Raw genomic sequence first — 144,179 nt, 5'->3', positions numbered from 1 at the left:
TTTATTGGTATGGTAAATAGTCCAAATAAGGCAGAGAATAAGATGGGCCGACGTGTTTTTGAAGCAAAGTATGCGGGTGAAGAGCGATATCTCCCTCAGGAGCACCTGATATGGCCGTTTTTTGATAAACCAGTTTATCCAAGACTGAGTTTATATGTCTCAATGATAGAATGTCATCATTCATGTATCCAAAACCTGTATATGACTCTTCTTCTATTGAACACGAGAAGATATTTTGAGAAATGTTTCAGTGGTTTTGTGTCCAAACAGTGAAAGTCAATGGGGGTCAATGTTGTTCAAAATATTTTCTTTTGTGTTCTGCAGAAGGTTATGCACGGGAAAGGGCGAATGGACGTTTTGGTGACATATGTACAGGCATCTCATGAGTATTTTATGTGTGCATTATAGTGAGCACGTTTCGATGTTGAATCCCTTTTATCTGTTTATCAGCACAACTTCAACCATTTAGATGACACGTTCTCCGCCTATAAGTGTTTGGGTGCGTCAGGCTCCATTAAGTTGTAATGAAGTTGTGGCTGAAGGCAGAGGATTTCACTCCCATCTCAAACTGCACTAAGTTCATTATTAATTGTTTTGTCTGGTTCAGCGGGAGGGCAGGGGTGAAGCAGAGTTTATCATGATAAAGTGAGCTTTTGTTCGTTTCTGGACGAGCGTGATAGCTGAAGGTGCGAGTGAGCGATACATTCAGGAAGGAAGTGAGAGGTTTTGGTTGCTTTTGCCTTTGTTTTGTTCGTTTTCTGTCCAACGGTCATGTAAGAGGAACGAGGCTCCTTATATCATCAGAAAACACATTGACTATATTGGTTGAGGGAAAAAATAGCCTATTAAAGAAAGAATGATTGCAATTATACAGTTTTAATCTTAAACCTTTATCTTTAGTGTCGTAAAATAATGCAATAATTCACCGCCCATTCACTTTTTTTAAGGTTCGAATTGCCTCATTGAATTCAGTTTCCTTTATGAATGACTTCATGGCTACAATTCCGTCTTTCTCTTGCAGGTATGAGCCATGAGCCAAAGTCACCATCATTAGGAATGATCTCCGCAGCACCATGCACCATGGCCACTGTAAGCCCCCTGACCCCTTCCCCCATCAGCGGGGCGATGGTAGCCAACGGAAGCCCGGCGTCCCAGTCGTCACACTCCGGATTCGCAGCCGCTCTCCGCAAGCTAGCTAAACAGGCCGAAGATCCAAGAGGTGAGCGTGCTCGTTGTTCTCCTTTACCCATGAACCCTTGCTGACATCACTTTACTATCTCATTCTTGTTGGCTTGCCCAAAATGCAATACATTGCAACAATATCATTGCAAAATCATAATTCATGTTATACTCTCTTGTTCAAAGTATGAATGCTTGTTTGAATTGACAAATTACGGCCCTGTAGAAAACACCAATATTAGAGAATGCATCCGTCCATTGATTTATTATGCGTTGTAGCACTTTAACCATCAGTTGCAGCTGAAGCCGGATGTAAAGCGGGTTGGCCATATGCACGCTTGTTATATGGACAGCCGTGCTTTGCTCAGCGTGTGTGTACGAGTGTGGGTGGCGGTTTCTGTCAACAAATTGTGAATAGATTTGAATAATATTTGCATATGGGTTTGCCGCATTTCAGATGGCTGGCACAACATTTAGTTGCCCATCTGTCTGTATAATTGTTATAGTCAGCGCCAAACACACATACACGCCGCGGCTTGTTCTGACAAAGCTCGTAACATACATACGTAAGTTCTTAGATCATGTTTTATGCGTTCGAAAGCTGCCGTCTTGTACAATTTAGCACAGATCAACAAAATTTAGGTAAGATATGTAGGAAATAAAAAGGTCTGTCTTAAATTCTGCTGAAAGGACTGTTTCTCCTAAAAAAAAAATCCACCCTCGCGGATGTCTAAACCTGACTTTCTTCAGTGAGACACAAAAAGGAAATTTTGAGAATACTGTAGGTGTCGCTATGCAAAACACCACAAAATTGGTCTTAAAGGGGCAGTTCACCCCGAATTGAAAATCCTTTTATCATGTACTCACCTTCACGTCATTCCAAAGCTGTTTGACTTGATTTTTTTTGCAGAACACAAAACAAGATATTCTGAAGAATGTTGGTACCCAAACAACATTGGACCCCATTGATTTCCATTGTATGAACACAAAAACACATTTTTAAAACACGTTCTTTTGTGTTTCACGCACAAAAAGTCATATAGAGATTTTGAACGACATGAGGGTGAATTGTTTTTCCTCTAGAATTTTTATTTTCAGGCGAACTGTCACCTTCAGGGTGTTTAGAAACTAAACCATAGCTTTGTGCGAGGAACAGATTATAAGAGAAATCATTTGGGTTTGTGCTTAAATGATGACTAGTGTTCATTTTTGTAACAAAGGCCCTGTGCACCAATGCCGACGCGTGAACAGCTCTGAACAACGGTTTCACCATGTGTGTATTAACATTATGTTGTGAGGGATTATTGTATTCTTCTTTCTAAAGTATGCGGCAGAGAGAAACAGGCCGAAAGAAAGTGATATATTGATTGGTTAAGTGCTTGTATGCCAGTAAATTCTATAAGCCTTCGATGAATCTCCTTCTCAATGACGTCTCACATCGTGCATACCGCCGTGTCTTTCTATGACACTTTGTTTTCATAGACTATGTGACGACAGTAATTCAATAACTGTCATGGTTGTTCCGTCTCAGATTGCTAAACCTGTTTGTAAATGCAATTTTTTGTTGAAGCTTTGGCGGCCTGTGTGTGTATATGTGTGCTGGATGTGTATTAATGTGTGTACAGGTGTCTTTGTGAATGTGTTCCCCATTGATGTTTGAAATAGTACATAGCTGACATCCCGCAAACACACGCTCACGCTCTTTTTAATCTCTGTGACACGAGAGTTGTGTCAACAAAGCTTTATTAGCATCACTGTAAACAATAAGAATATTGTACAAGCTTTGAAGGTGCAGATAAAGGATGTATTGTATATAAAAAGAGGAAAGTACAACTATATTTGGACGTTTTCTGAAGAAACGTTTCTGCGTTAGAGTTGCTGTCACTTTGCAGGATGCTCTGGGTCTTTGAAGAAAGTCCTCATACTCGGCGGCCATATTTGCAAAGCCTCCAGGCGGCAGTTCCAGTCATGCAAGACGTAGACAGATATATCTAAAATGCCTTCCTATGGTCACAATGAAACACCATATTTGCGACCGACAATTAAACCAGACATCAATACCATAAATTGTGTTAAGAAACCACTTTTTTTTCAGATTGCTGTAGCTAATGCTAAATGACATATAATACAACTTTGTTGTCTTTTGTAAAAGTTAGTCTTGGGTGGTTGCAAGGGTGTCCCTAGTGGTTGCAACTGAAAAAAGGTACAAAAGCTGTCACGGGACAGTACCCTTTAAAAAGGTATTAATATGTACCGTTTAATTATACGTAGATATGTATATATGAAATACCAATATGCACATCTGAGGTACTAACTACACCTCTTGGGTGCAAAGGTTTTGTGCTTTTCTCTGATGATGTTTCGCATATTTACATGTTTTAAGGTAATTTAGTTACGTTTGGATGTAAACCAGATTAGTCTTCAATTAAAATGGCCGCCGCACGCAGTCTCAACGAATCTCCTTGTGATCACGAAAACCAATGAGATTCAACACGGACTAAAAATACGATATAAATTGAAATGGTGCCTTTTTTATATAGTTTATATTGTCTTTTTTTGCATCACATCTTACCGCTCATGTGTGTTATAGTGACAAAGTCTTGACAAAACTTTTCCTTTTTCTCAGCTTTTTGTTGGACGTCGTTTTTAAAGCAGAAAAGCAGTTCTTTCATTTGATATTGCATGTTCACCGTTGACTACCGTAGTAGGAAAAATGCCTTTATAAGTGTCTTTGTTCTGTTGAACACAAAAGAAGATATTTTGAAGAATGTAGGAAATATCTGAGGCACTTTTGACTATGGTAGTCAATGGAGGCCAAGAACTGTTTGCCCAGCAAACACAGAAAGTTCCCCTAATTTTAGTTTGTGGTTCCCTTTTGGTAATTTGTTTTAACGAACCTTAAGTTCTATGTTACTTTACGTTACGTTTAAACCAGAAAAAAACATTCCCTGATGGTTATTTTTAGTTTTCTTGAAATTTTAAGAATTGTCAACGTCAGTGACATGTGCAATACAAAAATTAAGATCACATTAACACATGTTATACTGACCAAATGCAATGAATAAATGTGCCCTTTAATGGCTTAAAATAATAAACTAAGCAAAATAAAAATGCAATAATAAATCTCGAGCACATGCATTCTCTGCTCTGCCGTGCACTCGTGTCATTTAGAAATGAACGGTCAATTAGTTTTTCCTCTCTCACTAACACATTAGTTTATCTGTTTTGTTTTTGGTTATCTTTACGGAAATAAAACATTAGTTTCACGGTTTCTACAACGTTAGGGGAACGTTCCTCAGAACGTTATGTGAACCAGAAACTAACGTTATATTTCCGTTTTTGAGAACCAAAACCGGACCTTAGAAAATCAAGTTCTGGGAACCAAACATTGTTAGCTGGGTGGTTACGAGCATTCTTCCAAATATCTCCGTGTTCATCGGAGCAAGGACATTCGTATGGAGATTCGAAACAGCTCGGGGTGAGTAAACGATGACAGAATTTTCATTTTTGGGTGAACTGTCAATTTAAGAATAAAATCTATGAAAAGTTCTTTAGGAGACCCCGGAGCTCTCACTCAATGTCAGCGAGATTTTTATTGTCTATTGTCCAAAAGTGAACATCGGTCGGAAGAGACATGGCACTGAACAATCGTCACCATTTGAGGTGTCATTCATACCCACGGTACAAAGGGGGTGGGTTAACAAACTAACTTTGGTGACAGCAGTCATTTTCAAGCCTTTTTTAGGTACACAGCGTATAGATATATAGCAAATGCTTAAAGGATTTCAATCCAGAATGAGTAAAGGAGTACAAGAGGCCGAGCATCGAGACTTCTGTAATTCTTCTTATCACCTCTCCAGCAGGCACAATTGCATTGAGGAGAGCTGACCTACTTTACTATTTGTGTTGTGTGCGTCTTATAGATACTCTGCTTTTAGCAGCAATGAGATTTTTCTGCGTGTGTGGTTTTGCGTTGTGCTCGTTTCAGTCTAAATAGGGAAACAGTCCTTTCTCACAAGCTCAGACTCCTATCAAAACCACAAGAACTGTGGTCGGTCATAAAGGTCCGGATTAATGCATAATTCATAATTCCGTCCCTTGTAATCTCGTAAGAAATGGACTTTCATCGAACGACGTATGAAGACACACAAAAGCTTTTGTTTTGTGGTTTTGGAGTGGTTTCTGGAGTATGCGCGGAGGTGAGACGGTCCACGTACGCACACACGCAATCGAGTTGTGTTTGATCACGGTGAAGTGCCGAGTTACCGCAGTAGGGGTTCGAGAGGAATACTGGAGCGCTGTGTTCTTGTGGCTTTTCCGCAGGGAGATGGCACTGTTTGTTTTTTATCTTTTTAAACTGGCATCTGATCTGACAGCCCAAAGGGGGCTTTGATAGCGGCTGAGTTTGGCAGTCTGAGACAGGGTGATGTATGTGCAGTCATCTGACAAGTCGTTGGTTTTGTTTGGCACGCACACACACACACGTACGAACACATCTCCACATCTCTTTTGCTAGTTTCACTTGTATGTGTTTGTTGTTGATCTTTTTCTGTTGTCATTGTTTGTTTTTCTCGAATCATAAAACGTCTTGGTTTTTATGAAAGCATGTCTTTGTCGGAGACGTGGTTTAGACCTTGGCGCTTAAATGGGATTTGCTGGTTCAATGTCTTTTTCTTGTTTATAGTAGATCAAATATAAAGGCTGATCAAATCTTTTTTCGCCTGTTGTTATAAAATGAAATCTGCACAAAAAGACAAAATTGAGATTAGAAGTAATACTTTAACACAATAACACTGTGGTATTAAATGTGTAAAGTGCTTTGTTAGCTGAAAGCATTATCAAAATGTTTTATTACATTTAAATAGAAATAATATACAATAAAAAAATGAAATATAACATAAAATATAGAATTCAATATAAATGTAGAATTTTTAAGAGATTACACATGCAATAAAATATTAGATAAAATATGAAATGAAGTATAAAATAAAAGATTAAAATAAAAATAATTATACTTTAAAAAATGTTAGATTTAACGTGAAACCATAAGCAAAATACATGAAATAACTCCCAACTCATTTTTGTCTTTCAGGTTCCATTAGTAGCGAGTCATCGCATGTTTCCTCCCCCGTGACCAATCACATTTCTCCGGTCGGCACGCCGAAACGTGTTGCCATGGGTACGAGCTTGGGCCCTCCCACCAGTACGCCGCCTGTGGTCACCATCGCCCCGACTAAAACTGTCAATGGCTTCTGGAGGTCTGAAGGCCGTCAGGTATGAAAGATTTGATTTAATACATTTTCGATTGTTTATCAATGATGTCATCACAACATCAATGGTTCTCGCTTTTTAAAGCTACAACAGATGCATGGCAATCGAATTCTCACACAAAACAGAGACCACTCTCAGGATGTTGAACCCATGACCTTGCCGCTGCAAGCGCCGTGCTCTCTAGTTGAGCTTAAGGGACGGAGAAAGCTTCGAGAGCAGATGTTTGTGTGGTCTGGAGGGCCAGACTGTTGAGGGTGGGGTGGGGTGGATGAGGTCCTGATGGGGTCAGGGGGTTTACGTTAGGTTAGATTAGTGCAAGTTGGCCAGTTTGTGGGTGTCCAGCGTGGCCGTTGTTTCAGGGACTCTGAAGCCTGACCGCAAGATCGTGCTAAAGTGTGTGTGCTTATGCGGATGGATGGTTTGTTCAGCTCTTGGTCTCCGTGTTGCTGTGTGAGTTTATTTAACACAGCAGTCATGGGACATCAGGCTAGACAATAGACGCTGATCAAACTACCCTCTCTGTTTACACAAAGAATCTTCTGTAGCTCTGCCCACAGAGAGAGAGAGAGAGAGAGAGAGAGAGAGAGATGTAGTCATCTCGTAACCACAGTGTCTCTTTTCCCAGCCCTTTCTCCGACCACACACACATTTGCACCCTGTTTCTATTTCCATTAAGATGTTTAAAGCTTACATTGCAAATCTATCGTGCATTTATAGTTTTTTCCGCCATCATTATATAACACCTTGCACATTAAGTCATTATGGCTATAGCATACGGGACGTCTGTTCAATATTTATAGATGCAGATTTGCAAAGGTGAAGGGGTCCGATTTCTTTCTCTTTTAATGTAAAAATAAATGTACACACGCCGAATGATCAGCTCTCGATTAGCACGTTTACTGTTGTGAGCATTTGTGTAAGAACTTTGCATAGAAAATGTAAAACATGCTTTGAATGTACGAACATTTGCAAAACAATTTACAAGCATTAATGGCGCCTGAGATATTTTTCATTATGCCGTTTATTTAGCATTCTATCATTTGACTTCATTAACTTCAAATTCAATTGAATCCGATTTTATCTTCGAAAATTGAAGACGATGCAGAGATATAACCAAGAAGCGAAAATATACAATGGCATTTCATAAAATACATTTTGACTTTGAGTTTTATTTAAACTTTTTTACAACATCAAAAAGAAACAACAGCTACAACAACAAGTAGAGTAGAGTATGGTGCTATACATACTGTTTTTACATTTATAGTTATATTAAATATCTAAACATTTACTCGCACGTAGATCTTTCTCTGTCTACATCATAGTATTCAATCCATTTCTCCCAGTATTTTAGGAAAAAAATCCTTTTTGTATCTCATTATAATATAATACATTTATTTTACAATTTCATTGTGTCATTCAATTCCTGGTAATACTCTTCTTACGCAGCCATTCATATATTGGCAAGATACACATCTACATTTTGACTTGTTTCACTGTTTCTGGTCAGTTTCTTGGTCAATTCTTACATTTCATTTATGTTGTTCTATGCAAATCTACATTTGATGCCTTTGTTGTTTTTGCTAAATTTACATTTACATTTAGTCATTTAGCAGACACATTTATCCAAAGCGACTTACAGATGAGGAAACATTGGAAGCAATTATAACAACATAGGCAACAAAATTGTGAACGATAGAAACAATGAAGATAATAATACAATTTGACCATTCAGTTTCCCACGATGCCCTAACAAGTCTGTGTCTGTTAGGCTGAATCCGGATTGAGAGGGTCAGGTCAAGAGCGTTTGGCCTCAGACCGGCCTCTGCCAGCCCAGGAGAAGACCTCCCACTCTCTCCCTCCGTACCTGGCGGGCACCCATCCTTTCAGCATGACCTCCAGCGCTCTCATGCAAGACCCTCGTCTTCAGGCTCAGTCAGTATACCACCCTCCCTCACTGTGCACCCGTCCTTTGCTATTGTCATCTTCGGTGTGTTTCTCATGGTTTTCTCATTGTCTTTCAGCCTGCCGCGCCAGGTTCCTCACATGCTGCTAGCAGGATCTCAGGAGGAGTATCTTCGCGACGGGTTCCGTCCGTACGCCTCGGCGGAAGAGCTGCGTATGCCTGTGCTTCCTCTAGGGCTCGGCCCGGGGGCAGCTGCCGATGCTCTCGCGTACTTTCACTCAGGATATTTACCGCATCCCTCTCTCGCCTCGTACAGGTGCGTGAATATTAGGCTGCATACAGCCACGGAAGAAATTAAGAGACCGTCCCAAATGTTCATTTAATGATTTCGAGATGTATTTCGGCCATTCCGGATAAGTGTCTGTCGAATTTCAACAAAATCAAACCAAAAGCAATGTGACAGACCGACAGCATGACAATACACTGGAAAACTGTGAGAAAATCCAGGTTATCATATACAACTAGAATCTTTTTTTTAGCTTTTCCCGAATACACGTAGAAAAGTCAATATGAACTTGTTTTCTTTGCAGTATTTGAGGTCTGAAAAACCCAGAGCATCTTTTCTGTTATTATGACCAGATTCTTCTGTTTTCATATTCTGCATAAACATGCAAATTGAAAAAAAATATTTGAAAATTTGTAGAAATATTGTTAGTTTTATTTTTTTATTTTACCTAAACACATACCTATTTAAATTTAGAATAGAAACACTGAAAATAATTGTGAAATGGTCTCTTAATTAAATTTTTACAGCGGCTGTATGTTCCCTAAAACGATTTTAAAACACAAATAATATTATAAAAGTCTTTTTTACCATTTTCCTGAAACGAAACTTCTATTGTTGCTGCTGTGCCTTTAAGACTTCTATACGCAAATGAGCGTTGTTGTGATTGGCTAAACCCTTTACATGTAAAAAACTATAACCGTTATTAAAACTAGATGTTTCTTTTTCTGTTATTATGATTTTAAATCATTACTTTCAACTAAATTCGTTTTTTACTTGAATTACTTTTGTTTGAAATGTGCTATAGTTTAATGTTTTTTAGAACATTTAAAACATTATTTCAAATGTTTCGCTAACATTCGCGTTTAACGTTAATCGCGTTGATAAAACGCTCTTTTAACGTTTCTGCAAGAACATTTTTAATAACTAAGATTAAGGAGGTTCTGAGAACGCTGCCTGATCCAAAATGTCGCTTTTTAATAAGCGTTTAGGGTACGTGACTTGAATCCGTCATCACAAACGTATGTTCCAAACAGCCATTCTCTTGGTTTAATTATACATCTTCCCGTCGTCATTTGTTCCCTCATTCTGAGTAAATAACACACTCAGCACGTCTCTTTGTTGGAGTCAGCGGAGGTGAGACAGCAGTAGCAGAAATAGCTTGTAATGTTCATTTCAGAAGGCCAGAGGTTAATGAAAGAGTGAGTTATTTATAGAGACGCTAATGAACTGCTGTTCGCTCTCTGCTTCCTGTGGTTAATCAGGATGGAAGACTACTACAGTCTGTCTGCCCTCCGCTCGTATTACCATCAGCTTCCAGAAGGTGGAGCCCTGCAAGCCCTGCACCCCTCCGCTGTTCACCTGCCCATGCCGGGAGTGTTTTACCCCGGTGACATCGCACATCCGTCGCTCGCGGCTCTTCACTCAGAGAGGTAAATACACATCGACATGTATTTCAGTTTGAATGAATCTTTAAGGTCCAGTGTGTCATTTTGCAACATAACATGTCTTCAGACGTGTAAAGACCACGCGAGTCCCTTTACATGGAATTCGCCATGTTGGTTCTACAGTAGCCCTAAACGGACAAACTGCTCCACAGTGCGCATCTCGTAAATACGTTATCTCCTTCGGCAAACAGGAGAAAACATGACGACATCTTAGTCCTGTGTCAGCCACCGTAGTGCTTCAAAAGGAGTGAGCCGTCAGATGCCGCAAAAATTTCATACACTGGACCTTTAAGTGCACTTAAAAGAGTAGTTCACCCTCTATTCACTTTCCATAGTAGGAATACAAATTACTTTAGAAAGAGAATGGGGGCAAATTTTGAAGTGAACTACTCCTTTAAGTAGGTATTAAACAAGGAATAGTTACCATTCCTCATACTGATATTCTACAAAAATGATATCTGTTTATTTAATGTGCGTGTTTTTATTTGTTGTTGTTGATGTCTTTGGGTGAAATTTACACTTGGTCTGCATGTGTGGATATCTTAAAGCGCAACAAAAGATGACCAAGTGTAAATACCTCTTACCTGATATATACACCACAATAGTCCCACATAGCTCACACGTGCCACCTTGACTCGCTCTCCTCTTCATACCCCGTACCAAACATCATCAACACTCCCCTGTGTTCCCGCGGCATCTCGCTGAGTGTATTCTTTTTGTTCCTGTCGAGAGTGTTGCATCTCACACCGTTCACGCCTGTGTGTGTGTGTTTCGACCCTCCGCAGGCTGCAGATGGAAGAAGATCTTCGCCAGCACGAGAGAGAAAAGGACAGAGATAAAGAGAGAACGCGTGAAATCGAGCGGGAGCGGCAGTGGGAGCGCGAGGTGCAGAGGGACAAAGAGAGAGAGAGAGAAACGGGACGGGAGATGGAGATTAAGAAGGAGAGGGCGAGAGAGATGGAGAAACGCCACCTGAGCCACGAGGTGCACGCGAACCACCACTCGATCTCTCACTCGCTGGCTCATCCGTTCACGCACAGGCAGCCGGTGAAGGACAGGGCCAAGCTGGAGGACAGACTCGCTGCTAATAGACCGGGTACGAAAGCACGCTGCGATCTGGAGAACACAATATGAAATACTTAAAGGGACGGTTCCCAAAATCACGTTCCAGGCACCTTTAGTTTAACCTGCTGCAGTGTATTGAGGTAACCTCTGTTTTCATTGCTCAGGGGTTATTTCCAATCTCCGAGCAATAAAAGGAACACAACAGAGGAATACTTTTTCTGGAAAGCTGTTTTGTAATCGTACGGGCAGAAAAAGTCAGAAGGTTTGATCTGCATAGTTGTTTTACAGCAGGAATGAGGATGATCTGGTGCATCTTGTGATATAATAGCGTTCGCATACGTAACCAAACCGTTTTTATTTGTTTTAGTATCAATTAAAATACCACAGAAGGTCCACACCCTTTATCTGTTCAATAACTGAAGAGCTTCTCTTCTTATGTTAATTGTGAAATATTCTGCCAAACAGTTCACAACTTTACAGTAACACGCTAAGAAAGTTTTAAGTTTTAGTTTGAATTTCCTTTGCGTTATTAGGTCCTCAGAAGTAAAGTCTTTTTTTCCTTATTTTTCCACACCTTTAAATAAAGTATACTCATCGAAACCATGAAATAACAAAATGACTAACAGTAAATCAAATATTTATTTGTAAAAAAAGTGTAATTTTACAGGTAAAAACGTTATTTTACAGAATATTTCTGGCGCCCCTTATTTACAGTGTTTTGATTCTTAATATTAGTTGATGCATCAGTTACTTCTACAGCATCTTTGTTAGTTTCAGCCTTTACTTACTAAAGATAAAAGTTGTATCTGTTAGTTAATGCACAATGAACTTGAATAAATGTATGGACACATTTACTAACAAAGATTAATAAATGGTGAAAACTATATTGCTTAAAGTTCATTTTAGCATGTTAACAAATACAACCGAATTGGAAAGTGTTATGCACAAATGTAACTAAGCAAATTAGGTTTTATCTTGTTGATCTTGTTGCATACAGATCATTTTCTGATGTAAATTGTGTTAAGGTAAAATTATCATTTTTGTTTCATTCGGTGCACTACTAACAATATTTCTCCCAAATTTCAAATAGAAGTATTGTTTTTATTTGCCTTTATTTGCAGAAAATGAACAAAAACAAACCTTTTTTTTCAGACTTTAAAGAAAACCAGTTCAGAGTCACTTTTAAAATAACAGTAAAATGTCTGTTAGTATACAGTAATATTGTGTATTAAGGAAAGATCTAAAATGATTTTTTATGTGATAACCTTGGTTTATCCAATGGTCTCTTCATTTATTCCTGGCTGTATTTTCAATATTTTGTGCTTCGGCTGTAAGTTTGTATGCAAGTTCTTGAAAGGATCGACTCATATTTATTTCGCAAAACTGTGCATCTGTTTCCAGACAAAACCAAAGAACCTTCGCTGCTCATGGCTCCACCCGGTCAGTACCCACCTTCAGGAGGTCCACCTTCCATCTCAGCCTCAGGCCATGGATCCTCTTCAGGGCTCCAGTTTGGATCGGGTCCTGGAAAGTCCCATCGGCCCATGATGCTCCAGCGGCCCGATGAGGAGGACAGATGGCTGGCCAGACCGAGAGCTCTGAAGGTGGAGAAGGTGGACAAACAAGGTCAAGTGTCGTCGGAGTTTCATCAGCAAGTCAAGGAAAAGCGTCTGGATCTGGGGCGACCCACAGAACCGACAGAACGGTTGGTATTCATGTTGAATGATTTCTGACACAAAGTTTGGGAAATACTGCCCTCTTTTGGCGCTTTAACAGAACTGTTGTCACCTCATTCAGGTACAGCGCACACCATAATGATGTGAGTGTCAGAGACCAACCTCAACCACTGGGTGCACCGCCTCCGCTTATATCCCCGAAACCTCTTCCTCGAGACCACCGCCCACCCCCTCCCGCTCTCTGGAACCCCGTCTCCCTCATCAACTCCGACCGGCCCCTATCCCACATACATCCTTTCTCAAGCCACACAAAACCTAAACCTCAAGAAGATGAGTCAAGGCAGCAAAGCGGCCCTGAGAAGACCTCCTCCACGCCGATCAACAGCCTCCTTGATTCTGGTAAATATCTGGCCGAGCTGGAGAAGTCAACCAGAAGCTTTTTGAGCCAGCAGAGGAACTTCTTCTCTCAGTCTGGACTTCGAGACCACGGGCAAACTCAGGGGTCAGGTTCTCATAGGCCGGCTGTTGAAAGATCAGACCCCATGATGGTGTACGACCAGGCTCTGCAGCATCACAGGAGGCTGGTCAGCAAACTAGACCTGGAGGAGAAGAAACGCAGAGAAGCCAGAGAGAAAGGTGTGTAGTGCGCGATATTATAAAATAGAGGTTGATCTTAAAAGGGACAGTTCACCCTAAATAAACATTGTCGTCATCATTTATTCACCCTCATGTTGGTCAAAATCGATTTGACTCTTTCTTCTGGGTACACAAATGGAGATATTTTGAGAAATGTTTCTTTGGTTTTGTGTCCATGTAACGGAAGTCAAAGAGTGTCAACGTTATTTGGGTGCCAACATCCTTCAAAATATCTTCTTTTGTAAGACCATCTTTGTGGTGTCAAAATAGGAAGCTTTATTATGAAGGTAAATCGGTAGCAAAACTTGGAGGTAGAGAACATGTCGAACTTGTAAAATATGTATTTGTACCTGTACACTCACAGTCACATTGTGAAAACTCGTCAAATAAAATGTTGAGATTTGCACTCGTGGACAAAACTCACAATCTTCTGAATTTTATGTTGCAGTAAAACATTCACAAATGTGTAAACTGGCATTTACAAAATGCATTGCACATATACAAATGCATATACAGATACATATCCATTGCACTTTTTGAATTGATTTGAATTGCAACCACAAATTGGCATCTACAACCTATCAAACCTGTCACTGCAGTTTCAAATCATCACGCCATGACTTTTGCTACTACTACTTTCGCGATAAACCCAATGCAAAACTAAGGCGAGAAAAGGAGCGAGAGTATTCTGACTACAATACCACCTTAAACAGTATTGAGGTTGTGGGTTTAACTGGAAGTTTATTTTTCTCACGGAAGGTTTGCATTTTTATAGATGAGCTTAAAAATATTGAATCAATATTTAGTGTACAATTATTTACATGTGGTAATGAATAGCCGCAGGATAATGCATCCAGTCGGTTGTTCTCGCAGAATAAACCCCTCCAGTGTGATACAAGAACTGATTCTGATCATTCTGATATAGGAGCCTTACACAATGACAGGCTGACTGTATGTCTTCTCTTATTTAATATTCAGCAAACTTGCTTCAGATAAATTAGATTGTTAATAAGGTTGCTAATTTATACATCACCCTTATCAGATTCAAGTTCTTAATAGTCATATATACCTGAAATTATATTTTGCAGATAAGCAAGGGTAGAACAGCAATAAAATATATAATAAATATATTTAAACTAAGAACAAAGAATGTAAAAGAGAATAAAATAGAGAAGTACATTTTTCGTAAAACAGTGTCAGTAAGTAGTATTTTATTAAAGGAAAATGTAGTTATTGATTTATAGTTTGACCTTAAATTAAATACTGGATTAGTCATTTAAAAACTCTTTCATTTTGATTTTCCTTCCTATAGGGGGCGGTGTGGCTCAGGCGCATGACATCATCAAATGCCGCTCCTTCTCTCGCCTCTGAGCTTTTAAGTGCACAAGTTATTTTTGCAGCGGGTTTATAATGAAAGTAGTAGCAAAAGTCAAGGCGGGAAGATTTTAAACTGCAGTGACATGTAAATATGTGCAATGCATTTGTATCTGCCAATGTATTTTGTAAATGCCAGTTTACACATTTGTGACAATTTTTCTGCAACATCAAATTCAGAAGACAGATTCAGAAGATTTGTGAGTTTTGTCCACGAGTGCAAAACTCAACATTCAACTTCAGTTTTCACAATGGGGCTGTGAGTGTACAAATACTTACTTTACAAGTTCACAAATGAAAATTTCATGCCCTCAAGTTTTGCTACTGATTTACCTTCATACTTTATTTTGCTACCCACCCAAATGATATTTTATAAAACCAGCGGCAAATGTTTTGCTCTTAGAAGCGCCCACAGTGAAATCTCATCGGTTTATAATTCTGCAACTGTATTTTAAAAGTTGAATGTTTGGATGGATCCAAAGCCATTGAGAGAAAGAGTTGCGTCAACTCCATCGACTCCAATGGAACAGTTTTTTACAAAGCAATGGCGGCTCATGGGAGGCTCTCAATAGTTCCCGGAAGTCACTAGTAACAGATGGAGCTGCGGCTAAACACATCGATTGTGACGAACTTTTAACCCATTTAAAGACGCAAGTCGTTCAATGAATAAAAAAATGAAAGAAATAAAGCATTTAAAGAGAAAACATAACTTCCTGGAACTATCCGAAGGCCCCATGAATCATGCGACACACGAACATTTTAAGCGGCTCTGAATGGATCTATTTGTCTTTTAGGCAATGTTTTGTTGTTTTGCTTACTGCAATATTTGTCTTGTTTCAGGCTATTACTATGAATTGGACGACTCTTATGATGAGAGCGATGAGGAAGAAGTTCGAGCTCACCTGAGAAGAGTTGCTCACCAACCTCCTCTCAAACTAGATGCGTCTAAAGAGGTAGAGCATTCTCAATGTTTACATTTACTTACTGCTACATTTCTTTAAATAAAAGAAAAACCTGTAGTTGGTCATTTGACATGTTATATAGATGTCAGCACTGTTGTTTTTTTTAGTTTTCTGACCGTAAAAAGTTGCAATGTGGTCCAAGCTTGCTGAATAAGATCCTTCGTCGTAAATGTCATAGAGTTGAATACATTTCTAGTGCAATAACACAGATAAAATACGTATGAGACAAAAATATGTTTTAAGAACGTTTTGCTAACATTCCCATTACGTTGTAAAAACGTGTTGAATAAAAAAATTACCGTTTGAGATTAACAATGTGAAAATAACATTTGTATTGCAGATAAAATGCTCTTTTAAAACTATTGTAAGAAAGTGTCTTTCTATGCTTCATTTGCATCAATTTACAGTATTTAGCTGACGCTTTTATCCAAAGTTTCTTACAGTACCTTCAAACTATTCAAGTACTTTGTTTCCTGGGGATCAGACTCATAATCGTTGAGTTGCTAACTCATCACTTTACCCGTACAACAACAGTGTCTCACTAATTTCCCCCTAAATCTTTCTGCAGAAAATCGAGTTTCTAAATATATTCGGCGTGACCACTCTCTCCAAGCGAGAAGAGATCCTTGAGATAAAGAGGAGGAAGAGAAGGAGACTCATGCTGGAGAGAAGCCCGTCACCTCCAGCGGTGCAGAACAAGCGAAAGACCCCCTCTCCTCCCCAACCTCCTCTCACAACACGCTTCACTCCAGAAGAGATGGACAACACCGGTGAACTCGAGGACAAGAAGCATTTCCTCAGCATGTTCAGCTTGAACCACATTAGCGTGGAGGAGAGAAAAGGTACGATACTGGAACCTCACGAATCCTCTCACACCACCTGTGTTCAGAAAGATACGAGTTACACTTTTAGCCCTGATTGTCAGAAATGTTGCACTTGAAGTGTGAAACCCACGGACACAATGTGATTACACCGCTAGCTGTTGGAAAATAGTTTGTCCTTTTGAATATAGACTGTTGTTATATAGACGCAGCAAGAACATAAACAAACGTTTTCGGTCCCAACTTAACCACCGATAGACTTCCACAAAGAATCAAGAACTGTTGAGTAGTTTTAATTTAATGGAAAACAATGAATATACAATAAGATACGAATATAAATTTATCAAACATAGACCGGAAGTTAACTTCGGGTCAAGTGCGTGTGTCCGATGAAAGCGTCTATAGTAAGGAAACTTGCTAGTTTGCTAGTCACTAACTTGCATCTAAATGTATGAAATTGATGTTCTTTGTATATGTACTGTGATTGTTTTTTCAGAAAATGAGAAGATCACAAGCTTGCTGGAAGCCATCAAACAAAAAAACATAACTCTGGACGCGCTCCGATATGCCGCAGATACTCCTTGTTCTAGCCCGTCAGGTATGCCGCATTATAATTATCATTCGACGTGGTAGCCTAGTTTTCTAACTCTGCGCTTTCTGTTATGTTCACGTTCATTTTGTACACATCAGTTTAATTTAGGTAAAATCAATACAACGGACTATAGAACACAAATATTACGAAATGACTGCCTTGACTACATTTTGCATGAGGTTGCAGCTAGCGGTCATGTGATACAAGCCATAGATCTCAGAAAGCTTCCAGTTTACAAGCTGTTACGTTGAATTCATGTAATTAATCATGTAATTGCGGTAAATATGGCATGCCGTGAACACGCCTTTAGCAGCCTGCATCTGAAATCGCATATTGTCAGAATACGTAGTTTAGTAAATGTATTTTCTCAGGTGTCGTTAAACACACAATTTACCCATAAGGAACCTTTATTGGAACACACATATTTTTTTATTAGTACGTTTTTGGATTTGGTGGCTTAAAGCTTCTGTGGCCTCATGGGATAAACAAAGTGTCCATCTACCACAAATCACATGTTTTTTTGGAGACTATTTTGGAGATACTATTCACAACGCGAATTTTGCGTACTATCATGGAAGCATGGAAGAAGACGATTGTGGATGCAGGGTTAGACAACCACAATCTTAAGTAAATTTTCAACAATTTTACTTGGTTGCCGATCCATATGAATTTGAAAAATCTGTACAGTTTAGCGCGATTTGCTTCCGTGGCAGTGACGTTAGGGTTGCGCGAATTGATACGAATTAGCCACCTCGTAAAACACTTCCAAATCCACGTTGAAACAAATTGGCTGGACACTCTCAGATTAGGCATCATCAAACGCAGAATCGCACCATAAAGCTCACGTATTAGTTGTATTATATACAGTTTTGTATTGATGATTCAAAATCACTGTAAATCATGTAGTGATGGACTTTGCTGACCATCCTCATCCTGTCGTCATACAGCTGCCTCACATCAGTCAACTAGTAATGGTCACCCTGAACCCGTACGTAGCTCACCCGACAACCTTCGATTTGAAGACCCTCCACCGCTGGCTCCTCTCAAGGCTCCATTTCAACCCAAGGAGGCGTCTCCGGTCAGAAGGGTTACAAGCCTGCAGGCTGGCGCGCGGCCGCTCCTCGCCCTACCCAAGGATCACCCTGCCGGGTTGAACAGACTAAATGGCAGACCCAGAGTGTGGGACCAAGAGGAGTTTGCTCAGCACTTTCATCAGTCTGTACTGCAGTCCACTAAAACAACACAACAGAGACAAAAAGGTGATGTTTATACCATGGGCTTTTTTTCAAATATGTTAAAAAATGTTTTACATTATTTTAGAATTTTGTTTTCTGTGACTCTAAAGCCCCACATTTACAACATCGTCCATATGTGATCTAAAATCGCAGATGACTTTGATAATATGTGTTTTGGCGCAGTTATAGTTTTTTTTTCTTTTTTTTTTCGTTGTATTTTTAGGTTTTATGCATTTTCGTTGTAGGCTTTTGTCATTGTTTGTCTATTTCTTATGTTGCAACATATGATTCATTGTTTTTTAGTTTAGTTTAGTTTATTATCATAAATGAAGTGCCTTCAACTCATTTCAGTTTATTTTGCAAACATTTCCAATATTATATTTGATTTCAATGAATCGAAACGTTTTCCAAGTTTAATTTGTGCAAACTAAAATAAGGTAGGTTTTGGGACAGACAGATCACATTCTTTTCTGTCCTCAGATAACAAACCATGTTACGTTCACTATGTAGTATGTAGTCAACGGATTTGACTGGACGGTTATAGACCGTTTCATCGGATGCACATGACTACTGCTCCGCGTTTGGTTATATTACGATCATTTATTTTAATTGATGTTTACATTCATTTCAAATGAACTCGTCAGTTATTGATTCTTTCCAGAGCTCTACCTTATGTTAAGTTAAGGCCACTTACATCTGTTTATGTTGTTGCCGCTCAAACCGTCTATAAAGATCCGAGTCAGGAATTGCAGTGTTGAACCATCGTTGTGTATTTTTCAGCAGGCGCCACTGTAGGAGCCAATGAGCAGTTTGATTACGCATCGCATCAACCTCCAGGTCTCCAGAAGGCATTCAACAAACCCCCACAAACACAGACCAACGGCCACACCCTCAACACACCACCCCATCGAGACTCTCCGGGTGCGAGGCAGGACCTTTCAGCTGAAGAGGGCGTCAGTACGGACGAAGACGATGAGGAGGAGACTTTCAGTCCCAGGTGGAAAGGAGTTGAAGCGATATTTGAAGCATATGAGGAGTATATAGAAGGTGGGTTCTCAATATAGGAGAACATTTCCATGTTCAATCTTGCATTACTGGATAAATGGATATAAATATAGCAGTCTTATCTGAGTTGGTTTTTAGCAATTTTATATTCTGTGTCTTTTTTAACTTGTGTCACCATCATCTATATTAGTATTTTTATGTAATTACTGTAAATCATGTCGTTTTGTGGATTCAAATGTTTTTTTATTCTCCCTTCCTCCGTCAGAGAGAGGTCTGGAGCATCAGGTTCTCCAAAGCGAGTGTAGACGTCTTGAGACGCACAATTACAATCTCACGCTGACAGCCGAGCAGCTCTCTCAGAGCATGAGGGTAAGACTAGACTATTTTGCGCAGCAATCTCAAGTAAACCACGGCTGTTTAAGCGATCCGAACTATTGGAATAGTGAACCAGAACATCAGGTTATAAACCGTATTGCATGCATTGTATAAACTGACTCAATATTAACTTTGGAAAAGACAATCTTTGTTAACGCATGTTTTTATTTTCTCATTTTTAGGATCTGTTGTCACAGAAGCACAATCTGGCATTAAAGAGAGATCGTATGCAGGCCGAACTGGAGCACTTGAAGAAATGCCTGGCACTGCCCCTGTTTCATTGGCACAGGGGATATTACAAGAGACCCTCGCCCAGGTGACCTCCCTTGACCTTATGTTGTACCACTGAAACGAATGGACGGTGAGGATGAGGAGGGAGAGGACAAAGCTATCGGTCATTGTCTGGTGCCAATGTCTGATGCCTCACTGTGAAAGCACTGGGAAGTCACACACCAGATACAGGATCTGAACAAAACGGGCATCTGAAGAATATAAATATCTATTACTTGACCCAATCGGACATTTGAAAGATCGTTGCCAAGAAGATGCAGAAAACCAGTCCCAGGCTAGAGATGAAGACCCTACGGCTTTATTCACTCGTGTAAAAGATCTTGGTACAATTAAAACTGACTTTGGATCTTTCGTACCTTACGAAGGGGATGAGTCGCTAAAATGTTTTTTTTCCAGAAATGTTCAGTTCAAATATTTTAATATTTATACAGTTTCTTAAAGGAATGTGATTGTGTAAAATACGAATATGTCAAAATCACATTTTCTATGTTTTTATTTTTAATGATTGATTATAAAAGGCCGGTCATTTGGAATATATAAATATTCAGATTTTTTTGTGGAGGGATCATACGTTGGCGGGGTACTGCTGGTCAGAATGTTGAAAATATGTGGAGGAATATCTGGGGGTTTTACGTTGGGAATAATGGTTTCGTGTATTATCCCTCTTTTAACAGTGTTCCCAGTCTTTTTATATTCACTTTGGCATTAATCAAAACTCAAGTTTAATACGTCTTTCACTGTCGAAAACGCATATAGGCACTATAATAAATATGGGTAACGCAATACTATTATTATTACATTACAGATGTGTTCAATATTTATGTAATACTGCTTGTTATACACTTTTTAATGAGAATTGTTATCATTGAAATGTCTTGTCATTTGGCCAAGATTATTCGTCAGCCTAGCTGCCATAGAAACAGGTTATGCATTTGTATACTTGTATAATAGTGCCACAAAACATTCTCCAGCAGCACCTACTGTAAAAAAAAAGCCCAAACAAACTTATTTATAATGAAATTAAACTGCACTTCACCAGGTGATAAACACTTATATACGAATTTCCCGAATTTGTAACTTAAGGACATGAAGGCCTGTAGTTAGTATTGCAACTTTATAATGGTTAAAAAAGAATGAAGTATGGAAATGTATCTATTTGTAGGGAATTAAAAGGAACGGCCATAAATGGTTGTGGCAAACAAAAACAAGTAAAAAAAAGTAAACTGTGAATTGTTTTTAGTTGTAATTTTTAGTGGAATGAAATGTAAGTTAATATATTGTTTGTTGAAAGTAGAAATGCTTATTTATATTGGTATTACTGCTATAAGGTCTTGTTTGATAAGGTTTTATTTCTTGCCATATTTTGTCTACAAAATAAAATTCTGTTCGAGAAAGTAAAAGATGTGATTTAGCTACAACTGTAACACAATCTTTCAGTTGTTTCTTGAGCCTATTTGAATAAAAAAAGACAAAAAATGTACATATTTCAGTCTCTTTTTCAGTTAAACCACTGAGCAAATGACCCAAGAAAACAAGTCTTTGTTTAAATAAAAAAGCCAGTATGTGAACGTAGCAGTCGGGTGAAGTGTGCATTTAAAAATCCTATGGTCACCTCAATCCTGACTCTGGTTTGACTGAGGGCCGTGTTGAAGTGGTTCTGTGGTCAGGACAGTAAAAACCTCTGGCATGCATAGGAAGCCCTGTCTCCCACCAACAGGCTATCAAACAGTCCTGAACAAAGAAGGACAGATTGTATTGAAGTTTGAAATTGAGTTTTGGTCACATATTTAATTCATTAAAAGGGTTTTGTACTGTTCACCATATACATTACCTTCCTCGAAGCACTGACACGACACAGATGCATTAGGGAATCATATAGGCATTAAACTATTACAAACATTTTAAAATGTAGGGCTACTGTATGATACATTATTTAGGCAGGTTCTAAGTGTAACTTGATAAAGAAAAGGTTAAAATAGCGGTGTTAAACGATATGTGATGTCACCTGTCAATGTCTGTATCTTACTGTAGCGGTTGAAGCTTTCTTTAGTGGAAAAGGAAGATAAATGTCCCAACACAGTGAACTGAAAGTGTTCCTAGACGTTCTGGACCACAAACAAGAATGTAAAAATGTAATGCGGAGAAATACCTACTGTATGTAGTACAATGAAAGAATGGAATTTCATGTGAACGTAAGGGAAAGCCAGCAAACCTTATCTCTGAAATCAGATTTGATCTATGTAGCAACCATTATTAGATTTCTTTTTGTAATATGTATATATATTTACTGTACATTGTTTTATATTAGTATTTTTCTTTTATTAAACATTATTAACCCATAGGTTGACATTTGCATTTAAACGCTCAGTTATTTTTAATAATAGCATTCAGTAGTAGCCAGTTAACAACAGTCTTCAAAGCATCTTCTTTTGTGTTCTGCGGAAGAAAGCAAGTCATACAGGCTTGAAATGAGGAGAGGGCAGGTGAAGAGGACAGATTTGTACTTTCACTATAATAGTTTCTACCAGTAGAGGGCATGCATGCCCAGAGAAAAGCCCTTTCCCACAGTGTCCCATCTCGGATTGGACATCTTGGGTGGTCCAAGGGGGTCATTTACAGCAATCCTTGTGTTTTATTTACAGCGATCATTTTACTGTTGCTGTCTTGAATATCCATGTTCTTGTTTCTCCAAACCAAACCTCATGATCAGCTCATGATCAAAATCGAAATTTCGCCTCCACTAAAACCTCCGATATCTGTGTAAAGCTAAACATCACATGCTTCAACGTCAAGATGCTGACAGTAAGGCAGATGTAAGGCTGACTTGACAAACAAATCTACTCTTCAACGTTTGTCCCATTAAATAGCCGGAGGAAAACGCAGCCAGTGCACACGAGGATCCTTCGCCAGGTTGTCGATCACACCGTCAATATATTCCCAGACTCCAACGAAACACATCTGGTTCAGAAGTTTAAGTGCAAAGGTTTACCTCCCTCTACATCGACCCCTTCAAAACAGTCAAGGAGATCAACCCTGTCACCTCTGAATTTAAGCTTCCAACTCACTACCGTATTCACCCAGTTGTCCATGTTTCTCCCTTAAAACCTTACGGTGCCCTTTTGACCTCCTTCCACAGAGCCTGGCGAGGAAGAGGAACTCCCCTGCCACCAGTCGAGGAGGAGGAAGGCGTCTTCTACGTCCGTGAGATCTTGAATTCCCAATGTCGGGGTGGAAAGCTTGAATACCTCATGGACTGGAAAGGCTATGGTACAATCCTGGGTCCCACAAGATGATATTGGGGATCCTGCTGTGCTCCCAACCTTCCCTGTGTCACGGAGGTCATAAACCTCCGTGTCGGGGTCCTCGGCCCCCAGGAATAGTCTGTCACTTTCAAACTGTAATGGCGGCTCTGTACGATGCAGCGGCCAATGTTGGGTCTGGGCACTTCTAGATATCTATATGACATCTGTCAGGAGACGTATTGTAGATGAGCAAACCATCTAATAAAAGTTTGTCTTGCAGATGTAAATGCAGACATCAAATAGACGTCTCCCAGACAGGCCTGTGTGCTATAATGGGGTTGCTATGATGGGTTCAAGACACCAGTTAGGATTTGGGATATTCTCCAACACTGTAACGTCTGGATGTATTAATAATAACGCATTTATAGCCATTCCATTTAAACACTACAACTTTGTGTTAACATATATACAACTATACCTCATAAATCAGAGGTGTGAATGTAGTATATATGTAAACGACACATTGAAAAACAAGATCCGCGAGTCACACGGACCGTTTTTCAACGCGCGTTTCCGCGTTTAATGACGCGTAGAGTAGTTTCGCTTTAACAGCGTCCGCTCCATTAACGCGCTTTAATATAAAGCACAGGTGAGCAGCACCTGCATCACGTGACCCTCTATTCCCAATGCAAGTTATTCCAGGAGACGGTCTGTTGAACCGGCGCGCACCTTCCGTGTTTCCATGTACCTGCAGAGCGCGGACTGCTGGGAAAACTTTCATGTTTAAAGTGCATTTGCTGACTTCACCTGAACGGCTGTTATACCTTTGATGAGACGATCTACACCAGGGCTGCGATGTGGAGGAGTCTTGCGATTCTGTATCTGACATACCTAACCCGAACCAAATCTCTTGGTAAGTGCTTTATAACTCATCCGTGTAGTAGTTTATATATGTCTGTCTGTCTGTATCTGTCTAACTGTCTATCCGTCCATCAGTATCTATATCTGTATGTCTATCGGTCTATATCTGTCTGTCTGTCCATCCGTCCATCTATATCTATCTAACTGTCTATCTTTCTATCTGTATCTATATCTATATCTATCTGTCTATCTGTCCATCTGTATCTATATCTTTCTAACTGTCTATCTGTCTATCTGTATCTATATCTATACCTATCTAACTGTCTATATGTCTATCTGTCCATCTATATCTATATCTATCTAACTGTCTATCTGTCTATCTGTCTATCTGTCTATCTGTCTACCTACCTACCTACCTACCTACCTACCTACCTACCTACCTACCTACCTACCTACCTACCTACCTACCTACCTACCTACCTACCTACCTACCTACCTACCTACCTACCTACCTACCTACCTACCTACCTACCTACCTACCTACCTACCTACCTACCTACCTATCTATCTATCTATCTATCTATCTATCTATCTATCTATCTATCTATCTATCTATCTATCTATCTATATCTTTTTGCTTTAATGTCAGCATTTATGCACTCGAGCTGGCACGGACTCCACAAGTTTGTGCAAAATCTGATTTGAGCCATTACGTAAAAGTGTTTGTAAACAGATTGTTTGCATGTTTGCATAGAAACGAAACGACGCATTTTCAGTGTTGACTTGATATAAACAACTCAATATATAGAAATACAACATTTGTAACAGCGTCTGAATGAAACTGTTGCCTCCCTAAGAGAAATGGCTTCATTCTCTTCCTCAATTTGGATAAAAGATCATGTTGAATGTCTAAATGTAATGCCCAGCCTTAACTTTGCATAGCTTTCACACTTCAAGCTAAAATACAGGTGTTGCTCGTCAGGTTGGTTTTGTTTTGTGTCGCACGGCTTTGTTTGCCCAGCAGAATGAAAAAACCAAAAGTCAGCCTCTGATGGAAACTTTGTACCTGGAAACGGCTTGTTTAACACAGCTGCTCCTGTTTAATGATTGAATGAGGATATTGGCTGCTAAACAATAAACCTACTATACCATTACACACACAGAGAGAGAGAGAGAACATGTGACCAATGCAATAGTCACTCTTTACAGTAACAACAGTGATATGAAGGTGTTTATGCGTATGCCAAGGTTAAGCGTAACACTCCTCTCTAGTGTTTATGTCAAATGTCTTTATTAGCATAAAGCTTTCTTTCGCCAAACCTGTTGTGATGATTCTCAGCTCTTCCGGTTCTGTAAGCGTGTTTACATTCTTTTTGTTTGTGTGTGAACCAGTTTGAGTTTTACACCAAGTTGAATAAGGACTAAGAGAGTAAAGTGAGGACATTCTTGCCCTCCCGACACCTATTTAAATGTCTGTTTGACGGTTAAAACTTGCGTGAAAAGGACCATAAAATGAGCAATCCACTGTTGTATTGTTCTCACACGTCAACGCTCAATATTTGCACTCGTGTTATTGTTTTCCCAATTCTCTTTTGCTGCAGTCCTGTACACATGACCTCAGATCGGTAATATTTACATTTACGAGGCATTTTTGTTTAGAGGGGAGGACCGATGCATTTTTTCAAATTCATTGTATTTATTTTTTATAATTTTATAGTCAACACTGGCTCGACCAATGGCGTGACTTTAATGCAGGACTAGCTTTTTGACAACCAATGGCGGATAGGAGGAGTGCTACAAATACCTGTTTGAATAGTCATTATTTTTTAAACTCTGCACAGCATCACACATGACGTTAATATTTTTCACATGAATATATTTTGGGAAAGGGCGATTGAACTACGTTATCCGGCTACAGGAAGAAATGACAGGATTCTTTCTACATGCTTTGAATATTTGCAAATGTGAATTGCGCACTTGTTAAAACTCATGTCTGGATAGCTTGCGTAGGCTGAATTCTTACCTGCGGCCTAAAACCGGGTCAACATTGGTACCCATTTACCAAGAGAGCTGGTAAAACCTAGTTTCTTTCCCAGTTCTTTCAATAGGACCCTTTGTACCAACGCAACAGGCTTCCACGACTTTGTTGTCCGACAGATCAGTAAAATAAACTGTGTGCTTTTATACACAGATTTAGCATAAAGACAGTATATAATAGAAACACCTAAACATTTACCACACTTGTTATTCGTCTGTTTGAGGTCATTGAATGTGTTAATAAATAGCTCATTGAGTCGTTGCTATGTTTACCTTTTTTTGTAAGGTTGGTCACTCTGTACCAACCTTTTTGATTTACTTTACAGTAAACTGCATTTGATGAAGTTTGCACCTTTCTCCTAAACCAAGACTGTATCTTATTGTCCTTTAGCAGATGAGTTTTAAGAGTTTCCAAATAAACCAAATGCTGTCATCATTTATTCACCCCTATGTTGTTCAAGTCATACAGGTTTGGAGGGCGAGTAAATAATTCATTTGTAATTGATGTCAATTTTTTATAACTGCATTTCAACGTTATACCATACATGTGTAAGCAAACAAGGAACATTGTATCCAGACACGTGGAATATGCAGCGTCAGAGTGTTTCATCTCTTCTGAGATTAGATACCCTTCCAAGTCCCAAGCAAGGTTACGCTGATAAAGAAGTCATTGTTTTTAGCCGAGTGCCACGTTGAAGACTCGTACAGGTGTGCTCGTCCATACTTTTCAATTCTAATCTCACTTATGAATGCGTCTCCTACAAACCGTTGGTCGTAAAACTGCTAAAACTGAATCTTAATCCACTGTAGCAAACAGCTAACACAGGTTTCTGTTCTCTTACACACAAAGATCTGCTGTGCAGCAGGTCTCCGGAGTTCAAGCATGATGAGAATCAAAGTGTTATGGGAACGCTCGGCTCCAGCGTGATCCTCACCTGCACAGCCTTCATGGGGTTCAATGCCACAGATTTAGACTGTAAAGACCCCCTGGACTGGATGAAAGACGGCACGCCTCTTACCAACTACACCGTCTACCCTCAAGAAATAAAAGGCTGGTGGGTACATGCATTGCAGTATTCTGAATACGTGCACCTTAAAGTTTATAGCAATTTTATCGTAATGCAACACTTCATCACAAATCAAAGCTAAAATGTAATCCTAGTTTACGGTACACTTTACAGTAAGGGTGAAACAATACACAGGTATTGAGAATAACTGATATTGAAAACTATGATTATTTAAAACTATTGTTAATAATCCAGTGTCTGTTAAAAGCTTTTCCTCGAAAAAAAAACAAAATTAAAGGGGAATTTGACCGATAGCATTATTGATTTCAAACATTTACTGATATTGTTTATTTATTTATAGATATGACTTATCATGATAATATTGTGCGTTATCCTGCTTATGTCATTCATTGGCATTTTTGTATTTCATTTTATGTACAAATGTCCCAGCTTTAGGTAATAATGTTACAAAATAAAGAAAAAAGAAAAAAATACAACTTGCAATACACACAATTCAAATGTGCGTACGGTCTATACATACTGTACTGTACAACTGGTAATAGTATTTTATTCCGAACATAACTTGTGTGTTACTATTTATTTTATGTTGTTATGAAATATATGTTTGATGTCTTATAATACTATTAAAATAGTTGTTTAAATAACACTGTTCTGTTTCGTCATGTCCATATGACAATTCAAGACTTAGACACAGCAATATTTGTCCAATTGATATTAATTGTTAATAAACCAGTGTGCTCTAAGCACGTTTGATCAGAAATGATGTGCAGATGAACAGACGTTGATCTTCATCTTACAGGTACACAGATGAGGGTCATATCATTGACAGCAGTAAACTAACAGTGACATTGAAAGATAAGGCTGATTTTGGCGTCTACTCCTGTGTGGTGCGAAACAGCACAGCACAATTCAACATTCAGGAATACAGTAAGAGACAATCACTTTGATGCAGTCATTTGAGCACTTTTCGAGTTGGAATAGGTCAACTGCACAGTTTTTGTACATTTTCAGTGTGAATAGTAAATTTCAATACGGTGAAAGATGTTATTTATCAATGTTTACTCCAAGAAAACCCAAGTCATTCAGGGGCTGTGGCGGCATCGGTGGTGTTGTTGCTAGTTCTCGCTCTCTCAGCGTTGGTCTATACCAAATGCAGACTCAATCTCAAACTCTGGTATAAGAACGTATACGGGGAGTATGAGCTCAATGGCAAGTTCACATTTTATTAAACAAAAGCTTACAGCCAACATTTGCATACTTCATTTTTAATAATTCACTGTTTTGAGCTTTTGTTCTTTGCTGTTTCTCAGATGGCAAAATGCACGATGCCTACGTCTCGTATGTCAACAATGACAATGACCGGAAGTTTGTCAACTTTATTCTGAAACCCCACTTGGAGAACAAGTACGGCCACAAGCTTCTGCTCAACGACACAAACATCCTTCCTGGAGCCGGTAAATCATCCAACCCTAGACAAATCTTAAAGTGAAAGTTCACCCAAAAATGAAAATCTGTCATCATTTACTCACCACAAAAGAAGATCCTTTGAAGTCGCTGGCACCCATTCACTCCTATATGGACACCAAACCAATGCAAGTCAATGGGTGCCGGTTCACAACATTCCTCAGAATATCTCGTTTTCTGTTCTGCAGATGAAAGAAAGTCAAACTGGTCTGAAATGACATTAAGGGTGATTAAATAATGACAACATTTTGGGGTGACCTATCACATTAAAAGGGTTTAAATATGTTATATATTAAAATATTTTCATCACTACATAACTGTGATGGCTGATATGAAAATCATCAGTCATGAATTTTTCAAATGTCTCGTCCGCAGAGCCGTCTGCAGAACTTCTTATGAACATCAGTCGCTGTCGGCGGTTAATCGTGGTGATGTCCCAGTCGTACCTGGAGCAGGAGTGGTGTACCACAAACTTTAGGTCAAGTCTACCACATACAGTAATATATCTGATACGACAGATGGTTACTTTAGATTAGTCTATTAGTCTCAAGATCTCTGATTTCTCATAACATACATACACCTAATTCTGTAAAAAATCACTTCCCCTGTATGAACACAAAACCACTGAGACATTTCTCAAAATATCTTCTCCTGTCGTCTTTTACGTGGCGTACCGAAGAAAGAGTCACATACATGTGTTAAACGACACGAGAGTGAATAAATATTTGTGGGTAACCAAAGCCTATAAATGCTGTTTAACGAATCGTTTCAGACAGGGTGTCTCGCATTTGATGGAGCTGTCAGGAAAGCCCATCTTCATCATTTTTCAGTCCCAACAAAAGGAAATGAGCCCAGCCATCCTTCAGCAGCTAAAACACCAGCAGTCTCGCATCACGACTCTCACCTGGGGAGCACACTCTATAGTGAGGACCTCACAGTGCTCTCTACACTCTTACACAAGCACCTGAGCGCACTTCATCTTTCTCTCGTTCTTCTTATAGACCCCTTCTTCAGGGTTCTGGAAGTCTCTCGCTTTAGCAATGCCACGCAAGGTGATGTTTCACTGCGAGTCTGGGGGCGATCCGCAAACTTTACTGCAGGGCGATGAGGATCCCATGATCACGCAGCAGCTGGATTACCTGGACTGCAGACCGGACCCAGATCCAGCAGGAGACCTGGGTAACGATAAACCTCACTTCACATGCACAACCGAACAAGTTTATCTTTATTAAATGTCAGGACGAGAACGATACACGGTAAACTTTAGATTTTATTTCAACGTATACGTCTATATATGTTTAACTCACAGGTCTGCGTTTGCCTATCTACAAGACTCTGTCCAACAAAGCTCCAGTCCTCCCTGCAGGTCCAGAAGCGATAACTGGACCCCGGGCTCCTGAGATAGACGTGTCTGACCTTGGCTCTAGAGACTATGCCGCCCGCACAGACTTTTACTGCCTGGTCTCAGAGGACGATATATAAGACACTCCTTTGATGTTGTCTCTGTGTTTTCATGTGTTTAACCAGCAGTCTGCACTATATCGCCGCGTGTTTTTTATATTTTGACTATGCACATCTCTTTGTTTTTATGCAAAATGTTTAACAGCATTTCGTGTGCAGTCATCGCCAATTCTGTTCTGTATATATTTTAATAAAATTGTAATGACTGTGGTTTTGTTTGGTTTCATTTAATAAACCGTAAATAAAAATGCAACATAAATCAATTAAATTTTTCTATTAACATTGAGTTCGCTCTCAAAGCCAGCTTGGTTTAATATATGTCCACACATTTGGCGACTTTTCAGACTCCTTTTTTAAAAATGCTTACAACCTACCTACAAACAACAACAAAAAGTAAAGAATATCTTTATTAGTATTTATTCAGCCTGTGTTAAAACAGCATGCGAGGTAAGAGAATAGGATGACATAATGTCGAGGCAGAATGCAAATTCAACGCGCTAGCGTCTCAAATATGCTAATAACTGGCCTTAGCCAGTCCATTACACAATAAAAGCTACGCATTGTAAATGGTGTCTTTATCCCAATCACTGCTTTAAACATAAATATATGTTTAGATAATTAATGTACTTACTTTTATTGCGCGTGTTGGAGTCAAATAATGGCAATCTGACCCTCACATATATTAACCACGTTTTTTGTGATAAAAGTGTAGTAACCATGTTTTATTTTGTATATTCATTATTATCGGCAAAACCTTATAGTTTGACTGCAGAAACCACGTTATTTTGTTATTATTTTTACTGTGATAAAATAATGGTTCATTTTCGTAAGGGGACGCACATTCCCACGAAATCGTACCTGGCGGTTCAAATTATAAATCAATGATGTAAGTTTATAGTTGTGAATCGGCGTAAGATAAGAAGAACGTGTTGAACACCGTTTATAATGTACTTTTGTACTGTTTCTTAAAGAATCGGAGCTTTAAATTGCACAGAATGCCGACCAACTCTACCAGCAGAGGGAAGCATAGTAAACGACATCTTAAAGTAATATTAAAACGCCCACAACGTATAATCTTTCATTTAGCCGTCAGAAACGAGGCAAAATGGGATTGATCAGAAAATATACCGTCACAATTGACACCCGTGCAACAGGTGGAACAATATTCAAGGTAAATACACCGCTGACCCTTATTCTCAGAAACTGCCATCAGTCAACACTTTAGAGGGAACAGTCTGTCACCTAGCTGTGGGTGTGACCTGTAGAAAGTGGACGGTATATATAATTTACTCGAGTCGCCCCGAGCGACAGGTCGTCAGAACGTATAGAATTTGAGACATATACAGCAAAAAACCGTTGTCATCAATCAACATTATTACACACAGAGGTTATGGAGTGTAGCAGATGTGTAGAAACGCGGTTATGGGATAAAGCAGATGTGTCTTAAGGCTCTTAAAGAAGTTGGGTGTGGCAGCTGACTGTCACGTGCGAAAACAGAAAGTATGTTTATGGGATGGGTCGACGAACAAAAATGCGGTACAAGGTAACCGACTTACTAGCTTTACCCAAACACGCCTCGTAATCTGTTTTACAAAGCATTTTAAGAATTTTCAGAAAGTGTACTTTCCCTTTAAGAGGTCGCAGGATTGGATCTCGTCTCAACAATGAGCAAGTTCGACAACAACATTTATTTGCTTTTTATTGTTAATATCAACATATACATACGACACTTTGATTGTACAATTCATGTGTTGTCGAGTTATAAAAAACAAGATGTTTTATAATGGAAATGATGAATGCATTAGAGGAAACATCCTGCGCATTCTTAAAGGTCAGAAGACCTCTCAGCCGGTTTCATTCCTGATCCAGCAAAGACATGTCACAGATATGTAAAGATTACAAATTCATAACAGTCTGAGAACATTATGCCGCATACATACATGATTAAATATAAGCTAAAACATACCAATCCACACCTCACATTCAACCTTTAATGACCGATAAAAAAAGATCATACAAAAAATAACACTACTAATATGGGTAAAGTTGCTTACTGTCAAAGGAATGCACATATTGCACCAAATACATACATCTATAAACAAAAGACATTCACATTCTCTTACAGATCTCCTATAAGAAAATATATCGATGTGCATTGTTACTGCCAAGTATAAACACTGTTTTGCAGTTTTGTTAACTGCATTGATTAAACATCTATATTAATTTGTCAAAATGATATCTCATTACACCGTCCTAATGCATCTTCTATCAGACAACTCTGTGCAATGCGGATGGCACCCGTGAGCCTGTCAGACTGTCGGTTTAATGCAATCCCACATTATACATTCAAACATTCGTTCTCATACAATTCATTTTAAAACATCATTATTTGCACATGAAATATCGCTATATAATTTTGCTCAAGAAGCTTATTTGTACACGCAAAGCACCAGAACTATAGCAAACCCGGATTTTAAACAAACTAGCACATTTGTTATAACTAACAGCACAAATCTGTCCATTGCTGTGTAAAACCATTACGATTTTCCTGTTTCATGTCTTTCCTGGCAACCATATAAAAGAGCGCAATAATGAAATGAGTGATCTTATCATGACTAGTCTGCGTTCCCGTAAATCTGCAAGAGACAGATAATAAAAACACAACAGTAGGATAGACGAAGCAACAAATCCCTGAGGATTTTAGGAAAAATCGCTAAAGTCTTGTGCATATTTTCATTTTTCTTTTGTTTTCATGTTGTGCTGTATCTCTCAATCCTCCCATGACCATTTTCTTTAGCGGATCTGCTGTTTTCCATTGTTTTTTTATAAAATGTCTTCTAAATGATGATAGATGTATTAGCCAAACGGCTGAAGATTGTTTTAAATCTCTTCAAAATCTTCTCTCTGAAACCCTTTCTGTAAAACAAAGCAAATAATAAGGCAAATCAATATTTATTTTCACACAGGTTTCCCAAAACTCCCCCCATCTGCCATTGGACAAAACAAGATAGTCCCGCCCCAAACACATGCCACTGGTTGAACCAACGTTGCTGTTTGGACGGCACACACAGATTATTTACACCTTTCAGAAAATCTAAATACAAATGCCTTATTTAAACACTTCCTTTGGTACAAACATGTAATTTTTGGACTGCTTTTAGCTTTAATTCTGGAACACATTGGTTGTAATATCAACTACCGAATGCAACCACAATATTTATTTGTCGATTAAGATAACATATTTTCCACAAATCAGGAGGAAATACTGTATTTTTACCGAAAAAAGTGTTCAAAGTTAAACTTGATATTAGATAGCACCATGGCTTTAATCTCAGCTCTATACTAGCACGGTTCTTCACCTTTGGCATTCTGTGGTGTGTCGGGACATGCTCACAGGAAATCACCTGCATGCTACACAATAATCTCTATGTGGGGCTGAACTTCTGCGTCAAAATTTTAACACACCCAAAAATATTCCCCATGTCTTATATTGTGTGTTTTGGAAACTATCAAATAGACAGCCAAATACAGTACATCGGGTGGTTATTTATTATTATATCTATTATTATCTGTTGATTGTGAAAATGTTTGCTGTGTGTACATATGTTTGTGTTTGAGTGGAAAATGGCTGGAGGGCAAGGCGGATAACAGTCATTTATTCAAAAGATGACACACCGTGACTTCTGGTTCGCAACACGTAAAAAGACCAATAAAAATACGTACGCACATTCTAAAAAGGAGGTTGTTCTTGTTGGATGAAAATATGTTTACTTTAAACAAATACAACCTTTAAGCGCTACACTACTCGCATTTTAAAAGTGCTATTCATTTCTTTAGAAGTAAAACAAAAAGAGCCATTTGAAGAAAAAGGCACGTTTACTCTTGAATAAATATGCAAGGCAGTTTACAAATATCCATATTGCTCATTGTTGGTTCATGTTGGCTGACGCTCTTACTAATGTTAACAAATGTAATGATTTTAACAAATGTTTTTATTGTAAACATGTATTCAAAACTTACGCTTTTGAAATCTTTGTGTATTTTCTTGTACTGGTACATGTTGCTTAGTACTGTCGCCGCAGCTTTGGCAGCTTTTAGTTTGCCGGGACTGGACAAATATAGGAAATGATGCGTCAATGGTGTGAAGATAATACAATTGAATGTTAATATTTCTGGTCTAGCCGAACGACTTTTAGTTTTACCCGCCATCATGAATTTTCTTGATGCCACACAGCTTGGGTAAGCCATCGAAGTAGGCAATATCTCTTGCTGCCAAACTGCTGCCGGTCACTAGGTTGTTGAGAGCACCGCATATGTTCACTATCGCGTCGGGTGACACGTCCTTCTGATTTCCGTCTTTGGGCAGCTTGGGAATCAAATGCTGGACTACTTTGGTGGCTGAAACAGTGAGAAATCGAGTCATGAGATGCATTTATGCCACAGATGTGGGGCTGACTCCGGGCGGCGGAAGGGAAGCTTACCCATATCGTCTTTGTTTTTAGCGTGGCGGGAGAGGTTCCTGAGGAGGCCGGTGAGAGCGCGGAGTTCCGGGTCGTGTTGGGTCTTCAACAGATCAATGATGGTGGGCAACATCCTTTGCTGTTCTATCGCTATGCGACTCAAGATGGACGCCCACTAAGAGAATGAAAGGAGTAAAAATTAGATTTATTTTAAATCAGACTGTATAATACACAAAAAACTATTTATTATAAAATAACTAGAAAAAAAACATAGAACTTAATTAGAATAAATGTAACTTAAGTAGCAATATGAAACATACATAAATAAATAATAAAATTACAAATGCACGTAGTACGAAAGTTAAAAATGAAGTAAAATGAATACAACTGTTAAAATGAAAATAAAGCAAAATCAAATTATAATAAACAAGAAATATATTATAGCTCAGCTGGATGGATGCTTAGTTGTTGCGAGGCATTATTCTGGGTAGTTATTACGCTTTTTATGATACCTAGAGTGTTGCTAAGGTGTTCTGAGTGGTTGCTAGGGCACTGCTAAGCAGTTGCCAAGGTATTCTGGATGGTTGCAAGGCCATTGATAGCCCAAGTCACGGCTTGGATGTTGCTTTGGCATGACCTTGAGGCTTATTAGACATTTACAGAGTGGTTGCTAGGGTTTAACTTAGTGGCAAGTTGGCAGTGCCAAGAGAGTATGGAGTTAGGATGTTGCTAAGCTGTTTCTAGTTTACTTGAAGCAAATACCACTAAGAGAAAATGAACATCTCACCCTTTTGTCTCCAGCAGTGATGTTCTGGAGGGCTCCGGCTGCCGCTTCTCGTGTCATGCTGTTGATCTCGCAGCGCTGCAGCACCTGGTGATAAAAGTTCACGATCTCAGGGTGCCACAGCTTCTCCATACCTTTCGGAACCTTTGACACTTCTGAAAATGTGGTAAGGTCCTGATTTTGCCTCTGAAAACAAGAAGAAACTACGTTCGAACAACGAATCCCAGAATGCAACGAGTTTAGGAAAAGTGGGACATTTTAAACTCGCTCAAAAATGCTTTAAGTGGCTCCTCACATCTTTGGCCTTCTTGCTCTGAGGGGTGAAACAGCCGATAGGTTCACCCTTTGAAGAACCTGAAGAACGAATGGGACCCTCCAATCGTGTTAGCATTTGCGAGGGAATCTCACTGTACAGCTGATAGGACAGATTCCTCAAAACACACATAGCATTCTCTGCACCCTGAAAGAAGAAAGTTCACGTGAATTCCAATTTAAACACACGCATGGTGCGACATTAAAACAGGTTTTGCAGTTCGCTGATAAGCAGCCTGTAATAATGTCACACAATTACCTTTTCCTCTATTTTAGTGTCCTGAATACACTTCTTAACATATTCAATCAGAGCATCCACCAGGCCATTGGTCTCCCTCATTTGCTGTCTGGTTTTTTGACTCCCTGAGCTCAAGTTCCTGTTCAAAGAGATACAAATGATAAATATACACGCATTAATTGTGCAAAATAAAACAGTTTTTTCTTTTTTGCATAAAAAAAAGAAGCCAAAATAAGAGCATGATTTTATGCATTGTGCAGTTTCTCATGATTTTCATATTAGGCAAATTTTTACTCTGAATTGGCATCATTAAATGCTCGTCTAGACTTCTAGACCCTTTTTTATTTCTGTGAATTTGAATGGATTCTCACGGGTACTGTAATAAATAAAATGGGAACTCTGTACCTTACGGTTCTGTTTTATCGTTAAAATGCTCCATTTAGTGAAATGATGTAACATGAAATAACAACGAACAGGTTTTATCACTGCCTGTTATTTATAAAAAGACTTTTTTTTGTTCATTGTTGGAGCACATTACAAAAACGCATGTCTGGGGGATGCCCACGTTATTTTCTTACGAGAAATAAAACCTCAAACATACTTAAGACTCGTTCGAAATATTACTAAATTATTTATATATGTCAAAAATGTTAATGTAGGAAAAAGAACACATACGGAGCAACAAAAAAAAGTGTCTGTGCATGTGTGTATAGTGTGGTGTACCTGAGGCATCCAGTGGTGTTGTAGAAGATGTCCGTCTCTGAGGTGTTCAGTTCAATAAAGTCCGGTTGACCGCTACCCGAGAGGGGAATTAGTATCTTCTCTGTCAATTCGGGAAGAGCTTCCCGTGCCAATTTATTTTTCAGGTTCTCCTTAGACGAGAGATTCCATAGGATACCTACAGGGAACGAGAGAGGAGGGAGATAAAGGGAACGAGGAAGAGAAGAGGGCATGGGAAAGTAGCATGGGAAATAGATAAAAATTTGAATAAAGATAAGAATAAGAAAACAACAGCCCAGAGAATTGGTGGGAAAAAGAAATCAGAATACAGAAATTACTACACACAGAAATGCTTTCCTGTGGACACAATTATTTTCGTATTAAAGTACATTTATCTATTCTCCGAAAACAAATCTTAAAATTCGATGCAATTCTGCTTATCAAGTATAACAAAAAACGTTTGTGAATGGAATTTCAGAATCTGACATCTTTTTTAAAGATTTACGACCTCCTCAATTTTTATGAGAACTATCTTGAAAACTTTCGCGATTTGGTTCTCACAGGTGAGATGTTTAGTGCAGTTTGTGCATTTCCAGACATGCAGCAAGCTGTTCCGACTGAGCTCAACCCGACTCACTCCTGTCATTCTTCTGCACATGTCGGGACAACGAGTAATAATTAACGTTGCCTGATGCAATTCTAAGAGAATGGCCGACGCCCTTTATAGAGCCTTTCAGACACTCGCCATCTAAAACACATTCAAATGCTATTTCCTGGCATTTAAAAAGCAACAGATTCAAAAGACACATCATTTAGGCCAAATTCTTCAGCAAATGCAATCCCAGAATGCACTGTTAAAAGCTGATTCAAATCATTCCGAGATGGAGGAGTGAAATGTTGACTGAACACAAACATATGATCAGATACTATCTGTATGTACTAGATCTGTATGTAAGTTAATAATATTTGTACACATTATTGTATTCGATTATAAACAAATACAGAAAAATTATAATTGTTGGTTTTGCTATATATTCTACTTTTAGCATATGAAGTCAAATTAGCTTAGCAACATGCTAACATCAATATGCGAATCAATCCCCTCCCATGTCAAATGCTCTTTGTATGAGCCTTATCTGAATGTTTTATTACGTTGTATTCATTTCAAGTTAATAATTCATCTTTTACTACATGTATGCATCAAGATTTCAAGAGCCAAGAAATCCCATTCACTTCAAGGACAGATGTAAATAATAGTGAGTTCAATTATGAGTGCATTTGGTTAAATAACATTGGAAAGCAAAAGCTTTTCATTTAAACAAATTCAAGCGATTCTCTTCAAAGGGATAGTTCGTTCAAAACACGCATGACTTTTCTTCTATGGAACACAACAGAAGATATTTTGATAAAATGTCTGAGTGGTTTCGTGTCCGTACAATGGAAGTCAACGGGGCTCAAAATATCTTTTGTGTTCTGCAGAGTAAACAAAGTCATTCAGTTTTGAATAAACATCAGGGTGAATAAATGATGCTCACCTGTGATGTTCTTGCGCAGGTCATCATCTGGCTCTTTGAGAGCCTCTACAAGTTTGGGAATGCCGCCGGCTTCAATGAGGGCCGTTTTGTTCTCCATGTTCTCATAGATGAGGTTCCTGGTGGCACCGGTGGCGTAACGCTGCACCTCCTCATTGCCGGTGTTAAACAGCTGCACTAGAAGAGGAATTCCCTTCAACTGGTACACCTGCCGTAGAAAGCGTTCATATGCTTCAGTGTCATCCACTTAAAAAACACGTTTTCTAATAAAGCCGGTGAATATTTCTTTAGATAAAAACATACAGCTTTCTTTGACTCGGCGCTATTGTAACACTCATGCTGGATGTAGGCAGCTCCCAGCATCTGAATTTCAGGATCGGGCTGAGCAAGATAGTTTATGGCAGTAGGCATGTCCAGGTTGTCGAGTCTAAACAGAAACGATTTGTTTTTCGTTAGAAATTACAAAACGCAAATGTTTAATACACGTTTCTTACTCCTGTAAAAAAAGGTAGTATTTGTGTATATAATAACTTGATATTCTGAAGTTGGGTAGACTATGTCTTCAAAGCTCGTGAACTTCTTACACAACTAATTCAGACTTCAACTAATAGTTTTTTCAAAAGTCAACATGACTTTCAAACTGTTTTGGCAAAGAGGACATTCCTCCCCGTGCATGTTTATGTTGCTGTAGTGCTATGAGTTTCTTTCCCAGGGCGTGTATAGTGCGAGGTGGCTGGACTGGTTTAGGTGTGCCTGCGGAACAGACTACCTCTTCACTTTTTACATACAGGGCTGGGCGATATCAAACACACCCTTATACAGTACATTACCAACAAGAGGGAAAGATAAGCTCAATGTGGGTGTAATGACAGGCTGTTAAATCTAAGAATGAATAATTTCATAGTTCAAAGGTCGTCCGCTGCAGTCTCTGCACATAAACACTGTTATCCATAACTGCACGCTCAGAAACACGTTAAGTGTTAAGCTATCAAGCGAAACATGCTAATACCAAACATGCTAATCTGCTAACAGTAACAAGCAGTGTTTATTTAGAAACTTAGGGAAATTTATAATGTTTCTATGTGGTTCCTATGGGTTTACTACAAATAAAACACAAAATGATTATTACATTTTCAAAAGGGATGTTGAGACTCATAATTTAGAACGTTTTTCACCGAACGCAATAAGGACGTTTTTTGTTTGGACACATCATGTAATTATTGTTTCTGAGTAACCTTTTTTGCACCAGTGCTGCAAACTTACTACTTTAGCTTTTTTAATTTAAGTGATGGTTCCCCCAAAAATACAAATGATGTCATCGTTTACCCACCCTTTTGTCATTTCAAACCTGTATGACTTTCTTCCGCAGAACACAACAGCAGATATTATGAAGAAAGTTGTTAACCGGCCCCCATTCACTTGCATTGGTTTCGTGTCCATACAATAAAAGTTGATGGGGGCCGGTGCAGTTCGGTCACCAACATTTTTCTTATCCGTCTTTTTGAGGGCGAGTAAATGATGACAGAATTTTCATTTTCGGGCGAACTATCACTTTAAGACACAATTTCCAGATTATGTAATACAAGACATCTGTAGATATGATGATTAATAATAAATGAGTATATCAGGGCTGGGCAGTATGAACAAAGTCTATTTACAGGATGAACATTTTTTTAGGATGAATAATGGTAGCATTGGAATATATGAATATTTGATTATTATTATATATTTGATTATTTATTTATAGTTGACAAATAAACCGCACATATGTGCTATGGTGTGAAGGGGGACAAAAACTAACAATGAAGATAAATCTCCTATGCTATTTTATATTATAAATATAAATAATATAAATTAATAAACTATTAACAGTTTGTTTTTAATATTTTTGCTGTCACAACATGGGCAATTTTATTTGTCAACCAACCATTTAAATGATATATAAATACCTATCTAACATACATTTTTATGTGGTTCTGGATCCTACAACATTTTGGAAGCACTTTATTTTATAGTCCTGTTTCCCATGTACATACCATGTACTTAATACAGTAAATATAATAACTGGGTAATAATTAGGTACTAACCCTGAACCTACGGCCTAAAATCTAAACTTATGCCATGTAGTTACTTTAAAATAAACGTTTCTTTCTTAGGTAAGTACACTATAGGTACATATACTGTAAAATAAAGCACAACCAACATAACTTCACATTATGTACTAATGCATATTTGAGCTGCAAACAAAACACATAAAACTGAAAAATTGTTTCGAAACAGACTTCATCTCTAGACTTTGATTGAATGATTCAAAGATGTTACAAAAACTAAGTTTGAAAATGTTTGCTTGGTGCCTCTAAAGAAACAAAAAAAGAAAAAAAAACAAGATTTTCTTCAAGTGTTATAACAAGTGCTCTTACCCGCTAAGGTTTCCCATACCGTCGACCATATCCATGCAATCCATGCCCCTCCCGACACTGTGCAGACTCCTCATAGACCCAGCACGTGACATTCTTCCTTGTGACATGGCCAGGTTGGACTGGGAACTGCTGAACTGTGCACCGCTGCTGCTTCCATACATGCTTCCGGTAGAAGAGATGGTGGCCCCACGCATCTGTTGACGATTGTTGATCCGGTTGATGGTGCGGAAAGCAGGGCCTTTGTAAGATTGACTCCGAACGTAGACCTCCTGTTCCCCGGCTCCGCCTCCCCCGCTACTCGCGAGCGTCGTGCTGAGGGACCGATTCATGGTCGGTAGTGTCATGGAACCGACCTGCTGCTGTCCGCCTTCATATCCGTTCCCTCTAGTGGAGTAAATGGAATGACGTGGGTAGGTGTTGGTGACGTACCCGTTGGTCATGCTGCGGACGGAAGCCTGATGCGCAAAGCTGGCGTCGCGTTCGGAAACGCTCCCGTCGCTGTCGTCCTGTGTAATGAAGGTAGAATAACCCTTGCGGGGTATGCTTCCCAGGTGCATGGAGTGCACCGAGGCGGTCTCAGGGTCGGTCGCCATGCGGCTGAAGGAACGAGTCATTGAGTTGACATGCTGCTGTTGAACCGGGCCACCCTGGAAACCACCACCGTGGAAACTGGCAGTCTGGAAACCACCTCGCTGGTAACCGCCACCGATGTGCTCTTCTTGGTAGTAGGACCCTCCCCCACCACCACTACCACTTCGAGCTGTGTAGCTCATTTTAGCTTTTGGGGCAAAATCGATGGCGGAGCGAGACGAGAAACCGGCACCGGAGTACTGCGGTGCATGTTGGGACTGGAAGAAATGTGAAAATTGGTGGGATATTAATAGAGACACTTCTAATATCACTCCACAAGAAAGTAACTCTTGAATGCAACTCTGAGATTTGTATTGGTGACTTTTCACATGGGATTGATGGGTAGAGCTGACTTGTGAAATATCACACCTAACAAGCACAATCCTCATTATTTATTTCTATCACACTACTTGGACAAGACAGTCATCCATACATTCACGGCAAAAGAATTTATTAAAGATAAAGTGTGTCCATTTTTTCGCTATGTTGAAATACTTTTACATTTACCAACATAATATGTACAGAATAACAAACTATAACTAAGCCAATCGTTTCCCCCAAAAGTGTTCACACTTTTAAAACATGCTTTGCTTGATTGAGAAATCCAATCACACCAACACAGCAATACTGATTCAACCAATGGCGCCAAATAAGGGGTGGGGCACTTCATTTTCCCGATCAATGATAGTTAGAGGGAGTGTTTAATACGTCTCAGTGTTGCATAAGTTACTCTTCATCATAATTTCAAAAATAAAACCAACCATTTATCTGATCAACTTTTCAATATATCAAATATAAACATGTAGAAGTAATCTTAAAATAATAAAGTAGAAAAACTTTACCATCACTGGTCTTGCAGCAGAATAGACGTACGATTTTGAACTAAAATTTGGGGTTGAGTTTTGTGTCTGATATTTTGTCATCGTTGAATAATTCCCAGACTCTAGAAAAAGAAGAATAAACACATGATGAATTTATACAAATATGAAAATGCATGTAAACAACATGGATGGGTTTTTAACAGATCAATGAAACTGCAATATAATCATTTCTTGGAATTAACTTTAAGTTAGTTTCTGTCAAAACTAACTCAACTACTATATTTTATTTAGTATATGAAACTCGGTCAAACTGTGGAATTTGCTCCCAGAGACTAAAATAAAAATGATTTTTTTAATAAAAAATATTCACATATATTGTTCATTTTCATGAACAATTCTAGCTCTCAGGTCAATATATATCTTTTCAAATAAAAAATTCACACTACAAACAGCAACAATTTAGTAACAATTTAAACAGAAACACAGAGCAAAAGTGATAAGTTGTAACAGTGTAAGTTGCTAGCGGTGGGAAACGGGCGAGAAAAGTTCAGGTGATAAGCGAACGATTTAGTGCCCTGGGAAGTCGTCAGGTAAGTAACAGTTTAGTCAGTATGCTCGGCATGTGTCCTCGATGACATCGCACATATGTGGCAACCCAAATAGGCGCTGCAGTTACCGCAATGCAAGTTTGCTAAAGTTTTAAAAAGGCTTAGCCGCAAAGAGCGGGTATTGTTAACTTCCACTGAGTTGTTCAGTCCGATACATATTTGCGTCCGTGCCGTGGGCATGCACGTACACGTGTGTATGAGTGTAAATCAGGGTGTGGTGTGAGCTTTCATAAGTGTAGAGAGTCAGTAGAAGACAACAGCCAGTGAAAGCACAGAACCGGTTTGATGGCTGCGTTTGATGCCACTCCCAAACGCCCTACCCAAAAAACACACACTTCAAGCCCTGCCTCGCCCCGCTCTGTCATATTGCTTAAAACATTAGTGGATTTCAGCTTAAGAATATAGTCTTAAAAAACACTGGTGATTGTGAGAATTTAGTTTTCGTTTAGGGCATTCGACGTAAAAACAGACTGTACGACCTACGTTCTTACACCTGCAACTTATGGCTGGTATCCCACCCATGTCTGATTTAGTTTTCAGAAGTAAAACGTGTCCTTGATGCCTTTAGGCCAGTAACATGAAGACGCGGGGTTGTTCTGACTTGCCAAAACAAGGGGTCCGGTTAAACTCGACCATAAGCACAAAGGTTTACCCGGAAGTATCTGAATTCAATTGATCAAATCAGATCACTTTCAATGGAAAGTACACATCAACGAATAACACATTTGTGTTTGTTCAACCAAACATGCTTATTTAGACAGATTTGAGGCGCAGCCTATAGTTGGGAAATCCAACAAATAGTGCTCAAAACCTAAACTAGTCTATTCAACAACGTCCTGTTGAAATGAACGCGCCCGTTTCCAGGTGATATTGACAGCGAAGTGATTGACACCCTCAAACTACATTCCTGTTGTGCCATGCTAAGCACTTTTTCGTCTGGGCTGGGTCACGTCTTTCACTCTCACTTGATGTTCAGCAACAATAGAGATTACACTTGAATCTCGCTCCCTCCAACCTGTGAATAGTTCAAACAAACCAAAACCGGAAGTATGCGTGCATTTTCAAGTCTTTATATTTTGCCAGTTAAGATTCTTCCTCTTTTTTACATAATGTGCTGCAAATCGCAGTTCTTATTGAAAAAGATCAATGACAAATTCAAAATCTATTATGATACCACAATGCATAAAGAAAAAGTGTCAAATCTAAAAAAAACTACAAATCATGTCTTGTTAACATTAATGACATGACACACTTATCAGTCATAAGTTTAGACACAGAGCTTAGAATGAAACTACTTTGTATTATATCACTATAATAAATAGACCTATTTTGTAGAGCAGTTTCAATGATCCATGACAGTGTTTTAAAAGTAACGTGAACGAAGTGTATCCGTGGTATTTAAACATAAGCTTTTAAACATGAATAGTTTGAAGAAGTGACTTATAATCGAATATTCAGTTACACGAGTCATGTGACCGCACGATTTAGCTGCAGGCTGTTTTGACTTGAATTTGCAAAAACATTCACGTAAGTTTAAACAACATCCAACAGCCTGCCAGTGCGACCGCACCAATAACGCATCTGTTATCGCTTGCTTTAATATTTAATCAAGTCTGTCCACCGTAAATCGCAAAACTCTCCCAAAAGTCGAACCCAGATCATGTTACCCATGACACCAAAGCGCAAAAGAAAAAACCGTTCAGCGCGTTTAATGGCACGACGGACTCAGGTATATATATATATATATAGCCGAGATACAATCCCCCAGAACGCCTTTGAAAGGGACTAGAAAAGTTCAAAGAGCGCAAACCTGAAGCTGCGTATTGAGCGGAAGAGCCGTTCTGGCGCGGGAGCGTGGATTTCTCCGCCAGTCTCATGGACACCTGCTGGTGGACGCGCTTAAATCTGACATCTTCCTGCGCGTGAGTCCCGCTGTGCGCCAGCTCGTTCTCGGACGGCACCGCGTACGTACTGACGGTCAGATTGGGCTGGAGCGCCGAATGAAAGACGTTGTCGGTGGTCATTCTCACACTCATGATTGGGAGTCACACCAAGAGAACAAAGCAAACAGTCCCGGCGAAACGCGCAAAAACGCTAGATCCCGTGATGCGATACGATAACCGCGTATCGAGTCACTCGGTGTAATGCGGCGCGGTATTGCACTGACTGCGCTGAAGATCGCTCTGATCCAGGCGTCTTTTTTTCGCAGGTGGGCGGAGCATGCGGGTGAGTCATGTGTTACCTGATCCAGGTAACATTCATGAAAGAGCTGAAGGAAGCTTTTGACTGTGTTTCTACAGTACGGGAGACTGTTACGCATGTTCGGGTCACTTAGTACTGTAGTATCGCCCCAAAATATAACTGGGATCCGTTCCGTAGGGATTCAAAGGTTTAACGGCGCACCGGTGGTCCGATTGTGAAGGGGGTTCGGCCGCCTCCACTGGGCATGCGCGCTACCTCGTACGGTTGATTTATATATTTTAATTATTGTAAGGTTGGTGTAGCGTTAGCGAATGTAGTTTATTGTAATTATATGGCGAGGTTTTGCACCACTTCCGGCCGTAGCCGGACCCCTCCGAACAACCGAAGGTGCGCGCAGACACGCACATGTGACGTATGCGTCAGTTTACAGCGGTTGTTGTTCCGTCGCTTAGCAACGCGAGAAGCCGAAAGCTGGCATGTCGCTTCGTATCTTGTTTACTTTTGTGAATTTAAAACAGCATTAAAGTTTTACCATTTTATATATATTGACTTTATATATATGAACAGTCGTCATTATGGTTGCCTATATATTTATGTCTGTGCTTGTTTATACATATATTTTGTTTATTGTGTAAAGAAGTGTTGTGCATTTTTCTATACATAGCTTGTTCATTCATCTATCTATTTTTTCCATAGTCGTTCAAATGTGCTGATGTGCGACAAGCTTCGATCTTAAATGATTTCATTAAAATCACTACAATGGCTGGTATGTTTATTGTTATTAAAATAAAATGATCCACTTTTGAAATTAAACTCATTAAATTCTACTTAATATAATAAAACATGTAGTCATTTCAAGGTTGAACTACGTTACGTCACATCGAAAGATGCCAAAGTTATTTTGCATTTAGACAAGACATTTTCTCTGAGCAACAGCAACATCACTCGATCTTCCACAGGAGTCGTCTACTCAGTCATGACTAATATCTTCATCGCTTCTCACAAAGATTACAAAATATGAGTTCCTATACAAATGAAAGGTTTTCTTACTCACCTCTTACTGGCAGGGTATGGCGAATATTTCCAGTGAAGAAAAAGATTGTCTCTGTGTTCAATATAATGTGCTGTGCTCCAGTAGTTTGATATTTTAAATCTGACAGATGTCAAAGAGAGGGATGAAGTTATAGTATTTTCAGTGACAACGCCCCTATCTCGTTAAATCTCTATCGTTAGTACTGTGTACTGTATGTCTGCACTCACGTTTCCCCATGGTTACCAAACCTCAAGTATTAAGGGAAGGGTTTGTGTTATTACAGTATGTATCAGACTTTGTCTCAGACAGAGAGAGAATTAAAATGGGTGAGTCTGAAGATGTAGGTGTGATGAACTTCTGATGAAGGGCCATTTGAGTGAGTGAATATACTAAACAACAGGTTTCTCCCAAGTATTCAATACCACACAAAAGAGATAATCGCTTATTAAGCATGTTAGCCAATAGATTTATGAAACCAATTTACTGTTTAATCAACGTATAAACTTGGGTTTGGTTTTTAGAATACCTTTCTAAAACCAAGTGAAATTCCTCTTCACCAAACTAGAGATATCTTGTCTATTTGGCGTGCTGTGTCCATCCGTTTAGGGTCATTTTAGTACACTATAGAAAACTCAAACCAATGGAATAAAACAAATTTAACTGGGAATTGTTTAAAGAAAATTGAAAAAGAATTCAAATATTTTTATTTATTTTCTTCAACGTAGGCACCCTTTGCCAAGTGAAAAAGTTAGCCAGGAGTTCCCATCTCTGCGTTTGGCGTGCTGCGTTCTTATTTTATCATTTTGTTAAATAACGTATTTTTATTTATTATAATAATTTAAAATGAAAAAGATTATTGTTATTGGGCAAATCATTTTGTGCCTATAGAACCAATTTGAAACATATAAGCATACACCTTCAGATTAAAATCTTTTTAAGATTATGAGAAGCTTTTCAGCCGAGTGACCCTAAACCTTTGAGCGGTACACAGATAAAAAGTTTGGATTTTGGCTTGGAATGTTCACAACTCTAAACTTTGTCAAACTGTTCAAAATTAAACATACTTAACCTCGGAAACTCATCCTAGCTGTACCTACAACCAGCCAGAACACCCTAGCAACCTCTTAACAACCCCGTACCAATCAGCTTCAACACCCCAGAAACTGCCCACTGTATAGGAGTGCTGTCGAAACCACCCAGGACATCCTAGTCACTACCTTAAAACTCTTAGCAATCCACAAAAACGTCCCGGCCACCACCTACTAATGCTTAGTCCACCACCCTGAATGCCCTAGCAACCAGCCAGAATAGCCTACTAAAATCACTTTAACAAACACTTGGTAAAACAAGCATTCCTTCTAGCTTCACATTTCTCTCAAACTGTTTATGTTGGTTAATTGGAACACACAACATATATTTTTTATTAAAATCATTCAACGGCCAAACTTTGAATTGACTTTTTTGTCACAAGACTATCAAGTGTTGTGTTACACTGGGTGGCATCCACTTACAAAATTACTAAAAATTACAAGTGCTTGACTGAATTTTTGTCTAAAACATGAGTCACTGTAAAGGCAACACACACAAATAGATGCGCATCATATATGGAGATTTCCTGAGGCCAGGGCAGAAGGCAGACGGCCCTTTTGTGTGACACAGAATAAGTCGCCCTTCCCTTTTTCAACTTTAAACATGATTCTGTCATTTCTGATTCAGCAATCTTATGCATACTAAAATCTCTTGCTTCATTTCCATGAGAAAATTAATACTTCTGATGTCATCGGAAATGCACTACAGCTCCCTAACCATCACATACACAATTTCATGTTTTTAACACTTTTTTCCCCAGCCACATTATACTGAATTTCAATTAAAAGTATTCAGCATACTTAATGGGCATTATAAATAAATATTTATTAGTCTTCAAGAATTGTTTTTCAGTTATTTTTTTGTATCCTCTACCGACAAGCTATATAGGGTTGTAAAAAAAGACCAAAACGCAAATCTGCAGAGATAAACATGTTACGGACCATGTGATTTATTACGATTTCATTGCTCTCTCATGTGTTAGTCGCTTTGGATAAAAGTATCTGCTAAATGAATAAATGTAAATAAATCAGAAAGAATTGGAGATTTGTCATACAATAATTATTAATGCACACCTATTATGGTGTCTTTCCGAAGAATTAAAGCGTCATTGTTTTCAATGACTATCCTTTAAGCGTTGTCCAAATGTGATGGGGTTAAACCAGTTTCAAATGCCCTTTTTACACGTTTTAGGGGGTGTGGTTCCCATACAATTAAAATGCTAATAAAATACATCAAATACAATAAAAGAATCTCAACAATATTACATGAGGGCATTGAAGCTTTGTAATCCTTTTTTATAAAATTTAGATGTTTGTACATTTAAAAAGATGAGCATCTGTGATGATAATTGACGTGGGACATTGTAACACATGAAATCTCATCGTATGACATCCTTGAATGAATCATACTCGGTCATTGGCATGTGCCACTGACATTTCATATGACATTTCCGACTGATGACATTCGTGGAACTGGGAGTGGATCACTGATTGTGACATCAATTGAAAAAAAAGAACACACAGGTGAGTTTGCCAGCATGGGTAGGGGATGCATGTTTTTGTTTTTACAAAAAGGTCGCAATAATACCATAGCAACACCATGACAGGTTCAACCAGTTACACAGTATACCGGCTTCCATTACAATATCTAATAGGATTACATTCATTGAAGATTTGAGGTTTATGACTGTTTGCGGGGTGTTTGTTTGCTGTAATCGTTAATTGGGTACGATTTGTAACATTGAGGTCCCAATGGTCGTCATTTTAGCAAGTTATGCAGGCCATGTAGAGGACTTGCCCTTCCCTGTATTGTTTAGGAAATAGGGTGGTTTGGTCCCTAATGATCATCTTGCATTGTATTGCCACATTCCCTTGTTTAATCTGTCCTCTGCCCGGTACAGTACACAGAATATACAGTAGAGTCTAAATGGAGGGGTTAGGATGAACAATTTAGTGCCAGATAGTGTTTCATTCACATGCAAAATATACCATTTAATAATATTCTATAGTCGTTTGATTATTACGCATTTTATCTTGTCATTTTACTCTCTTGATCTCGTCTATATACGTTGGCCAGAGAGGCTTTAATGTTCAAAGCTGTTTGAACTCATATAATAATATTTGCTTTCTTCCACCCGACAATGGTGTTGTGACACAATACGGCCTTCTCGTGACTGCAAGAACTGTCAATAATGTCAAAGGAGAACAAAAACGTTATGTCATTATGTTAATGATGTCAATACATTCTCCTTTCAGACAGAGTAGTTAGTTAAGTAATCCCATTACAAATAGATTCATACCCTTACTATGCGCATGCGCCCTCTACAGGCATTGGCGCACGCGACAAATATATTATTTAACGACGACGTATAAACATCATATATTTAGTTTTCAGTTATTTGCATTTAAGTTAAATACAAAGCATTATACTTTACTGAATATACAGAGGTGACTTCTGCACGTCACATCGTTTGCATTTAAAAAAAGAACTCATCCCGGAAGTGTTGTTCCCGACACACCACGTGACTCCAACTGAGCCAATGAGCATCGCGTCAGGTCAGCTGACCGCAACTGACAACAAGCTGTCACATGACATTTGACCCGTTGGTCTCTCTTTAAACAGCCGGACGCCACTAAAGCGCGAACACGCTTGTAACATGTCAAACGCGCGCTCACGCCTGCAGCTTTGTTTTCTCTTAGTTTATCTCGGTTATGCGGTACAGCGGTCGAATGGCGTCTGGCCTTTACCGCAAAAGATCGAAGGATCTGCAGAGAGACACAAGCTCAGTCCGCAGTTATTCTCTTTTACTTACGAAAACGACTCGGCTGCGCAGACCGGATGCTCTGTCCTGGATGCTGCCTTTAAAAGATACTTCTCCATCATGTTCCCTGACTTTACAGATGCTCCTGGTACGCGAAGGATTGAGTGAGCATGAGTGGATGCTTCCGTGTGAACGAAACAATGTTTGTGACCGCAAAAAATGTTCATTAGTAAGAATAATATAATGATGATTCTTTTCCTAAATGATAAACCTAACTGTTGTTTACTTGGGACTATGAATCATAGTTAATAAACAAAACATCATTTATATATATATTTTTAATTGTAGCTATTTTGTTTTCTGCTATTATTTATTTTATTTAAATATCCTTTTTGGTTTCTGGGCGTATCCACGAATATATATATATATATTTAATATTATATATCAATAAATATGAATACTTGACAGACGAATGAAGAACAATATAAAGTACACTAATCCTCTTCTCTTAACAGGTATTGTTCTGGCTTTTGTTGAAGCTAGTATCTTTGTATTAGCACCTATTGTGTTTTGCTCTTTGTATATCGCTTATTGCTCCCTTGCTTTGGATATAAGCGTCTGCTAAATGACTAAATGTAAATATATTCCATCGATTATAGTAAAATATGTATGATCCAATTAAACAGATGAAATCTTTTTTTGTTTTTGATCATATGAAATAGTTAAAAAACGTAAATTCGAATGAATTTCCGTTTGCCGATAGAAAAAGTGTGGCCTTGTGCGAAAACAAGTTTTCTCAGTCTTTGAACACACAAGCATGTTTACGAGTTTGAATAGCGTGTGTTGAGTACAGAATGATACTAAGAAGTGATATTGTTTATTTTAAACAGCATCAGGACCTCATCACATGTGGTCACAGCCCAAAGGTTTTGTGGTTTCTGTAAGTGTCAAAAGCAGTGGATGTGACGGCTACCCTGATGAAGACTCGGATGAGAGCTGTGAGTAGTGTACATCCTACTGATCCTTCACCCTTTCCTTTACTTTACTTTAGTCATGTCGGAAAAAACTATGTGTATTAGGCTCCTAAATAGCGTTTCTGTGTCTCAAATTGTGGTATGTTGTCATGAGGATATTTGCACGGATGGAGTGCATTATTAGTAGGCGAATTGCGATGCAACATGGAAAGCTATAATACATCCACTGGATTTTCCTAAGGGCTTTTAATAAGTTGAAGCCATGCTTTGTTCTTGCAGATAAGCTGAGTGTGTCTGAGGGCCAAGCTCTGCTGAGATCGGTGTCAGTATGGGGTGCTTTAAGAGGCATGACAACCTTGTTTTCAACAACCTTATTCATTAACATGCACAGAACACATGTGTGAAAATAAACCCCAAAGGCACTAACCAAATATTTGTTCTTTTTATAACCTTGAAATCTGAACGTCAGGTCTGGAGTCATTGAGTCAGCTGGTGTACCAGGATGATTATGGCTCTGTAAGCGTTGTGTGTTAGCCAGACATTATAACTGAGAGCTACACCTACAGCGCAGTGAACAATAACAAGTAAATCTGTTCATTTCTGCTCTATTTTCAGTACTTAATCAATAAAACCCAGATTGTGGACTTCCCACGCTTCGCATACAGAGGTCTTTTGCTGGACACTTCGCGTCATTATTTACCTCTGCATGCTATTCTGAAGACTCTGGTGAGTATTTTCTGTTCATGTTAGGGGGACTACAAAATAAAACATGTAATGATGAATAATAATATAATGTGCCCTTGGGTTTTTGCCGTCAGGATGCCATGTCCTACAGTAAATTCAATGTGTTTCACTGGCACATTGTGGACGATCCTTCTTTCCCGTATCAGAGCCGCAGCTTTCCCGATCTCAGCAATAAGGTTTGTAAAACACAACCCATGTTAAAGTCCTGGTCCAGATTCCTGCTCCACAGCTTTAACATCTCGTTCATGTTGTGTAGCATTTTCACTCTCAGACTTGGATTTTCACCTGAAACTTCGTTCCTTATTAAGACACAAAAATAATATCAATATCACATAGTTATAACTATCTGCGTACTATAATTGATGCTATAATTTTTAGAACGTTGTTTTCTTTGTTTCTAGGGAGCTTTTCATCCATTTACACACATCTACACCCAAACAGATATAAGGAGGGTGATTGAACATGCCAGAATGAGGGGCATTAGAGTCGTACCTGAGTTTGACTCACCTGGACACACTCAGTCGTGGGGAAAAGGTTCGTGTTTCTCCCTGTATGTGTTTCTCACGAACATAAAGAGAATGTGAATAATGGAGGCATTCATTCAAATCCTTTTATGTAACTACCTGCCCTCGTATGCAAAAGAGCAAATGTATCCATATCCACTTTAAAGATCTTCAAGTTCACCAAATGTTTCCTTGTCAATACAGTTGAACCACAACAAACACATGTGGGATTGATGTCTATCAACGTATGGCTTGCATTCAATTCATAAGTTAATAATAATAATAATAAAAATATGTAAGACTATTCCCAGTTGAAACTACAGTATCATTTTGTTATAATCTTACAGAGACATATGATTGGGCGGTATTTGCTGTTTTTAATTTCTAATAATAATAATAATACCCAATATTGAATTATATGATTAAATGTATTACAAATAATTTTCTTTTTCATTTCCGTGTTTTAGTTTTTTAGTTGTTGATATATGCTTTAGATTTAAATCGGATTTTTATATTTTGTGTTTTATATTTAAGTTTAATCTTCTATTATAATATTATACATAGAAAATGTTACATATCTTATCAAATATGGCTATTTGAAATATTACCTACGTCATCTATAACTGTTCTCTACATTAGACATTTTTTTAAATTATTATGTTCTTTATAAGAATATTACATTCAAAACTAAATAAAAATGATTTATTTATTTAGTGTTATAGAGTTGGCAATTTTTTTAAGGTTTTAGTTCATCTTGCAGTGTGTAATGATAAAGCTTTCTTGTAGTTCATATGGTGCAACACTATGGTGATGGGTTTGATTCCAAGGACTCTCACAAAAACAATAGTTTTATAATGTAGACTGACTATTGTATATTTCTCATCATCCTTGTGTCTGATTCTCAGGACAGCCAGATCTTTTGACACCTTGTTACAAGGGAGGTGTGCTGTCTGAGTCATTTGGACCGGTCAATCCAACGCTAGACTCCACCTATAAATTCATGGGACGCTTTTTTAAAGAGGTGAAGTCTGTCTTTCCCGACTCTTATGTTCATATAGGAGGGGATGAGGTCAGTTTTAGCTGCTGGTAAGTGTTTTCAACATCATCACAGGTTCCTTGTGTGTGTGTGTGTGTGTGTGTGTGTGTGTGTGTGTGTGTGTGTGTGTGTGTGTGTGTGTGTGTGTGTGTGTATGTGTGACTGTATTAGCCAAAATATTGAATATGGTTCGCTTTGTTTGACAGGATGTCCAATCCCGATGTGGGAGCGTTCATGAAGAAAATGGGCTTTGGGATAGATTATACTAAACTGGAATCGTTCTATATGGAGAAGTATGTAAAACTGTGACTGTAAAGGTTTTTAGACACGTGACACAAATTGATGTGAAGCGGAACGTTCATGAACAACACTTTCTAACATGTCTATTGTGTTTCTTTCTCCAGTATAATGAACATGACCGCCACTCTCAACAAAACCTCCATTGTGTGGCAGGACGTATTCGACTACCATGAGAGAGTGAGTACAGATCCACTAGATTCAGTTAAAGCACCCGTGCGGCCAAAACGTGTGATCTAACCGGAAGAGGTACCTGTCTTTTAGCCCAGATCTAAGTATGTGGTGGAGGTTTGGAAGCAGGGCTGTTACCTGTGCGAGTTGCGTCGGGTGACTAAGGCAGGGTTGAAGGTTATACTGGCCGCCCCTTTCTACCTTGACCTGCCGATACCTACTCACAGCTGGGCTCGATACTACAGCGTACGGCCTCTAGCCTTTACGGGTCAGAACGTGTGTGCGAATAACCAACAAATAACAGAATGAAGAGATTGATGTGCTGTTCTTTGCTGTGGGTTGCTCTCTATCGCCATCTCTGTATAAAAACTGACATTGCAGGTTACTTTACGTACTAATCTTTATGTGTGATAAAATCAGGTTTGTGTTATAAGTTGGTATTTTTAGCTTACCATTATTAATCAAGGTAAGTTGACAGTTTTGAGAATTATTTATGTACATGTTGTTCATTTTTAAAGAAGAAAGGTAAAGATTGCAGCTTAGACAAAGCTGTCTCAGTCCATCAAGGTTCTTTCTGATTTTACATTTAGTCATTTTCTTTCTTCCGTGTGAAAGCGTATGCTCTGCTTAGTGAGAATCAAATACGTTTCATTTAAAATATTTGCTTTATTTTCAGCTGATTTAGGAGAAATAAAGGGAGGATCGTGCAACTTATTGGCTTCTTTCCCAAATGCCCTATTAGATATATGCAAATAATATTAGGAAGGCAAAGATTGATCTAATGTTAGAAGTAGAGCGCGAATGTTATTTTTGCACCAAACGGTGCCCAACACTACCTCAAATGTCACAGTCAATGCATAACATTTTCTTACCAGGAGGTGTCATGTCTTCACCACTTAGTCTTAAATGAATGGCACGCATATTAGTGTCACTTGGCGTCTTTTTCCCAGCCTCACAGAAAACATAACGCTATATTAAACTTTATAGATGTTTATGGTCAGAGCTGTGACTTCGTGTTAAATATGTGGTCACTTGTTTGTGGTGGAAGTTCGAGTCTGGCTGATATAAATTCTGATCGCATTTTCGCCTCTACTACTATCATTCTGTTCTCAAATGATTCGTCAATAAATAGAAAATGCATAAAGTGCAGAGGTTATTAAAAGAAGTGATTATTGATATGTTTATACAGATTATATTCACGTACACTGTAAAGGCATGTGAGACTTCTTCCTGTCGCAGATTCCACAGGACACGATTCTGGAAATCTGGAAGGGCACAACTGTACAATATCAAGCTGAAATGAGCCGGATGACCAAGTCCGGGCACCGGGTTCTGCTCTCTGCTCCCTGGTACATCAACCACATCAGCTACGGCCAGGACTGGCGGTACTCGTACGCCGTACAGCCCCAGAATTTCAGCGGTGTGTGGGGCCGCATGTTGGCCTGGTTATGGGGCCATTAGAAAAAAACATTCGAGTAAATTTCTATGTAACTTATTAGATACTGGTGAGGGTATTAATAGAAGTGATCATATATCATGGGCCTGAGTTACTCCAATGAATTTAGTGCTTATCTCTGAAAGACTTTATATTAAACGTATGAACCATTTATAAACCATTATTTTAGTTGTTTTGTTTATTCACCGAAGCAGAGCATATCATACAGAGCTTTTATTGGCTCTTCTGTTGTTTGTAGTGATTTGCTGGTGTGTGTTGTGGGTTTGTCTGTTGTGCTCGGTTAAAGATGTGACTTATTTTCCTGGTTTAGGCACAGAAGAGCAGAAGAAGCTAGTGATTGGCGGAGAGGTTGCCATGTGGGGCGAATATGTGGACGCCACCAATCTGACCCCTCGACTGTGGTACGAGAAAGCAAACAAGATCAGAATCATTTATTTACAGTGCAAATTCACATACTTATTTGTGTTTGTGTGAAGGCCGAGAGCCTGCGCTGCAGCTGAGAGATTGTGGAGCGATGAAGAAAACACATTAAGTGCAGATTTGGCGTTCCCTCGCCTTGTAGATTTTCGCTGCAAACTGTTAAGGTAATACAAAGTTTCATAAGCATTCTTTACTAACCTCTTGTCTTTTTTGTATACTTCATTAAATTCAATTATAATAAAATGATATTGCAATGTTTAATGAGGAGAATGATTACTTGTGTTTGGCAGGCGGGGTATTCAGGCCGAGCCTCTGTTTGTTGGCTATTGTAGACATGAGCACAATGGTCTGTAAGGTGCCAGTGGACTTAAAGGGATTGTTTTATGCACTGTGCCACTGCTTTTTAATTTGCACAGTATTTTAATATTTAATTTTGATGAATATATTTTTAAGGTGATGTAAAGAAAATGTGAATTTCATGAATAAAGATCTACGCAAGAACGTTCATTCTGAATTCATTGTTTTTCGTCTAATGTTGACTGCAAGTTGAAACCTTAAGGCACACCTAAAGGTGTATGAATGTTATTGGATCAGGTAACATAAATAAAGTACAAAAAAAATAAAGTACATTTCGTTCTGATGTAATGACAGCCGACCGTAAAGTGCATTCAGATTGTTTTGTCCTTTTAGGGGTTCTGCACATAAGGTTATAACCTAAAACATATCAGGCCATTGATAAATGTTGTTCCAGAATCAGGTTAACAGGTGATGTAAAGTAGCTACACATTTAATGAAATCTCCTACCACTACAACATCAATCCTGTCTCAACGGCTACACGGCAGCAGATCCTATTAACTGTGCTGGGCTTTACACATGACCTAAAACTAATAGCTGCTATATACTAAAGTGACACTGTGTGCAAATGACAATGTGAATGTATTTATATTATGTAAAAACTTGGCTCACATTGGGTGTCAAAAATGCTTTGAACTGATATTCTTTTGTTAACTTGATCCTTTTTTAATGCAATTTTCACTTCAAATAAACTTTATTTAAAAAAACCATTCACACCGTCACACCTACAGGAAATATAAAATGCACGTTGTCGGCACAACTGTTTAATTGAATTAAAGTGCGTATAGTGTTTTTCACATTGGTGTACGGCATCTTTACATACGTGTAGGCTAAATTCCAGCATAAAACACACCAGAATGAATAAGCGTAGATTGCAAATATACAAAAAAACTCTTTTAGTTTTATTTATATTTTAAGTTAATTTTAACATTAATTTATTTCAGTTTTATTTTCGTCTTTGTCTATTATTATTTGTTTAGTTCCCTGCATTTATTTCAGTTTATTTCGATTTTATGTTTGGTTTCCAGTCATTTTAAGGCCAATGTTTCAACATTTTCCAAGTTTAGTCAAATAAAAAGCCTTGGAAGAGATATGCAAATGTAGAGAACATAATGTACAGTTGCACATTTGTGCAGGTGTATTTTGTCAATTGTTTACCGAAAGATTTCACATTACATTTAGATATTCAGTTATATGAATGCTTTACAATCCCTCTCTGTTGATTCAGCATTCAACAATTGTCAGTTGTATGAAATAATAAAGCCTCTCTATGCTTCGCTCAGCACTAACATGCTCTTTCAACCTAAGTCCCCCTAATGTTTAAGTTACTTGCCAAAATGAGCTTACATGCCTTTGATATTTACTTAGACAATTGATTTTCTCATTGACGGGATTATGCTGCCGATAGCAGATGGCAGGGATTGGCTAATCCCAGAAGGCAACGGTGCTGCCCCATTTCCACCTGTCCTCTTCTGTTCCCCCACACTTCCACCAAAAAGTCCACGGCCCGGCGGACTGACCTCAACATAACCTTTGGCTTGTTTATACATTTTAAATGTGGGATACTGAAAATCCAGAGCAATTTAGAACTTTTTAACATACAGATAAATGAGGATATTTCCTTACATTACTGTTTTGAAACACTTCATTTGATCATATCTGATGTCTGTTGCTGCACATATTATGAAATGTAATCTTAAACATTTAGAAAAGAACTAATATTATATGAATTCAAAGAACATCCACTCTGTTGCACTATGCAACCTGTAGCGTTTCCCGCCAAATTGTAATAATTGACTTGGCCAGCGACTCGCTTTTTCTCCAACGGTCGATCCGGAAATCTAGTTAATGATCGCATTTAGTTAATAAGTGCTTAAAGGATGCGTGTTGATTCGTGCCAACTTTTCCACTGTAGCCCATTCACTTGAGTTTAGCAGAGCCGCGTGGAACATATGGCCGCTTGTGTCCCTTTATGTGTTTAATCCCGAACACAAAGATTAATCACGATGAGTCATAGATTTATGAATCTTTGGCATCCTTCCACTATGACAGAGGCATTAGTTAGTTTGTCTACTGAATGTGATAAATAGCCCTAATAAGATTGCAATGCTCATTGGTTGCTCATTGCATGATTCGATATTATTGGCAACTTTATGAAATAATCCATAAAGGAGGACAGTTCAATTGTTTCAGTCAAGAGAGTGTTAGATTTCACAGCTATATGGTAGTTATGTGCAAATAAACATACCAGAATGCTGTTTAACCAGATGTGTATTTATGAAATAATGGTTAGTACATATTATATGAACTTTAAATGCATATAAATGTATAAATACAAGCTAGATTTTAGAAATACATTTGAGTTTCATTCAAATTTTAGTTACACTATTTGTCATGCCATGACACAAATGTTTTAAAGCAGCAGCCTGCAATAGACTGCGATTTCACAATAACCTTTATTATTTATAAAATTTCAAAAGCATCAAATTTAGATACCAGAAGAAGAAAACATTTTGAATGAATTGAGTTATTGAATGAATAAAAGTTATTAATATTGTAAAGTGTAAATATTGATCACTTGAATGAATCAAATTACTTGTTTATTTCAATAATTCACTGTTTAGATCATTATACTTGTCTTAGCACTTTCATACTTCTTTTATTAATTAAATCACGTATTTTAATGATTTAATAATCGTCAATTAAAATAACCTCTCGACGAAGAGACCCGTCTCTGTACTGCGTTGGATTACCGATCTAACTTGTTTGTGACTGCAAATAAAGTTTGTTACAGACTTTACTACAATGGAAGTTGCCGATGATAATCTTCATTGTTCACACAGTTTGTTTTTGTTGAAGTCACATCCGTATCCTAGAGTGATGATCCCCTTTCTCTGTCTAATTTACTGGACCAAGTGATCTGTGTTTAGTTTGTCAAGACTAACACTTAACCAACTCTCAAGTTGACATGTAGCCATTCTGAAACCTATGTACTGTACATGCAACACAACATATATTTATTTACAGTGTTATCAACTGCAAATACTAGCAAAAACAATCACTTTTTCTCAAATGCGGTTAAACTAGGCCGGATGCCAAAACTTAAGATCTCTCACAAATACTGTGTGGATAACTACAGATTATACTGCATAATGTGCTGCTACCATTGGCAGTCATAAGACTATAATGAAATCATAAAACAATAATGGAATAGAGCTAAATTAGTTTACAACCTCATTTCTGCAGGCACATGTTTTTACATACTGTAAAAGTTACAGTAGCGTCACTCTTTGACAACAGCTGACATTCAAAGAGATTATAAACAAAGCGCATTATGTGATGCACGGAGATGTGAACTTATGTCAATATGCCCTCAAGGTCATTTCCTTCACCTGACTTAACCCGCCTTAAATGCACAATTACACGCACGCCTAATTTTCAAGTGCTTTACTTCTTCCTTTAAGAAACTGCAATCCTGTGAAAAAGCTGAAATTTTCCGGCAGCTGGGGCGCCAGGAATATACCGTGGTGTGAAATAACAGTTTTATAACGTAAAATTTGATTGCTTTCATATTTTCTTGTGAATTTGCAGACTTTTCTGTATTTTGACGTTTATTTTATTGTGTACTATCATCATATTTTCACCATTCCATAACATTCCAGTATAAGTGACAGGGTTTTAATATGGAAGATAGATGGGAAAATAGCATAAATATGAATGATTAGTTTGCATTTCTTCACAATCATGCTATATATTTCCTCAACAGTTTAGGTATAAATTATATTCTTTTACTTTTTCACAGTATATTTCATTAAATATTTTTCATTTTAGAAAAATAGCTTTGCTTTATAGAATAATCAATTAATTTCCATTGCATTTTTTCAACCATGATTGTGTTTATTTACTCTAGGTGACACCATGCAGTTTTGTTGCAATTTGTAAAGATTTTTGTCAAATCCACTACGGGTTTTGAGCCATAAAGTAATTTATAGTACCCTAACATAACCTTAAAATGAATAAGGTACAGTAGTAGTTTTTTTCTTTGTCTATCATCATGGTGGCAAAGTACACTTTAGCTTAACTTTTCTTTCTTTGAAAATATGATACGTGTCTACAGATTTGATGGCTTGCCGCTGATGCGTTCAGGTCATGATGGCTGTGTTTAAGTGCTGCTGGATCTCCTCAGCAGTCTGATCCTCATCATCGGGCTCAGGATAAGAGTGATCTGACAGTCATCCGCCCTGCAGCGCTGATTGTGCCGTTTCGGCCTGCACAGCATTTGTTTACTGTCAGAGATCTAGGTCATGTATAGTGCTCGGGGTGGAACGTTGTGTGTTCCACACCCACAACCTTACTAGACAGACAGATACATACTAGATAGATGGATAGATTTACATTTACATTTCTGCATTTGGCAGACGCTTTTATCCAAAGCGACTTACATTGCTTTACATTGCATTATCCTATACATTTATGGATGATGGATGAATGGTTGGGTGGATGGATGGCTGAATAGATGGGATGATGAATGGATGGATGGATGGATGGATGGATGATGGATGGGTGGATGATGGATGAATGATTGGGTGATGAACGAATGAATGAATGAATGAATGAATGAATGAATGAATGAATGAATGATTGGATGGGTGGGTGGGTGGATGGTTGGGTGGGTGGCTGATGGATAGATGGATGGGTGGTTGATGAATTGATGGATGAATGGATGGATGATGAATGGATGGATAATGAATGGATGGGAGGATGATGGATGGATGGGTGGATGATGGGTGGATGGATAATGGATGGATGGGTGGATGATGGATGGATGAATGGATGAATGGATAATGAATGGATGGGTGGATGATGGGTAGATGGATGGTTGGATGATGGGTTGGATGGATGGATGGATGGGTGGATGATGAATTGATGGATGGATGGATGGATGGATGGATGGATGGATGAATGGATGGATGATGAATGGATGATGGATTGATGGATGGGTGGGTGGATGATGGGTGGATGGATGATGGATGGATGGGTGGATGATGGATGGATGGATGGATGAATGGGTGGATGATGGATGGATGAACGGATAATGATTAGATGGATGGTTGGATGATGGTCGGATAGATGGATGAATGGATAATGAATGGATGGGTGGATGATGGGTGGATGATGGATGGATGAATGGATAATGAATGGATGAATGGATGAATGGGTGGATGATGGGTAGATGGATGGATGGATGATGAATGGATGGATGGATAATGAATGGATGGATGGATCGATGAATGGATGATGGATGGATCAATCAGTCGATGAATGATGAATGATGAATGGATGGATAATGAATGGATGGATGGGTGGATGATGGATGAATGGATGCATGGCTGGATGATGGATGAATGGATGGATGATGAATGGATGGATAATGAATGGATGGATGGGTGGATGATGGATGGATGATGGATGGATGAATGGATAATGAATGGATGAATGGATGAATGGGTGGATGATGGGTAGATGGATGGATGGATGATGAATGGATGGATGGATAATGAATGGATGGATGGATCGATGAATGGATGATGGATGGATCAATCAGTCGATGAATGATGAATGATGAATGGATGGATAATGAATGGATGGATGGGTGGATGATGGATGAATGGATGCATGGCTGGATGATGGATGAATGGATGGATGATGAATGGATGGATAATGAATGGATGGATGGGTGGATGATGGATGGATGATGGATTGATGATGAATGGATGGATAATGAATAGATGGATGGGTGGATGATGGATGGATGGATGATGGATTGATGATGAATGGATGGATAATGAATGGATGGATGGGTGGATGATGGATGAATGGATGGATGGCTGGATGATGGATGAATAGATGGATGATGAATGGATGGATAATGAATGGATGGATGGGTGGATGATGGATGAATGGATGGATGATGGATGGATGATGAATGGATGAATGGATGGATGGGTGGATAGAGGGAGAGAGAGACGGTATTGGTGATCTATTTTATACTGTAACTCTATCGGTTGATACTTTAGTAACAGGCACTTAAAATGATTGTCAATTAGCAAGACTTGTAATGTTGTCTTCCATCAACAGCTTTCCCCTGACGTATGGAAGAGCCTAATCTCTCACGTTCACAGTCCTGGCGCGGGCTCACCAAGACAGACTTTAGCACATGGTTATGTAACAGCTGCCAAGTTACACTGTCAGCACTGCACAGATCAGACTCTAAACGCATTAAATGTGTCCCATGATGCTACACTACACCTGTAATGTGACCAGATTTAATGGATGTCACCTCCATGTAGTTTAAATTTGTGGGTTTGAATAAAATCTAGTTTTAATGCAGTGTGAGTCACTTTGCAAAATAAGCAAAATGTGCAAACTTTGCTTTTACACGCTTTCTAGTAGCCTTGACCTGAAATGATCCAAGGTTTATCAGTCATGTGTGTTTAATATTCAATAACTATTAGATTAGATATTATTTTTAACCCTGAATAATCTGTTTGTTTTATGGTAATCTCTGCTCTGCTCATCTCAGCAAGTCTTGTCTTAAAAAGCCACTAGGAACATTATACGTTATTGCCACCTGCTAGTTACATAAACGCTGTTAATGCCGACCTGCTGTGACAGCCATTGGTTTGAGCTGGTGTGAAGCACACGCTTAGGTGTCATCGACAGGAATGTGTCATGAGCTGAGCTTTTGTTTTGGAAACTCGGTCACATGTTTTGACGCTCATGTTCCATTCTTCAACACAATGCAAACATAAAAGCAAATTGACAAAAATAAAGTCAGGCACGGGAAAGTTCTGAATCAGCAGTTTAAATGTAAAGAATACAGTGCTGTTGTGTTACATGAAACATTTGCTAAGCAAATAATTTTCACTACTGTTAAAGCATTTAATGGATTTACCTAAAGACGCAATCTGTAACTTTTGTCTCTCTATCGCCATCTCTGTTTGAAACATAAAGCTGCAGGTGACTTTAAGTGCTCATCTATACGTGACACAAATAAGCTTAACTTATAAATCATTATTATAATCACCTTTGTGAATCATGGTAAGGAGAGAGTGCTTACTTGCTTAATAACCGATTTTTTTAACAAAAAGCAGCAGATTTAATTATATACAATGTATTATTAATTATAACTTACTGAGATATATTGTGAATATAGTCACTCTGTTGCATGTCAACTAACAGCTTTTTCATTGCTTCCAGTTTTGGGGCACGGGGGGCACGGGGGACACGGGGGACACGGGGGACACGGGGGACACGGGGGACACGGGGGACACGGGGGACACGGGGGACACGGGGGACACGGGGGACACGGGGGACACGGGGGACACGGGGGACACGGGGGACACGGGGGACACGGGGAAATGCACCGACACTGAACAGAGAGAAACTGAGACTATATAAAGGGAGACACTAACGAGGAGCGATTACATGGGGAGAGTGGTGACAGGTGAGTGGAATGAAACCATAAGGAGAGTGAAACAACTAACCAGGTGATGGGAATAAAACCCTAACGAAGGTGAAACACAAAACAGAAGATGGGAATGAAACCCTTAAGAAATTACAGGAGATAGGAGGGTGGGGCTGAGAGACATAACAGGAAGACACGTGTCGCAAAGTAACAACATAAAGCCACATGTCTCCACACATAATACAACAGAAACCCGAAAGACGTGGCAATGTCATGACTCTGCCCAGGGAGCTAGAAAGCTCGAGACAGGAAGAACAGAGTCCTTACAATCACAGTATGGGCAGTGTTTCTTTGCATCAGGCACATATTTTGTTTTCAACTAAATGCTTTAACAAAAAAAATCTTGATATATTTTTATGTATAATATAAGGTCATATTTCCAAATGTTTCCAAAAACCCGTGGTATCAAATACTGTTTTGTTCTTTTTTAAATAGGAACCTTTTAACAACCTGAATTGCCATCCATATTCATGCTGATAAAATCTACACAAGATCATCGAAGAGTTGCTTTAGGGTAAATCAATGAGAAAAAGGACATTATTAGCAAAGAGCCATTCCCAATATCCAAGTATTAATATCCACATATACATACTTCATTTCATACTTCAAATTCGGTGGACATTTCAATTTGATTATTGGAATTTAAAAGGGCAATAAAAGGCTCGAAATATAAAGTAGTTTCAAGTTGCTTCAGTGCAGTAAATATTCCAATTCTAACATTACGATACGATTCACGATATAAGTTATAACCTAACCTTTTTTAAAGATTCTCTACAAAAAACGGCTGCATGCAATGCACACGTGATAATTCAGAGGGCAGAAGATTTTCAGGGACAAACTTAGGTTTGTCAACTTTCATACAAATGTTTTATTGTGAGCTATTACCAGAGTCCCTGAAAGTGGGTAGTCCTCCTTCATGGCGGCCATATTTGCAATGCCTCTGGTTAGTTATGTCAGCCATACAAGACCATCAAGAAATCTTTAAAGTTGGGGTAACAAGCTATTTCATTCCTTCTGACTTCTTTACACCGTTAAACGTGTTGGGTTCTCAGGCTTTACATGCTCAACTTGAACATACAACTCAGCATTTCTGTGCTCGATTCACTCCGCCATAGGTTTGTACGGGTTTCGGAAAGTTTTTTTCCAACATGGATTCCTGTTTCGTAACGAGGGTTCTTAGTCCCTTAATGGACAATTCTCCCAGAAAAGCATGCCCATGCGTCAACTAGCCAGCGTAAAGACCACGTCCATCAATGTCCAATAAGTTTAGCTGTTTGCTGACTGGGTGATGAATGTTATATAAACGATGGATATAACGCTGGATTTGGAGATCGTTTGAAACTGATAGATGGCGCCGTCCCAGCGCTATAAGATGCCGGACATGAACCGCACGCGGTACGTCACAAGTCCGTCTTTTGTCGGCAATCGGCGTGTACGTGCATAATGTAAACAACAGAAATTAATGCAGGGATAATGCGATGATGTATTGTGTGCTCGTGCTCTAGTTCCGTCCCCCCTGCACGCCTCCAGACGCTCGTCTTTTTCCCGAAAAAAATCATACAGCTGCAGTTGTCTTTCATAAATTTGACCAAACAAAATACTCTTCAAAGATACGAGGTGATTAATACTACTGTATAGGTTCTCAAGAGTGATATGAAACTGAGCGTGTTATCTCATCTTTAAAGTCACTCGCTAAAGTCGCAGTAAAGCAAAATATTGCAACCTGTGCAGTTAGACAGGAAGGGCCTGCTTTTAATACCGTTTCCATTTTGTTTTAAGGCTTTCGTGTCACAGATCTAATTCCAGAGTTCAAACGGCTCCGTCTGCTCCCCGAGACCCCAACCTAATTTACAGGGGGCCGTAATCTTTTTACACACTAGTTTAGGTCAACAGAGAGGTCTCTGTCAGCAGCATTAAGACACCAGTCTAATGCCAACTGAGTATTAAGGAGGATTCTTGGTTCACAGAGATCATCTCTTCATCAGACTACACACTGTCTACTGGTTATTCATATCTCGACTCAACAAAGTCAATGTGAGACCTGTTACACAGTTTATGGCTTTTGGCAAAGTCCTGCGCTTTCAGACGAAACAAATCTTTTGTCACTTCGTTGTGGCTTCCTGTTTATGAGCAATCTGACCACCTGTTGTGCTCGCGACTCCAATTAAAGACCCTCCGGCGCGGTCGAGAGACCGGTGAGATAGCATGTGCTGCCGTCCGGCTTTTGTGTGTGACCTCACACTGCTTAAGATCTTAATAAGACAGATACACAAATCAAAAGAAAAAGGCAAATCACTGACTTCATCCCTCTAATTACCAGTAAATCACGCAGGCAGAGCCTCATCCAAAGAGCAGCAACCATATGGCACCGTGCCGAGTCGGGGTCGAGCCGCAGCCTCACAAGCAGCTAATTGTGGTCTTTCCCTGCTCCCCCTCTTTTAACTCGAGGTCTTTGTTTTCTTGAGAGAACACGTTTTATGGTAGGATAAGCTGCTTAGTTGATTTAAAATGGCTGGTGGTGGGGTATACTCCTGAAGAGTTTACACTGTTATTTGCTATTTAACTTATAACTTACAGTATGTGTTGACATGACATCATCATCACATTTTCTACATTTTCTTCAGATGCCCGCTGTATCTTTAAATTATATATTTTATGATTTTTTATGACTCATTGTACAATAACATGGAGATTATTTATAGTACTCTACAAGTGTGTAAACATTTTAAACACTGCAGTAAATAGGAAATAAACAAAGGTCCGTAGAAATGAATAAAGTAGGGCTTTCAAACGATTAATCGCATCCGGAATAAAAACCGCGTGTTTACATAATATATGTCTGTGTATAGTGTATATGAATTATGGATTTATTAATACGTACAGATATACAGAATGTATCCATTTACATTTACCAATCATTTACATTATATTTATTTTAAATATATGCATGTACGTGTATGTTTTTATAAATACAAAATGAATATGCACAGTACACAGACATATTTTATATGTACGCAAACATTTAATATGGATGCAATTAATCGTGATTAATTGTTTGACAGTCCAAGAAAGACAAAAAATATAAAGAAACTAATAATGAACAAACATTGCAGCGTAGCAAGAAGATAGAAATATGATCAATACAATGATCATTAAATTCTAATTCATATTAATAAATTACATATTTTAACATTTAGTATTTAAAAAAATAATTATATATTTCCTGTATATGTCATAGTTTGTGTAATAAAATATTGTTTTCTGATATTTAGCCACTTGCTACTGAACAGAATATAATAATAATAATATAGTTTTTCTCCAGTATGCAGTTTTATGACCTGTGATGTCATAAGCCTTTTAGATAAGCCTGTTTGTTAATATTTTCAAAAATGATGTTTTTTATTGTGCATTCCGAATAATGTCAATCAAACTTCAGTTGGTTTATTTTGATAGAGTAATAACAAAAATAATAATACAGCTAACTAACACAATAAAACACAATAAAACATGGTTTTTGAAAAGTTATTGATTTCTGCAAATAGCCTAAAGTCTTCGAATTGACTTAGAACTGAACTGAAAAAAAGTATTCTAACGGCACACACACAAACACACTAAAACACTTTCCCTGGACATAAAATATGACATGTACAATATAAAACAATCATGAAAACATCCATGTTGCTTGTCAACAACAGCGAAGTGATTTTGGTGTTCTAAAAGTAAACATGCCACAGTCAATCACTGTTGGACACAACATGGAACATCTTTTTTTGAGTAATGACAAGCAGATTTGGGGAACTGGAGCCAATGCAGATTAGCATTGCCTCATTTTACTGGTGGGCTGTTGAGGATTAAATAATGATGAAATACTGTATCATAAAACTTTAGGGAGGAATCTCCGAGCAGATGTTCTCTACAGACTCTGCTTAAAGGACTATGACTCATTTTTGTATCCTGTGTTAAACACTTTTCTGTGTTTTATATCATTTATATGTTTTAAATGAATAATAGTTCATTTTAAAGTCAAATATATGGAACACTACAAAGATTATTTCTTGTTGATAATAATATATGATGCAAGTGATAAGAACACCCCTCAAACCTGTACATGACTTTTTCTATGAAATACAAAAGAAGATATTTGAAGAGTTGTATCAGCGGTTTTGTCTTCATACAACTTTAAAATATCTTCTTCTGTGTTCCACAGCAAGCCACGTGCTAGAAATGACCCCTCCATAATTCACAAGTGAGGATACTCTTTTGCATCCCTGTTAAATCATAACAATACCAATGATAACAATATTGATTCCCAAATCTTCGCATTCACCCAAATCAATAGGAAAGTTAGCCATGTGCCATAAGTGATGCCAGAAGACCCTCAAAACAGCATATGAGAGAGAGAGAGAGAGAGAGATGCAGCGAGATGTGACTCAACCCAAATCCTTTTGTTTATTCTTTTCTCACTTGTTGTGGATGCAGCTAATACTGAGTGTGACTGATTGATCCACCCCTAGATGGACAGTAAAGATTAAGAGGGATGACAAATAGGCACTTGCTTACACAGCGCTTGCTGCTAATCCCCTTGTCTTCCTTTAGGGAGCCCGCGGTAGACTTGGAATCACTCATTGTCGGGCACACCATGAGGAGGTGACGGTCCCCACTTTAAAAAAACCAACAGACGAGAAGTTCGACAGGACAGAGAAATAAAGAATCCAAACCAGAGATCATCATCAGGACCGACTGGTTCACCGAAGGACCTATGAACAAACTAAAACCGGTGCAAGTCTAAACGGTGGACGATTCGTTTTATTGTGAGCTCAAGGATTCTTGTAGGAACAGAATATTTGGCCTCAAAAGCCGGGGTGCACTTTAGGAAATTTGGCAGTATAACAAATGGAGGATCCGATGTCTGAGATGTCCATGGTACAGTTTGCATCCTCTGAGTCTTCGAGGAACTCGGATGATAGTCAGGAGGGTATGTTAATGTTATATCTTATTTACAGTTTCATCTGTGTTTTAATAATGTGTGGTTAGGTAAAACACAATATTTGTAGCAAATTGTCCTTTTTTTACTTTCGTTTTCTTTTCGTTTTGAAAAATTTATAGTGGACATGCAACATGTGTTACTACTGCAAATCGCGATTGTGGGTTTATTTATTTGTGGATTTATTTGTTAAGAGTGTTGAATGAAAAAAACGAAAACATTGTGCACAGCTTTCCAAAAGTGTTGATGGTATTATCAATTTGGGTTTTACAATTTACCCAAATGTCATGGTATTTCATATTCTCAAACCTATTTTTTATGCAATATCATGTCACTTTAGCTCCTTTTGGGTTAAAATGTATAAAATCTCAGAGAATTGTGGAATTGTTTACTGCAATAACAGGTTGTGTCGTGCTTTTCCAGGTAAAAGTCCTGCTCCGGGCAAAGTCTTTAACTCGGGTCTCCTCTGTAAAGTATGTTTGGACACCAGCAGTGGAAAACACTATGGCATATACGCTTGTAATGGCTGCAGTGGCTTTTTCAAGCGCAGCGTGAGACGCAGGCTCATCTACAGGTGAGAAAACAACACGCATATTGAGAATCAGAGAAGTTTTAAGAAGCAGTTTTGTCAACATTTGTTCATTTTGAATGTTGACATTTTCAGATGTCAGGCCGGTACAGGGATGTGTCCTGTGGATAAAGCCCACCGCAATCAGTGCCAGGCCTGTCGCTTGAAGAAATGCCTTCAGGCTGGCATGAACAAGGATGGTCAGTAAACATCATCTTGTCCTTTATCATCTTGTTTTATTTCGGATCAATTTTCAACCTCTCCGTCCATCTCGCAGCTGTTCAGAATGAACGTCAGCCCCGTAGTACCGCTCAGGTCAGGTTAGATGCTTTGGATGTCGACAAAGATAAAGAGCACCTGGCCACCACGTTTGAGCCCACGTCATCCTCCACCTGCTCCATCATCAACCGCCCGATGCTGGGCTCCTCTATCTGCTCCATCATCAGCTCCACAGATACCAGCCTACACTCCAGCAGTCCCAAGAATGGCCATCGCTTCATGGCCAGCCTCATGACGGCTGAGACCTGTGCCAAACTGGAGCCAGAAGACGGTGAGGATTTTATCGAAAATTGTCTATGTTAGGCCCATTAGACCCATTGTTTCATACAGCCATGGTAATATTCAGACAATTTGACTATTGTGATAACACGATATTGACAATATTGTTACTTCCCAATGTTTTACAATATTAAATCTTTTTGCAGTGGATGAAAATATTGACGTGACTAGTGATGAACCTGAGAGGAGCTCTCCAGAGTACGGCAGTGCACTTTATCCCACACGGGGGCCAGAGAGTGTGTACGAGACCTCTGCCCGCCTGCTCTTCATGTCTGTAAAATGGGCCAAGAACCTGCCCGTGTTTTCCCACCTGCCTTTCAGAGACCAGGTTAGAGTCAACTGTAAAGTATATTATACAAAAGTTGCAGTTTTCAATCTTTAGAGTCACTTAGTGCATAAACATTTTGTCACTTAGTCAATGTTATCAATATAATTATTAGCTATGAAAAATAAATGATCTAACAACAACAACAACAATAATATCAATAAACATGAATAATAATAATAATACATATTTGTTATTATTATTATTTTTTTCAAATTAATTGTTATTAACTTTAGATAATATCAATATTATCAATAATAAATAAATAAACTATCTATTATTATTATTATCATTATTATTAATTGTTATTGTCGTATATTGCTAATATAAATATTAGCACATATAAATAATCAAATCTAATATTCTTATTATTAATTGTTTGTAAATGTATCTAATATGAATATTAGCAATAATAAATAAACAATCTAGTGTTATTATTATATTAATTGTTAGTAAATTTAGCTAATATGCATATTAGCAATAATAAATAAACAATCTAGTATTATTATAATTATAAGATTCCATCAAATATTACTCTGGCTTACTATCAGTCTATTGACATCCTCTGTTTTTCTTAGGTGATTCTGCTGGAAGAAGCGTGGAGCGAGCTCTTCCTCCTGTGTGCCATTCAGTGGTCTCTACCCTTGGACAACTGCCCCCTGCTGTCCTTCCCTGATCTCTCGCCCCCAGGACAGGGCAAGGGCTGCCCATCCGCCTCAGATGTGAGGGTCCTTCAAGAAGTGTTCAGCCGATTCAAACCCCTTCAAGTGGATCCAACTGAGTTTGCTTGCTTGAAAGCAATCGTTCTGTTTAAGCCAGGTGTGTTTACACTCTTGTACCACAAGGAGGCATACATGAACCTCATAAACTAAATGCAAAGAAACGAAAGGGGAATCAGATTATTTCTAAATGAATCACCTTTGTTTTTTGTAACAGAAACACGAGGGCTGAAAGATCCAGAACAGGTGGAGAACCTACAGGATCAGTCACAGGTCCTGTTAGCTCAGCATATACACACACTGTATCCCAGTCAAGTTGCCAGGTGAGTGAACACGCATACTTACAAACACTTGCATTGAGAAATTTCAATCTAGAAAAAGGACAATTATTAATTGAATCTCTTTCCGCAGGTTTGGCAGACTGTTGCTTCTCCTTCCATCTTTACATTTTGTGAGCTCGGAGAGAATCGAGCAGCTTTTCTTTCAGAGGACCATCGGGAACACACCAATGGAGAAACTCCTGTGTGATATGTTCAAAAACTGACAGACGCCTTTGCACGGGGTGTAAAATCCTTTGGACTTTGCTTTGCTTTGCTTCACCGCCACAGTTAATATACCAACAAATCTGCCTAAATGATAAAAAAGCTCAATTGTATATACTGTAATTGTTTTGCATAGTTTGCTTATTTTGTCTCTTGTCTCTTTTTATTTGTGTTAATTTTCTACACTCCTAATGTTGCTCACAAGTCTATGCATTTCAACTAAGTGGAATTCTTAGATATTTCTCTCTATCACGTTGAAATACAAATCGCCTTCAAGTGTCCATGTAATGCATTTTTTTTTAGCAATATGTTTGATGAAGTTCAAAAGCAATTGTACACAGATACCCCTTCTAAAAGGGGACACTTTTGATAAAAGTTAAAAAGATATGCCTCTTATTGGTAGGATATCTAAATAAAAATGTATAATTGAATTATCCTGTATTTAGTTTTATATAGCTACACATTGTATTGTTTAATATGGCATTATTTAGAGGTCTACATACAGTGGGGGAAATCATAGATCACCCCTGCTCATTTTGTAAGTTTGCCCACTTACAAAGAGATGAAGAGTCTATCATTTTTATGGTAGGTTTATTTTTACTGAAAGACACAGAATATCAACCAGAAAATCCGGAAAAACATTATATAAAATTGATTCGCATTTCAGTGAAATAAGTATTTGATCCCAAAAGAATTCTGGCTCAACAGATTGGTTATGTGCCTTTATGGAACGCAGATTAGTCCTGTCACTTTAAGTTTTAATGTCAGTTTATGGTTATAAAAGATGCCTGCCAATAGAATCTGTATCTTCAATTTCAACCTTTCCATCACCATGGTCAACACCTATAACTGTCAAAGGGACGAGATTTTAGGGCTGGAATGGGCTTGCAAGAGCATCAGACAGAAAATTGGTGTGAGGGGGACGACTGTTGATGCGATTCTACGGAAATAGAAATGCTGAATCACCCGAACGGTCCTCCTGCTCAAGAAAGCCGTCTGGCTCATCTGAAGTGTGCCAACGTACATCAAATGATTCAGAAAAGGCTTAGGAGAAAGTGCCGTGGTCAGATGGGGCCAAAAATGTCTCTGTTTGTGGAGGTAGAGAAATTCTGACTGTGACCTCAAGAACATCATCGCTACAGTCAAGCACAGTGTTGGAAACATCATGCGTTGGGGCTTTTTCCCTGCTACGGGTGACCATAAAATGACCATAAAGAAAATAACACTGAAGATGGGTCACGGATGGGCCTTCAACACGACAAAGACCCAAAACATATCGCCAAGACAACTAAGGAGTGGCTCAAGGAAAAGCACATCAAGCGTCCTAGCCAGCCAGTCTCCAGACCCTATAGAAACTTCTGTGAGGAGGCTTAAACTTCAAGTTGCCGAGCGACAGCCAAGAAACCTTAAAGATTTAGACAGGAATGGACCAATATGTCTCCTTCTTGCCATCAAGGTTTCTCCAAGTACAAAGTTATATTTTATAACCTTTATATAATGTGTTTTAAATGGAATTTATTGGTTGATATTCTGTTTCAGTTCAAATATACCATAACAAATGATAAACTCTTAATTTCTTTGTATGTGGACAAACTTACAGAAGAATAAAAAAAGATTTTCCCCACTGTAACATAATACATTATATAATACTATAATACTATAATGCAATAACACAATTGACATAATTTAGCTGTGTTTGTACCCAGTACATTTACATCTAGACTGTGCCATTTAAAGAAATAGATCACCCAAATAAATCAAATAGTTTCATAATTCCAGATGTTTAAATTTTTATATACATATAAAAGTCCTGACATTTCAAGTCTCTTTTTTTCTCAATTGTCTCATTGTTTTTTATCATGAGACGAGTAACCAGCAAAAGCGAGCGTCGACATATTTGATGTTTATATATTTGTTTTAATTCAGCAAAATGAGATCAAAATAATAATTGTTTCTCACAAACACGTACTTCCGAAACCATTAAATCACCCACTGGAGTCACTTTAATGATGCTTTTATGATGGAGGTGTGTGGTTTTGGAGCATTAACATCGTGAGTTCAACAACTTGTGACCTTTACAGTTTAATTAAAAACAAAGTTTGTTTTAAACAAAAAAAGTCACATCTGTGATGGCATGAGAATACATCAATTACGATTGTCATTTTTGGTTGACCTTGCTCATTTGAATCTCGAGTCGTGTTTCCTCCGCTACTCTAGAGGGCGCAACAGCGCATGGAACGCTAGACGCTTCAAAACGCGGAAGTGATGTTTGTTTTGGTCCTCCTGTCACGGATGTAATATCAATTGCTCTGAGTCCGTTTGATATGTAATCGTAATAATCTCGCAGTGAAAATGTTCAGGAAGTCATCAGACCACGAGTATCAGTTATTGTCCCAGAAAGACGGATGCGGTAATACACCGGGTCTGTTTCCATCGTCACATGATGCTTTGACTTACAGTCAGTTTCATCCGAGAGGACATTCATTTGATTATGTGCCCAAAGTATCTCAAAATGACTTCACAGGTAAATCACTGAACATTGCGAATGAAGAGTTTGTATTGTGTTAGTTGAGTTATTGTGGCTTCAATCAAAACAAACCAACTGCAGTTGGATTGATAGTTGGAATGTACAACAAAAACATGATTTTATCTCATTTTGGAACCAAACTCTTCAAATATATTAAATATATTAGATATAGATTTTCTTTGTTAATATAACGACGTATTTAATGTATATTATAGTACTGTATGTATATTAAAGTTAATAAATGTGAAAGTTAATACAGAATAGTGTTGTGTAGTGGTGCAGTGAAGTGTCTTTGTATTATTTACAGTATACTGTATATAGATTTATTAGTGTATATATAGCACACAAAACAAGAACAAAATGAAAAACGCATTACACAGTTTCCCATACAACCCAAGACATAATACGATATGATAAAATCACTACGAGTGATGCATCCCTTGAAACGGCAGAATACTTTGGCAAAGCCCTCTTAAGGAGGATCGAACGCCACAGTAAGGAAATGCTTTGTCAAGGAAGATTTAAAGGCAGGTTAATATATATTTTTGTAATGTTCTTTAAAGTATACCCGCACTCACAGAGAGTGCCATAAAATAACCTTAATATGTTTAGACTGTTATTGTGTTTCGCGTGTTCTTTTTTAATTTGATCTTCTCTTTGTTTTGACTACATCAAAGACATCAAAATATCTTGTTTCTTTTTCAGATAGATCTCAAGGATTTCTGTCCTGGATTTGCAACTTGATTGTTACGTTCCTGGTTTTCCTGGTCACCTCCATAAGCTTCCCTATATCTGGATGGTTTGTTTTAAAGGTCAGTTTCATGCACACGATCTGAGAATTTTCCAACTTTTTTGGACAGTTGAATATGAATTATTGTTTCCAGGTTGTACCAAACTATGAGAGGATCGTTGTTTTTCGTCTGGGTCGGATCCGTCCACCTAAAGGTCCAGGGGTGGTTCTGGTTCTGCCCTTGATCGATCAGTGGCAGAGAGTCGACCTGCGGACAAGAGCCTTTAATATTCCGCCCTGCAAGGTACAATCCATCACTTTATATGTATAACACTCTTATTTTGAAATGTATATAAAGACAAGCTAGATCCGCAATCTAGATTCAAAACATAAAAATTCCTGATCTTTCTACCAACAGGTGACCACTAAAGATGGTGGACTGGTGTCGGTTGGAGCAGATATTCAGTTTCGGATATGGAGTCCAGTGATGTCAGTGGTGGCCGTGCAGGATCTGAATGCGTCCACGCGACTCACAGCACAGAATGCCATGATGCAGAGCCTCAGCAAAAAGAGCCTGAGGGAGATACAGAGAGAGAGAATCAAACTCGGAGAGCATCTCGGGGTGAGATCCTCAAAGGCCTAGATGCCCTTTCATTTTAACTGCATGGTGAATATAGTGATGTTTCACTTAATAACGAAAAGTGGGTTTAAAATGACATGACATGAGGGTAAATTATGCTTGAATTTTCGTTTTAGGACTAAATAAGTACTCTTTTCGTTATTTATAAGTGACACTGCAACACCGTAGAAGTAAGAATTTATTTTGAAAATGCTTTTTGTGATGCAGATGGACATGAACGAGATGACAAAGCCGTGGGGGCTGGAGGTGGACCGCGTGGAGCTAATGCTAGAGGGGGTGCTCCGGGAACCAGACGGGGTTCAGGCAGGACCATTAATAATGCCACCATCTGTCCCTGGGTTAGAAGGTCTGACCGGGCCAATCCAACAGCTCGCAATGCATTTTCTGAGCCAGACGGCTGCATCTCACACCAGTGAAGGTGATATTAACAATCCTCCACTGTATTAGAAACATATTTTAGACATCTTAAAATAAGAATAGTTCATGCTTTCATTTTTAAAGGCTGTGTGGATTGTAATTATAGTGTAAAACAAGAAAAGTACGTTTATAAAGACTTTGTTTGTAGCCATAACGGTGTCTTTAGGTTATGTCTGGGCAGTTTAAAGCAGTAGGAATATAGTATTTTATATATAGAGATATTCGTCTTCTGTGATTGCTGAGATGTTGTGATTTAAATGAGATTGAATTTTGAAAACACACATGTAATATAAAGCCCCGTTTTGTGTGTGTTGTTTAGATGTGGTGGATTTTGCAGACGAGCTGACTCCAGGCCCTGTCGCAGCTTTGAGATGCAGCAGTGTTGATGGACTGTTGGATCGGGTCAGATCAGTTCTGTCTGAAGAGCTGGTCCATCAGGTCAGAGCCAGTTATCACTTTCACATCTCCACTGACTCTGGACAAACCGACAACTACTATGTGGATCTGACACAAGGTAGGATTTAAAGGGATTGTTCACCCTAAAATGAACATTCTGTCATCATTTCCTCACCCTCATGTCATTTCATACCTGTATAAAAGAATCTCCCGAATGCCGTCTCAGCGTTTTCTGTCTCTGTGTTGAGGTCGTGGAGCGTGTGGTGATGGTCTCCTGTCGAGAGAGCCGGATGTTATCCTGTGTGCGAGTGAGAAGGATCTGCTGGCCATGTTCCAGGGTGACCTGAGGCCATTCGCCGCCTACAGTAGCGGCCGACTGAAAGTACAGGGAGATCTGAACACAGCCATGAAGTTAGAAACACTCATCAGACTCCTTAAGACCAAATGAAGATGTTTTATTGCAATCATATTGCACGTGAAAATATATAATATATCTCACATGTTACCACACAAATAATTTTAACAATTCAATTTTTAAAGGTTATTAGGTTCATTTCCTTGTTGTTTCAGTGTGTTCACGTGTGTTTATGATTTTGTTTTGTGTGAGCAAAGTGTTTAAATGAACATATTTGCATATGTTAAAATGTCTATTTATTGCTGATTTATGAGATATTTTTTGTCAAATAAAATAAGATTGTGTTTAACTAGCTGTTGCAGTCTATATCCTTGAGGTTAGTGTTTTGGTTTGGTCATTAGCCTTGTTGCACAAGGTTGTTTCTCTGGGGAATTGACCTCTGACCTCGCCTTCACACAGCTGTTTATAGAGAATTCTACAAGGTGAATTGTACAAGGCACACTTTCTGTCCGCTTGCAGTGTAGTTGTATCATTGATTGATGTATTTTGAGTGAGCACATGCAGTACCGTGCTGCCTAATATGTTAAAATATATTTATTATTAATTTTGATATGTATATATTTTTTTCAAGATTTGAATTTATAAAATTAAATCCATTCTGTAAAAATAGATCACAATGATGTACTATATTAATATAAATGATTTTTATGGCTGTTTTATATATTATTTGTCTCTTCCCAAATTGATTTTTGCATATTTTATTTTGTATGCAAAATGAAGATTGAGTGGAGAAGAATAAGGGTGGTCCCAGCATATGTCCTTGGTGCTCTCCTGCATCATCTTTGACAAGAGTAGGAGGCCATATAAGAACCGAAACCATTAGACAGAGAGAGAGCAGATAGATAGAGGTAGTGAGTGAGTGTGCGTGATGGCCAGGTGGAGTCTGAGTGGTCGTTCGGTTCAGTTTCTGTCCACACTGAAGGAAGTGCCACAGGTGAGAAGCCATCACACAGGAAGTGTACCTGCTGTTAGAGAAGCGCTGTATCCCAGGGACAACTCAACAGTTCAGCCATTCAATGAGATACCTGGGCTATGGAAGAACAGTCTGGCAAATCTCTATACGTTCTGGAGAATGGATGGATTCAGGAATATTCATCGCATTATGGTGCACAATTTTAATGTGTTTGGTCCTATTTACAGGTAAAATATCATTGCATATATATGTGCATGTGCTCTATTTGTTTAGAGAATTTTAAACCTGGATATTATGCAAAAGAATGTCTACGGTAAATTCAATGGTTTTACTATATGATTAATTATAAAATTAATTTAATTGGCTAAAAATAACTGTGAGTAAGTACAAACATATGATAATAATCACGAATCTACATGGACCCTGCGTCTTCGGTGTAGTTACTTCATATTCATTAATTATTATAAAAGTTATCCAATGATGCAAGAAACAATGGTTTTCTAGGCCCAATGAGTTAACCACAGACATTCTAGTGAATTGATAAAGATACTTCAACAGCTTGTTTTTAAATATTCGAAAGAAAAAAAGGTAAAGCCTAAAGGCAAAATCCCGTTACCTTGGTTAAATGATAATCTATGTAAATTGAAAAGAACTCGAGATTCAGCATTAAAAAAGTCCCATAAAACGGGACTCACAACTGATCACCTGAGTTATAATCGACTCCGAAATAAAGTCACTCAACAGCTAAGACAAGCAAAAGCAATGTTTTTTTCTAAATACAATTAAACAAGCAAAGGGCAATTCGAAACAACTTTGGCAAACTATAGACAAATTAACTGGAAAGATGCAAACTAAGAGGGAAATAATAGAGCTGAAAATAGATGACGAAAATTACAATGATGGTTTAACAGTTTCAAATTATTTTAAAAATTATTTTATTGATTCAGTGAATGAAATTATCCAACGCCTCTGAATTGCCTCATCCTTGGTCATCACCTCAGCCCTCCATTTATGATCATGAGGTTCTGTGTTTTAGACACATTTTTTAAACAAATAAAATAATACAATCCTTATCTAACTCAAAAGCTAAGGATTTCTTGGGGCTTGATAGCGCTCTCATTAAAAAACATAGGGAGATTTTAACACCAGTTACTACATATATTGTGAATAAATCTAGAGATGAGAGTATCTTTCCCAGTGCAATTTATAAATCTGGAAGCAAAAATGAAATATGTAACTACAGGCCTATTAGTATATTACCTATAGCATCTAAAATTCTTGAGAAAGCTATCATAGAGCAGCTAACCGATCACTTAGATTGTAATGATTTGTTGCATTCTATGCAGTTGGGTTTTAGACGCGACCATTCCATCGACGCAGCCTGCTGCTATCTGATAGAAAACATAAAGGCCAACTTGGACAGGGGGGCGTCGTGGGTGCCGTGTTTTTGGACTTGGGAAAAGCCTTTGACACGGTAGACCACTGTGTCCTCTTGTCTAAGCTCTCCAAGTATTATCTGTCCATGGAGACATTGCACTGGATACAATCATATCTCTCAAATCGGATACAATGTGTGAGGGTAAAAAAAGCATTGTCCTCTCTGAAGCCCAGCACAACTGGGGTCCCACAAGGATTAATTTTGGGTCCCTTGCTGTTCAGTATTTACATCAATGATCTTCTGGCTGTGTGCAAAGACGTAGACATCATCATGTACGCAGATGATGTTTTCATCTACGTACATGGGAGTGATATGGAGCAAGTAACTCAGCCATGGACAAAATAAGTAATTGACTTAAATCTTCTTGCCTAACAATAAATATTGAAAAACAGCTGGAATGTATTTCGCTAAGTCCAAAAAAGGTAAAGATATACCCAACATCTCTGTTAATGGAAAAAAAATTACATCGTGACAGAGGTAAAATATCTAGGTGTCCATCTGGACCGAATTTTAAGTTTTAAAAATCACGTGTAAAAAATGTGTAACTCTATTAAACATAATATCACATTAGAAGTAGTTTGACAACTGAAGCATCTTTTATGTACTTTAATGCCATGATCTCTCCACACATCGCCTACTGTTTGTAATGTTGGTCTCAGGCCATATAGATCAGTCTATAATCAGGCATTAAAGGTGCTTGACAGAAAAGCCTCTCAGTATCATCACTGTAATATTCTCAGTAAATATAAAATATTACGTTTTGACTCACTGATTTGATATACAAATGTAAGAACCGTTTTCAAAATTGTCAATAATAATGCTCCACCATCAATGCAAACATTTATAAAACTGTATTCTGAACAAACGAACCGAACATCCCGCTCTACTGCTCAGAGAAATTGTGCTATCCTGAAAAGATCTTCGGCCTTTGCACAGACAGCATTCTCATTTAAAACCATTAAACAATGGAATCAACTCACAGGCAGTCTAAAGCTGTCTATAGATTAAAAACATTTCTCTCGCAATTTAAAGAAATACATCCTTGATAACCAGCTGTGTCAGCATCAGCACATTTAAGGTTTATACATGTAATATTGAAGTAAGTGTTATTGACTAGGTTGTATATATTTTTGGCTGTGAGGGTTTTGTGATGTTTTTTTCATTTAAATATTTGATTTGTTTTAAATGATCAATGCTTAACTAATATTATATGTACTTGTTAGTGTTGACAGTTGTTTACAATGTTTTAATATTGTGTGCACCTGCCCGGGGACAGCAGATGAAAAATAGCTTTTGCTAACTCTGGTACAAAACATCTTTTTGTAAGATTACTGTTTTTTGACAAATAAACTAATTAAATAAATAAATAAATAAATTCTTTATCAATCTGAACAGGGAAAAAATTGGAAACTATGAAAGTGTGAACATCATCAGACCTGAAGATGCTGCTATCCTGTTCAAAGCCGAGGGTCATTATCCCAAAAGACTCAGGGTGGAAGCCTGGACCTCCTACAGGGACTACAGGAACCGCAAATACGGTGTACTGCTCAAGTAAGCATCTTCTGTCCACAAATGCTTTTCTGTTTACTGAAATGCTTTTAACACATTGATCTGTTCCTCACAGAGATGGCGAGGACTGGAAACATAATAGGATAGTTTTAAACCGAGAAGTCATTTCACCAAAAGTTCAGGGCAACTTTGTGCCTCTGCTGGATGAAGTCGGTCAGGATTTTGTGGCTCGTGTTTATAAGAAGATTGAGAGGAGTGGAAAAAACGAATGGACCACAGATCTTTCCCACGAGCTCTTCAAATATGCATTGGAATGTAAGATTTAAAGATTTTACTGTTTTTACAGAATTTTTGTAAATAAAATGCCACCGACGTTTACATCACTGTAGCAGCATTATATGACATCCTCTTTTGTTATTGATGTGTTTTATATTATCATAAAGAACAGATTATTGAAATAATAAAGTGTCCAAGTGACCTCAATGCTACAAATATTGTTTACGATGCCTTTTATAACATGAAATGTAATATATCATTGACTTATGTTCACAAATTCATAAGTGTATTTTAAGAATTTTGTTTAATTTAAGTATGAATTTGATAAATGTAAGTCTACATCATCCATTTCTGTTGTTTCTGTTAGCTGTCGGTGTTGTTTTGTACGGTGAACGCTTGGGTCTGCTGTTGGACTACATTGATCCAGACGCCCAGCACTTCATTGACTGTATCACCCTCATGTTCAAGACCACCTCCCCAATGTTATTCATTCCCCCGGCTCTGCTGCGTTGCCTGGGGGCCAAAGTCTGGAAGGACCACATAGATGCTTGGGACGGAATCTTTAACCAGGGTAAAACAGCATTAGAGTCATACAGAATTCCCCCACCTTTTATTTAAACAGAAAAATATCTGAGAAGTACCCATTATCGGAATACTCAGTGATTGGCCGTTTCTCTGAATTCTCTGATAAAACAGCGGACAGGTGCATCCAGAATATCTACAGGCAGCTGAGGAAAGCTCCTGAAGCCGATGGGAAGTACCCAGGTGTGCTGGCCAGCCTTCTAATGCTAGATAAGTTGTCCATTGAGGACATCAAAGCAAGCGTCACAGAGCTGATGGCTGGAGGGGTGGATACTGTATGCTAAATCATCAATCACCAATATTTTCATATAAAATGTAAGCTGATATTTGGGAGTAAATCTAAGACCTGTGTGTGTGTGTGTCAGACATCTATTACACTACTGTGGACGCTCTATGAATTGGCTCGTCACCCAGACCTGCAGGAGGAGATTCGGGCGGAGATCTCAGCTGCTCGCGTGGCCTCTGAGGGAGACATGGTACAGATGCTCAAGATGGTTCCTTTGCTTAAAGGAGCCCTGAAGGAAACTCTGAGGTAATTATCACTTTATTTAATATTTTATTAGTTTAATTGTTGATTGATTATTCACACAATCTTTTTTTAAGGTTACATCCTGTTGCAGTAAGCCTACAAAGATACATCACTGAGGATATTGTCATTCAGAATTACCACATCCCAGCTGGGGTGAGTTTGAGCCCATCACTGATGACTACATTGATATTTTAAATTTTGTATATTACATGTTTTAAATTTTTGGGCTGTTTGCGTGTGTTCTGTCCTATTCAGACATTAGTACAGCTGGGTCTCTATGCTATGGGCCGTGATCATCGGGTTTTCCCACATCCGGATCAGTACCGGCCCTCTCGTTGGCTCAGAAATGAAAGCCAGTACTTTAGGAGTCTGGGATTTGGATTCGGCCCACGTCAGTGCCTCGGTCGCAGGATCGCTGAAACAGAGATGCAGCTTTTCCTCATTCATGTATGTTTATTTTGATCTCTTTGAAAGCACCGATTCAAAATGTAGTGGTGTTATTAAACCTAGATTATAATATCTACCTAATCTTTTATATTTTTTGTTTTCAAGTTTTGATCGTTTCAAAGTTTTGAAAATTGATAGGCTAATATGGCAGGGAACAAATGACAAATCATCATTTTATAGGAATTTCCCATGAATGCATTGAGAAAAGTAGCCTCCTTCTCTAGTCTCTCGTGGTGTCCCCCAAGGTTCAGTTCTCTGCCCTTTTCTTTTTCTGATTTGTTTACTCTTTGGCAGATCATTGAAGCATCTTGAGTCTTAAGTTTATTGCTTTACCACTGCAAATCTGAATCTGTTTCAGAACAATGTTTCCACTTTTCTTTATAAACGAAAAGTCACAGTTATATTCTTTGCTCTCTTTTGTATGTGTAGATGCTGGAGAACTTCATGTTTGAGAAGCAGAGGCAGGTGGAGGTGAGGAGCACGTTTGAGTTGATCATTCTCCCTGAGAAGCCCATCATGCTAACAGTCAAACCACTGCACAGAAACACATAGCACAAACAGGACATGACATCACTGGATCGCTGACCTTTTGGGTCTACAACAGTCTAACTCTGAGAAACACAGTAAACATTTTGACTGAATTTATTTCTTTTATTATGATGCGGGCCATTTGATCTCAAGACTTGTAATCAAAATTCATTTTGGAGACCAATTTATTTCTGAAACAAAAATCCGAACTTGGAAAATTTGTAAAAACACTAAATACAGCAATACCATTAATGTAAATCTGAAAACCATTTTAAAAAATGGGCAGGGGTGTCCAATATTTTGATTGGTGCTGGTATGTGTCCTTTTCTAACCTAGTAAATATATTAAAATATTGATAGTTTTTAATAAAGGTGTGAACCAAATCCTGAAATTAAGATGGCATTGATGAATAAACACATGAGATATTTGATATATTTTCATACACTTCTTTATTCATAGAAAAATACACATATTATTTTCTATAAGAAATAGCTATTGAATAGTCATTCAGTTACAAGGAGTGTGGTCACTTCAGAGGGTCCAGTTGTCCATGTCGAACCCGCCCCAACACAGAATCAGTCAAACTTTTCTAGTAGACCATTACAAAATAATTACCTTTACTCCAGATTATGCAAGTATTGTATTGTATTCCATGTAATGTATTTATGAACTGTGTCAAGAATATGCTTACATAACTCACCACAGGCAGGTCATGAAGAATCACAGTTGATGTTTTAGCAAATCCATGTTCATATTCACTTAGTCTAGTCAACATGTATAGTTTCACTTTCCCCCATTGTCTGGAGTTCTCTTTCAGCTGAAACAAACTTTCTTTCTGTGGTTTCTATAAGTAAAGCTAATAAAAAGCTTGAAAATCTCTTGTCAGTGTGTTATATACAGTACTTTACACTAAGAAAATATGTCTGTCTAATGACACCATTAAAGAGCAAACCTGTTGTTCCAGTGTCTGGATTCGACCCTCAGCTCTCGCCAGCTGTGTTAATAACTCCAGTTTCTCACCGTCTGAGAAAGATTGATGGGACTGAGACAAAACACATGAATGAAAACATTAGTTAGTACTGTTCAGTCAGAATGTCTGTTTCAAGTGTACAGTTTGGAGTAATGAATGATGTTTACCTGCACAGGCCATTGAATGATGACTGGAAGGGGTTGAGTACGCAGTCTGTTCAGTTCTTCTCGAAGTCGAGAGTTTTCTGTAGCAAGCCCAGTCTCAATCTCTCTCATCTTGTGCTCTTCATCTGTATAAACACAACACATCTACATTACTGTTCCTACGCTACAGAGGTATAATAAATATGTGGTACAGGCCCAATTCAAACCTGTATCTCTCGCACGAGCGCCTGTAAGCTAACCACTGTCATGAGTGTAAGATCATGTTTCTCACAATTGAAGAGATATTAACTTAAATGAATTCAATCGAGTTTCTGTTGCTTACAACCAATGTGTTATCAGTATACTTAATATATTCATATATTTAATAAAGAAATATACTTTATTTACTTAATAATTACACATAATTATACATGATCTAAATTGACTAGGTAATTTTAAGTATACTTAGCATACTTAGTATACCTGATGTAAGTCCTCTGTATGAAAGATCCGAGGCTGAGATTTTTCTCGTCTGTGATGCTCCTTCTCACAAAGCCACATAAGAACCGAAACCAGTGTGGAAATGTTAAATTGAGGATCATTTTAAGATCAGGTGATTCTCTACACTCTTCTGTCTGAAGAAAAACTATTCACGTGAAACCACATTGCATTTGGTATTTAGAAGGAACACAGCAAAAGTGCATGCGATGGCTCTTTATTTTTCACCAAATTATGGTATGTTGGCCATTTTTTGACGCGACATGTGAACTAGCTCTGACATTTGTATGGAGAAACATTTAGCTACTTACAGTACATTGCACACTTTCACAGTTAAACTGAGCCCGAACTCCAGCCTTCTTTCATTTGATTGGACAGTAATGCTCTGCTTCCTTCATTTGATTGGCCATCTCAATTAAAGCGACGAGTGCTTTTAGAACGCTCAGGCTGATCAGTTCTGAAATCAGTGAGCGTTTTCTACAATATTGGCAGCTGTTTGTCCTGTTATTCATGACTTTTAATGATATTTTATTAACAAGTTTAGGGAGGAGCCCCTGCAGATAACTAACTCGGCTGGCTTTCGATTAGCATTCACAGCATTCATCGTATCAGCGCTATAAATAGTCAAGCCGTCTTGCCTCCATTCTCCCGAATGTCTCGCAACATCCCGACTACACACCACTAACCTGTTTCACCTCAGCAACCCCGGGGGGTAAGCTCGGGCACACATGGAGCCCGGTGCCCGGTGCCAGGTCATGGGGCAGGTGCTCCAACTTCACCTAGCCCTTGCCCCAGGACAGCATGGCAAATACGCATATTATCCATCCCACCTTATTATCTGTTAGCGAACTTGTGAATGACACAACATGGAAAAATGACTGTGGGTATACCCGTGCATACCCTGCACTACAAAGGTTTTCATATATATGCATATACAGTACATGCGAATACATTTACATTTAGTCATTCCAAAGCGACTTACAAAGTAGGGGAAAACAATAGAAGCAATTTGTGCAACAGATAAACATCATTGCATTGGTCCACAGGACTAAGTTAGCCTACCACAGTATAAGGTGCTACTGTTTTTTTGGGGGGGGGGGGGGTTGGGGGGGGGGTAGGAAGGTAGAAAGAAAAGTACAGGACTGTACTAATGGGTCAGATGTTGACGGAAGTGATGGGTTTTTAGCTGGTTCTTAAAGACAACATCAGAGTCTGTTGATCTTGTGGCAAGAGGGAGATCGTTCTGGCGGGTACATAAATCTGAATTAGCAACTGACATAGCGATATGGGGGTGCCGAACCAGTGGCGGTGTCCACCACAGCTCATTACTCAGTCAAAGGTTTTAGTCAGGAGTGAATGCCAGGCCTAAAGTGTGAATAACCCTTCCTAATCCTATGATAATGAAATGGTGAGACAGTTATGTCCATTTGATTAAGGGTTGTGGAACTGCTACTTTGCCTCCCTGCTTTTGTTCTCCACTTGATGGGACTGCTCCCTTAAATGGCTATAATTTCTATTTTTATTCTGATGTAACAGTTATGTTGATTGGATTAAGGGTTGGTGAAACTCCAAGATTTGGAGTGGGCTTGCTACTTTGCCCACATGCATTGTTTAAAGTTATTACTTTAAGGCAGATTTTTACTTCTGCATCAGACTTATGCCGCAGGCAACGTGCCGGTTTTTGCTTATACTTGTGCGTCGTTGTCCGCGACAACAGGCAATGTAACCAAGACAAGGGCCTGAAGAAGAAGCGGTTCTTTGTGTACACTGTTTGAGAAGCATTTTGCTGTAATAACGGCATGAAGTGTCACTTTTGCAAGTATATATTGTGCTTTTGTTCTCCGTTTGGGGACTGCCCCTAACATGGCTATAAATTCACTGTCTCTTCTAATGTAATTCTGAATATTTTCATCCAACTTTGATTTGGTGAGTGTCACTGTATTCAAGTAACCCCTACTACCAGTATACATGTTTCGTCAGAGAAGAATTTTTGATTATCCTCTGTTTTGTCAGAGTAGCCCCTGCTTTCAGGCGGAGAATAATTTTGGGCTTTCTTCTGTTTGTCAGGAAAGAGGTTTTGGTTTATCCTCTTTATCGGAGAAGACTAGGAACATGCATTTGTACAAATAGTTTATTCTCCGCTTTGAGAAGAATATACTCTAGCTATACTCTATACTTTGCAGGGAAGGTTAACAACAGTGGTTATTTGTTTGGTAACAACAAATAAGTCTTATTCCCTCAACTGAGAAATGTGGACTAACTACCCCTTTATGGTCAGACAATGAGTTTAGGTCAAGGCTGAATAAACAAATAGAGTTCAATTGGGGGAAAAAATACGGCTCTTTGACATGTCTTAAACTAAACTCATGCAGCTTATGTCTCAGATTTTGTCAGAATCAGAGTTCAGTAGCTTTGAGACTGCTTTTAGGAGTTCTGAGCTACAGCATGCAAATAAAGATGGTTTAAGAGAGAGAGTGTTGAGAATACTGAGGGACATTGTTGGCTCTGCCTTTCTTAGACCTTGCGTGGTCTAATGCAACCCTGCAAAGCAATTTAGACAGATTAGCTGCATGGGAAAAAGACTCTGATGTCCGGACAAACCTGAATTTTGGGTACTGACAAATTCAGCTTTGCAAAGCTAGAACAATTTACATCTCACATTTAAAGTGGTTCCAAGTATGAATATATATCTGAAATAGCTAACAGTGGAACACGACTCATCTACATTCATGGACTTCCATTTTGATGAAACATGGCTGTGTTTAGTATGTGCATACAGTTCAGAGAATCAGAATCCAGACATCCAGCAATTTACCAATTGCCTTAAGGGAAATGTGCATGTAACTATCTACGTTTCACGATTAGAACAAATGGCATTATGTTAACCAATGCATGCCAAAGAGCGAACTGTGATTGTTTACGTTTATACTATGTGAGAGTTATGTTGATTGTGGAAATCTAAATTTAAAGATAATTTTAAGATCAGCTGATTCTCTTACTCTCCCCTGTCTGAACAAAAACGAGTCATAAGAAACCACATTGCATTTGTTATTAAGAAGGAACACTTACATTCAATTGTTTACCGTTCCTATTCCTATGATAATGAAATGGTCTGAGTGAGACAGTTATGTTGATTTGATTAAGCTTGCTACTTTGCCTCCAGCCATTGTTTAAAGTTGTCACCTAAGTTCTTTTGTTCTCCATTTGAGGGGACTGCCCCCTACAATGGCTATAAGTTCAAGGTATCTCATAATATGACTTGATGACTGCAGCACCCGAGCATCATCTGCAATAAAGACTACTGCTCAAGGAAGTACAAGTCTCCTGGTCTTCGCAGTAAAATAGTTCAAGGAAACCATCTTTCCATTAGACAGAGAGAGAGCAGATAGTGAGTGTGCGTGATGGCCAGGTGGAGTCTGAGTGGTCGTTCGGTTCAGTTTCTGTCCACACTGAAGGAAGTGCCACAGGTGAGAAGCCATCACACAGGAAGTGTACCTGCTGATAGAGAAGCGCTGTATCCCAGGGACAACTCAACAGTTCAGCCATTCAATGAGATACCTGGGCTATGGAAGAACAGTCTGGCAAATCTCTATAGGTTCTGGAGATTAGGTGGATTCAGGAATATTCATCGCATTATGGTGCACAATTTTAATGTGTTCGGTCCTATTTACAGGTAAAATATCATTGCATGTAAGTGCATGTGTTAATTTGAACCCTGATATTAATACTAGGAAAATACAGTAAACAGTTAATTCATTGTTTTTACTATATGAATTAGTTATAAAATATTTTAATGGCTAAAATAACTCTTTGTTAGTACATGCATAGGATGATCTCAAATCTACATGGACCCTGCGTCTTCGGTGTAGTTACTTCGTATTCATTAATTATTCTAAAAGTTATCCAATGATGCAAGAAACAATGGTTTTCTAGGCCCAATGAGTTAACCACGGACATTCTTTATCAATCTGAACAGGGAAAAAATTGGAAACTATGAAAGTGTGAACATCATCAGACCTGAAGATGCTGCTATCCTGTTCAAAGCCGAGGGTCATTATCCCAAAAGACTCAGACTGGAACCCTGGATCTCCTACAGGGACTACAGGAACCGCAAATACGGTGTACTTCTCAAGTAAGCATCTTCTGTCCACAAATGCTTTTCTGTTTACTGACATGCTTTTAACACATTGTTCTGTTCCTCACAGAGATGGCGAGGACTGGAAACATAATAGGATAGTTTTAAACCGAGAAGTCATTTCACCAAAAGTTCAGGGCAACTTTGTGCCTCTGCTGGATGAAGTCGGTCAGGATTTTGTGGCTCGTGTTTATAAGAAGATTGAGAGGAGTGGAAAAAACGAATGGACCACAGATCTTTCCCACGAGCTCTTCAAATATGCATTGGAATGTAAGATTTAAAGATTTTACTGTTTTTACAGAATTTTTGTAAATAAAATGACACCGACGTTTACATCACTGTAGCAGCATTATATGACATCCTCTTTTGTTATTGATGTGTTTTATATTATCATAAAGAACAGATTATTTAAATATTATTTTATATACTTCTGTCTAATCCAAGTGACTTTAACGCAAATATTTTAACAATGCCTTATAACAAGAATTTAAATGTACTTTTAAACAAAATGAAAGGCTTCATGACTTTAAGAATTTTGTCTAATTTAAGTATGAATTTGATAAATGTAAGTATAACATCATACATTTCGGTCTGTTTCTGTTAGCTGTGAGTGTTGTGTTGTATGGTGAACGCTTGGGTCTGCTGTTGGATAACATTGATCCAGACGCCCAGCACTTCATTGACTGTATCACCCTTATGTTCAAGACCACCTCCCCAATGTTATTCATTCCCCCGGGTCTGCTCCGTTGCCTGGGGGCCAAAGTCTGGAAGGACCACATGGATGCTTGGGACGGAATCTTTAACCAGGGTAAAACAGCATTAGATTCATACAGAATTCCCCCACCTTTTATTTAAACAGAAAAATATCTGAGAAGTAACTATTATTGGAATACTCAGTGATTGGCCGTATCTCTGAATTCTTTGACAAAACAGCGGACAGATATAACTACAGGCAGCTGAGGAAAGCTCCTAAACCCGATGGGAAGTACCCAGGTGTGCTGGCCAGCCTTCTAATGCTAGATAAGTTGTCCATCGAAGACATCAAAGCAGGCGTCACAGAGCTGATGGTTGGAGGGGTGGATACTGTATGCTAAATCATCAATCACCAATATTTTCATATAAAATGTAAGCTGATATTTGGGAGTAAATCTAAGACCTGTGTGTGTGTGTGTCAGACATCTATTACACTACTGTGGACGCTCTATGAATTGGCTCGTCACCCAGACCTGCAGGAGGAGATTCGGGCGGAGATCTCAACTGCTCGCGTGGCCTCTGAGGGAGACATGGTACAGATGCTCAAGATGGTTCCTTTGCTTAAAGGAGCCCTGAAGGAAACTCTGAGGTAATTATCACTTTATTTAATATTTTATTAGTTTAATTGTTGATTGATTATTCACACAATCTTTTTTTAAGGTTACATCCTGTTGCAGTAAGCCTACAAAGATACATCACTGAGGATATTGTCATTCAGAATTACCACATCCCAGCTGGGGTGAGTTTGAGGCCATCACTGATGACTACATTGATATTTTAAATTTTGTATGTTACATGTTTTTTATTTTTGGCCTGTTTGCGTGTGTTCTGTCCTATTCAGACATCAGTACAGCTGGGTCTCTACGCTATGGGTCGTGATCATCGGGTTTTCCCTCATCCGGATCAGTACCGGCCCTCTCGTTGGCTCAGAAATGAAAGGCAGTACTTTAGGAGTCTGGGATTTGGATTCGGCCCACGCCAGTGCCTCGGTCGCAGGATCGCTGAAACAGAGATGCAGCTTTTCCTCATTCATGTATGTTTATTTTGATCTCTTTGAAAGCACCGATTCATAATGTAGTGGTGTTATTAAACCTAGACTATAATATCTATCTAATCTTTTTTATTTTTAAGTTTTCAAGTTTTGATCGTTTCAAAGTTTTGAAAATTGATAGGCTGATAGATGATATGGCAGGGAACAGCCTATGACAAATCATCATTTTATAGGAATTTCCCATGAATGCATTGAGAAAAGTAACCTCCTTCTCTAGTCTCTCGTGGTGTCCCCCAAGGTTCAGTTCTCTGCCCTTTTCTTTTTCTGATTTGTTTACTCTTTGGCAGATCATTGAAGCATCTCGAGTCTAAAGTTTATTGCTTTACCACTGCAAATCTGAATCTGTTTCAGAACAATGTTTCCACTTTTCTTTATAAACGAAAAGTCACAGTTATATTCTTTGCTCTCTTTTGTTTGTGTAGATGCTGGAGAACTTCAGGTTTGAGAAGCAGAGGCAGGTGGAGGTGAGGAGCACGTTTGAGTTTATCATTCTCCCTGAGAAGCCCATCATGCTAACAGTCCAACCACTGCACAGAAACACATAGCACAACTGAAAACAGGACGGGACATCACTGGATCGCTGACCTTTTGGGTCTACAACAGTCTAACTCCGAGAAACACTATCAGTAAACATTTTGACTGAATTTATTTCTTTTATTATGATGCGGGCCATTTGATCTCAAGACTTGTAATCAAAATTCCTTTTGGAGACCAATTTATTTCTGAAACAAAAATCCGAACTTGGAAAATTAGTAAAAATACTAAATACAGCAATACCATTAATGTAAATCTGAAAACCATTTAAAAAAATGGGCAGGGGTGTCCAATATTTTGATTGGTGCTGGTATGTGTCCTTTTCTAACTTAATAAATATATTCAAATATTGATAGTTCTTAATAAAGGTGTGAACCAAATCCTGAAATTAAGATGGCATTGATGAATAAACACATGAGATATTTGATATATTTTCATACACTTCTTTATTCATAGAAAAATACACATATTATTTTCTATAAGAAATAGCTATTGAATAGTCATTCAGTTACAAGGAGTGTGGTCACTTCAGAGGGTCCAGTTGTCCATGTCGAACCCGCCCCAACACAGAATCAGTCAAACTTTTCTAGTAGACCATTACAAAATAATTACCTTTACTCCAGATTATGCAAGTATTGTATTGTATTCCATGTAATGTATTTATGAACTGTGTCAAGAATATGCTTACATAACTCACCACAGGCAGGTCATGAAGAATCACAGTTGATGTTTTAGCAAATCCATGTTCATATTCACTTAGTCTAGTCAACATGTATAGTTTCACTTTCCCCCATTGTCTGGAGTTCTCTTTCAGCTGAAACAAACTTTCTTTCTGTGGTTTCTATAAGTAAAGCTAATAAAAAGCTTGAAAATCTCTTGTCAGTGTGTTATATACAGTACTTTACACTAAGAAAATATGTCGCAATACCTGTCGTTCCAGTGTCTGGATTCGACCCTCAGCTCTCGCCAGCTGTGTTAATAACTCCAGTTTCTCACCGTCTGAGAAAGATTGATGGGACTGAGACAAAACACATGAATGAAAACATTAGTTAGTACTGTTCAGTCAGAATGTCTGTTTCAAGTGTACAGTTTGGAGTAATGAATGATGTTTACCTGCACAGGCCATTGAATGATGACTGGAAGGGGTTGAGTACGCAGTCTGTTCAGTTCTTCTCGAAGTCGAGAGTTTTCTGTAGCAAGCCCAGTCTCAATCTCTCTCATCTTGTGCTCTTCATCTGTATAAACACAACACATCTACATTACTGTTCCTACGCTACAGAGGTATAATAAATATGTGGTACAGGCCCAATTCAAACCTGTATCTCTCGCACGAGCGCCTGTAAGCTAACCACTGTCATGAGTGTAAGATCATGTTTCTCACAATTGAAGAGATATTAACTTAAATGAATTCAATCGAGTTTCTGTTGCTTACAACCAATGTGTTATCAGTATACTTAATATATTCATATATTTAATAAAGAAATATACTTTATTCACTTAATAATTACACATAATTATACATGATCTAACTTGACTAGGTCATTTTAAGTATACTTAGTATACCTGTCCTCTGTATGAAAGATCCGAGGCTGAGATTTTTCTCGTCTGTGATGCTCCTTCTCACAAAGCCACATAAGAACCGAAACCAGTGTGGAAATGTTAAATTGAGGATCATTTTAAGATCAGGTGATTCTCTACACTCTTCTGTCTGAAGAAAAACTATTCACGTGAAACCACATTGCATTTGGTATTTAGAAGGAACACAGCAAAAGTGCATGCGATGGCTCTTTATTTTTCACCAAATTATGGTATGTTGGCCATTTTTTGACGCGACATGTGAACTAGCTCTGACATTTGTATGGAGAAACATTTAGCTACTTACAGTACATTGCACACTTTCACAGTTAAACTGAGCCCGAACTCCAGCCTTCTTTCATTTGATTGGACAGTAATGCTCTGCTTCCTTCATTTGATTGGCCATCTCAATTAAAGCGACGAGTGCTTTTAGAACGCTCAGGCTGATCAGTTATGAAATCAGTGAGCGTTTTCTACAATATTGGCAGCTGTTTGTCCTGTTATTCATGACTTTTAATGATATTTTATTAACAAGTTTAGGGAGGAGCCCCTGCAGATAACTAACTCAGCTGGCTTTCGATTACCATTCACAGCATTCATCGTATCAGCGCTATAAATAGTCAAGCCGTCTTGCCTCCATTCTCCCAAATGTCTCGCAACATCCCGACTACACACCACTAACCTGTTTCACCTCAGCAACCCCGGGGGGTAAGCTCGGGCACACATGGAGCCCGGTGCCCGGTGCCCGGTCATGGGGCAGGTGCTCCAACTTCACCTAGCCTTTGCCCCAGGACAGCATGGCAAATACGCATATTATCCATCCCACCTTATTATCTGTTAGCGAACTTGTGAATGACACAACATGGAAAAATGACTGTGGGTATACCCGTGCATACCCTGCACTACAAAGGTTTTCATATATATGCATATACAGTACATGCGAATACATTTACATTTAGTCATTCCAAAGCGACTTACAAAGTAGGGGAAAACAATAGAAGCAATTTGTGCAACAGATAAACATCATTGCATTGGTCCACAGGACTAAGTTAGCCTACCACGGTATAAGGTGCTACTGTTTTTTTTTTGGGGGGGGGTAGGAAGGTAGAAAGAAAAGTACAGGACTGTACTAATGGGTCAGATGTTGACGGAAGTGATGGGTTTTTAGCTGGTTCTTAAAGACAACATCAGAGTCTATTGATCTTGTGGCAAGAGGGAGATCGTTCTGGCGGGTACATAAATCTGAATTAGCGACTGACATAGCGATATGGGGGTGCCGAACCATGGCGGTGTCCACCACAGCTCATTACTCAGTCAAAGGTTTTAGTCAGGAGTGAATGCCAGGCCTAAAGTGTGAATAACCCTTCCTATTCCTATGATAATGAAATGGTGAGACAGTTATGTCCATTTGATTAAGGGTTGTGGAATTGCTACTTTGCCTCCCTGCTTTTGTTCTCCACTTGATGGGACTGCTCCCTTAAATGGCTATAATTTCTATTTTTATTCTGATGTAACAGTTATGTTGATTGGATTAAGGGTTGGTGAAACTCCAAGATTTGGAGTGGGCTTGCTACTTTGCCCACATGCATTGTTTAAAGTTATTACTTTAAGGCAGATTTTTACTTCTGCATCAGACTTATGCCGCAGGCAACGTGCCGGTTTTTGCTTATACTTGTGCGTCGTTGTCCGCGACAACAGGCAATGTAACCAAGACAAGGGCCTGAAGAAGAAGCGGTTCTTTGTGTACACTGTTTGAGAAGCATTTTGCTGTAATAACGGCATGAAGTGTCACTTTTGCAAGTATATATTGTGCTTTTGTTCTCCGTTTGGGGACTGCCCCTAACATGGCTATAAATTCACTGTCTCTTCTAATGTAATTCTGAATATTTTCATCCAACTTTGATTTGGTGAGTGTCACTGTATTCAAGTAACCCCTACTACCAGTATACATGTTTCGTCAGAGAAGAATTTTTGATTATCCTCTGTTTTGTCAGAGTAGCCCCTGCTTTCAGGCGGAGAATAATTTTGGGCTTTCTTCTGTTTGTCAGGAAAGAAGTTTTGGTTTATCCTCTTTATCGGAGAAGACTAGGAACATGCATTTGTACAAATAGTTTATTCTCCGCTTTGAGAAGAATATACTCTAGCTATACTCTATACTTTGCAGGGAAGGTTAACAACAGTGGTTATTTGTTTGGTAACAACAAATAAGTCTTATTCCCTCAACTGAGAAATGTGGACTAACTACCCCTTTATGGTCAGACAATGAGTTTACGTCAAGGCTGAATAAACAAATGGAGTTCAATTGGGGGAAAAAATACGGCTCTTTGACATGTCTTAAACTAAACTCATGCAGCTTATGTCTCAGATTTTGTCAGAATCAGAGTTCAGTAGCTTTGAGACTGCTTTTAGGAGTTCTGAGCTACAGTATGCAAATAAAGATGGTTTAAGAGAGAGAGTGTTGAGAATACTGAGGGACATTGTTGGCTCTGCCTTTCCTAGACCTTGCGTGGTCTAATGCAACCCTGCAAAGCAATTTAGACAGATTAGCTGCATGGGAAAAAGACTCTGATGTCCGGACAAACCTGAATTTTGGGTACTGACAAATTCAGCTTTGCAAAGCTAGAACAATTTACATCTCACATTTAAAGTGGTTCCAAGTATGAATATATATCTGAAATAGCTAACAGTGGAACACGACTCATCTACATTCATGGACTTCCATTTTGATGAAACATGGCTGTGTTTAGTATGTGCATACAGTTCAGAGAATCAGAATCCAGACATCCAGCAATTTACCAATTGCCTTAAGGGAAATGTGCATGTAACTATCTACGTTTCACGATTAGAACAAATGGCATTATGTTAACCAATGCATGCCAAAGAGCGAACTGTGAATGTTTACGTTTATACTATGTGAGAGTTATGTTGATTGTGGAAATGTAAAATTAAAGATAATTTTAAGATCAGCTGATTCTCTAACTCTCCCCTGTCTGAACAAAAACGATTGATAAGAAACCACATTGCATTTGTTATTAAGAAGGAACACAGTTACATTAAATTGGATGGCTCTTTGTGTTTTGCTCCATTGTATGGTCTGGTGGCCATTTGCTCATGACTCAGTCAAAGGTTTCAGTCAGGAGTGAATGCCAGGCCTAAGGTGTAAACCGTTCCTATTCCTATGATAACGAAATGGTCTGAGTGAGACAGTTATGTTGATTTGATTAAGCTTGTCACCTAAGTTCTTTTGTTTTCCATTTGAGGGGACTGCCCCCTACAATGGCTATAAGTTCAAGGTATCTCATAATGTAAGTCAGACTTGATGACTGCAGCACCCGAGCATCATCTGCAATAAAGACTACTGCTCAAGGAAGTACAAGTCTCCTGGTCTTCGCAGTAAAATAGTTCAAGGAAACCATCTTTCCATTAGACAGAGAGAGAGCAGATAGTGAGTGTGCGTGATGGCCAGGTGGAGTCTGAGTGGTCGTTCGGTTCAGTTTCTGTCCACACTGAAGGAAGTGCCACAGGTGAGAAGCCATCACACAGGAAGTGTACCTGCTGTTAGAGAAGCGCTGTATCCCAGGGACAACTCAACAGTTCAGCCATTCAATGAGATACCTGGGCTATGGAAGAACAGTCTGGCAAATCTCTATAGGTTCTGGAGATTGGGTGGATTCAGGAATATTCATCGCATTATGGTGCACAATTTTAATGTGTTCGGTCCAATTTACAGGTAAAATATCATTGCATGTAAGTGCTTGTGTTAATTTGAACCCTGATATTAATACTAGGAAAATACAGTAAACAGTTAATTCATTGTTTTTACTATATGAATTAGTTATAAAATATTTTAATGGCTAAAATAACTCTTTGTTAGTACATGCATAGGATGATCTCAAATCTACATCGACCCTGCGTCTTCGGTGTAGTTACTTCATATTCATTAATTATTCTAAAAGTTATCCAATGATGCAAGAAACAATGGTTTTCTAGGCCCAATGAGTTAACCACGGACATTCTTTATCAATCTGAACAGGGAAAAAATTGGAAACTTTGAAAGTGTGAACATCATCAGACCTGAAGATGCTGCTATCCTGTTCAAAGCCGAGGGTCATTATCCCAAAAGACTCAGACTGGAACCCTGGATCTCCTACAGGGACTACAGGAACCGCAAATACGGTGTACTTCTCAAGTAAGCATCTTCTGTCCACAAATGCTTTTCTGTTTACTGAAATGCTTTTAACACATTGATCTGTTCCTCACAGAGATGGCGAGGACTGGAAACATAATAGGATAGTTTTAAACCGAGAAGTCATTTCACCAAAAGTTCAGGGCAACTTTGTGCCTCTGCTGGATGAAGTCGATCAGGATTTTGTGGCTCGTGTTTATAAGAAGATTGAGAGGAGTGGAAAAAACGAATGGACCACAGATCTTTCCCACGAGCTCTTCAAATATGCATTGGAATGTAAGATTTTAGAATTTTACTGTTTTTACAGAATTGTTGTAAATAAAATGACACCGACGTTTACATCACTGTAGCAGCATTATATGACATCCTCTTTTGTTATTGATGTGTTTTATATTATCATAAAGAACAGATTATTGAAATATTATTTTTTATACTTCTGTCTAATCCAAGTGACTTTAACGCTACAAATATTTTAACAATGCCTTATAACAAGAATTTAAATGTACTTTTAAACAAAATGAAAGGCTTCATGATTTTAATAATTTTGTCTAATTTAAGTATGAATTTGTATAACATCATATATCATATATTTCGGTCTGTTTCTGTTAGCTGTGAGTGTTGTGTTGTATGGTGAACGCTTGGGTCTGCTGTTGGATAACATTGATCCAGACGCCCAGCACTTCATTGACTGTATCACCCTCATGTTCAAGACCACCTCCCCAATGTTATACATTCCCCCGGGTCTGCTCCGTTGCCTGGGAGCCAAAATCTGGAAGGACCACATGGATGCTTGGGACGGAATCTTTAACCAGGGTAAAACAGCATTAGATTCGTACAGAATTCCCCCACCTTTTATTTAAACAGAAAAATATCTGAGAAGTAACTATTATTGGAATACTCAGTGATTGGCCGTTTCTCTGAATTCTTTGACAAAACAGCGGACATATATATCTACAGGCAGCTGAGGAAAGCTCCTAAACCCGATGGGAAGTACCCAGGTGTGCTGGCCAGCCTTCTAATGCTAGATAAGTTGTCCATCGAAGACATCAAAGCAAGCGTCACAGAGCTGATGGCTGGAGGGGTGGATACTGTATGCTAAATCATCAATCACCAATATTTTCATATAAAATGTAAGCTGATATTTGGGAGTAAATCTAAGACCTGTGTGTGTGTGTGTCAGACATCTATTACACTACTGTGGACGCTCTATGAATTGGCTCGTCACCCAGACCTGCAGGAGGAGATTCGGGCGGAGATCTCAGCTGCTCGCGTGGCCTCTGAGGGAGACATGGTGCAGATGCTCAAGATGGTTCCTTTGCTTAAAGGATCCCTGAAGGAAACTCTGAGGTAATTATCACTTTATTTAATATTTTATTAGTTTAATTGTTGATTGATTATTCACACAATCTTTTTTAAGGTTACATCCTGTTGCAGTAAGCATACAGAGATACATCACTGAGGATATTGTCATTCAGAATTACCACATCCCAGCTGGGGTGAGTTTGAGCCCATCACTGATGACTACATTGATATTTTAAATTTTGTATATTACATGTTTTTTATTTTTGGGCTGTTTGCGTGTGTTCTGTCCTATTCAGACATTAGTACAGCTGGGTCTCTACGCTATGGGTCGTGATCATCGGGTTTTCCCTCATCCGGATCAGTACCGGCCCTCTCGTTGGCTCAGAAATGAAAGCCAGTACTTTAAGAGTCTGGTATTTGGATTCGGCCCACGTCAGTGCCTCGGTCGCAGGATCGCTGAAACAGAGATGCAGCTTTTCCTCATTCATGTATGTTTATTTTGATCTCTTTGAAAGCACCGATTCAAAATGTAGTGGTGTTATTAAACCTAGACTATAATATCTATCTAATCTTTTTTATTTTTAAGTTTTCAAGTTTTGATCGTTTCAAAGTTTTGAAAATTGATAGGCTGATAGATGCTATGGCAGGGAACAGCCTATGACAAATCATCATTTTATAGGAATTTCCCATGAATGCATTGAGAAAAGTAGCCTCCTTCTCTAGTCTCTCGTGGTGTCCCCCAAGGTTCAGTTCTCTGCCCTTTTCTTTTTCTGATTTGTTTACTCTTTGGCAGATCATTGAAGCATCTTGAGTCTAAAGTTTATTGCTTTACCACTGCAAATCTGAATCTGTTTCAGAACAATGTTTCCACTTTTCTTTATAAACAAAAAGTCACAGTTATATTCTTTGCTCTCTTTTGTTTGTGTAGATGCTGGAGAACTTCAGGTTTGAGAAGCAGAGACAGGTGGAGGTGAGGAGCACGTTTGAGTTGATCATTCTCCCTGAGAAGCCCATCATGCTAACAGTCAAACCACTGGACAGAAACACATAGCACAACTGAAAACAGGACGGGACATCACTGGATCGCTGACCTTTTGGGTCTACAACAGTCTAACTCTGAGAAACACTATCAGTAAACATTTTGACTGAATTTATTTCTTTTATTATGATGCGGGCCATTTGATCTCAAGACTTGTAATCAAAATTCCTTTTGGAGACCAATTTATTTCTGAAACAAAAATCCGAACTTGGAAAATTAGTAAAAATACTAAATACAGCAATACCATTAATGTAAATCTGAAAACCATTTAAAAAAATGGGCAGGGGTGTCCAATATTTTGATTGGCGCTGGTATGTGTCCTTTTCTAACTTAGTAAATATATTCAAATATTGATAGTTCTTAATAAAGGTGTGAACCAAATCCTGAAATTAAGATGGCATTGATGAATAAACACATGAGATATTTGATATATTTTCATACACTTCTTTATTCATAGAAAAATACACATATTATTTTCTATAAGAAATAGCTATTGAATAGTCATTCAGTTACAAGGAGTGTGGTCACTTCAGAGGGTCCAGTTGTCCATGTCGAACCCGCCCCAACACAGAATCAGTCACACTTTTCTAGTAGACCATTACAAAATAATTACCTTTACTCCAGATTATGCAAGTATTGTATTGTATTCCATGTAATGTATTTATGAACTGTGTCAAGAATATGCTTACATAACTCACCACAGGCAGGTCATGAAGAATCACAGTTGATGTTTTAGCAAATCCATGTTCATATTCACTTAGTCTAGTCAACATGTCTTGTTTCTCTTTCCCCCATTGTCTGGAGTTCTCTTTCAGCTGAAACAAACATACACAAATACAAACACGAACACAGGATAAGCTTAGTATTACCATAGGTTCTACAAACAAACAGATGCTTTTGAGGCCGTGCTGAATTTATTTGAAGTGATGTTCATGCTACAGCATGGAATGGGGGTACTATTTTCTGGAATACTTGATTCTGATTGGTCAGTAACAGCACTCCGTAGTCAGATATTTCTTAAAAGTGACAGAATAATTGACTGCTCATCAAAACTCATCAAAGCTGTGCTTGTGTACTGTCTTTCTATGGTTTCTATAAGTAAAGCTAATAAAATCATTTAAGCTTGACATTTTTTTGTCAGTGTGTTATATACAATACTTTACACTAAGAAAATATGTCTGTCTAATGACACCATTAAAGAGCAAACCTGTTGTTCCAGTGTCTGGATTCGACCCTCAGCTCTCGCCAGCTGTGTTAATAACTCCAGTTTCTCACCGTCTGAGAAAGATTGATGGGACTGAGACAAAACACATGAATAAAAACGTTAGTTAGTACTGTTCAGTCAGAATGTCTGTTTCAAGTGTACAGTTTGGAGTAATGAATGATGTTTACCTGCACAGGCCGTTGAATGATGACTGGAAGGGGTTGAGTACGCAGTCTGTTCAGTTCTTCTCGAAGTCGAGAGTTTTCTGTAGCAAGCCCAGTCTCAATCTCTCTCATCTTGTGCTCTTCATCTGTATAAACACAACACATCTACATTACTGTTCCTACGTTACAGAGGTATAATAAATATGTGGTACAGGCCCAATTCAAACCTGTATCTCCCACATGAGCGCCTGTAAACTAAGGCCCGAGCAAGGACACCGACAATGCGTTTCTGTCATCCTTCTCTGAGGATGGTCCTCCTCTGGTGGTACTTGGAGACTTCAACATCCACCTTGACAAACCACAGGCTGCAGACTTCAACAACCTGACTGCATCATTTGACCTCAAGCAAGTTCCCACTTCAGCAAACCATAAGTCTGGTTATCAACTAGATCGTATCTACACATGTAATTGCTCCACTCATCACTCTCAGGTCACACCGCTGCACACGTCCGATCATTACCTCATCACTCTTGATCTTCGACTTATGCTTCCCCACTGGTTCACATCTCCCTCCCGCTTATCCTCTGCGGTCTCCGTGCATCCTGTCTCTAGTTCTGGTTTTGGTGAGTTAGTCTAGTCTTGTCCTTAGTGTTTGTTTTCTCAGTTTAGTTACTCTGTTGTTCCCCCTCACCCCTTGTTTGTTATTTTTATTATGTCACCCCAACCCTTTTGTAATGTATTCTTGTCTGCCCCTAATATTGTTTAGTATGTTTTGCCTTGTCTTGTCATTGTCCCAGTCTGCCTTGTCTTGTCAGTCTACCCCTTGATGAACACCTGGAGGTGTTCATTTTAAGGGGGGGCTTATGTCATGATTCCGCCATCATGTCATGTTTATTCTTGGTCTTGCAGCGGAGTCATTTACCTCATTTGTAAGTCGCTTTGTATAAAAGCTTAATGTAAATGAAAATATAAAGAGATATTAAATGACTTAAATGAATTCAATACAATTTCAGTTGCTTACAACAAATGTGCTATTAGTATACTTAATATATTAATTTATTTAAATTAAGAACGAGAACTTTCAAGAAATAAATTGGATCTACTTATTAATTATACTTAATTATACAGGATCTCAACTGAATAGTTCATTTTAAAAGAAGTATACTAAGAATAGTTCTTTAAGATTCTTGATTATATTTGTCATGCACACAGTTATATAGGTATATCATTTATAGCAAATGCAAATCTGGTCATTCTCCGTAGACTGTGCAAAATAGGAAATACATATATAACTAAATTAAAGACTACAAAAGAAAAGTATAAAATCAATATCTAAGAATCAATAAAACTAAAAAATACAAACAAAATATTATGTAAGGCTATGGTATGCACAAGAATAAAAAATTACTCCCAACAAGAAAAAAATCACAAACAGATTTATTATTTTGAATGAGTATTCCATAGTTTACTTTCATAAACTAAACAAAGTATGAAATACTCTTTTCTTTTTTGTTTGTTTATTTAGCCTAGTTGTGAAAGCACTGTCGAGCTTGTAGAGATGCAGAAGAAGTGCCAGAGGAGAACTGGTTCCCCTGGCTGGGCCTGGGTTCTCCTATGGTTTTGTTTACTCCACTGTAGTTATAGGTTTTTCGCCACTGTACTGCATAATATAGTACCTGTGTTTCTCTTCTTTAATCGTCTCTCTCTCTCTGTGTGTGCATTATTGTGTGTCAGTGCCTGTATGATATTTGATCTATTGCCTATAGTCAACATGTTTTACACGCATAGCTGCTTTGTAACAATGCAAGTTGAAAAAAGTGCAATATAAATAAAGGTTGAGATAAAATAGCATTATAAACCATCAGTATAACAACTAATAAAAGCTAATAAAAGTAACTTAAGTGTACATATTTTCCAGGGGTGTGCAGTGAACTGTAAGCATGTGTGATTTAATTCGACCTGTGAAAGAGACCCACCTTTACGTTTCTTCTTGTCTGGATTCTCTTGATTTCTCTCCCTTAACTTTGTTTCCAATATTTTCTCCATCTTCTCAATGACCTGCTCAGTGAATGAACACAACAGAAACAATAACTGGATATCATGTATTTACTCACTCATGAGACAAAAACCCTAAATGATCCCTAATACTAATACAAATACCAATTCATTCAATTATATTTAAAACATAAGGTGATAAACCTTTATAACAAATTATAACATCAACACCACAACATACAACATTTGGTTGTGATCCAAACTTTATTTGGGGTTTAGTCTAAAAAAGAGACGATACATGATATTAAAATTGCTGGACATTTACATGCAGTAGTTTATTGCCTACACACCTTGTTCTGTTGGTGAACTGTATCCCGCAGTGCTGTTATCTTGCTGCTACGGGCCTGATATGTCTTTAACACGGCCTGCTGCTGCTGATGCGCCCTTTGCAGCTGGACAAACCCTTTCTCAACGTCGTTTTTCTGGAATAAAGAACTCAAAAGTCCATACAAGGCCCTTCCTTGAACCGCCACCTTACCGTGGTTGAGGGGTTTGAGTACCCGAGTGACCCTAGGAGCTATGTTGTCGGGGGCAATATGCCCCCGGTATGGTCTCCCAAGGCAAACAGGTCTTAGGCGACGGGTCAGACTAAGAGTGGTTCAAAAATCCCTTATGATGTTAAAAATACCAAGGACCGTGACGTCGCCCGGTATGGCACAACCGGGGCACCACCCTGGAGCCAGGCCCAGGGTCGGTGCTCGTATGCGAGCGCCTGGTGGCCGGGCCTTTCCCCACGGGGTCCGGCCGGGCTCAGCCCGAAGGAGCGACGTGGGGCCGCCTTCCCGTGGGCTTACCACGTGCGGGAGGGACCATAGGGGGTCGGTGCAGAGTGGATCGGGTGGCAGTGGGAGGAGGACACTTCACCACTCTGGAGTTGCCCATGGTGAGAGGCGGCGGGCTGGTGTGGGTTTGCTTATAGCCCCCCAGCTCTCCCGCCATGTGTTGGAGTTTACCCCGGTGAACGAGAGGGTCGTCTCCCTAACCCTACGGGTCGGGGTTAGGTCTCTCACTGTTGTTTGTGCCTACGGGCCGAACGGCAGTGCAGAGTACCCGACCTTCTTGGAGTCCCTGGGAGGGGTGCTGGAAAGTGCTCCGACTGGGTACTCCGTCTTCCTACTGGGGGACTTCAACGCCCATGTGGGCAACGACAGTGACACCTGGAGGGGCGTGATTGGGAGGAACGGCCCCCCTGATCTGAACCCAAGCGGTGTTCAGTTATTGGACTTCTGTGCTAGTCACAGTTTGTCTATAACGAACACCATGTTCAAGCATAAGGGTGTCCATCAGTACACATGGCACCAGGACACCCTAGGCCGCAGGTCGATGATCGACTTTGTGGTCGTTTCATCTGACCTGCGACCGTATGTTTTGGACACTCGGATTAAGAGAGGGGCGGAGCTGTCAACTGATCACCACCTGGTTGGATCCGATGGCGAGAGAGGAAGCTGGACAGACTCGGCAGACCCAAACGTACTGTAAGGGTCTGCTGGGAACGCCTGGCCGAGTCTCCTGTCAGTGAGATCTTTAACTCCCACCTCCGGCAGAGCTTCAACCTGATCCCGAGGGAGGCTGGAGACATTGAGTCCGAGTGGACCATGTTCTCCACCTCCATTGTCGAAGCGGCCGCTCGGAGCTGTGGCCGTAAGGTCTCCGGTGCCTGTTGAGGCGGGAATCCCCGAACCCGGTGGTGGACACCGGAAGTAAGGGAAACCGTCAAGCTGAAGAAGGAGTCCTATCGGGCCTGGTTGGCTTGTGGGACTCCTAAGGCAGCTGACGGGTACCGGCAGGCCAAGCGGACTGCTGCCCGGGTGGTTGTGGAGGCAAAAACTCGGGCCTGGGAGGAGTTTGGTGAGGCCATGGAGAAGGACTATCGACTGGCCTCGAAGAGATTCTGGCAAACCGTCCGGCGCCTCAGGAGAGGGAAACAGTGCCCTACCAACGCTGTTTACAGTGGAGGTGGGAGGCTGTTGACCTCAACTGGGGATGTCGTCGGACGGTGGAAGGAGTACTTCGAGGATCTCCTCCCACCTTCACGTCCTCCATTGAGGAAGCAGAGGCTGAGGGCTCAGAGGTGGACTCGTCCATCACCCAACCCGAAGTCACTGAGGTAGTCAAGAAACTCCTCAGTGGCAAGGCACCGGGGGTGGATGAGATTCGCCCTGAGTACCTCAAGTCTCTGGATGTTGTGGGGCTGTGTTGGCTGACACGCCTCTGCAGCATCGCGTGGCGGTCGGAGACAGTGCCTCTGGGATGGCAGACCGGGGTGGTGGTCCCTCTTTTTAAGAAGGGGGACCGGAGGGTGTGTTCCAACTACAGGGGATCACACTTCTCAGCCTTCCCGGGAAAGTCTATGCCAGGGTACTGGAGAGGAGAATACGGCCGATAGTAGAACCTCGGATTGAGGAGGAACAGTGTGGTTTTCGTCCAGGCCGTGGAACGCTGGACCAGCTCTACACCCTCTACAGGGTGCTGGAGGGTTCATGGGAGTTTGCTCAACCAATCCACATGTGTTTTGTGGATTTGGAGAATGCATTCGACTGTGTCCCTCGTGGCATCCTGTGGAGGGTGCTTCGGGAGTATGGGGTCTGTGGTCCTTTACTAAGGGCTGTCAGGTCCCTGTACGACCGAAGCAGGAGCTTGGTTCGCATTGCCGGCAGTAAGTCGGACTTGTTTCCAGTGCATGTCGGACTCCGGCAGGGCTGCCCTTTGTCACCGGTTCTGTTCGTAATTTTTATGGACAGAATTTCTAGGCGCAGCCAGGGGCCAGAGGGTGTCAGGTTTGGGGACCACACGATCTCGTCTCTGCTATTTGCGGATGATGTTGTCGTGTTGGCCCCTTCAAACCAGGACCTTCAGCATGCACTGGGACGGTTTACAGCAGAGTGTGAAGCGGCTGGCATGAAAATCAGTACCTCCAAATCCGAGGCCATGGTCCTCAGTCGGAAAAGGGTGGCTTGTCCACTTCAGGTTGGTGGAGAGTTCCTTCTTCAAGTGGAGGAGTTTAAGTATCTCGGGGTCTTGTTCACGAGTGAGGGAAGGATGGAACGGGAGATTGACAGACGGATCGGTGCAGCTTCTGCAGTAATGCGGTCGATGTACCGGTCCGTCGTGGTGAAGAAAGAGCTGAGCCGCAAGGCGAAGCTCTCAATTTACCGGTCAATCTACGTTCCTACTCTCACCTATGGTCATGAGCTTTGGGTCATGACTGAAAGGACAAGATCCCGGATACAGGCGGCTGAAATGAGCTTCCTCCGCAGGGTGGCTGGGCGATCCCTTAGAGATAGGGTGAGAAGCTCGGTCACCCGGGAGGAGCTCGGAGTAGAGCCGCTGCTCCTCCACATCGAGAGGGGTCAGCTGAGGTGGCTTGGGCATCTGTTACGGATGCCTACTGGACGCCTTCCCCGGAAGGTGTTCCGGGCCCGTCCGACCGGGAGGAGACCCCGGGGAAGACCTAGGACATGCTGGTGGGACTATGTCTCCCGGCTGGCCTGGGAACGCCTCGGTGTCCCCCCAGAAGAGCTAGAGGAAGTGTCTAGGGTGAGGGATGTCTGGGCATCTCTGCTTAGACTGCTGCCCCCGCGACCCGGCCCCGGATAAGCGGTAGAAAATGGATGGATGGAAAAGTCCATACGCATTTGTTAAAGCAGCAATGTGGAGATTCTGCCGGCATTTCGTGGTGAGATTGTGAATTGCAACCAATGGCTAACTACAGCCTTGAAATCAATGAAATACACTGACGTAACGTAAAATTATTTCTATCATAATTCACCAATAAATTAAGTGTATATTAAAATTATAATTTGTTAAGTAAATACTTCCTTATTTTCATTAAATAAACGTAAGTAATATATGTAGAGAAATTAACGGTTGGATTTTTAAGCCCTTTAAATATGTGATTTAAAAAAAAGAACACACTAATTCAATAAGAGTGCATTTACAATGCACAAAACACAGTTTTTGCGGAGAGCAAAAGGAAACATTTAAAGTGTGTAAATAAAACCGCCTACCATATGCTTTAAGTGTAAACTCTGTGTTAAGATGCCTGCTTGCCCTGTGCATTTTCTTTGCCTCTGTGTCAAATGGAAAGAACCTCAATGACCCGATTCAATCAATGATCTTGAGAGGGAAGCGTTAATGCATTTGATACATCATTTCCTTACTGCCAGCAAACATCCTTCATACGCGTGCCAGTCAATGGAGCCCCTGAGCTTTCAAGAGGAAGCTGCTTGGATACTAAAGGATTTTCATGCATGTCTGAGGGAAACACACCTTGATCAACTCATTCTGAAGCTGTTGAATTCTTTCTTTTTGGGAAGTTGCCCGGCTGCTTTCACTGGCAAGCTTGAACTTCAAAGAAGCTACAAGAGAAGACACTAATAAGAGCTAACTGTATATTACCAGCAGACAATAAAAGGTTAATATAAGAAATGTGCTACTAAATAATCAACGATACACTGTAAATACAGGACATAATATAAAGGGATTGTTCCAATCTTGAACAATAAAGTATTTGGAATAGCAAAGTAAAGCTTCAGCATTTATGTTCAATGCATGATGGATTCAGATTTTAGCCAAAAGTGTGAAACTGAAGGTTTTCATAGGACTGCAACAGTTTGACCATGACACCGGAGGTATTTTTGGAGAAAACATTCCAGGCGTTATCAGAACACGAAGCATTTCCCATTGGGAGGAAATGAAAGCCTGCGTTTGCTTTGAAGGCCTCAAAGGTCTTTACCATGTCCTTTAAACTGAGCCTTCCATATGTGTGTGTGTGTGTGAGGGACGCACGCTGTCCTTCAGCAGATAAGACAGCAAATGCTTATCAGATTCCTTTAGGTAAATGAGAATTTTTATCAATCCTCAGCACAGCTACGAGGATATAAACCTGGAGGGATTAGCAACTTTATTCTGAGAGTCTAAAAATAACTTTCTACACTACGTTGTTGAAAGGCATGTTCATAAAATTCATAAAAATGAATAAAGAACTGCAGCATTACCCGTCATTGGTTCTCAGGTAGCTAATGTTAACCAGCTAGGTGCACCGCAATGATGACCAAAGCCTTTTCTCAGCATGCTTAAACAAGATTACAATATGAGGAATTATACCGATCCGGTCCGCAATCTCAGCCCTGGTCATGACGTCAACATCAGTGTCATCCAGCATGGTGCGACCCAGATCCTGCTGCAGGGAGAGGTCACGTCTCAGCTGACTGTTCTCAGACTCCAGACTGCTCACCTGAGAACGCAGGATGATGATGTCATCTGCCATCCTGTGCATAGCTGCACGGTAGTTCTCCAGCTCCTGATGGAGAAATACATACAGTAATAGACATTTTGGCTTTTTGAATTTGAAACTTTACTGTATTTACATAATGTTTTTCAAGTATTCTTTTCCTTCCATTTATTTACTCTACTTGTAACTTTACTATACTAACTTATGTAAATAATGACAGAATTTTCATTTTTAGGGTGAACTTTCCCTTTAAAGACATAATTCATTGATGCAAAAGATAATACAATAGTGCTAAAACTAGTGCTCAACATTAAATCAATTATCGTTACTAATTGATTACATGTCGATTATATCGTTTTTATTATATAAATGAAATTAATCTATATTCTAATATCACCTATCTATCAACAAGACACGTCATGTATCATGTCTTTCAAACAAACACAAAAGTATATTAAAAACAACAAAAGAAAGCTCTCCAGTAGTTACAACATGCTGTCACTAGGGGGCATTAAAGCCCTGTTCATGTAAACTCAGTCTCTGCATGCCCCCAAAACAGTATAGAAACTAAAAGCGGTCTGTTTTAAGGCAACATTAGTGTACGACTGACTTAAATAGTAATGCGTAATTAATTTTTCAAAAAAATCTAAATAAGCATACATTTTTAACAGTATGCCTAAATGCTTTTAAAGGGGAACAGAATGTTTGTGTTTAGACAACAGCTTGACTCACTGCAGTACAATATATCTGGCACTCCACCCGAGACTGAGTATACAAAGAATGCAAGAATTACTATGAGATCTACCAGGTCAAAGGCGTTTTAATTCCCAGAATCCTTTGCAAAACTGTTGGATGTGGATCAAAAACAGAGAAAGACTGACACTAGCAGCTATAAATAAACCAGACAGAGCTGGACTCACATCACCAGAGCCAGATTTAATAATATTGAATGTTTTGTTCTATAAGATTGAACAATACGACCTGTGGCTTCAACCTTGTGCTAATGCCCAGGGGCATTATGGGATGTGTCACACTTTCAGGCATCCTTTTGTGCTCATATGTTAACCGCATGTCACGTGAGCAAGGCTTCTTTCATGTGTATCATTTAGGGTCACCGTGCGTCGGAAGGGGGTCTCGCTGAGGAGGGAGTGGGCGTCGGCCGTGCAGAAATGGGAGGGGTTGTGTGTGAGACCGATTAGACGATTCCAATCTGGGCCAGTGTGCGTGTGTCTCCCTCGGGTCATCGGAAAGAAATTGAGCGCTTAATTGAAAGGGCACACGTGCAAGGTGAGAATGATGATCATTGATGAGATGGGACCGCGCGGAGGGACGGAGATGAGGAGGGGGGTCATCTGAACCCAATGAAAGAGTGAATGAAATGAGATTGGTCCCCGCGGATGGCAGAAAAACCAGGGTGGCTCCAAACAATCACATTACAAAAACATGGGTCTCTCTCTCTCTATCTCTCTCGCTGTCTGTGATGAAAGAAGAAAAGCTGATACTATCTTTTCATTCCTTTAAATAAAAAGCCCTTGTGGTCCATCTCAATGTAGGCCTATTCATTTTAAGTGTATTCAAAAACAATCAAACAGGACATCAAACACATACATTGTTAAAATTCACAATACATTAAAACAACAGAGAAAGAATGAGAGAGCATTCATGTTCTTTCTGTTCGTTCGCCCAGGATGTGCCATTATGTGCATCCGCTCTGTTATATTCTACTATTATTGCGGTATCATTGATTTCAGATATATCCTCAGACAGCCTCTTCCTGTTTTGGAGATTCAAGCTGGTATGAACTGTAATGTGGTTATCATAGATCGGTCGGCTCACTTCGCATCAGAACCGGCTCTTTAATCGCTACCCGTCTGCCAGACTGCCGACTGAGACATGAGACAGGGGGGCGTGACAAACACTAAAAAAGCTGCTGCCCCTAACTGGACCCAAACCTTCTTTACACCTTCACAAACACTACGCTTCGTTTCAGTAATCCTTTTATCCCCTCTGGAAAGTTTATTTCATTAACATTTTATTTTCAAACATGACCAAGAGTCCTCCTATGAAGGCTGGGAGGGAGACTTTCTGCAAAGGAATTCTGGGCGATCGTACACATCAACCTTGTATCTCCATTCGATCTGTATTTAAGTTAGATTTTTTGGGATCTTTACTATTAGTCACTCTTCATGTTTGTTCACTGCACATATGAATCAATAAAAGCATTCAAAAGAGCGTGTCAACAGTATCATTGTAGTAAAAGTTGCGTTTATTTCTTAAAATGTAGCAGTTTTGGACAAACAAGGTTTCAGACGACAGCAACGGCATAAATGTAACGCACCTGGCCCGAATGCTAATTTCAGGTCTGTGTTTGTTCATTGGTTATATGACTATTTATAAGTTGTTTTATTTATATTATATTGTACTGTACACTAATTGTATTAAATAAACAATTTGTTGAATGGGTCGTGTAACTTTATCATATTTAAGTTTAGCCAAGTAACAGTGCTTACTGGTAACCGGAAATAATACTGGCTAGACATACTTTTAACTTGCTAGCTAATGTAAATTACGTAGATAGTTATTAGTTATAAGTAATAAAATCATTTTTGGAGAGAGACATTTGTACAGTTATCTAATAACATGAATGAATATGTTCTTAGCAACTAATCAATAATGACTTTTTCAGAGTAACTTACACAATGATGGCAGTAACATATGTTTATATTGTTGATTTGAAACGCTCTATAATTGTAATACTCACTTTAGTTTGATGTTCAGCGACTTCATCTGCCTGTGGATCATCTTCTATGATAGGGACAGGGGGACTAAAAACATGGACGCAATTGATCAGAGAACACCTAAACTACACCTGATATATTTACAGAAACCCTAAATGTTCATCTTTACCTGTTGTGTGGTGAATGTAAATCAAAAGTTTGGTTGAGCTCTGGGTTTCTTTTCTGCCGTTCAGGTTCAGTCCTGGGCTGAGATGTGGGCTGTTTATTGATGTGAAGATACTCCGACAGAATTTGGGAAATGGCGTCATGTGACGGCAAATCAAATATCTCCAACTGTGTGGAAAAAACAAACAGAATAGCATGTTTCTTTATATGAATGCCTTCATCAAATACTAAACATAAATGACAATGTTTATTGGAACCCAAAGTTCAATTTTGTCATTTAGTCATTCCACGTCGTCATTCAAAACCCATATGACTCTTTCTTCTGCTGAACGAGAATGAAGGTATTCTGTGAAATGGTTTTGTGGTCATACACTGGAGGTCAATGGTTACCAACGCTCTTCAAAATATTATCTTTTGGGTTCTGCAGAAGAAAGTCATGCAGGTTTAGGCGAGTACATGATGATATTATATTTAACATTAACATTGTTTTTTACCCGTACATACATTTACAAAGACTCAAACTCTTGATCTTGGTATTGCTAGTGCAACATTTCTTTAGTTGAGCTACACGAGGGCCATTACGTCACATTTTAATGTTGAATGTCTACCATACAACCAGGAAAAACTTGGACATATAATATCAATGTGATGTAAAGCGAATCGCACTTCTCAAAAAATACTACTTACATAGCGTGTCACTGGCCTTTAATATAATACTATAAATGTCCAGCAATATACACCATGTGCGCATCAAATCCAAAATTCAGCTCCACATAGTTTTTCACGACTTTATCCAAACTTTATCAGTCACGGTTGCCCAGATACCAAACTCTCTCTGCAACTGGTTTATCGCTACCGTACCACCAGTCCAGTCAAAAACAAACACTCCCCAGGACCATCATTTCATCTCAATTCTACAGAATAAACGTTCTTAACAGAAGATCAAATCTGTTCTGAGATCAGACAAGAAGCCCTGAGACCACCAGCATCTGTAGACAGCTTACCGTACCCCCCGCAGGCTCATTCTGTGGGTTCTGCATTAGTCTGAAGCGTTCTGAGCTCTTATCAGGAATAAGAAACAGGAACACAGAGCTCCGAGACTGTTAGCAACCTGAGAGCGGGTTACCACAACACCAGACCTGCCTAGCAACTTTTATATCTGCTGATGTCACACTTTACTGCACATGTACAGTTTAATACAAATGCAACTAGATTACCGTTTTAATTTTCTGCATTTCTCCATTTTTTGTCTTTCTCTAAATAACTTGTGTCCTGAAGGCCATGTTAAATCTATATTATCGATGGTCCCCACAGGTCTGATGTCTATACGTGGCAGGAGATTGATGAGCAGCGACTCTTCGTGTTTTGTGCTCATGCTGTGAGGTGCTTGTTCCTCATTGTCAGCTCAGCAAGACACGGGTCCGCTTCTAAACACAATGTGTTCCTCTCCCCACGCCAAAGGTTACTGCTCATACATATTTATTCGCATCAATCATCACATGATTATCCGTCAACAACATATTTGGACTATTATGGACAGTTTTGATTAAAGAACATTTAAAATAAGAGAATAATGTTTAACGCAGACAGCCAGTATGCTAATGCCTACCACAACTCTCAGTCGACCTAAACTATTTGCGGGAAAATTACTAGAATGATGTCGGAAACATTTACATGTGAAGACTATTTGGTGTAGCCTACTCATTTCACATGCAAATTATTTAACCAATTATTACACAGGCAATTTAGATGTGAAATTTCTTATATATGAAGCATATTTAGAAACAATACTGAATATGCTGTGTATGTGCTGATGAAAACAAAATACAGAAGGTCGAAAATTAAACCATCGGTACATGAACTATGACAACCTGTCAAGTTTTTCCTTTTTTGGGGGGGATAATTCCTGTTTATATAAAAATTATGAATTATGTTTATACATTATCACGTAAAAAACTCTCCCTAAATACACAAACTAACATTTGTTGTATTGCTTAAAGTGAATATGAACTTGTTTAATTTTCTGCATCACCTGCTTTTCCAGTTTTGATCTTCTGCAAATCAATGACAGTAGAAACAATATTTTTATTTGAAATATTGGTAATAGTTCATAGAACGAAACAAAAATTATAATTTTGCATAAACACATATAAAGAGTAAATTCAGAAAAACTGATTTTGAAATGGTCTCTTCATATGTTCTGCGGCTTTACATTTTTCTTACATAAATGTTGTTAAAACCAGTTAGCTATCGATTATTTTACTAATCGAGTATTCCACTGATTATGAAAGAACAATAAAAAATATACACGAGAAAACAAGACAGTTCTCTTCAAATGAGTAAAACAATTCATTCGTTTCCTTTCTAGAAATGTTAAAATGTCATTGCTGAAATTGCATACATTCATATCTGTGAAAACTAAACCCATTTAGTACATTCCATTGCCATATCAAATTAAAAATGCAGTATAATACCAATTTATAAGAAATATGAACAAAAATAGAAAGAATAATTTCAAAGGTAAACAACCTCAGCTTATGCATTTAGTTCATCTAAATTAGTTTTAGTTTCATTCTTTGACTAGTAATTTAAAATATATTTGTCCACATCAAAATACTGTATGTCTGTTTCTCTCAGAGCAACTCTGGAGATGAAGTCCATGTGTTCAGCGCAGACGCAGACAAATGCATGAGCAACGTTAAACTGTGCAGTTCATTTACTCAGACACGCAGAACAGACAGATGGCTTGTGTAAATAACAGGATTCTAAAACTGAGTAAAATCGTTTATTGAGATGGTGAACTGCTATCACTTATTTACCAGCATGAGAAATGAGAACAGACTAAAATGCATGCGCGTCCCGGTGAATGCGTGAGACTTGAGAGCCTGGTAACATGTACAGACTACAGAGTTTAGCGGGCTGTATGTCAGTAATAATGGTCCTCGAGGAAACTCGGTGCTCCGTGAGCAAAGTAGTTAAATGGATTAAACAAAGCTGATTTTTTTTGTATTCGAATTACTCGAGGAAACATTTCGGTCCTAAAACCAGTGTATATGCAAGAAATGGCTTTCCGAATAGCTCTCCCCATTCTTAAAAAAAGAACATTTACCTATCTGCAAGCAGCCTGGATGAGTCAGTATAAAAACAAATAACTTTTATTTCAATAAATTATTTATTGAAAATGTACAAAATAGGAACAAAAAATTAGGTTGGAGTCAAACAATGGGCGTGGCAGTCAATCGGCTCCTATAGCCCTTCTCAATAAAACAAATAAAAAATATTGTACAAATCAAAACATATCAACATAAATTGATATAGTAAACGCTCCTATCAAACGTTAAACAGGCTCCTCCTTATAAGGAGGATCTTTCAATCCATTCAGTTTATCAGTTAACTGTTTCTCCAAAGCCTCCAGACTTCTTTCCATTTCTTTCGCAGCTCTCCGAAGGCCATTGGACTTGGATATAAGTCCCAATTCTCCCTGCGACTCCGCTTTTTCTGCAGTCTCATCAGCAGACTCCAGGAGGACCCTAATATCCTCTTCGATTCTCTTCTTTTGAGCTTGTATCTCTGTTATCTCATCCATCAGTCCTTTCCTCTTCAGTGTCTTCTGCGCATCTTGCTTAAGACGTCTTTGTTCATCGAGATACGCGTGATATTTATGTTTTGCAGTAGATGCAGACAGGAGTAGCTGCTCTGTGTAGTTTACATTGAGCAGTCCTCCAACACTCCTCACGTGGTCACGAATTACCCGCTGAGCAATCAATAAATGTTCTTGGAGGTTCTCCTCCATCACCTCCTTGTTGGCTTGAATCTCTCTCTCGACAGAGAGTGCTTGACCATGTGAAACGATTAGGACTAGTTTCACTACTTCCCATACATGGCAAAACTCTGCGTTGTTGGATAAACGTTCATGGTAGAATTCATCCAACCTTCCGCTTACAATGTCGAAGTTCCTGAAGGCATCTGGCATCAACATCAAGATGCGGTCGTAGAAACGAGCAAACTCCCTCAGAACTTCATCACAACTTTTCTCCTCAATGCGTCCGGCTTCAACAAGAAGCCGCAAAACCGTTTTGAATTTTTGAACGTTCTGCTCTTTGCTCTCAAGGAGCATTCTCGGATCCAGAACAGACAGACTTCTCACCAGAAGATTTTTGAGCGGAGACTTTTCCAAAAGTATGGAGACCATCTTCAGTAAAAACACCTTGCAGTTCTGCTTGAACTCAAGCCTCAGCCTCTCAGCATCCGGGTTCTTCTTCTGGTTCTCTTCAAGGACTTGCTCTGTGACAAATCCCACTCTCAGTTCGGCCACATCCACATGGTTGACCGGGTCTGCATAGTCGACCTCGAGAAGCTTCAATGTGGTTGTTGCGTTTTTCATGACACTGAGCTTGATGAACTTCTCCATTAGGTTTCTCAGCATATTGGTGAGATCGCAACTCATAAATGGCAGCATGGGTTTGTCGGTTTGATATATCTTCAAAAATGTTGTGATTTCTCCAGCCACCGCTAAAAAGAAGTTGAGCTTTGCAGGAAAAAGATCGTCTTGGACGATCATCTTGGCAGATATGAATGACTGAGTAGAGGGTTCTGTTGCAGTTTGCTCTTCGGCGGCACTGATGTACATTTTCAGAGACGGCCAAATCTGTAAGGCACGCTCAACCACCTCCACATTTTCAAGCCATCGATCATTACAGAAGTCAAGAGGGAAGGATGTGGAACCGGTAATTCGCACATAGTCCTCCATACGAGCTGGAACATCTTCGAATAGCCAACTAAGGCTTGTTAGAGCGTTTTCCAGCTCCCAGTCGGTGGACGCACACCCCGCTTTGAAAGAATTGCGAAGTACATGCAAACCAAAACTTCCAACATTGAGCATTTTCTTGCCTGTTTGTTCTTCTATGTTTTGTTGGGCCATGGTGAGGAGCTTCCCATTCACATTTGGACCATCCGTCGACAGCTGAATCAAGTTCTGGAAGCCGATATCGCAACACACTGTCTCAACCTTCTCATAGATTGATTCTTCAGTGCGGTGGCTTGTAAAAAAAGATGTCAGATACCTTGAGGTTACCCGATTATCATTCCAGAATCTTAAGTGTACGTCAAGCTGGCATTTTTCCATTTCCTGATTCAAAGATTCATCAAATAGAAGGACATAACCAGACCCTTTCTTGGCACTGGTTTTCATTAGGGAAGAGAAACAAGGAGCTATCCCGAATACAGTGAGGTATGCCACTTTATCCTTTCCACATGTAAACTGTTTTGCTATGTCACTGTCAGGAAACATGGCTTGGAAAATGGCCCCTGCATTCTCACAAGCTTTGTAGGAATAGTGGCTGCTTGCAACTTTAATCGCCCAGCATATTTCGGCTTTAAGTGCAGGATAAGAGTTAACAAATGATTCTATACAGTAACTGGTTGACTCATATGGATTAGATGAACCTGGAGCAAATCCTGTTGAATGTTTACTGGTTGATTCCAGTATACTGGTTCCTATTACACTGCTGCTTGATGCATTGCTTGTCTGCAGAAAAAAATCCCCAAATGCAGGACTTGAATGTTGAAGTCTTCTCATCAGTTCTTGATGCTTTTGCCCTAAATAACAACACAAAAAAGAGAAGAATGTGTTTATGCAAGAAAGCTGCAAATGATATTTGTCAGTCGGCTAGGTCAGACTTCACAAGTTCGCTGTCCATTCTGTCTTTATTGTTAATGGTAAATATATTTTGCTTGCAGGCTTCGAAGGGGAGCTCAACTTGAAGAAATGCACTAAATAATATATCCTAATCAAAATAATCTAAGTATTCTTTAATGATTCAATAAATATAAAAGTTAAATCTGTGTTTAAAATAGCTCACGAATGTATGACATAACACATGACAAGTATTCTATATAAAGTTCATTATGTATGTGTAAATACTGAAAAATGTTTCATCATAAACTCAACTGACAGGCAGCAATTACACAAAAAATATGCTTTGTTTTCTTAACAGGTGCAGTTTTTTAAAGAACTGTGGCTGTTTTCTCTATATGCTTTTGCATAGTGCTCGACTTCTCTTGTTATCAGAGGTGGCGATCATATCACAATGTCAATGTGAACCCCCATAGCCTTGCACATAAGTAAGAGACAGATGATCTGTTTTTGAAGAGGTTTAACTGTGAATACATTACAGTATAGCAAATTCACATTACGATATTTTAATAGTCAGCTCAGCTGCTGAACATTGAAACTTGTCCGTCTAGCGCGTGTTTACAAAACGGTGGGAAAAACCCATTTTCGAATTTCGGGACGGTCACTGTAGCTCTGCTCACAGTACGTACGCGTATTGTTCAGTTATTAGCGTGTTCTGTACAGTAATGAAAACAGGACACGTCACAACAAAATGTCTGGCTTCATCCGCCGACGTCTTTCACGTGTTGACGTAAATTAACAAATATAAGCACATCTTTTGTTGTCATGCAAAAAACATGAAAATCTATTATTTATTATCTGCATTGTCATACCAAAAAATATTTTTGTTTCTCTATTAAAAAAAAAATGAAACCATTTAACTGATAGAGGTGGGCGGAATGGTCCAAAATCTATTTCACGGAATGAGTAAATTATTTGACGTAACGACATATTCATGAAATCTCGCATTATAATGCTATATTTTACAGCGAATTTTTCTTAGATTGATTTAACTAATTTATTTAAATGCTCAGCATAGTTAAAATGTAGGCAAGTTATGAAAATGTACTGACGATATCAAATTAAGTTCTGACAATCAGATGTTTTATTTATAAACCGGTGTTCATGGGGTCTGTACTGTAGGTGTTTATCGTTTTCACTCTCTATTAGATGAGCAATATCCGTGTGTTGCTCTCTGTCTTTAGGTTTGTTTTATTCTCTATGTTTACTCCTCACGCATCTCCCAAAACTGGATGTTAGCGCGTCACATTAAAGCGCTCGCGCATTTCAATGCAAGTTTCACCTTAGCTTGCCTGAAGTAAAATTTTATTAAAGCTATTAACAGGTTTTACAAAACAACCTGACTTCTGCAATACGTGTTGAGAATGAGCTTTTTTCTATGCTGGAGCAGATCCCTGCACGACTGGAGTGGATCACTAAACTACAGACTGAAAGAAGGTTCATTTGTTACGGGTGGATTAATTCATTCGTTTTTTTCAGAATAGTGCCCAATTTGCACGATTAATATGAACATCCCTAGTCAACGGTAAACATAGGGGCACGTGACAAAAACATGTCTGATGTAGTATATAACACACATACTATGAAGCACGTACTGATAAAACAGTCAAGAAGTACATACATGTAATGCATTTCGTTCTGTGAGAACGCGATTGTGGAGACAGAAGGCCTTGATTCAGCTGTAAGGGAACCATAGATAAAACAAATAGATACCACATTAGCAACGGTTTCTATGGGCTGCTATATTTAGGTCGTCCGCCATATTGGAACGGTGCGAGCTGGACGTTAGCACTCAAGAGCAAGCTGACGGTGTATGATTATAAAAACATATTTATTGTTGTTTAAACCCACACATTATATCTGCTACACTAACACCAGTCAACGACGAAAGAAAAGTACATAACATAGAAAAAAAGATCATAAACAACAGCCAGGGGGCTGAAGGATGACCAAATAGTGCAGACAATCAGATATTTTTCTCAAAGATAGAAAAAAACGATTAACAATAAATAAATACATAAATAAAAACATACATCAAATAAAACACCCAGATGTGAGCATATACCTAAAGTTTTGGTAGCCTTCTTGTTACAAGATGTAAATAAAGCTGTTATATAAATCTTTATATTAGATTAGATTCAACTTCATTGTCATTACACATATACAAGTACAGTGTAACGAAATGTAGTTTAGGTCTAACCAGAAGTGTGATTAGCAAGTGCAGGATATACAGTGAATAAATACAGAAAACAATATTAGAATATACAAAATTACAATATTCTTGAAAATAGGGTAACGTTCAATGTTTTACATTCGTGTGTAAAATATTTTGCATGACAAATATATCTGCGCATGTTGGGGTATTCTAGCAAACTGCGATTGACGTCAGTGGAGCCTTCCAAGATGGCGGACACGTCTACGTACCTGGAGCGATTGAATGCGGCTATCTAGTTCTATACAAGCCTATGAAGCGACGTGCCGTTTGTTTGCTACGAGTCACGCAACAGTTTGTTTGTTGGCTTTTTGCTAACTCTTGTATAATAAAGTAGAACAAAAACAGACAATGCTATAAATCTACATCAATAATTAAACCGTTGTATACACACGGAAATGATGTGATGAAATGTTTGCGTCTACGCTGTGCTGGAAACTGTGCAAAAGCGTTACGTTAGCATAATGCTAATGTTTATCGTGACCGTAGTGCCCCTATGCATTGCAAACTACAAAATAATTGACACCGTGAGCGATTACTGGGTTGCGTACAGACAGTTGACGTCTACAATCGAGTCTGTATAAGTAATAGGTTACGCATGTCGTTAATAACACACGTTCCCTCCAGACATCTTACCTTTCACGTGGCTCGACAGCGCAGCCTCTCCCATGGAGAAAAGCTTCAAGTCCTTTCTGCAGACTTTACAGGAGGCGACTCGAGGATTTGATCCGCGTGTCAACCACGACTTGTATCTTTCATTCTCAAGCCAAAGCTCGTTGAAGCGGCAACCGCCCGGCATGTTGTCATCGTCTCCCAGCAGCTCACTGTACCCACGCGCAGAGTCACGTCACGTGCGTCAGTAGTTCACGCGATCCTGCCGAAGTTTTGTCTTCAGAACTTTATCATCGCGTTTACAAAGTTTGAAAAATGCCTCTTATCTGGGAAAATACTCTTTTATAACAATTCATTATACTATTTATAAATAAAGCCCCACATGAAAAATACTGTAGCTTTATTACTAGTAAACTGTAATGAATTAAAGTGAAGCCTACTGTTAGACATTCTTGTAATAACTTCACTTTAATGTTAATGAATACATCACTATAGTTCAATGTTTTATGTTTACAACTTGAAAGTTATGAATTCATTTAACTTTACATGATACTCTAAATTAAATGAACAAATTCTGAAACTACAAGTTGTGTCAACATAAAATACCGTAGACTACTTTAATATTTACTACTGCAAGATTCAACCCAATATCTAGGAATTATACTACAGTTTACTATTGTACAGTATTTTTGAACATGTATATGAAAAATAACCCTTGGTTAACTACAGTAACCACCGTTTTTGCTTATTTGTAAAATCTACGGACACCTAAACATTTTACTATAATATTTACCACTATGACATCCATTCTTAAAGGGACGGTTCACCCAAAAATAAAAATTCTGTCATCATTTACTCACCAAATGTGTTTTATTTCTATGTTCTGATCAACACAGAGAAAGATTTTTGGAATAATGCTTAACCAAACAGTTTTTGGCCATAGTAGGACAAATGACAATATCAGTCAAAAGTGCCCCAGAACTGTTTGCTTTCCTACTTTCTTCAAATATCTTCTTTTGTGTTCGACAGAACAAATATATTTACAAAGCAATTTTTCTTACTACGGTGGTGACCAAGAGTGGTGACAAGAATTCTTCGAAATATCTTGCATCAAAACAAAGACATTTTATCCAGATTTGAACTCGAGGGTGAGTAAATGAAGGCACAATTTTTATTTTGGGGGGAACTGTTCCTGTTTACTGACACAATTAGATTTATATTAAATAATATCCCATTTCTTTCCAACTCGGTCTTTCTATCATAAGAGTTAAACCTGTGATATGATCAGATTTTAGCCTAAGGCTGTGTGTGTGAGTCTGTCAGTCATGTAAAGATAAGTCGGTCTGATTATGAACACTTCACAGTCTCATGAGGAACAATTTACTGCTCGCAGCCACACTGAGTCCAATAACAATACGCAATTAGTTTGGCAGCAAAACAGCTATGGAAAAAGAGATAATTTTTGAGAAAATAGCTTCTATTGTCTGGATTTGTATTTTCCTTAAATTACTCCATTAAAATGACAATGTGAAACAATCAAAATGATTTACACAATTTCTTTTTGAAATATCTTCCCTCTAACTTGTATTGCTATAGCAACACTGACGGCTATTGCTCTTCAAATACATCACCATGTGAAAACTGCCTGCCAGTCAGATGAAAACAAAAAACACTGGACTGAAGGACTGAAAACAAAGTGCCAGACGTGTTTTTTGAAAGAAAGTATATATAATAAAAATAATATTATATATACTTTAAACATATATATAATATACATAATATACTATTATTTTTTGCATGTGTTCTCCAGATTTTCCTTTAAGGCTTCGAGTTAAAATATTAAACACGATAAGCCACTTCCAATAAGGTAAATATTACTCCTCCAAACTGACTACTTTAATTCCTAATAAATTATTCACACTGTCCTTGCAGCTATTTGCTCTGAAAGAGAAGATGAAAGCGAGCGAGAGAGGTGCGCCCGGTCTGGACGGGAACAGACAGGAAGTGGAACAATCAGAAAACCGTCTCAAATTCAGACGGGTGGAACATTCGTTTCCACAGGCTCGGCCGAGAACCGATCCGTGTCCATCAGACCGGGACATATCTGAACAAAGAAAGAAGATTTGAGTGAAACGATTGCCACAGTATGAGAAGGGCTGACATACATGGTAAGAGATCTGCGACACCAGATTGGCCGGTGATGGTGATGCCCTGTGAGGTCTGTGCTGTTTTTTTATCCCTGCATCAGTATTCAGCACACAACCTACTAAACGCAGCAAATGGGGCTTCAGGAGACTGGCAGGGCTGAGTCTGCTCACACAGAGCTCAATTACCCTCAGAACAGGGTGACGTCTCCAGAGCCTTCAACACGGTGACAGTCTCTGGGCCCTGTGCTTCATTTATCTCTGGCTGTCTCCTTTCCTTTACCCTTTTCTGTTTAAAGCATCCTAAAGTTTAGATATGTTTTTGTGATCGGTTTGAATAATCGTCATTTTTACGATTTACCATTTCACACTTAAAATGCTACACAACTATCTGTTAATATTGTTATGCTCTCTCTCTCTCTCTCTCTCTCTCTCTCTCTCTCTCTCTCTCTCTCTCCCCCCCTGTGACATGTGCTCAGATGTGTTAATGGAAGAACTGGAGATGGTGTGTGTGATACAGAGGAGTGTTTCTTAATGGGAACGTATTATAAAAATAGTCTATAGTCTAAAAATAGTAATGTAAATTCTGCCTTCATTAATTACTTACTAATTGTTCCTACTAGTCAATGGGTTCCAAGAACTGTTTGGTTACAAGCATTCGTCTCAAAATATTCTTCTCTGTTCAACCAAACAAAGATATTTACACAGGTTTGGACCAAATTTTCATTTTGGGGTGAACTATCCCTTTAATAAATCTTTTAAACCTTCCCATCCACTGCAGTTGCATATATGCAATATTTGACCAATTGGCATCATCTTTGTCAAACCTGCCACGACATGAAGAATAAACACACAACATAAGGTTGAGTAAATAATTATATTATATTAATAATGTTTATTTTTCGGTGACTATTTTTAAAAGAAAAGCTTGAGTTATAAAACTCAAGGATCTAGATCTATTATAGAACTGACTGTATCCAACAAAGGATTGTGTCAGAGATCTTTCAATCAGGAGGACGTTTTCTTGAATACAAATAACTAATAAACACATTTATTTGCCTGCATTATAAACACCACATCAATGTTCATGCAGGCACATGGACCGGAAAACCAATTGGATGCAAAGTGTCCCTCATTCATATGAATGCTCTATATAAAGATTCACACCCCCTGAGAGGCGATTCAATGAATTCAGATGAGGCCATGAAACAAGCGCATCCTTTTCTTCTCTGTATGTGTACGTCTTAAAAGCGAGATTAATTTTTAATGCATCGGTCAGATCCACATCCTCTTCCTGAAGCATTCATTTATTCCGCTTGCAAATCTCTAGCAATACACATTACATGCATATTATATAAAATAAAAATACAATAAATATGATGTTTTATTATAATGCAGTGCACTGTATTGCATTTCAGTGGCTACAATATACTCGAGACACATATATATAGCACACTTTAAAAGTTTACTTATAGGGTAAAGTATTTTATTATGTAAAGTGGGACACTTTTTTACCAATGATGTTCACACCTATACCATATACCACAAGCATTGTTCAGCACTTTTAAAAAACGCCACAACCCCAGATAACTACTGTAACTCTAACTTCTTTTTGTAAAATGTTTAATTAAAAACAGTTCACATTTGTTAAATAATGCAAAGACACTTTTAAATGTAAATTATGCATATTTTCACCTGCTGTACATCCAGTACATTCAAATCATTTTTAAATAATATAATGTGACAGCTCATATTTTTGTAAGATGTGATTTTGCACACAAACCTGAATTACTGATATGAATTCACAAGTAATACCCCAAAACCTCATTATCACAGCCTAAACCCCATCTACATTCCAGTGTTTGCATGCATTGGTCATATGCTGCTCCAAGATTTTAATCAATTGATTCCCAAGTGAGCTCGACCATCCAGCCATGATCTCAGTAATGCCTTGTCAGCAAAGGGAAAATGTCTGCGTCGAATGTGTGTGTGTCAAGGACAGAAGCCTTTATTTGAAGGACATGTTGATCCCCCTTAAGCATTTCAGACTGCACTGGGAATAGCACAAGGCAGCCGACTATATGTCTTGACATAACTAGAGAGGTTATTATTTACTACAGTGTAATATTTAATGAAATGCTGAATGAAAGTATCTCCTTAATTGACTTCAAACAAAAGCATGTGTAATCTTCTCTATATTGTCCGTCTAGTATAACATCAATATCAAATCTCCGGATAAAGCATTCAGAATGCATTTCAACATCTTTATTTTATTTAATTATTGACAGGTACAAACATACCCAGAATGCAAGACACCTTTCTCAAATCCCAACAAGCTCTGTGAAACAGTGAGTCTGCTTTGAAGGCAACTGTTGCCGTCTGCATTTCCCACAAGGCTTCAGTGACCTTTCAACAGCACAAAACATGCATCACTTAATGGCGTACAGCAAACCTGACATTTACACTTGCCTGAGTGCTGATAAAAAAACGAATGCTTTTCATGCCCTACAGGCAAATGTTTACGATAACAAAAAAGTTGGAAAAGTAATTTTGAAGCGAACTTTTCAGTGTAAATTATAGCACCAAAAGGCCCTACTACTTTAACTACAGTAGTTTATTTTCAGCAACACATGGATTTTTGTGTATTATACCTATAAGCTTATTTAAGCTAATAAGTTATTTTATATTGTATTGACTGTTTATAAATTAAACTAATAACGCTCGATTCGTAAATGAATCAGTGGAGTTGGAGCGTTTTGAACTGATTTCAGGACCGGGTCTGGTGTGGGGGCTATAAGGGGCCGTTCCCCCAGATCTTTCTTGGGCCCCTCCAAAACTATCCACATGACTTGTTTTTTGTATTATCTAATAAATATTATGTCCATTTACTTACAGAAAATAAAAAAATATGCATGTAATGAACTATGATAATATATCTGCCCAACCAAAATATATGATTTCCCCCCAGTCCAGCCAGCCCAGATCCGGGCCTGTGACTGATTTAATTGAGTCTAAATCCATTTTGAAGTTTCTCAAAAGCAATATCATTTCTTTTTAGTACCTCAAATAATCATGAAAATGTATTCTGTCAAAATACATTTCATTTGTCATATTTACTTTACTTTCGTAGCTTTTAGTGTAACACAGCTTTTTTCTAAAGAATAGCTTTCATCCTTGCTTAGCTATTTATTCTGTGGAGTAGTTGTTCGGTTATCTTGCTACTGTACTGTTGCTGAACTCGCTCGACACTGGAGATGGGTGATTCAGAACAGTACTCAATGCAATCATAGAGACACCTGGGCTGATGCCAGGAAACAGGCACATAGGAGTCTGGGAGATTGATGAAATGCATTCGGCATCTTGTGATTCGCGTTTGATGCTTGGGCACGTTTGCAGATGTGATCCTACTCCGATCCGAATGCATTAGTGTGCACCTCTAATAAAGTTGCAACTATCCTGCATGATGCATTAGGCAGCCGAGTCATGCAAAAATCACATCATAATCACAATGTCTATGATGCCTGAGAGATCGAGAGTTGGCTGATGTTTGATATGAGAATCTGATGATCTGATGGTTTACATACATGGTCAGACCAGGGTTAAGGGTTATTCATGCAGGGAACGATATCCAACAGACGGTAATGTTATGTGTGGCGAGCAGGGCGGGACGAGAGCCATGAGGGAACATCTGTGCATGCACCGGTCTCGCATCTCTCACGGAGGAGCTCCGGGAGCAGAAGAGAGGAGCTACAACAGGGATGAGCGAGAGAGGACCAGGACTGGACTTTTGTGTTGTTTTAGTGTGTTTGTATTTGCATTTTACTTTACATTCAGTCATTTAGCAGACGCTTTTATCCAAAGCGACTTACAAAGAATTCAGGGAGCAATAAGCTATATATTTTCGGTTTGTTGTTTATTTGTTGTATTAAAAGTCTGTTTTACGTTCGCCGGTTCCCGCCTCCTTCCTTCCACTACATTATGTTTTTTTTATTAGCTTCCAAGATGCAGTTGCACATTTTAAATTCCTTTAAATTTAAATGGATTTTGATTGGCTTCTAAAATCTTTCGCGCATTGGCTGGAAAAACAATAAAAGTGATGCCAATTGGGTGTATCCTTACCGCTATAGTGGTGCGGGCTTTTCATGGTATAGTTATAGTTATCATCCTTGGTGTGAATGATCCTTTGTCTTCCATTTCCAAAGAAAAATATTTATGGAAACCTTTCAGCTATGATTGCAATGAAATACTAGCAAAGCTTTTACAGCTTAGTGATTGAGGTCTGTTGGCCAAATCTACCAACACTGTTGAATTTAATGAAATTGGTTTGGATTCAGTGACTGTCCCAGAATTCACTGCACTCATTCCTTCATGCTCTGATTGGCTGCTGTATATTCCACATGGTTTAACACAACCAGATCAATGTTTTATTGTACTGCAGTTTACTGTAAACTACTGTACTGTAGCAGTTTTAAATAAAAAATTAAACTAAACCTCTGCCAATAGCTTTGTGTGACGACAGGAATGGAGTCCGCAGACAGAAAATGAATTTCTGAGCGACAGACATGCTTTTGGCAGTGTAAACGGTTGGAACAAAATGCAGATTAAAAAAACATCTCTGAAATAGGGAAGCAGGCGACCTCTGACCCCTTTATGCAGCAGCCGTTCCACCCCCTGATTTATATAATGACAGCTCAGTGGAAGCTCACCTAAGATAGACAAGAACCATTAGTAAGCATTGTGCTCATATAAAAAACGTGAATAGGGTAATTCACGAGCACGGAGGAATAGAGTCGATGTAGAAGAGCTTAATAAAATCAGCTGATAAGGAAGGAGAACGAAAGGTCTGTGAATGTTGTGCATTGTTTTCTTTTGTCTGTTTTGACAAACAAGTATATATTTTAAACTGAAACTGACCTCGTCCATTATTCTTTATCTTTACACAGTTAACTTTGTTGCTTTACTGATGAGATACAAGCAGAATGTATTGTAGTAGTCGTAGTCATTGTTATTGGTCCCTTCCTTTAGAAAAATCATGTAAATCAAAGCATAAAATTATATACATTATTATTCAATGTTTGAATTCTCTTTATTGAATTTTCTTTGTTCCTGAGGTGACCTGTTTTAATTGGTCAATTTTTTTGGGGGGGGAGCAAATCTATTAAATATATTAAGCAGGCCCACATCAGCCAGCTAAAGAAAAATAGTTGGGGTCCTGAAATAAGTGGTAGAGCCTTGATGATCTCTGTTTTCTTTTGCTTGTTGTCGCCCAGATAAGTAAAATCAAACCTAATATTCAATTCATCACGCTTGTATACGGCCTCATGATTCAAGTGTGCAACAAATATAAGGGAGTCATTTATATACTTTTTTAACTTCTATATCTATTATTTAAAGAATTAAAGGGACACGTCACCCAAAAATGTCATCAAAAATTAAAATTCTGTCATCATTTACTCACACATTCAAGTAATTTTTTCTGGTAATATTCCAGCAGCTGGGGCACCAGAAAAAAACAGTTTTTTTAATAGTTTTCTAGGACTTTTATTTAGGATTTTACGAAGAAAACACATTGTGATGCTTGATTGTGCAAAACCCACCACCACATGTTGTGGTTTTCAGGGTGTTGCTATGAGGTTGCCGTGGTGTTCTAGATGGTTTCTTACTGTCTGGCAAAAGTAAAAAAGAGCTTGTCCAGGTCTTATGAATTCATAATTCTAATAATAAGCAAGAACAATAGTAATACTTGCCTAGCAGACACCATTAGATATTGATGTGTTTTTCAATATATCATAACCTAAATGTGCCTTACACAAATGCTGTCTTGAGTTTCCCACATACCTTCTCCATCACATCTACTCTGTTTTCTATCTGCGACGCCCTCTCACGCACCCAGCTGCTCTAAACAGATACAGCTTCATCCCTGGTGTTCAAAGTGGCCCAGCAGAACCTGTTTACACAGAGAACGCCCCCCGCCCCTCTTTCCGCTCTCTCTTCCCCTCTGCAAGCCACTGGAGAGCTCTTATCTGAGCTCAGCAGGAACGCCACTGAGTCCGTCGAGCGCGGTAAATAACCGCCGATAGCACAGGTGCTAATGAAGCTGTCTCAGTCTGCCGAAATGGAGACCGTCACGGTTTATATTGCGTGTGCAACTCTGAAACAGGCATGACGAGCCAAAAACATGACCTTGTGAGGAACGCTCGAGAGGCCGGAATTGTGTTGTGAAAGGCTTGACTTTGCATTAGCAATCAATTCAAAAGGCAAGGTGTTGAATGTTAAAAGCACCTTTTGTTTAAGAGGATGAATCTGCATGTTACGAGAACATCTCTGCGGCGACTGCCTATCTCAAGTATCCACCCACACGCTGCCTACATGAACGTGGACGCCGTCCAATCCCGACAGCCCGACACTGGCTTTGTTTGTCAAGGCCAGTAGAACAGTGTCTATACCCGCAGTGGAGTTTCACAGGGTTGAATAAATAACTCGGATCCGGGTTCACGGACGGCTGTGGGTGTTTTTAACAACTGCAGAAAAGACCTCCATACTAAAGAGGGGTCAAGGTGAGAGTCGACACCTAAAGCTGAAATCACAAACTGAGGTAGGGACTTCAATTCAATACAAACCTTTACAAGTAAAGACATTATATATCACATTTGCTTTTGAGGTTTGCAGTCAAAGCGTAGATATGTCAGGGAACCAGAGGGAGAACCAAATTGGGAATATTGTAAGGCGAAGGGGAATCCACACAAAAAGTCATTCCAGATGGAGAGAAAATAAGGTTTTTCATTCCTCCAGTCGAAGAGAGTAGGTTATAGGGATGATCACTGTCCACAGAGACCACTCAGAACATCCTAATGAACATATAGCAACACCCTAGAAACCACCTACAAGACCATAGCAACCACACAGTTACAACCTGGCAACAGTTAAGCACTTTGGCAGCAAGTTTTGATCACCCAATCAGCAATGACATCTATTCAAGGTAGTGTAATACCTAATCCTAACACACTAAATGTTTATAAACTCATACACAGACGTCCACTAGATGTCACTGTGGGCCCATTGTACTCTGTGACCCATATGTGGCCTTAAGACATGAAGACCGTTCCCTGTGGACAGCCCGGCTGTATAATGGAGATGATCAAACTTGCACAGTGCATCCTGTTATTCTGCCCGATAGCTCAGGTGCCTTCAGACAGCATCCACCCCCACTATATCCACTCCCACAATACACACACAGCAGATCGCCTGTGGCTCATATGTGTGTGGAAATAACAGTACATTCCTGTGCTAGTGGAGCGGCACTGCATGCATTATTTTATGAGTGAACCCGGGGCGTCTCCTGACGGGAATGAAACCACCCAATAAAAATATTTTTCTGAGAAGGTGAATTTAAGCTTTTTTTCACTTTAAAAATATTTTATTGATGTGCTTGCCTATTATTTGTCTGAAAACGCCCAACGATATTATTACCGTCTGCATAACAATTTAAGTCTACCTCTATAATGTAAAAATACTTTATGAAGTTACAAATATTTATCAACGCACCGTTAAAGCAAAACAACGTATAAACTAGGTCGAAAGTTGAAACTTGGTTCAGTACAAAATGCCACATGTTTGCATCCGTAATTATAAAGTACATGAACTTTAAGCTGTATTACAATGCGAATCTATTTAATGTTGCTGTTTTTGAGCAACATGTCTAAATTTCCCATAATCCTCCCAAAAAGGCAAAAGTTGAAGAGTTTAGGCTTGTCTTTTGTTGCGATTTTCCGTCATTGTTTTAGACTGCTGGTAAAGGGTAATCAGATGCTTTCCAAGGCATCCAGAGAGAGAGAGAAAAATCAATACTATATAAGGAGACTTGATGAATTAGAAATTTGTACTCAGTGTGAATATTGATCTGCTTCAATCTGGTGGGTTTTGACGGCTCACATGCACATGCAAGTCAATAAGTTGAATTCTTTTTAAAAACCAAGGCAAGAGGAAAGGGAAGTATAAATCAGGAAGTGACTCACAGGTAGAGACAGAGGGGTGTGGTCTTCGGGTTTGGAAGGGTTCAGGAAGTGACTCACAGGTAGACAGAGGGGTGTGGTCTTCGGGTTTGGGGGGTGGAGACTCTGCTCTGATTCTAGGTGTGGCTCTGGGGACTGAACATCTCAAGATAGACCTCAGTCAGGGAGGGGTCTAGATAATATATATTTGTAAATACTATTTACAATTTAAATACATTTTACGGCATTTCTTTTAAAGTTGCAATATTTAACGTTTTTGGTTACAACTAAAAATATCAGTTAAGCAAGTACATACTCCGGCAACATGTTGATTCACGACAGTAAGATAATGAAATTTATAATTTGAGATGCCAGTTACGATTTTGTAGGAAATATCATTTTGACTTTAAGTGATCAAGAACTGAAAATATACCCAAATTACACACAGAAATGGGAAATCTGGGAAATTCTAATCCATGTAGCATGACGAATCTACCATGTAGATTCCACGAAGGAGGGTGAGAGAGAGAGATACAGGCACTCAGAGACGTTGACCCGGGATAACCTTGAAATAAAAGCCTTTTAGAGGCTTGGGTCATAGTGTTTTAATTGACACTAAAGGACTGATGGAAAAATTACTTCCTGGTAGAGGAAATGCTGCCGGTCCAGTCAAAAGAAGAACGCCAGCGTAGCCGGCACTCCCAGAGAACCACCATGAGCTGGAAATGGCTCACCAGACTCCAAACTAATGTCATTACCAGCGGATACACATCAGCAAAACTAATCCAGATGTTCTTCACAATTACATTACATTGCATTTGGGTTCCTAGTGTAATCTGACACAGGTTAGCTAGCGTGGAGATCCAGGGCATAGAAAAGGTGATGAACGTACATTTGCTCTATTTGGGAGTGTAAATAATTATGGTCCCGTTTGAAAGAACCAGTACAACTAACTACCAGTGAAAGCAGATCAGATACAGGTAGAACGGACATCTAGTACAGCAAGGCATTTGTATTACATTACATTTATATTTGATATTCCATTTCTTGTATAATGGTGCAGATGTTTAGCCATTCACATTATATTGTGGGAGGGGCTAATGCATCAGACATTCAAAAGGATATTGTGGGGGGGTGTAGATATTTAGCCATTTAAAATAATATTGTGGGGGGGGGGGGGGCTCAGGCACTTTACATGGTATATCAGATGTCAATGTCAAATGCCAATTCTGTGCAAAATTAGCTTTTTGTTCAAAGTAGTTTATTTGCAGTAATAAGATACATTTCAAGATTCAAATCAAGTGAAATGAATTATTTTACAAAATGTAAAAAAGTAAAAATCGTTAAACATTTGCTCATTATAATCACAATGTATCGTAATTTTATTTTTCTTATATTATTTAAAGACAAAAGTTGGAAAAATTATTTCAACAAACGAAACGAAAACAGAACTAATATTTTCAATGTATTAGTAATAATAAATAGTTTTTTAGAATACATTCATATACATTAACACATTCGGATGTTTGCATTAAAACTTCCTCTTACATCAAACCCAATAAATCTAATCACAACCACTTATTCGAGCATTTCATCTCTATTCCTGCAATTTAAAGGTCTGGCGGGCTCATCTCCGCCCATGGCCAGGAGCACATCCCTCAGATCGCTATGGTAATGAGTGAGGCAAGACGTGGAGTGCGCTAAACTATGCACAGTCACACACGCGCGGCCTTAAGGTTTGATTATTCCTAATGCATCCAACCTTCTGCACCCGACCGCTTCTCCCCAAACACACAGAATTGACCTTCGGCAGCAGCTCTGTGGAAAACAAATGTCTCCCGTGCAAAATCATTTATCACAGTCTGGTTGGTCAGATGCTCAGATGTTCCTAACAACAACCAGCGTGGGCGGCGATGACACGGAGTAATGCAGATATACTCGCTTTAGACTTCATTTCCATACTCCTACGCGCTACCTCCAGTACACCCTACCCCACAGACACACTCCAATGTGTTATCGACAGCACTTGGCAAACCCACAGAATGACCAGAATGCCTCAGTTCTGTAAAGGCAGACAACCAGTTGCTGAAGTTTATGGGAGCTGTCCGTGGTGCTGAGCCCAACAAAAGCATCAAAGCAGGGCCGGGCTGCTCCCGGAGGCTGCAGGCATCATGTGTACTTGATTCAATTAGTGGGTTCTAGAGGAATCCCCTGAGACGGTGAGTATGGGAAGAGAAGGACCATCCCCCTCCGTGCCCTGACCGGGCCCACATCATTAGTCGAGCAAGTGGGTGTGCATTAAACATATGCCTGCGCAGAGGGTTAACAGTGTAGACACATATATACTCACAAATGTGTGTAAGATGGACATTTGTGTACATGCGTACAAAATAACACAACACATAATGCTGATGCTCAAAAGATTCACATTAGCTTTTAAGGCACTCAATTTTATTATATTAGTTTACAAAAAAGGATATGTAAAATATTGATATTGTTTTGAAAACCAACTTACAACTTACATTCATTTAATTGACAGTGTCCATAAAATCATAATTTTTAGTAAAATGAATAATACAAATGTGAGTACTGACTCTGAGAACGTCTGCTAATTGTCGTAAATAAAACATAAAAAAGTCCTAACAAGTGCTAAGAATCATTCAATAAAGTGAACAGGTCTGGTCAAAATCTATTTTTTTTGTTTTAACCAAATGTGAACATGACACGCAACAGGCCTCTTGTTTTTATTAGGTTTCTACTTTTGGTGTATCTATTGACCGCCGGAAATGTGAAATCCTAGCTTATCATGAACATCATATTCTAATATTTATCAAAGATCTGCGTATTAAAGAAACATGACTTTACGTGTTTACACTATCAATATATCAGCTTGGTGTGTTGCTACACAGTATATAACTCTCATTTCCCGCAGGCAGTGATGTCACCTCCTATTGTCCACGGTTTCTGTTTTTTCAGAATTTTATGCAAACCTGTAGGTTTCTTTAAATATTTTTCGTCAACCACACAAGGAGATGTAAAAAATAATCTGCATCCTTAATCAGCATCCGCATGCTGAATTTATATTGCTACCTCACTATTTACATTTAGTCATTTAGAAGACGCTTTTATCATAAGCGACTTACAAAGACTATTTAAACCTTTCAGACCCATTCCCGGTCTCTTTTTGAAACTGATGAATTTATTTGCAGTGTAAATCCAGGTTGGTGCTTTACAGATCCAGGGGATGCGGAATATGTCCGCCGGCATTCGTATTCAGTCCTCATACTGCTGGCTGATTCACACGCAGCAGATGTCTGTGTTTCTGCATGTGTCGAGCTGTCTGGATCGTTTAGAAAGTGATGGCTGAATTTCAGAACGCATGGGCACCCTTGTTCAGTCGCCATGGCACAGCTTTATCCGAACAATGGTTTCTCGAAAGATTTTAATAAATCACATCTTTAATATTGAGAAACATTTACACATTTAGGTATGTACCAACAAGTGGTACAACACATTGCAAATACTATTTAAATAGAAATTGTTGTCTGAGAGGATAGAAGAGGGTTGAATGCAGACAGAATTTAAAGTGCATTTAAAAACATCTGGATGGGTTCTCAGCAGGGTGATGTACAACCACCGGTCTCTACGGAGAACGCAAGGCGCCGTAACCGGATTTCTCATCAACCCACGAATCCATCAGCGACAATTTGATGTTAATGAAATGCTGGTCTTGATTTGCAAGAGGTTTGCGGAGCTTGAAATAATTTTGGCGACGCACACACCTGCCCTTGCATGGTCTCTGGGCCGTCTGCAGCAATCACGGGTACAGCAGTCGCCAAAGAGATAATTACATAGCGACTCGAGCGCGGCGCTCTGTTCTACTGCGGCTGTGAGTGGAGGAAAAAATGTTATTACAGCGCAAAAGCCCACTTTATTTCAGCAACCAACTGGAAAAAATATCGTTTTAAAAAATCAGTTTGCGTTTTCGGCCCCCCACCTCTGAATAATGGATCTCCCTTCCCCCATAATTCACGGCTTTCTGTGGGTAGGAGCAGACGTATCGATTCAATGTTTGTAAGAGCACGGTTTTGGTCACCTTTAAAGACTAGGATTCAGAATTTATGTTTCAGAAATATATTCTTACTTAAACAGTACAGAAGAAAATGGGGGTGATAGATCATAAAATAAAAAAGTAGAGTTACATGAGCCGACTTTTTTTGATGCTTATTAGAAATATGGATAAATATGGATATATAGATATAAATGAATATATAGATACTCATATATACAATATAATTTTATCAATGTATACATTTTTTTTAAATGCTTTGTAAAAAAAAAAGAAAATAATTGCATTGAAACATTTACAATTATTTATAAGTTATTTTATTTGTATTGTCTGTGCTTGTCCAAGCTGGACTATTGTTTCCACTGCACTGCATTGCAATATAAAATGTTATTTCTTCTCGACTTGGCCAGAACCCCCTCAGATGTCTTTACATTCCAAAACTCCCATGTGTCCTTTCTCTCTCATCTTCCTGTCCCAACTCCACTAATGATGAAACACTGAAGTCAGGGATAGGAGAAGAGTCCCCCACCCTCCGCCAAGTGTTCTGGGGGGCCTTGGGTTCCTGGAGGCCTCGTACCTCCTCCTGCAGCAAGTCTCTCCTCTTCTATCCTCTTCACAGTTCTTTGTTCATCATATCATCTGTGTGATAGGAGAGCCGGCACTCACATGCAATTAACACCCCAGCACCCGAAGCCACCTGACTCCCCCACAGTTTCTCAGATCTGGATTTATCCGCCGCACTAGTGGCTGCTTACAAATAGTTAAAAAAAGAAAGCGAGCACGCATGGTTCGAAGGGCGTCCCCTTGAATGTAAGAAATAATTAGGAGGGAATCTGGTAAACACGTCCTCATTGAGGATAACAATAAAGATAACTTGATTTGTATTTTCTGAAGAAAACGTTGTGTGGCTCGTTCGAGGGTGTTGCTAGGGCAGCGTCATGTGGTTGCTAATGTGTTTTAAGTGGATGTTAGTCGTGTGGGGTTGTGGGAGATTGACAGATGGTTACTACATTGTAATGTGATGATGTTCTGGTTCGGTTGCTAGGCTAATGCCAGAGAGGGTGCTGTGGTGTTAATGTTGGTTGCTAGGGCGTTACTAAGGTGTTCTGGGGCCAGTTGCGCGAACATAGCCGCTAAGTTAAGACTGTGTGTTAACAACTAGTCTCATTGTCTAGCAATTAGTTGGGACTAATCAGTCTTACAGTACGCACGCTTCGGATTACACAATTTTTTTTGTCCGTTACGATGTCACTGTGTCAGATTTGCATCTTTGCTCCTATTGGCTGTGACCAAACCTGTCTTGAACAACGAGGAAATAGATTCCGCCGGACGCCTGGAGGCATTGCAGATGCAGTTTCGATTGTCGTATTCTACAGGGCTACCAGTTCGCCATGAGACTCACACAATTGACTCTGTTCTCACACCACACATCCATTTTCTCAAGCAGGGAAGTATTTGTCATTTTTTTCCATGGTGTGATACAATTTGTGAAATAACCAAGTAGTAATTTGGTGCTGCATACATTTTACAACAAAACAGTGCTCCTCAATGTCAAAATATGTCAAGTAGCGAATCACATGAAAGAAGGTGGGAGTTACTGTTTACAGAGCCGAGCAGTGACCGATCCATTCAAAGATGATCGTGTTAGTGTTCACTTCTTTAGCAGGATCCTTCATGGTGAAAGAGTGGAGGGTACAATGTAAGTGCATAAACACTCAGTATTTGACAGTTGAACAAATGACTTTATTATCCTGACAGTGCAAAACTCTCTTTTCAATGGAAAATATGTCAATTACGTAATTCATGTATCAGTGATCAGTTTGACAGGACAGTAATGGAGGCGTTTTCTGGATTTTGTAAAATTAGGAATAAACATGTCCAAATTGTGAATGAATGGAACAATGGTTACCAAGTAAATGAACTAGTCAAAGATATTTTGCAAGCAGATGTCAATGTTGTCAAAAAACTCTCTTATCACACATCTGGAAAAATAACTTATGTTGGCAACGATGCACATAAAGCCGTTAGGAATGAACGACAATGAGTCGTGCGTGTCGCTTTCTTTAATGATCTGCCTGGAAAATTTTGTTTTAAAAATGATGCGAGGTTCACTGCATAAACGTTGTTGCTGTTACCATCTGACACGTTTGTTTATGTACAGCGGTCTGATACTGTGGGGAGATTTCCATTGCCTGTAAGTAATGATCACAGTTAAATATTTGTTAACCCGAACCCAAACCCTTACCCTAAACCTAATAAAATATGTTAATAAATAAAGTTTGTCCTCAGCAAATTTTTTTTTCCTTAAAACAATAACTTTAGTTATGACGCAATGTGGAAATGGTAGAGCAACAACACTAGTTTGACGTGAAATCTTTCGACCACTCAAAAACCCAGTGGAAGGAGACTGGATCCAGTGTCGACAAATCACAATGCAATGGAAGGAGACTGGATCTGGATCCAACCTTGCCCCCCGGGTGTTGCGTTCTGCAGTGAGGAGCTACTGAAGAAAGTGGCCAAATTAAGTGGCCGAACGCTATTGTAGTCTACACAGATATGATAATCATTTTCAAAAACTTGTTTTTAAACAAGTCAGGTGACAATTTTAGTCCATCCACTTGGAAAAAGTAATACTAGGCCAGACTATGGCATAATTTATGCCTGCGGCACATTTCATATGTTAAAGCGTAACACTGCAACATTAGGGATTCTTTTGTATTTGCAATATTTAAGGGAAAGTTAACCCAAAATTTCTGGGTTTAAAATTCTGTCATTATTTATTTACCCTCATGTTGTTCAAAAGCTGTATATGGCTCTTTCATCTCTAAAACACAAAGTAGGATATTTTGAGAAATGTCTCTGAGGTTTTGTGTTCAAACAATGGAAGTCAATGGGGATAATGTTGTTTCTTCAAAATATCTTCCTTCATGTTCTGCAGAAAAACACACAGGTTTAGAATGAAATTAATGACGAAAGAATTTTCTTTTTTGGGTGAATTGTCCCTTTAATGGAGCCACTAAGTAAAAACAACAATCATCCTTCAAAACCAATTATTTTATATTTTACTCGCAACCATATTCTGTAAATCAAATAAACACTGAAGCGTGAATATATCTTCCTTGATACAGACCAATGTCTTATAGTGTTATAGCACAGACGGATCAGAACGGACACATTGGCTCATATTTGGGAATTCAAACCATAAAACTGTAACCACTTCCAACTGGTTAGGACTCATCACTCAGAGGGATGAGAGGAGGGAGGGAATGATGGACAGATAGAGATGGATACTGCAGCTGAGAGTGCTCCAGAGAGAGCCGGTAAACCATTCTCTGTCCCCTCCAGCCAATAAAATGGTTGCATTAAGATAATAATGCTGTATGGCAATTATTAACGGACAATAAAAGAGCTTTAGAGCCCTCTTCAGGCTATAAACTGTGTATGTGTGTGTGTGTGTGAGGCAGTGTTCGAATGAGATGGATATTCTAGCATACAGCGATATTCTGTAATCCAATAACCATGTTAAGAAATTGGGTTGTCCTGATAGCTGGAGCACTTATAAACCAGCTAGTAATCCTACTCCAGAAACAGTAGGCATGGCTGGAGAAACATATGCCTGTATATTATATATAAGGTTGATAAAATATGTTGTATTATAATAACCTACGTCAAGTAGGTTAATTGCTTAAACTAAATAGATAAATATGTTTTTTTTCAGTCATACAGCACATGCAATACGTGAGTGGACTGAACAAATTGACTATAAATTGAAATAAGGACAGTCAGAAAGAGTTGTGCTGCTAATGATGATTCACGTCTGAACCAATCAGAGGAATCACTAGGCTGAGAGTGGGCGGAGTTTCAGAGGTTGTAAGGAATGCGCAGCCCTAAGCAACTAAGCATATTAGTCTACATCAATACTGATGTATTGACAGCTTTGAGAAGTATTATCTTCAGCTATTCATGCAAACAATATGTGCTCCTCACAAATTCGTCAAACATTGTCTTTAATAACGAAGTGTTTTACTACAATCACAAACAACCTATGTAATTTCACCCTGGGAGATTTAACAATCTATAATAAACTGAAATCATTGTTTTCTTTGTTAACAGCAGGTACCTGCAGTGAAAGATGTGGCACTTTGTTACAGGATCGGCCCTGAGGACAGGGCCATGGATGTGCCAACTTAACATGTTCAGCACTGGAGGGCAGGAAAGAAAACACATGATACTATGTCATTTTACAGTCCAAATCGGTTAATAATAGGAAATCACGAATAGCCAACACTCATAGCTAAATTATTTTAAAGCAACATTAGGGAGTTTTTCAATTTAAAATAATCTCTGTAAAATTATTACTGGATGGATTTTATTGCCGCTGCTACCTAAGCAGCCCTCTGTCGGCCGAACAACACAAGCCCCGCCCATCACCTGCTTTACGCCATATGTCGGGTTTTACTCGTAGCATGGGTGAAGTTATCCAAAAGCGAACAATAAGACGAACCGCTCTAGTTCAACGCAAGTATCCAAACTATCACCTTGGTAAAGCCTGCTCAGGTTGTTTATTGCTGCACTAGCGTTTCAGGTACACAATTTATAACCGACCAGACTAAAGATAATGTAATGTTGCCGGGCCTCAATAGCTTATGTAGCATGATCGTGCCTCGTCACAAATTTTGTGCATGTAAACAACGACTACCAAAATCACAATACATGTTTGATGGTCAAAAGTAGCTGATTCGTTAGTTCATGCACGTAAACTAATGTTATCAGTAGTCAATAGTTACTATGCTAGCCACTGTTCCCATAGCGAGATGAGTGTAAGTGATTGCACCTATTACACAAAGCACAAGGCCTGGTCGCAAGTGTCTTTCGGAAAATATTACTACTGAAAATTATTTTCGTTGGTTACTAAACACATTCACGTCCATGCGTTGTGTTTTGGGTGACTGCAAATGTGCTATGTAGCTAACGTTAGCATGAAGCTGCTATGTAGCTAGCATGCTATACGCTACAGCTAAAAACCAGCTGCTACCTCAGAATCTAGTTTGAGCTATTAATACAGTCCAGTAGTATACCCCGCTGGAGCCAAAATAGTGCTTTAGTACATGCATAGCTTATAGTGGCATGATGTAACAAATTCACATGTATTGAGCTGCACACGGTTAGCTTATTCAGTGACAGTATTTATGACACTGATACAAGACAATTGCGCTTAGCAACCACATAGGGCAACAGTAAGCAAAAGTTCTCTATTGTTGCTTTAAGTGTTTAATTACTTGCTTGATTTTCAGGCAAGAAAAAAAACTCAAACAAAGCTTGATGCCATTACATTGGTCAAAGGATTTAAGAACAAAACATGTCTGACATGGCTGAATGCATGGCACATAGAAAAGTCGAGTCTGAACCTAAAGGCAAAATATCAAACAAACAAAATAAGATTTAATAGAGAAAAAACTGAAAAGATTTTAATTTTATTTTCTTCCTCACATAAAAAATATCCCAGGACCTCAAAAGAATGCATATACGTTTAAAGAACTTTTTCAATGTTTTTGGTCATTTTAAACCTTGACAGCTCAAAAAAAAAAGAAATTTAAGAGAAAAAACATTTAGTCAGACTTAGGCTACAGGAGGGAATATAACGGGAACTTTTTTTCACGTTGCGGTTCAGGGCTTCCGTACTAATATGTTCAAAATAAGAAAAAAACGAATTCAGGTTTGTTACAACATGCTGAGGTATGTATTGCATTATACATTTGTTTATTTTATTGTCTTGAGGTCTTTGATGGCATTTTTTGGGCCATTTATTTCCATTATGTGGATGACAGCAGCGAGTGTGTTCTTAAAAAATCTCCCTTTGTGTTCCAAAGAATAAAGTCATGCAGATTTGATAAAAACAGTGTAGCCTGTACGCATGATATTAAGCATTTTAAACAAAAAAAATTATAGTATGAACTATCCCTTTAATAAACATTGGCACAGACCCAACCCAGAAAGAGAAGAGTGATTCCACATGGGCCACTATTCAGGAGATCCTGCCAGAGAGATCTGTTCATAGAACAGAGCAAAATAACTCACAATATCATGACTCAATCCTAGATGGGTTGTTGCCCGTTGAGGGCAGTGTTGTTGTGCATGGGCTGAGGTGTGAGTATGCATGGCACCTGCCCAGTGCTCAGTGGGTGGGGTTGGCACTGATAGCAGATGGCCGAACCCTCAGGGCACTCAGCAAACCTGCTGTCTGACTGAACGCCTCCGAGATGAACAGAGGATGTGGAGAAAAATTGACTTTTTTTTTCTGTATAAGAAAACAAATCTAATTGCATTGGCTAATGTTGACTCTGTGTACTACAATGCAGTTGAACATTATATACAAGGTGGAATTATTTGCAGGTCTACAGTTCTGATCAACTTTAATTGGGAAACCAAGATCAATGCATTTAATAACTGACCTAAACCGTAAAATAAACATTCTATGATATATGAACAAATCGGTAATCTTGTATGCAATGCATGTTTATGCACAACACAGAGAAAAATCGTTATTCTTCACTTCCAAACAACAGGAGAGAAGTTCTGACATTCACAGATGAGCGCTCCTCTCCTGAGATCTTCAGTCCTTAAATGCCATTGGCACTTTGGTCTCCGGTGCAGAGAAAGGTCAATAGTGACAGAGACTCCTCACGTCTGCATTGATTCAGTCTAAAGCATCATTACACACAGCAATTACACAGTCACTGAAAGTCTAATTATGGAAATAAATGCAGATTTGTTCAGATTTTGGGAATTTTAATACTGCACCATAGTCAGATTTCTCTGAAACATCACCTAAACAGCCTGTGATTTTGTTACTCTCAGCCTAGTGATTCCTCTGATTGGTTCAGACGTGAATCATCATTAGCAGCACAACTCTTTCTGACTGTCCTTATTTCAATTTATAGTCAATTTGTTCAGTCCACTCACGTATTGCATGTGCTGTATGACTGAAAAAAACACAGTTGTTGTCTTTAAGATATTTTTCAAAAACCTAGCTGAACATTTCCAGCATTATGGATGTGACATTTCTAGTCAAAACCTGAAATATAAATTCTCAGAATGTTTTTATTACCAATATATTGAACATCTGTTTATTTTGAATAATCCCCCGCCTAGAGTTCAGACATTAGAAACATCTAAAAGAGAAAAATGTATTATGGATGTGACAAAAAGGATGCACGTTTTGAGAGACGACATACTTTGTAGGATTTCTGTGAAATAAAACAAGATCAAAAATCAGATGCAATAATACCCATCGAATGGAGAAGGGATAACTGGGACATATAATATTTATTAGGGCGGTTTCCCAGACAGGGCATAAGCCTGGTCACAGACACAGACTAACTTAAAGTCCCAGTGAAAAAAAAATAACAATGCCTATTTTTACATAATATATTGCGGCATTTATTGTAAAAAGCTTATTAATGTGGGTCATTCTTTTTAAAAATTAATTATTAATGTAGTAAAAGTATGGCACTAGCAATGCGAAGGTCATGGGTTCGAACCCAGGGGATTGCACATACTAAGAAACAAATCTATAGTATAATGCAATGCAAGTCGCTTTGGATAAAAGCGTCTGCCTAATGCATAAATGTAAATGTAATGTCTATCCATCTTAAGGCCGACGGCAGGTTTTGATAATTTTTATTATCAAAACCTATTATTAATTTTATTATACAGGTTTTGATATTATGACATCTGGATAATTTTTTTCTGGTGTGTTCCGCACCGTTGGCTAAAGTAAGTCCCAGTCTCCCTTTTTTGGGCAACATGTTGAATCGGCGGCGGAGCCCGTCTGGGAGTCAGGTCATTTTGATTGGATGCATTTGTCATACCAATACGATGTGAACTTTTATTGCTAAAATAAAGGCAGTCTGGAATGAGTTGGTGTTGTAATGTTAAAACAAAAAATATATTTTAGCTTGCTTACCTGTTTCCCGGAAACAATGTAATCATTACATTCCCATACGGATATACAATTCCGATGGTTTGATTTTTGACTCAGTATGATTAGACTTAGTTCCTTCAGCATGTGGAACAGACCATATATATCATAAATACGTCTGTGGTGAACGAGATTTGTGTGAATCTGGAAGCGAACGTTGCTTTATTTATGCTTTGTATCCCAGCTGATACAAGCTCTTCCGTTTTCCTGTTTTGGGTATCAAATATCAACTACTGCCACCTGCTGAAACGAATGTTTTACTTGGCTGTTGGGTTTTAGCCATTGGCTTGGTGTGTCAGGGCAATTTTGGACTCATACGACCTAATAGAAAATGTCATCCGACCTCACAGTCTGCTTTTCATCTGCTGTAGTTCATCGCGTTCATCGTCGTATCCAAATATAACTAAAGCCCAGCCCCGGCTTAAGCTTATCTCTCTCTGGAAAACCACCCCATTATATTTAAATTTTCATGTTCCCGTTAATGAGGAATACTAATATTATTAATGAGGAATATCATTAACGAGGAATATTATTATTCATCTATACTCATCCTACTGGATCTATCTGCTGCCTTTGACACAGTCTACCACCACTCCTCTCTTCCCTCAAGGCTATGGGTGTCTCTGGAATGGTGCTACAAAGGTTTAAGTCTTACCTCTCAGGTAGGTAATTTAGAGTATCCTGGAGAGGTGAAGTCTCTGAGTTCCAACATCTCAATACAGGGGTGCCTCAGGGCTCAGTGCTTGGACCGTTGCTCTGTTCTGTATCTTTTCCTATCACTGCTATGTGTGTGATACACAACTCCACCTATCTTTTCAGCCTGAAGATCCGTCTGTTTCTGCATGAATCTCAGCATGTCTGAGTGACATTTCGCTCTGGATCAAAGACCACCACCTGCAGCTGAACCTTGCAAAAACCTTCCCTGAAGCTCACGTCTCCGATTTTTTTTTAAAGGTCCAGTGTGTACGTTTTTGGAGGATCTATTGATAGAAATGCAATATAATAAAATATAACATAATATGTCTTCAGAGGTGTATAAAAACCTTACACAATGAAGCAATTAAGATTTTCTTACCTTAGAACGAGCTATTTCTATCTACACTGCGGGCCCCCTTGCATATAATACGCCATGTTCTGTCAGCCATTGTAGTGTTTCCAACAGGAGAGGTGGAGTGAGCGGTTGACAACCTTGCCGTTAGATTTCCTTGTCTGGAACTTTAAACAGATGCTATCTTATTAAACGACTACAGATTTGAACTTTAAACACATACATTCACATCTAAATAACTCTTAAAAATACAGTTAGTGACTAAATCAACGAAATAATATTCAGCTTTTATCGCCTTTAACTTCCTCCTAAAATTCAGACAGCTCGAGCTGTGGTGCGCTGACCCAATGAGCTGGGTCAATGAGTCTGAGTGGGGGAGGGGGTGCATTAGTTCAACTCTCAGCGAAAATGACCTAGAGTATGACCCAGCGTTTGGGTTACACAGAACTACCAAAAACTACCCAGGACTGATAAAATAACCCCCCAAAATTACCCAAATGGCTCAACCCAGCATTTGGGTAGAAAAAATAACTAGTCTGCATTAAACTAGTCTCATTGACCATCACACCTTCCAGAACGGCCCGAAACCTGGGAGTGGATCTGCTTAACTTCACAGATCATGTTGCCAGCACTACCCTGTAGATCCATCCTCTACAACATTAGGAGAATTAGATCTTTCCTGTCTGAGCATGCTACGCAAATCCTAGTCCAGGCTCTTGTCCTGACCAGACTGGACTATTGCAATGTGCTACTGACTGGACTTCCAGCCTGCACAACCAAACTTCTACAGATGATCCAGAATGCAGCGGCAAGAGTGGTCTTCAATGAACCAATGAGAGCACACGTCACTCCTCTCTTCATTAATTACATTGGCTCCCTAAAGTCGCTCGCATCCAATTCAAACTCTTGGCCTACAAAACCACAACTGCTTGGGCACCCCCAGATCTTCACTCGCAAATACAGATCTATGTACCCACCAGATTCCCAAGCTCTGCAAACGAACAACGTCTTGTAGTGTCATCCCAAAAAGGGAAAAAAATCAGTCTCACGCACCTTCTCTGGATCTGTTCCACATTTGTGGAATGATCTGCCCGCTGCTACAAGATCAGCAGATTCTGTAGGCATCTTTAAGAATCGTCTGAAAACACATCTCTTCCTTCAATGTCTTTTCTACTTCTTCTATTCTTAAACAAAACTTGGCTTTGTAATATATGTGGCTATATGAGACCAGTTTAACTGCATTTATGCTTTTTTGTTGTCCTAATGTTGTGCCAATTGCTTCCATTGTTTACCTTATTTGTAAGTCCCTTTGGATAAAAGCGTCTGCTAAATGACTAAATGTAAATGTGTAATATGGGCCGTTAAATATGGAATTGACAATTCACTTACATGACTATGGAAAACTATGCTTTAAAACTAAGAGAGACTTTACATAGGTATTCAAACCATCAAATATTATTTTAAGGCATTGTAGAGGAAAACAATCAAATATCTTTCAAAAGGTTGGCAGCAGTAAAAAAAAAACTGCATGGCCCATAGTTTTACATTTTATTTCATTTTAGGATACTTTTATATATATGTTTAGACCTTAATAAACACAATAAATTACGCTGACGCTATGACTAATAAAATTTTACAAAAGCACTAATGGAATTCACAAGGAACAATAAGACCATTAATTCAGTAAGATGTATCGGTTCACTTTAAATAACAGGGATGACCGTGGCGCTATATGACTATCTATAGTGTCTTGCACATGGAGAAATGCCACAACACTGACTGGGCACAGATGGCATAGGGGCAGGAAGACAGAGCTCTCCCCTTCACATGCACACAGAGTCACAAATACACCCACATTCAAATGTACATTACACGCACGCATACAAACACAATGTTTGCAATGAGATGTTAATCAACCGCCTCTTCTCTTATCCAATCAGACTGCATATAAAAGGAAGGTGCATACAGGCATCCAGAGGAAAAACACCTATGTGTGTTTTGGCAGGAAAACGAACGGTTTATATGATCGACATGGCCAACGCAGCCTTGGGTCTCGGCGGGATACATTTTAGCTGCCAGTGATTGAAGGAGATGACACGTGCACACTTAGAGAAGTCAGAGAGATGTGTGTGTGCACGTGTGAAAAAGTGCGCTGGCAAAGACTCATGGGACGTGACAGCAGAAGTCTTCCCTGTGCCAGGAAAAGCAGGAAAATGACACAGTTACACACATGGGCGAACACTCTTCTGTAGGCTCAGAGATGCCAAAACGTGCTTTGGAGGAGCCGATATCACTTCATCTGACTGTTCGCCTGTCCATCTGCCTGTTCGTGTGTG

At 39.0% G+C, this 144,179-nt stretch overlaps 10 protein-coding genes across 15 annotated transcripts in view; 8 read left to right on the top strand and 2 right to left on the bottom strand.

Moving 5' to 3' along the window:
- The window catches only part of gse1a (Gse1 coiled-coil protein a), a 28,838-nt gene extending 7,265 nt beyond the window's left edge, over nt 1–21,573 (top strand). The window contains exons 2-16 of one of the 2 annotated variants that reach the window (XM_079449581.1): nt 1,022–1,219; nt 6,272–6,453; nt 8,219–8,382; nt 8,472–8,669; nt 9,902–10,069; nt 10,870–11,180; nt 12,551–12,854; nt 12,947–13,461; nt 15,676–15,788; nt 16,366–16,639; nt 17,115–17,216; nt 18,158–18,469; nt 19,226–19,492; nt 19,716–19,819; nt 20,008–21,573. In XM_079449581.1, the coding sequence (XP_079305707.1) occupies nt 1,024–1,219; nt 6,272–6,453; nt 8,219–8,382; nt 8,472–8,669; nt 9,902–10,069; nt 10,870–11,180; nt 12,551–12,854; nt 12,947–13,461; nt 15,676–15,788; nt 16,366–16,639; nt 17,115–17,216; nt 18,158–18,469; nt 19,226–19,492; nt 19,716–19,819; nt 20,008–20,145 (3,348 nt within the window). In that variant the 5' untranslated portion in view covers nt 1,022–1,023 and the 3' untranslated portion in view covers nt 20,146–21,573. The remainder of the gene's footprint in view (nt 1–1,021; nt 1,220–6,271; nt 6,454–8,218; nt 8,383–8,471; nt 8,670–9,901; nt 10,070–10,869; nt 11,181–12,550; nt 12,855–12,946; nt 13,462–15,675; nt 15,789–16,365; nt 16,640–17,114; nt 17,217–18,157; nt 18,470–19,225; nt 19,493–19,715; nt 19,820–20,007) is intronic. The other variant, XM_079449580.1, reaches the window with a different exon arrangement.
- Nucleotides 21,574–23,883: 2,310 nt separating this feature from the next.
- On the top strand, nt 23,884–30,419 carry sigirr (single immunoglobulin and toll-interleukin 1 receptor (TIR) domain). 2 transcript variants are annotated; one of them, XM_079450852.1, is made up of 9 exons: nt 23,884–24,271; nt 27,107–27,311; nt 28,084–28,211; nt 28,353–28,493; nt 28,595–28,738; nt 29,124–29,226; nt 29,521–29,671; nt 29,750–29,927; nt 30,058–30,419. In XM_079450852.1, exons 1-9 carry the CDS (start codon nt 24,214–24,216, stop codon nt 30,228–30,230), a joined length of 1,281 nt encoding a protein of 426 aa, XP_079306978.1. In that variant the 5' UTR covers nt 23,884–24,213; the 3' UTR covers nt 30,231–30,419. The 2 variants fall into 2 exon arrangements, with proteins under 2 accessions (XP_079306978.1, XP_079306979.1); XM_079450853.1 differs by lacking the exon at nt 23,884–24,271 and adding an exon at nt 25,373–25,571.
- A 1,472-nt stretch (nt 30,420–31,891) lies between these two features.
- pkp3a (plakophilin 3a) lies at nt 31,892–44,939 on the bottom strand. Its single transcript, XM_079449671.1, has 13 exons — nt 44,545–44,939; nt 42,148–42,248; nt 40,676–41,523; nt 38,559–38,682; nt 38,259–38,463; nt 36,727–36,901; nt 36,025–36,142; nt 35,749–35,913; nt 35,457–35,639; nt 34,691–34,844; nt 34,412–34,607; nt 34,230–34,317; nt 31,892–33,125 (listed from the first exon to the last, which is right to left on the bottom strand). Exons 1-13 carry the CDS (start codon nt 44,768–44,770, stop codon nt 33,090–33,092), a joined length of 2,619 nt encoding a protein of 872 aa, XP_079305797.1. The 5' UTR covers nt 44,771–44,939; the 3' UTR covers nt 31,892–33,089.
- Nucleotides 44,940–49,577: 4,638 nt separating this feature from the next.
- hexa (hexosaminidase A (alpha polypeptide)) lies at nt 49,578–55,925 on the top strand. 2 transcript variants are annotated; one of them, XM_079450593.1, is made up of 15 exons: nt 49,578–49,967; nt 50,710–50,817; nt 51,073–51,138; nt 51,263–51,309; nt 51,409–51,519; nt 51,612–51,713; nt 51,939–52,071; nt 52,946–53,126; nt 53,283–53,369; nt 53,481–53,553; nt 53,638–53,790; nt 54,784–54,964; nt 55,311–55,401; nt 55,477–55,584; nt 55,711–55,925. In XM_079450593.1, exons 1-15 carry the CDS (start codon nt 49,715–49,717, stop codon nt 55,772–55,774), a joined length of 1,758 nt encoding a protein of 585 aa, XP_079306719.1. In that variant the 5' UTR covers nt 49,578–49,714; the 3' UTR covers nt 55,775–55,925. The 2 variants fall into 2 exon arrangements, with proteins under 2 accessions (XP_079306719.1, XP_079306720.1); XM_079450594.1 differs by lacking the exon at nt 53,638–53,790.
- Nucleotides 55,926–67,820: 11,895 nt separating this feature from the next.
- nr2e3 (nuclear receptor subfamily 2, group E, member 3) lies at nt 67,821–72,819 on the top strand. Its single transcript, XM_079450209.1, has 8 exons — nt 67,821–68,278; nt 68,711–68,861; nt 68,952–69,055; nt 69,133–69,405; nt 69,560–69,741; nt 70,317–70,557; nt 70,675–70,780; nt 70,869–72,819. The coding sequence occupies exons 1-8, from the start codon at nt 68,197–68,199 to the stop codon at nt 70,999–71,001; spliced, it is 1,272 nt and encodes a 423-aa protein (XP_079306335.1). The 5' UTR covers nt 67,821–68,196; the 3' UTR covers nt 71,002–72,819.
- A 390-nt stretch (nt 72,820–73,209) lies between these two features.
- On the top strand, nt 73,210–76,418 carry stoml1 (stomatin (EPB72)-like 1). The gene is made up of 7 exons (XM_079450614.1): nt 73,210–73,523; nt 74,232–74,338; nt 74,411–74,560; nt 74,675–74,878; nt 75,104–75,314; nt 75,633–75,827; nt 75,958–76,418. Exons 1-7 carry the CDS (start codon nt 73,352–73,354, stop codon nt 76,155–76,157), a joined length of 1,239 nt encoding a protein of 412 aa, XP_079306740.1. The 5' UTR covers nt 73,210–73,351; the 3' UTR covers nt 76,158–76,418.
- Nucleotides 76,419–76,952: 534 nt separating this feature from the next.
- On the top strand, nt 76,953–83,224 carry LOC306890221 (cholesterol side-chain cleavage enzyme, mitochondrial-like). The gene is made up of 9 exons (XM_079449786.1): nt 76,953–77,264; nt 79,871–80,026; nt 80,100–80,299; nt 80,628–80,831; nt 80,957–81,117; nt 81,208–81,374; nt 81,446–81,524; nt 81,627–81,818; nt 82,248–83,224. The coding sequence occupies exons 1-9, from the start codon at nt 76,993–76,995 to the stop codon at nt 82,368–82,370; spliced, it is 1,554 nt and encodes a 517-aa protein (XP_079305912.1). The 5' UTR covers nt 76,953–76,992; the 3' UTR covers nt 82,371–83,224.
- Nucleotides 83,225–87,358: 4,134 nt separating this feature from the next.
- Nucleotides 87,359–90,441, top strand: LOC306890873 (cholesterol side-chain cleavage enzyme, mitochondrial-like; the record flags this gene model as incomplete). Its single annotated transcript, XM_079450889.1, has 9 exons — nt 87,359–87,630; nt 87,934–88,089; nt 88,163–88,362; nt 88,697–88,900; nt 89,026–89,177; nt 89,268–89,434; nt 89,506–89,584; nt 89,687–89,878; nt 90,319–90,441. The coding sequence occupies 9 exons, from the start codon at nt 87,359–87,361 to the stop codon at nt 90,439–90,441; spliced, it is 1,545 nt and encodes a 514-aa protein (XP_079307015.1).
- A 5,022-nt stretch (nt 90,442–95,463) lies between these two features.
- Nucleotides 95,464–98,544, top strand: LOC306890872 (cholesterol side-chain cleavage enzyme, mitochondrial-like; the record flags this gene model as incomplete). Its single annotated transcript, XM_079450888.1, has 9 exons — nt 95,464–95,735; nt 96,039–96,194; nt 96,268–96,467; nt 96,801–97,004; nt 97,130–97,281; nt 97,372–97,538; nt 97,609–97,687; nt 97,790–97,981; nt 98,422–98,544. 9 exons carry the CDS (start codon nt 95,464–95,466, stop codon nt 98,542–98,544), a joined length of 1,545 nt encoding a protein of 514 aa, XP_079307014.1.
- A 425-nt stretch (nt 98,545–98,969) lies between these two features.
- Nucleotides 98,970–118,856, bottom strand: ccdc33 (coiled-coil domain containing 33). 3 transcript variants are annotated; one of them, XM_079450728.1, is made up of 11 exons: nt 118,635–118,721; nt 110,096–110,259; nt 109,950–110,013; nt 107,062–107,257; nt 106,225–106,313; nt 102,246–102,377; nt 101,877–101,958; nt 99,925–100,046; nt 99,740–99,829; nt 99,231–99,347; nt 98,970–99,119 (listed from the first exon to the last, which is right to left on the bottom strand). In XM_079450728.1, exons 4-11 carry the CDS (start codon nt 107,231–107,233, stop codon nt 99,057–99,059), a joined length of 867 nt encoding a protein of 288 aa, XP_079306854.1. In that variant the 5' UTR covers nt 107,234–107,257; nt 109,950–110,013; nt 110,096–110,259; nt 118,635–118,721; the 3' UTR covers nt 98,970–99,056. The 3 variants fall into 3 exon arrangements, with proteins under 3 accessions (XP_079306854.1, XP_079306853.1, XP_079306852.1); XM_079450727.1 differs by lacking the exons at nt 98,970–99,119; nt 99,231–99,347; nt 99,740–99,829; ... (5 more) ...; nt 109,950–110,013; nt 110,096–110,259 and adding exons at nt 112,158–115,689; nt 117,408–117,465 and having other exon boundaries at nt 118,635–118,842; XM_079450726.1 differs by lacking the exons at nt 98,970–99,119; nt 99,231–99,347; nt 99,740–99,829; ... (5 more) ...; nt 109,950–110,013; nt 110,096–110,259 and adding an exon at nt 112,158–115,689 and having other exon boundaries at nt 118,635–118,856.
- Between the last annotated feature and the right edge of the window lie 25,323 nt (nt 118,857–144,179).

The sequence above is a fragment of the Barbatula barbatula genome (genome assembly GCF_947034865.1).
Source record: "Barbatula barbatula genome assembly, chromosome: 25".
NCBI lineage: Eukaryota > Metazoa > Chordata > Actinopteri > Cypriniformes > Nemacheilidae > Barbatula > Barbatula barbatula.
The sequence above is the reverse complement of the archived record's forward strand: the minus strand, read 5'-3'. Positions and strand labels throughout refer to the sequence as shown.

Excerpts from the sequence above, each read along its gene's own strand:
- stoml1 (XM_079450614.1), top strand. The coding sequence starts at position 73,352 with ATGTTCAGGAAGTCATCAGACCACGAGTATCAGTTATTGTCCCAGAAA. Across the intron at positions 74,561-74,674 it reads TTAATATTCCGCCCTGCAAG|GTGACCACTAAAGATGGTGG; the intron begins GTACAATCCATC and ends TTCTACCAACAG. Across the intron at positions 74,879-75,103 it reads AACTCGGAGAGCATCTCGGG|ATGGACATGAACGAGATGAC; the intron begins GTGAGATCCTCA and ends TTTGTGATGCAG.
- sigirr (XM_079450852.1), top strand. The coding sequence starts at position 24,214 with ATGTGGAGGAGTCTTGCGATTCTGTATCTGACATACCTAACCCGAACC. Across the intron at positions 24,272-27,106 it reads AACCCGAACCAAATCTCTTG|ATCTGCTGTGCAGCAGGTCT; the intron begins GTAAGTGCTTTA and ends TTACACACAAAG. Across the intron at positions 28,494-28,594 it reads CGGGGAGTATGAGCTCAATG|ATGGCAAAATGCACGATGCC; the intron begins GCAAGTTCACAT and ends GCTGTTTCTCAG.
- nr2e3 (XM_079450209.1), top strand. The coding sequence starts at position 68,197 with ATGGAGGATCCGATGTCTGAGATGTCCATGGTACAGTTTGCATCCTCT. Across the intron at positions 69,406-69,559 it reads CAAACTGGAGCCAGAAGACG|TGGATGAAAATATTGACGTG; the intron begins GTGAGGATTTTA and ends ATCTTTTTGCAG. Across the intron at positions 70,558-70,674 it reads AATCGTTCTGTTTAAGCCAG|AAACACGAGGGCTGAAAGAT; the intron begins GTGTGTTTACAC and ends TTTTTGTAACAG.
- pkp3a (XM_079449671.1), bottom strand. The coding sequence starts at position 44,770 with ATGAGTGTGAGAATGACCACCGACAACGTCTTTCATTCGGCGCTCCAG. Across the intron at positions 41,524-42,147 it reads CTGCTGCAAGACCAGTGATG|TCCCAACATGCACCGCAGTA; the intron begins GTAAAGTTTTTC and ends CATTTCTTCCAG. Across the intron at positions 34,845-35,456 it reads TCACTGCTGGAGACAAAAGG|TGGGCGTCCATCTTGAGTCG; the intron begins GTGAGATGTTCA and ends TCATTCTCTTAG.
- LOC306890221 (XM_079449786.1), top strand. The coding sequence starts at position 76,993 with ATGGCCAGGTGGAGTCTGAGTGGTCGTTCGGTTCAGTTTCTGTCCACA. Across the intron at positions 77,265-79,870 it reads GTGTTTGGTCCTATTTACAG|GGAAAAAATTGGAAACTATG; the intron begins GTAAAATATCAT and ends CAATCTGAACAG. Across the intron at positions 80,300-80,627 it reads CTTCAAATATGCATTGGAAT|CTGTCGGTGTTGTTTTGTAC; the intron begins GTAAGATTTAAA and ends TGTTTCTGTTAG.
- ccdc33 (XM_079450726.1), bottom strand. The coding sequence starts at position 118,797 with ATGCCGGGCGGTTGCCGCTTCAACGAGCTTTGGCTTGAGAATGAAAGA. Across the intron at positions 115,690-118,634 it reads GCTGTCGAGCCACGTGAAAG|GGCAAAAGCATCAAGAACTG; the intron begins GTAAGATGTCTG and ends GTTGTTATTTAG.
- hexa (XM_079450593.1), top strand. The coding sequence starts at position 49,715 with ATGTCAAACGCGCGCTCACGCCTGCAGCTTTGTTTTCTCTTAGTTTAT. Across the intron at positions 52,072-52,945 it reads CACTCAGTCGTGGGGAAAAG|GACAGCCAGATCTTTTGACA; the intron begins GTTCGTGTTTCT and ends TCTGATTCTCAG. Across the intron at positions 55,585-55,710 it reads TTTCGCTGCAAACTGTTAAG|GCGGGGTATTCAGGCCGAGC; the intron begins GTAATACAAAGT and ends TGTGTTTGGCAG.